At 39.6% G+C, this 144,179-nt stretch overlaps 1 protein-coding gene across 1 annotated transcript; it reads right to left on the bottom strand.

The window, feature by feature from the left end:
- Positions 1–57,844: 57,844 nt before the first annotated feature.
- Positions 57,845–125,780, bottom strand: LIPI (lipase I). The gene is made up of 10 exons (XM_036348502.1): positions 125,741–125,780; positions 120,752–121,134; positions 117,654–117,762; positions 114,414–114,515; positions 104,710–104,799; positions 103,063–103,125; positions 101,293–101,394; positions 72,453–72,561; positions 68,009–68,185; positions 57,845–57,932 (listed from the first exon to the last, which is right to left on the bottom strand). The coding sequence occupies exons 1-10, from the start codon at positions 125,778–125,780 to the stop codon at positions 57,845–57,847; spliced, it is 1,263 nt and encodes a 420-aa protein (XP_036204395.1).
- Positions 125,781–144,179: the final 18,399 nt, after the last annotated feature.

Here is a 144,179-nt window from a genome sequence, read left to right as displayed (position 1 = left end):
TTTGTTTAATGGTTCTAGATTTAATATATGCTCAAATATATCTGTGACCATTAATAAACTTTAATTAATAACCATTATCAGTTTTGTGCTGGAGCTGACTTGTATTGACCTGTACCTACTTGTGTCAGCTGATTATTAAATGTTTAGACATTTTATGAGCTGGTTGTTGACCTTCTGGTAGCTTGAAATTGGCCATGGTGATAGCATTCACACCATAGAAATGGGCAAGCTCCACATATCAGAGCTTGTCCCCTTTCTCCACCTGCCTCCTCAGTCAGTTTTCTAGCACACTACTTATTTTCAGAAGAAGAAAAAAAAATGTCTAAGAGGAATAAAGGTAAATTATATACTTTTATTTCATGCTTTTATTTCACTTAAGCTTATCGTGTTCTAATATCTAATTGAATACATTAACATTAAGATGCTACCAATGACAACACATCTTTTTAATTTATTTCCCCTGGGTTGGGGAATAAAAATATTGCACCAATGGTTGCATAGAATGATAAAGGAATGTCAGTCAACTCACTAGAAATTTAAGATATTTTTTCAGGAATTTATACACAAGATTTTAACCTATAAATAAATATCTCACAAAAAACTTAAGTTTTTTAAATTATAAATAAACCATTCCGTTCACCAAGCTGCTGAGACATTTTACTTTCTGGTATTTGAAATAAAAGCAAAACATAAGAATGTGTTGAAGCAAATGAAAATCAAAAGGGTACAGACTTTTGCAAGTATCATGAGCTAAAAATAAAATAAAAAGTTTGAAGTCTTAAAAACAAATCTGGAACTAAAAGCCTAGGCAGATAGAAATGCAATAAATTTTGAAAAGTTAGAAAAAAAAGGAAATGACAAAAAATAAAGTAAAAATCTTCCATTAAACCAAAAAATTTGGATGGCAGTCAAGAGCTACAAGAAAAAAAACAAACTTTATATGGCAGGCTATAGATATGCATCCTCTGGAGAAATATAAGAGAATTGTGAACTAGTGAAGGTGGATAGACAATGCAAGACTTTAGGCAGCGAATGGTTGTGAATATAATTATAACAATGGGAATTCTGTAGCTGAAGATATCAAGTCTGAAATAAGATGTAGTAAAAATCAGTGTTATTTCTACTTTATGCAACTAGTTTTCAAGAGTTGATTATACAAAGTAAAATTTCAGTATATAGAGTTCAAATTTTCTATTAGTCAACCAATCTATTTTTATTAAGTATTTTGTAGCAACTAGACTAAAGATCCACTAGAACATAATAGACATTCAGAGCTTCCACTGTGCATTAGCTGCACATCATCTAGATCAGTGGTTCTCAACCTGTGGGTCGAGACCCCTTTGGCGGTTGAACGACCCTTTCACAGGGGTCACCTAAGACCATCCTGCATATCAGATATTTACATTATGATTCATAACAGTAGCAACATTACAGTTATGAAGTAGCAACGAAAATAATTTTATGGTTGGGTCACAACAGGAGGAACTGTATTTAAAGGGCCAGAAGGTTGAGAGCCACTGATCTAGATACTTTATCAGGGTTTAACCAAAGTCAGAGCCTGTGTAATATTTTAAGAGACAACTAGGGAAGTATTTATTTAAAGATTAGACCATATATATCCTATATAATTAAAGCCTAATATGCAAATTATCCCCACGACCAGGAGTTCTACCGCTCACTATGACGTGTGCTTACCACTAGGGGGAAGCACAGAACATGGCGGGTGTTGGCGACATGGCAAGGGCAGCAGGCAGCAATGGAGGTGTTGCTGGCCCCAATGGGGCCTGACAAGAGTGGGACTGTGATGGGATGGCGGAGCAGGTAAGCGGGTGGCGCCATGCCAAGGCAGGTGCAAGCAGGGCCTGATCACCCTGCCAATTACCCCACAGACCAGTGGAGACCAGTGAATGCTGGGAGGTGGGGCTGCCACACAGCTCCCAGGCACTGAGGGAGCTGGGCAAGGGTCCAATAACTCAGGCGGAGGGGAGCGCATGGGGGCCCAGGTGTCCAGGTGCTGCCCAGGGACCACAGGACAGCTGGGACCTGCCCTTCTATGCCAGATGCTCAGACTTCTATCGCCGGCCAGGCCTAGGGACTGCATCAGTGTATAAATTTCGTGCACCAGGCCTCTAGTATGTCCTATATAATAAAAGCCTAATATGCTAATTGTCGGGTTGTCCAGTTGTCCATTCAACCAATCAAAGCGTAATATGCTAATGATATGCTAAGGCCGCTCAACCGCTCACTATGACATGCACTGACCACCAGGGGGCAGACAGTTGACTGGTAGGTTAGTTTGCTGTTGGGGTCCGGCCAATTAGGACTGAGACAGGCCTAACACAGCCTGGAGCCCTCTGGCCAACCTCCCATGTCCCTCTCCAGTCCCGATCATGCACTCATGGCGTCCCTCGGCCTGGCCTGCACCCTCTGGCAATCCAGGACCTCTCAGGGATGTCAGAGAGCTGGTTTCGGCCCAATCCTGCAGGCCAGGCTGAGGGACCCCACTGGTATGCAAATTTGTGCACTGGGATATATATATATATTCAAATCTTTTAAAAGTATCTTTAAGGTACTTTTTTCTGAAATTCAGTTCAGAGTCTGGGTTTAGCTACATTTGCCATTATAAAATGAAATCAAAGCAAAATCATGAGCCAATATTTATAGTGGCATTGTCATGGAGCAAACACATTGTATAAAGTTACTTATATGTAGAATTGCCTGATAATATTTAAATTGACAATTTTAGACTTTTAGCAATGTTTCTGGAGAACACAATGAGTACATTTCTCAGAAACAAAGCTTTTTGTTAAACTACTGTTAAAAATGAGCATATACATTTTATGAAATATTACTGAGCACATTGACAGATGTGAATGACAACCTTATTTTCATACAATCATCAATAGTTCCTGCATAGCCCTGACCAATTTAGCTCAGTGGATAGAGCGTCGGCCCGCAGACTGAAGAGTCCCGGGTTCGATTCTGGTCAAGGGCATGTACCTTGGTTGCGGGCACATCCCCAGTGGGGGGTGTGCAGGAGGCAGCTGATTGATGTTTCTCTCTCATCGATGTTTCTAACTCTCTATTCCTCTCCCTTCCTCTCTGTAAAAAAATCAATAAAATATATTTAAAAAAATAGTTCCTGCATAGTATTGACATTTTATCGAAAAGGTTAAAAAATTAGTTTATTTTCTATGTCCTCAACCTTCCTTTTCTGAGCCCTTTCCTTCCATGGCATATAAAATTTTCCTTAGCAGGTATCTGGGAAATCTCTGGGTTTTCTCCACTTCTACCACTGATAGAGATAGGAATTGATCAGATAGCAGGCAATGATTACAGTTGCATTTGAACAATGAAATAAGTTTTAAATTCAATTTCCTTAAGATAATGTGCTTGGTAAGCCTTTCATCTCTAATTTCTGAGTGAGAGTAATTGTTCATTGACCCTTGATGAACTTTGAAATCTCAAACCCTAGTCAGCTTTCTCATTTGGCCCAAATGAGAATGCTGATGATCGATTTCAAGGGGGTCATAGAATTAAACGTGTGTTTCCTTCGTCAGCAGCTTCATTCATTCCAGCCCTCTGATTTGGAACCGCAGCTTTGGAAGCAGACTCTGTAGATATGAATCAAAGTTATAACTCCATTCTCACTACTTTCAACTGTAAAATAAGGATCATCAAAGAATGCACAGATAGGGGTCTGGTAATAATAGAGAGAAGGCAAAGTATATGGGTGCAGATATAGTAAAGCGAGAAAAAATGTTTCTAGGAATCCATGAAAGTTCTCTTCTGGTTGACACAGTGTTCTCAGGGAAGTAGAAACCGAAACAAAAATGATTTCTGGGGAGGTGTTGGAGGTATAAGAAGAGACAGAAGAAGTAAAAACATTACCAAGTGACTTAGAAAGTGAGTGGATGGGAACATATATAGAAGTCAGCACTCTTTATCCCAGAATTTTGCATCTTCAGATTCAACCAGTCATAGATCTAAAATATTTGGAAAAAAACTTTTACATTGTTGCTGACGTGTCTGTGTAGTTAGGCCTACAGTGGTTGCATCCATCCTGAACATTGAGCACGAAGTTAAAACTTCCATAATTTTTTCAGTTGCTATATTTTATATAATTGAGCAAGCTGAATTGTTAATCAGACTGCCTGGGGAATAAAGTCCTCTGTTCAATATAATTTTCTTACTAGTTAGACAAGATCTTTGCTGTTATAAATCTTAATCTTCCTTTGATAATTCAGCTTTCATAGCCTGATATGAATGATTCATGGAACTCTCATTAAATGCAGCTGTACATATAATTTAGGAACTATGAGGAAGATTTTGGTCAGGTGTGCATAGCAATCTTATGTTACTATGTCACTGAACATATATCCTAGGTACCAATTTATTACTTTTAAATGTAATTTTGAGTTGAGGTTTTGCTACCCATTTCACCTTAAAAGTTTAAAGATAATTCACTTTTTCTGATTGAAAATTTTGGTTTTTGTTACAAAAGAGTTTAGTTTTTTCTTCTCTGTTCAGTATGAGGATACAACAGCATTTGACTTTTGAAGTCTGACAAACTTGAGTTTTACTGTGGTTTCTTTCTGTTGTAAACTATGAAATATACAGCAAGTTAGTGAACCTTTCAAAGCATGGAAACAATAGCACTAATTGTAAAAATGAGTGTGATAATTTAAAAAAAGTATATCAATACAATCTCTGGAATATAGTTCTTATAAATGTTAACTTTCTTATATGATTCAACATCTAATGATCTGTACCCAATCCTGATGTATGAGTTTTTTGCCCCTACCAAGCAATGCTTTTATGCCAGTTGGGTGTCCTATAATTCAACTTAATCCTGACATTTTACAACAAAGATTGACCACTGATTATCAGACCCCACAAGATTTCTCCTACTTCAGATGCTAATCACAAGTCCAGTTGTTACATGTGCTTTTTAAAAATTGGCTATAAATTAAAACTTTCCAAGACTTCCTCCATGCGTTTGATTAATTTGCTAGTGCAGCTCACAGAACTCAGCAAACCAATTTATCCACTAGATTATGGGTTTATAAAAAAGGATACAAATCAACAACCAGATGAAGGAATTCAGAGAGCAAGGAATAGGAAAGGGCACTGAGCTTCAATGCACTCCTGTGTGCTACTCTCCCCAGACTGCCACATGTTCAGCTACACAGCAGCTCACCAACACGCACTTCTTTTGGGGTTTTATGGAAGCTTCATTATAGAGGCATGATTTATTAAATCATTGGCCACTGGTGATTTATCCGGCCACCAGCCCCTCTTCACTCCCCAGAAATCACAGGGTAGGACTGAAAGTTTTAATTTTCTGTTCTTGGTTGCTTCCCTTGGAAACCAGCCTTGCACCAAATTTAAGGGATTTCCAAAAGTCAACTCACTGACAAACTCAGGTGTGGTTGAAAGGCACTTATGAATAAAAAGACACTCATTTCACCCTTACAGCTCTGAAGTGACTTTAAGAACTGAGAAAGACCAAATACTGTAACAAATGATGTGCCCATTGCTCTTATTGCTCAAGTCATTCCAAGGTTTGCGGTAGCTGTGAGCCAGGAAGTGTGGGAAAAGATCAAAGTATATATTCATTATAAATCACAATATCACACCATCTAAATAAAAACCAGCTTGCAGTTATAAGATATTAATTAGTAAGATGATAAAAGAAAAGTTTGTTGGCAGACCTTCAACCATTGAGACCTTACTTTATAAGAAGTAAAATGAACATTATCCTCAAACCTACACAAACTCGAGTCTAAGGAGACAGGGAGAAAGCGTTCCCACAAGAATGGAGACAGTGTTCTGTGTACTCATAAGGAAGAGAAGAGGAATAGGAGAGATGAGTGGTTTTATTATCAGGTGCCCTCCTTTTACTGGCAATAAGATATGAAGAACTTAAGGGCATATGAAATAGACTTCAAATGGACTTAAGTGCTGAGAAATTTTTGTCAGTGTTTTATTTCTTCTATGGTAGATCTGGGAATGACTAAAATTGCTTTGATAATTCATTATGTTCTTACTAAGTGAAACTATTTATATTCTAAATTTTATAGATAAGCTATGCTTTTGCATTAATAATTATGACTGAAGGTAAATGATCTCCTTAAGTAACTTGAGTGTGAAATGTTGTAGTAGTGTTGTACCATCATTACAAAGAAATCACTTAAAAGGGAAAATAAGTGTGTAGGTTATTTACACCTCATTTTTTGGATTGTACCTGCAAAATTAAGCCTTTCTTTTAAGGACAAATTAAAGTTGGTTGTATATATGGAGTATAAGTTGGTAGTATCTATATTCTACTATAATTATTTAAAGAATAATATGTAATTCACACTTCAAATTCCTGTTATAAATTAGCTGTATGCTATGCCGTTATTCAGAACTGTCAAAATTATTGTCATTAATTATCAAATAGGCCTTTGGCTCATTAGAATAAGATGTGCCTATGATCCAAAGTTGACAGTTAAAGACAGATTTGGGGCACTTTAATCCTTTGAAAAATCAGCAGTTCTAATAAGAGCAATATTTGCAGAATACTATTGCTACTCAAGCACATTTTTATTTATCATGCACTTTTTAAATGGGAAGGGGAACAGAGTAAGCCACCCCAAAATGTACCTTTGGCATGTAAATTATTTTGAAATAGAGGCAATAAAGACCCTGCAGACTCAAGAAAAACTGTTACCTCTCTCTTAAGGACCTAAAAAATTTTAGATAGGGGAGCTGGCCCAGAAAGACAGCTTTCGCCAGAGATAACTTATTTACCTGAAAGATTATTTGCATGGCAAGGTAAACATCCTAGTACCAAATATCTGTTCTTATCTTCTCTGATATGCCCTCCTTCCTGCTGAAGCCCGACCCCTATCCATTTCTTAGCTCAGGATGGCATATAAGTCTGAATTGCCAACTTGTGTTTGAATCTCATATCTTTGGAGGTCCCATATGTGTGAAATTAAATTTGTTCTTCTCCCGTTAACCTGTCTATGCAAATTTAATTATTAGACTAGCCAAAGAACCTAGAAAGGAAGAAAGAAAATTTGTTCTACCCCTATGAAAGTTAACCATAACAAATGCTTCTGACTAACATTACAATTATATACAATTCTCCAGGGATAAATTAAACATGCCAATTGAAAGTATTTAAGGGTCACAAGAATAAATGTTATTTCAGGATGTATTATTCTATATTTGGGTATCATTTTTCTTACAGAAAAAAAAATACCTTGGATGTCTAGTTATCAAAAGAGAAATATTTGGAGGGATTATTATTTTATAAATAAGCCATGTGTGTAAATTAAGAGCATAAAACCTCTACATTTAACATTGTCTTAAAGAAAAAAAAAGTCAACATATAGGAGTGGGCAGTGGGTTATGGATACCATTATAAGACTACTCTGATGACCTAGTAACAAGAGGATTTTTTGGTACTAAAAAAACCCTAATTAGCCACTTGCACCATGAAGACCATCATTGCTGACATCAGTTTTTATTCACAAAGGCAGTTGGTAAAGATAGAGAGTGATGTAGTATCCCATGTGTATTTAAACCAAAGATTTACCAATTAGCACTTAAAGCCAACTTGGAAGACGCCATCTAGGGGTTGAAAGATGTGGCCTTCTTCTGGAGAAGCTTCCATTGAAATAGGCAGTCCTAAGGCCCCTCTGGAGATTAATTTACTACTTGGGGTTTTAAGGCAGTTTACTCTTAAATCTTTGGAAATGATAAACATTCTTGAGGGAGCAGAAATTATGTTTCTTGGTCTATTGTAGATTTCATATTATGCAGTTCAAATGCCACATAGGTTTACCCTTATGGCTTAACACAACAAATTAGCTATTGTTTCAATATCAAAATTTGGTATAACTCCTGACAGGTAAAGAGATGTTCCACAGTTAGGAACAGGCTTTCGAAGTTGGAGATTGGCAGTATATAATATATAAACTAAAGATGATGGTATGTAGACTTTCACTAAATAACCTCATTTTATAAAACACTACTAGGTGAAAATCAACATTGAGTGATTATTTGTAATGATAAACTATTACACAAAAAGAGAAAAGTATCCATTATGGACAAGAAAAAGGAACATAAATGTCTCTCACTATATGATTCAGATTTTAAAAGACAATTTAAAATTATTGCTTTTTTATTTTCAAGAAGCCATAGAACATCTTCAAAAAAGCATCTAGATAATTTGGCAAATAAGAAAATAAAATTAGGTATGCAGAATTAATTAGTGATCAAACTTGTAGATGGTAAATTATAAGTTTTAAAGTCCTACAATCTATATATATAAAAGGCTAATATGCAGTGTCCCCTTGGGAGTTCGACCGGGAGACAGGGAGTTTGATCACTAGCTATGATGTGCTCTGAACACCAGGGGACAGTGTGGAATGAAGGAAGGTCCCGGCCGGCAACCAGAAGGCCCCAATTGGCCCTGATTGCTTGCCAGGCCTAGGGAACACTACACGTGCACGAATTTCGTGCACAAGGCCTCTAATCTTAAATGAAAGGGACACTTTCCTAAAAATGTTAAACTGCTTGAAAATTACCAATACTTTCCTAAAATGCAAACTATATACCAGTATATAAAACCCTAATATACAAATAACTAAAAAGCAGAACAACCAAATAACCAAACAACCGGTCACTATGAAGTGCGCTAACCACCAGGGGGTGCACACGGAACATGGCAGGCCTCGGCAGCAGGCGGTAGAGCACGGAACATAGTGGGCATTGGCCACAGTAGGATGGTGGAAGAGGTGAGTGGGGGCACCAGTCCAAGACAGGGCACTGGTTGCTATCATCGGGGCGAGCCTCTGGTGGTTACTGAAAATTCTTGCTCCTGCAGGCTGCAGTCCCACCAGGTGCTCACACCTGCTGCTGGCACCGCCCCGCTCGCATCCGTTGCCAGTGCGGAGCTGCTGCTTGCACCCGCTGCTGGCACCTGGCACTGGCTCCAATCGCTCAGCACCATCAGCAGGTTCAAGTGGCAGCTGCCGGCCCCGATTACCCCTCAGGGCTTCTCCACCTCCCCTTGCTCCTGAGGGGCAATCACAACAGCAGCCGCCACTCACACCCACTGACAGTGTCCGCCCCGCTTGCACCCGCTGCTGGCACTGGCCTCAATCACTCTGCGCCATCAGCAGATGCGAGCGGCAGCGGGTGGAGCAGGGCTGCTAGTAGACAGGGGACCGGGGGTAGTGGCAGGACGGGCCAGGCGGAGGCACAGAGGATGGGCTGAGACCCACCCCTGTGCCCACCATAGCCTCATGGCCCACAGTTCCTTTCAAGGTGCACAAATCTGTGCACTGGGCCTCTAGTCTAATATGTTTATAGCAATAATTCAAAAAGATAGTTTTACATACCATATGGAATTTATACTTTCACTGATTTTAAGTAAAGAATATATTGCCAGCTATTGAAGGAGAATAATAAACTCTCATCAGAATTGGTTTGCACAAATGCAGCTTAAAATGTAATTGATATAGAAATCAAACAATATATTTAGCCCCAGATGTATGAAGAACAGAGAAATTTTTCAAAGGAGTTGGGAATTAAATTCCTTCCCCAAAAGATCTTTGAGTCAAGACAGCTTCAGCCATTACCTATGAAGCAGTTCTCAACCTGTGGGTCGCGACCCCTGAAAATACATCCTGCATATCAGATATTTACATTAGGATTCATAACAGTAGCAAAATTACAGTTATGAAGTAGCAACGAAAATAATTTTATGGTTGGGGGTCACCACAACATGAGGAACTGTATTAAAGGGTCGCGGCATTAGGAAGGTTGAGAACCACTGCTTTAGAGTATCATGTCCCAAATCACATTCTACTGTGGCTCTATAATAACCAGACATTGAAAAAGAAACAAGCAATAAAATATCTGGGTAGGTGGTTATGGTGAGGGAGGTCCATCCACAGGTGAGTTGGCCATGGCAGCGGAAAGGAGTGAGCCAAAAGATAGGCTGGGTATTAGAAGAAAAAAAAAGGAAACAGATCAATAACAGAGGCCCAGTTATAACTGGAGGCCCAGTATATTACATTGGTTCCTTGCTTTTCTTAGTTAGAAGCTAGGGTTTTAACTTTCTCCATAGTTTAGGGCTATGCCTTAAACTTAATATCGTTTTGTTGACTAAATGAATAATTAACAGTGACTAAAATCCAACCACAGGTCATGTGTGGTACTGAGAAGGGACTTCAGCTATTAAGCCATCAGAATTCATACTTTCTAAAAAGCTTCTAATTATTGATATGCATTGCTCACAATTTCACTCTCACAAGGTAGAGAAGGCAGTGAGTTACCTGGCCTCTTGGCTCCTCTTCCTGTGCGTTCCACAGCCCTCTCCCCTGGTCCACAGAGGGGGCACTCTTGTGGCTCTCAATTCCTTTTGTACTTTTGGTAGAACTTCTTTCCATCCCCCAGTGCTACCAACTTGTCCTCTGCCCAACATTCACTCAGAACAACAATCAGCAAGAAGAAATCGCCCTCTAGATGACAAAAGGGAAAGGAGCATCATTTGGGCCAAAATGACTATCCTCTATGCTCCACTGGATATTCCTGCGGGATTTCACAATGTTTACATTTAGCCCTCCAATACCAAATTGGCCCTGAGTACAGGAATAAAGATGGAAAGTTGTATATCCAAAATTTGCCTAACTTAACTACTAAGCCAAACAAATCAAAGGTTCATCTCATCATCCTTTGTTTCTCCCTCTCTGGGTGCTTGATGATGTTGAAAGCTTGATTCCTAACAACCCATGGTTTAAAAATCTTAACTTTGCCCAATCTTTATCTCTCCTGCTTTACTTACATCTGAAAGCAACCTCCCAGCACCTCAGTTTAAGCCCAGCTGTCCAGTCATGCATCTCAGACGAGCTCTCATCACAGCCAACTTCAATAATGACCAAATAGACCAAACTAGAGGCATGCTGCCATTATACTGACAAAAAAGGAGGTGGGGGGAGAGAGATTTTGGCATCTAGAAAAGCTGTTATGTAGGCAATGCCCATTAAAGATAATTTATGATATCATCAGGACCATATACCTGGGATCGAATTAGGCTTACATTTAAAGGGGCTAAAATTATTTGAAGAAAACAGTGATAATTAATTTTACACAGGAACTTTTTTAACATATTGCTTTCCTTGTGTTTTTCTTTTCCTTATATCTTTTAAATTTAATGAGTTTTTGCTATGATGTTATCTTTTCTAACAAAGTGTGCTTTTTTTAAATAAAAGGGGAATGGAAACACACTATAATATTTATATCATCAAAGCTGTACAAAGACTAGCTGTATGTCTCAGAAGCCCCCATCATCTACCTGGTGGCCATGTACCCGAGCTAAAGCCTAAATACCAAACAAGTAAATAAAACTTAAGTTGCACTGGCCTGATAAGCTTCCAAGCAAAAACCTATAAAATGAGGAGAGACTTCCTAATTACATGTAATTTGCTCTGTGGAACTGAAACAGATGGATTATAAAAATGATTCCATCATAAACAACTAAATGTGGTTACTACCTTCTGTGCTTTCTTGGTTCATATTTTGGTTTTTTTTCTTTAAGATAAATAATACTTTTTGTCAGTAGCAGTGCAAAATTTGCAACTGCATTGGAAATGTCATAGTATTCTTTTATCTTGATTATAGGTGTCTTTTAAAAACATAGAAAAATAAAGCTTGCAAAGAAAAAATGAACATTGTATTTTTTTAAAAAAATATTGAAAGAGAGCTAGTTAGTTAGATTAAGGTTCTTTTCTAGTTGCCAATTTTTTAGAAGATACTTATTGATAGAAGAGAAGAAAGAAGGGTATAAAAAGAAAATACCTAGGTGAGGTGATTTGACAATCTCATGAAAGCATTACTGACAATGCACCTTTTCTAACATTAGTCAGCATAGTATTATGTATATGTGCATTGCAAGGAAAGTCAACACACATTGCTGGATGGTTGATCAAATCATGATTCTCAGAACAGAAACAGATACTGATTCTTTTCCTCTTGAGATTCCATAATCTTAATATCAAAAATCAAAAACTCAGATGAAGTTGAATATTTATAATTATTTCTAAATTTTGCCTCACAGTCAATACTAAAGAACATCATAGATTTAAACAATATTTCCATAGATAATATAATCTAATATCGGATGTATAATATGTCCTTGCTTTTCAAACAAGAAAATTGATCTTTAATGCAATTATCACAGGATAGTTTTGCAGGTCAAAAAAATAAAAGATATTGTGAGGTAAGATAAGATCAAATATGTTTATATTCAAGTTGCCTGATCCTAAACAATATCATTATCACAAAGAGATAGCTGTACTCCCATGAACACACATAAAAATAAATACATACATACATACATACATACATACATACATAAGGAAAGAGCATTCTCAATTTAAGATACTTTAACAAAGGTTTATTGACAAAAAGACTACTTACAAAAACATATGGGAATAGGAGTACAGGAGCCATAATAAGTAGCACTGTAATGCTGGGTTAGCAGCAGCAGAGAGGATCACGGAGAATAGATCATGAAGAAGGAAGCACTAACCTTATGAGAGATACAGAGTGGCCAAGAAGATCTAGTAGGAAGCAAGTTTTGGAGATAATACCTGACCCTTTTTTCCTCCTTACCTCCAATATTTTGAACACAAACAGAAGCCAAGAGTGCAGGGGCGGGATGAGGGGTTTACTGATATATTCAACAGAGGCCATTCACTTGGATAAAAGCAGGTTATAGGTTGGAGTACAACTGGGGATGAGGGACAAACAGAAGATATCCACAACATACGACAGTCCAAATCAATCATATCGACAATGGGGGTGGCATGTTCAGTATTTGAGCTCTCCGGTAAAACTCACATGCATTGCTGTACTAGTAAAATTATTTCCTCTTCATATTAGTAGTGGCATTATAATATTTTTAATTACTTAAATACATGCATTATGCTTTCACTAACATTTTAGAGTAGTGAAGAGGCCAGTAAAGATTCCGTTATGAATTACAAGTATTGGATGAGAACCGTTGGCTTAGATTTGTCACAATTTCTTCTGAGGCAGAGGAGGGCCTGTTAAAGCACATGGTGTCCAATTCCTATATGGAGTGGGAGTTCTGTTAATCAGAGAAAGAGAAAATGTCTCTTGTGAGCTAACAAGTGTATCTTCTATGGTTTATAACAATAATAATTATATTAATTAACAATCACATAATTAAAATTTAAAGCCCCCATAATGTGAAAGACATTTTATAAGACTTCAAAGCAAAAAATATGCTCCCTCCTTTCAAGTAGTTGGAGGTCTGATTGCTGATATAAAATAACAGGCCTTTTGAAAAACATTGAGCAGGTCAGAATGTAAGAAACTCTCCCCTAGAACAGTGTCTGCAGTGTGGCCTTACTGCACATCCTGTTAAGGGAACATTCATATGATCTAATATTAACTGAGCATAGAGCAGCCTAAAGGATAGTTTACTATTTCACTTATGAATTTATTTATTTACTAAGCAATATAAATTTCTAGATGAAAAGTACTATCCTTTCTGGGATTGGCCCAAAAAGAAGCTGAGGGTAATTTCAAAGGGCAATTATAGCCCCACAGTAACTTTACCCTTGAAATATTCAGATTATCTATCCCTAATGTCTACTTTTTGTCTATCAGGTAACAAGGTCATGGAGGTAAGCTTGGCACAAGTCACTATAGAGAATCTCTGCTGCCAACTTTTCATCCTAAGTGCTCTCAGAACACCATTTAATGGTCCTTCCTGAAATTCTACACAGGATCAATATGAAGCACATGGATATAGCATTTTTTTTAATTTACCATGTGATCCTTTACTATACCTGGGATCGTTAACCTATCTTCAGAATTTTAATATTTGAGAGAGTCTTTTCATGACTCTCTCAAAACCATCAATATTATTTCCAACACAATTCCTAGAAGATTTTTTTAATCGAGTATATTTATGTGACACTTGAACTTTGTCAGAACAATGAAAAACTAATATTGTCTCCTCCTCCAACCTAAACTCACAATTACAAATTCTGGATCATTTTTGAGGACCTTATTCTCTATACCAGAGATCTCTTCTTTTATAAAGTTTAGCTTTAGAAATTATTTCTGTTAGCATCTGTATGAATTTAACTGAAATCCTGCTATTGCCAGAATGACATAATATAATGGAGGCTAAAATATGTCCAATTTTATGATTAGGTTCATTTGGAAATAGAAATATATTTTTTCCTCCATTTTTCCTAGTTAGGCAAAGATCCTGATTTCTCATGAAAAAATACAGGCTGATTTAAGCATTAGGCTCTGAGATTCTGAGAGACTTGATACAACAAGCGGACTTTATCTAAGTAGTTTCTAAATTATAATGTAGACATCTATAATAATAAAAGAGTAATATGCTAATTAGACCAGAATGCCAAACGACCTTCTGGACTAAGCCTGGGCTGCGAAAGCCGAGCCCCTTGCACAAATTTTGTGCATCAGGCCTCTGGTGTGAACATAACAGGAAAACTTCCACTGCTGACTTGCTAAACGTTGCCTTTATGATATCCAAAGGAAACCATGTGCCCTCACGCTTGGACTCACAAAACAAGAACATTCAGCTTGTTTAGATGTCACCCGTGTAGACTTTTGTAATTATTAATAGAATTCTAACATATTTAAACTATCTTGTGAGTAGCACATATGGGAAAAAGAGCACATGTAAAGCTCATTATTTTTTGATTTGGCATTCTTCTAGATTAAATTTAGTACTTTCTCTTAAACTCTCTCCTTTGCAGATCATCTCTATTATAAAAGGCCAGTGGCTGTAACACCGTAATGCCAGAACAATCAAACGACCAGTCACCAGGAGGTGCATGGAGCACCTCTCAGTCCCTCCCGCCAGCCCACAAGCTGCTCATGACAGCAGGGCAGGGCTTGCAGCTCAGGCGGCACAGCAGGGCTTACAGCAGCAAGCTACTCATGCGTGGTGGGCCTGGGGTCCCGCCAGAGCAGCGTGTCTGAGACTCGTTCTATTTTGCATGCTGGGCCTCTAGTATGTGGTAAATATCCATCCTGCCTTCTAACTGTATGTCAAGAGCTCCTTTCATAAGAAGAGGTGAAGAGCCCTGCACTCAACAGAGATTATTGTGCTTAATCCTGCTCAGCTAGATCACTTTATAAACATGTGTCCAAACAATGCTCTTCTGGATTCAGGTTATTCACTCAAATGTGCCCTGAAAACTCTGATCACTTCATGGCACTTGCAAAGCTAAATTAAGAAGTCACAAGTCTAGCATTCACAGACTTGAGATTCTGGCCAAAAGTAATATTAATAATTCTGTATTGCCTTGCTGGCATGGCTCAGTGGTTGAGCATTGATGTATGAACCAGGAGGTCACTGTTCCATTCCCAGTCAGGGCACAAGCCCAGTTGTGGTCTCGATTGCTAGTGTGGGGCATCAGGAGGCAGCAAATCAATGATCCTCTCTCATCATTGATGTTTCTATCACTTTCTCATTCTTCCTTCCTCTCTGAAAACAATAAAAGTATATTTAATAATAATTATTATTATGTATTGAATTTAAAAAGAGGGTTTTTGTTTTGTTTTTCTTTACACAGTCATGTGCTGTATTACTAATTGCCCTCTGGAAAGCAAAGTCATCATACCCATCACAAATACATACCCTAAAAAGAGATGTTTATTATTATGCTATGAATTCTACTTCTTATTATGCTTTAAAGATACTGTAAATGTGAGCCATTACTATTTAGATGATATTTCTAGCAGGCCCCAAAAATAACATTTTATGAGATTTCAAATGCCATGATTATAAACCAGTAAAAAACTTAAGGAAATAAAGGAAAACACAGTATATGTGCAGAAGGTATTAAGATACAAATTTGCAATTATGAAGATTTATAAAAAAGAGAGAGCTTTATTCTAAACACCAATTAAATCAGAACCACCACACAGGAAATAAAAGAACTATTAAACCATTGTGCCAACAATAAAAAAAACCTCTTTCTCATGCATGACAAAATTTAGCATTTGGAGGGTGCAGGTGCAGGGTGAAGGGGGTCAGTGGGGAAAAGGGGATATCTGTAATACTTTCAAAAATAAAGATAATTTTTTTAAATGCTCATGCAAATCCTTCTACCAATCTTAAGAAATGTATACACTATTGAGAACTTAAGTCCCTGCCCCCCCAAAAGACTATATATATATATATATATAAATGTCATCAATTAAATAACTACATTTATTAATGTTATATTAATAAGTTTCATGTTACTAATATTCAATATTATCATTAACTTTTCATTTATTCATTGAGCCAAACTCGCTTAACATTAACTATACACAACATTGATATACTATTGAGAAAATAAGAGCTTATTATCTTCTAGTTCTTTCCACCATTTTTACATGTGATATTTCATGCAATTTTTCCAATAAATCTATGAGGTTTGTACTGACTTTATCATTTTACAGAGAAGGAAATTGAGTCATATAGAGAATAAGTTGTAATGACACCCAGATAATCAGTAGCATAATTGAGATTTGAAGTCACTGACTAGTAGAGTATAATTTACGGAGGCAGTACAAGTGATGGCTGAAAGCATGGGCTCTTATCAAATGCTGGGTCATCCAATTAGTAGCTGTGTGATTCTGTGATTCTTACCCTTTTGGGCCTGAATTTTCTACAGGAATCAATTTGTACCTTTCTAATGACCTGGTGAATATTATAGTAGTTTATGCTTGTAGAACACTTAGAACAGTACCTGACTCTTAATAAATATTAGCCATTTTATACCATTTTCTTCACCTGAGTAGTTAGTGACCTGATTAAAATCAATGTCAAAATGGATAAGTATATATAAAGACAACAGGAAGAAATACAAAACCATATAAACAAGCCCATTTTGCTGGAAAATATATTTGAAAGTATGAGAGGAGGAAGGGAAAGTCTCTAAGGATGAGGTCACAATGGTGAATCAATCAGTGACTGGAAACTGTTGAGTGCCGGGAATGTTCTGATGGAGACCCTGAGAATTTAAAAAAGTTTTGAGAAATGAAATGTTGAGTATGACCCATAGATCTTGGATGACTCAGTGGCTGGTGGCAGCTTTCACTAAAGATTGAGAAATAACAACCAGAAAAGTATGGGGAAAATAATTACAGTGTTATATTCCCTTTTTAGCAGAAATCTAAGCAACACTTACCAAATACTTGATCTTTTAACTGACCACTACTTATTGTTGGCTCTGAATTAACATACTTTTCTGCCTGAAAAACTACTACCCACTTATGGCTGGCTTGTTTCTTGCTATTATAACCAGACATTTCTGCTACCCCCAGCTAAGTTATAGGTTTACCAAGGTGCTAAATTGTTCCCCACCATATATACACTATTTTCTCTTATCAGTATGCACACAACATTTAATTAAATATTATGAACACCAATAATATGAATGTAATTGGTAGTAAATGTTGTGATGATTAAATTGATGCCTTTTCAAAGATCGCCACATATTCAATGCTGGCTTTGGAGGATGTGTTTTTAATATATGGACGGTTTTCTTTAGTCATTCTGACACATGATTTTAATATAGGAGAGAGGCTTCAATCTTGCCCTGAAACTTAGAAAATGTAAGAGGAGTGAATGGTGATTCAGAATCTGCACCACTTCAGCATAAAACACAATTTACTTGAGTCAAACATTGCTAATTTATGGTATTGCAATTATCAGTCAATATTTACAATTTACAATTTCAAAAGAAGAACATTGGTTTCAGAAAATTACCATTGCATATATAAATGAATGGAGGCATCTACTTGAGCAAAGCAATTCTAATGATTTCCTTTATCAGTGGTTCCCAAATGCAAGCCTATGGAACGTCTACATAGGATAATTTTGAAGGACATGCAAAGATATATATATGACCAGATCCCTAACCCAGAGCTCTAAGAGAAAGGTCAAAATCCTGCCTAATCAGAGATAGATAGGTAGATAGATAGATAGATGATAGATAGATAGATAGATAGACAGACAGATAAATATCTTTATATATCCACTAGAGGCCTGTTGCACGAAAAGATTCGTGCAATAGGCCTTCCCTTCCCCTGGCTGCCTGCACTGGTTTTCCTTCAGCACCAGGGACCCAAGCCTTCGATCCGGCCGGAGCCGCCTTCAAAGCCTTCGCTGCTCTGGCCTGAGCCACCTTCAGTCTTCACTTGGCACCTACATATGTAAATTAACTGCTATCTTTGTTGGCGGTTAATTTGCATATCTCGCTGATTAACCAATGGGAAGTGTAGCGAAGGTACAGTCAATTACCCTATTCGTCTATTATTAGATAGGATTACTATACAGTGTTGTCAGTGAAGCTCTCTAACAGTGACTCTTTTTTTAAAATTAAATTTTATTGGAGTGACATTGGTCAACATGCACTTATAGGTTTTATGTGTGAATTTCGAAGTTACAAAATCTGTATATAGCACCATGTGCCCACCACCTAAAGTCAAATCTTCTCCTCTCACTTCATATTAAGATGCCTTTTCCCCACATCCCTCTCCCTCTAACAACTACCACACTACTGTTTGTGTTCATAAGTTTCAACTTTATATTCCACATATGAGTGAAATCATATGGTTCTTAGCTTTTTCTGTCTGACTTATTTCACTTAGCATAATGTTCTCAAGGTCCACCCAGGTTATTGTAAACTATAGGCCCGGTGCAAGGAATTTGTGCACGGTTAGAGTCCCTAGACCTGGCAGGCGATCAGGGCCAATCGGGGCCTTCCAGCTACCAGCTGGAGCCTCCCTTCATTCTGCACCACCCCCTGGTGGTAAGCACGTCATAGCGAGTGATCAAACTGCCAGTTGAACTCTTAAGGGGACACTTTGCATATTAGCCATATATATATGATGCTATTTCATCCTTTCTTATGTCTGAGTAGTATTGCATTGTGTATATGTATCACACCTTCTTTATCCAGTCCTCTATTGCAGGGCACTTTGGTTGTTTCCATGTTTGGGCCATCGTGAATAATGCTGTTGCAATGAACATAGTGGTGTATATGTGTTTGTATATAAGTGATTTCGAGTTTTTTGGGGTATGTACCCAAGGAGTGGGATTGCTGGGTTGTATGGTATCTCTATTCTTAATTTTTTTAGGAATTGCCAGACTGCTTTCCATAGTAACATTTGATTTCACTGGATTTGACAATTAAAATGCTGGGAGATAGACTCTCATAACTGGCACTTACTGTTTACATCAAATACTAAAAGAATATTTCCAAAACTAAATATTGTCTTTTTTTATAAATAGGCAGAAAATTATGACCCAAGGTTAGTCCATAGCTGCAGAAACATTCAAGACAAACAAACACACATTCTGTTTAGTGATTAATAAGAAAGCACATGTCCTTATAAGGAAAAGTTTTGCTTCATTTGATATCAGGTGGTCTTCATTTATTCAACAACAGAGAATTCCAGGATTTATAAGAGATTCCAGATTCTCAGGATGCTGAAGTATCTCAACAGGACAGTCATGAGAGCAGGCAGGAAGTCAACTTTCATTTAAAGTGGACAGAATTAAGCAAATATCTTTCTTTTATTTAAATTACAATGGACACTTCAATACTATCATTAATTAATACTTTTATTAGATAACAACTTAGGAACTTCATAAGAAATGGACATTATAGCTTCAAATTGGAGCAACAAGGTCTTGTATATGATAAGAGCTACATGAAAGCACATTTTCAAGGTCACACTTCTTCCAGATATTTTACTTACATCACAAACTTTTTGAACAGCTTTCTCGAAGTTTCACTTGTTCACATTTTGTCAGCTGTCATCATTCTATCAGTTGTTAGAGAAGTGTATAACATCAGCTTTCCAGTAACTGTTTTGTATTATATAACCGTGGCCATCTTGAGCAACAAAAAATAGAGCTCATGCAGTGAGATGACTTAGATGTTGGCCAGTGAAGTCTTACTATGATGGCACCATTTTCCACCAACACCAAGGCAGACATACCTACTGCCATTTAGAGACACTGAAAAGGGAGAACCCATAAATAAAACAGCAGTAATGAGTGGCTGATGCAGAATAAATGGGCTACCCAGCCTCCTACTTAACCTGAATCCAAATAGATTCAAAGTGCTTATGCCATTTATGTCTCTTCAAGAGTTCCAAATCTATTGATTTTCTGGGCTGCACCTCCACTGCTTAGGCTGCTAAGTGTATGGAAAATACCACTGACTATTTATAACATGGTTCTGTGCCTTTGAGTACCAATGATATAACTTGTGTGTTCCAGTTATCTAACTTGGAGTTGACCTTAAATTGTACTTACCTTGATAAGGTAGAGTTGTTAAGACTGTTTGTTTCTTGAGTATTGTTATACTGATAATCAAGTTATTGAATTCTACAGTGAAACTGATAAATTTCTTGCTAATAAATAAACATGTCTTATAACTGAGACACATTTTAACCAGATATGTTCCTTTGTTTTGCTATGTACAAGAGTGTAGAGGTAGAATGACCTGTAACATTGTAATTGTCACCCATGAGATTGAAGGGTATTCAGGCTACTGAGGCTTCCTTATGCATGGCACATTTCCCACTAGCAATTTTATAAGTTCATAGATCTTTTGATATGTGGGTTACCTCTGAGAGAGAGAAAGTCACTCAGATACTGTACAACTTTAATTAGAGCTAGACCTGTTCCAAAACTTTTGCATGAACTTGCTTAATCAGCAAATGTTGTTCATTGACACATTTGCTATACAATACACACAAGAAAAAAAAGAGAGAAAACTCAGTGACATGGACAACAGTGTGAGGATTGCAGGATGGGGAAGAGAGTTGGGGGAAGGTGGAGGAAGGTATGGGGGTTGGGAAATGGTGAAGGAAGAAGACTTGACTTGGAGTGGTGAACATACAATCAGTGTACAGATTATGTATTATGGAATTATGCCCCTGAAACCTGTATAATTTTGTTAACCACTATCACCCCAACAAATTCAATAAAAAAGAGAAAAAATACAGGAGACCAAATTTTATATGTTATGTTTTACAAAATTTAATAAAAATGTATTTAAGCTTCTTACAAACACTGATATTAGATTTTTTAACTCCAGGATGTACCAATTAGAAAATTTGTTCCAATTTTATTTAGCCAGCCTCTTACAGGTGGACTAGTTAGTTATACATGACTAGAGGCCCAGTGAATGAAATTTGTGTATGGGTGGGGTACCTTGGGGTGGCCTGCAGCAATCGGGCCCTAGCTCACACCCCAAGCCTCACAGCCCCTGCTCGCACCCCTAGCCTCGCAGTCCCACAGCCCTGCCTGGCACCCTGCCTTGGCCTGGTGCTACCCCGTGCCAATGCCGCTGGTCGCAGTCTGCTGGGCGATAGATCAGGGCTGGGGGGCGGGGGGCCCAGGGCGGGCCGCCCAGCTCCCTCAACACCAGGGAGTTGGGTGGCAGCCCCACGCCCCACCACCACCACTGGTCGCTGTCTGTGGGGTGATTGGTGGGGCGACCAGCCCCCGCTTGCACCTGCCTTGGCCTGGTGCTTCCTGTTCACCTCCTCCACCATCCAGCTGTGGTCCTGCTCTTGTCAGGGCCCATGGGGCCAGCAGCACCTCCACTGCCACCTGCTGCCAGCACCGCATTGTCAATGCCCTCCATGTTCCATGCCACCCCCTGGTGGTCAACGCATGTTATAGCGAGCAGTTGAAATCCCGGTCGTGGGGACAATTTGCATATTGAAATTAGGCTTTTATTATAGAGGATGGTTTTATTGGTGGCCATAGGTCTCACAAGATGGTCTCAAGAGTGTTGCTCCACCTACAAAGTCATAAATGAAGATACTCATTAAAAAATCAATTATTGCCGAAGCCGGTTTGGCTCAGTGGATAGAGCGTCGGCCTGCGGACTGAAAGGTCCCAGGTTCGATTCCGGTCAAGGGCATGTACCTGGGTTGCGGGCATATCCCCAGTAGGGGATGTGCAGGAGGCAGCTGATCGATGTTTCTCTCTCATCGATATTTCTAACTCTCTATCTCTCTCCTTTCCTCTCTGTAAAAAATCAATAAAATATATTTAAAAAAAAAAAAAAAAAATCAATTATTAAGAATGAAGAACTATGGTGGCCTACCTTTTCACTTGTAGGATCCAACTAATTTTACTAATATTTTAGCTTGGTGAACATTCATCTTATAAAGTTGTAAGGATAGTAGAATTTGAAACTTGCTGAAATCACACTAATAAATGTTTTATAGACTTTGATGGATGTCACTCTTTGGAGCTAAGCTTTTGCCAATTAGACACCCAAAAAAATCTGATGGAGAATTGTTTTAAATCATTACATCCCCTAAAGTCAAGGTTTTGTTTTTAACATAAATATAAATAACTCATCCACTATCAGCCACTTTGAAGACATCAGTAAACAGCTTTTAGTGCCTGTTGTGCTGGCATGATCCACACAAATAGGTGATCCATCATCTTCTGTCACACCTTTAGACAGAAGGTAAAGTCAAGTTTTGAAATTACCTCCCATCTGATAATTTTCTCATAACAACATTTCCACTTAAAGGCTTGTTTCTATTTGCTCCTCATTTTCACATTCACACCATCCTTTGTCTCCTGCCTCTAGCTCAGGATCAGTTCCCTGCAGCATTGCATATTTGTCAAAATCATTCAACACACAGATATTACATGTGGAAAATAAAATATCTCTATCAAAGTTTGTTTTATTCACAGATGTCTTTGCCTACTTGCCTATACATAACTATTTATAAGTTCCAAGTGCTGTTAATCCACATGCACTTTTAAAAGACTTTTCTTCAAAAGCAAAATTGTGCATAATTTAAATTCTGTTATTGTTACTATACAGTGCTTCCATTTGTGTTTCACAATTTATGAATTGAAGCAATCAATGTCTAGTTACATAGAATTTATAATATAAGCTCAAAGTTTGCTACAGAAAGCTTTATAGATGTGTCTGGTTGCTGTTTATATGATTTCATATACACCAGTAACTCTGGAAGCCTGGAGGGATAAGTATATTAAACAAAGGAAAGGTTGCTCAAACTTTAACAACCAGCTAAACTCAGAAGCTCACCCATTTGAATAGATCAGACACCATAAACCTTTAAGAATTAAACATGTGCCCTAACTGGTTTGGCTCAGTGGATAGAGCGTCGGTCTGAAGACTCGATTTGATTCTGGTCAAGGGCATGTACCTTGGTTGCGGGCACATCCCCAGTGGGGAGTGTGCAGGAGGCAGCTGACTGATGTGTCTCTCTCATCGATGTTTCTAACTCTCAACCCCTCTCCCTTCCTCTCTGTAAAAAATCAATAAAATATATTTTTAAAAAAAGAATTAAGCATGTTCACTGATTTAAAAATAATGTAATCATCAAAGTATAAGAAAAAAGTGAAATAATCCATTTTAACTTTTGCAATTTTTTTAACCAGACAGTGCTTATAGCTTAATTTCCTTAGTGTCCTTTGAAATTAAAAACAACTTTTTTTTTTAATATATTTTATTGATTTTTCACAGAGAGGAAGGGAGAGAGACAGAGAGAGTTAGAAACATCGATGAGAGAGAAACATCGATCAACTGCCTCCTGCACATCCCCCACCGGGGGAGTGCCCGCAACCCAGGCACATGCCCTTGACCAGAATCGAACCCGGGACCTCTCAGTCCGCAGGCCGACGCTCTATCCACTGATCCAAACCGGTTTTGGCTAAAAACAACTTTTTAATAATCCAGATAAATTAACATTGGCATTTATATGAGGCACTCTTTAACCTCTTGAAAAACATTTTGAGAACTCAGCCACAGATTGCCATAATGCAGGCTAGTTATAAATGGAAATAATGAGTTCATTTTAAAGTTTAAACCACTGATAGCATGATTAGGAATTTTTGTTACCCTAGAATGCATAATTAGTTCTAGAGGTGAAATTAAGGACAAAATCACTTCACATATTAGTAAAAAGCAAATGAGAACATAATTTCATAAATCGCTACTGGTCCTTTGTTATTAAGAATCAATGAGCATGATTCCAAGAGACTTCTGAATGTCCTCTTTCGAAAAGTGTCTATTTAGGTCCTTTGCCCATTTTTTGATTGGATTGTTTACCTTCCTTTTGTTAAGTTGTATGAGTTCCCTGTAAATTTTGGAAATTAAACCCTTATCTGAGATAACATTGGCAAATATGTTCTCCCATGCAGTGGGCTTTCTTGTTTTGTTGACGGTTTCTTTTGCTGTGCAGAAAATTTTTATTTTGATGTAGTCCCATTTGTTTATTTTCTCCTTAGTTTCCATTGCCCTAGGAGCTGTATAGGTAAAGATATTGCTACAACAGATGTTTGATATTTTGCTGCCTATGGAGTCTTCTAAGATTTTTATGGTTTCCCGTCTTACATTTAAGTTCTTTAACAATTTTGAATTTGTTTTTGTGTATGGTGTAAGTTGGTGATCTGGTTTCATTTTTTTGCATATATCTGACCAATTTTCCCAGTACCATTTATTGAAGAGATTGTCTTGACTCCATTGTATGCTCTTGCCTCCTTTGTCAAATATTAATTGAGTATAATGGCTTGGATCTAATTCTGGGTTCTCTATTCTCTTCCATTAGTCTATGTCTGTTCTTGTGCCAGTACCAGGCAGTTTTGAGAACCATGGCTTTGTAATATAGCTTGATATCTGGTATTGTGATCCCTCCAACTTTGTTCTTCTTTCTCAGGATTACTGCAGCTATTCGGGGTCTTTTTTATTTCAGATGAATTTTTGTTTTAGGTCTGTGAAATATGCCATTGGTATTTTAATGGGGATTGCATTGAATCTATAAATTACTTTATGTAGTATGGACATTTTAATGATGTTGATTTTACCAATCCATAAACATGGTATGTTCTTCCATCTGTTTGTGTCTTCCTCTATCTCATTTTCAGTGTCCTGTATTTTTCCAAGTACAGGTCTTTTGCCTCCTTGGTTAAGTTTATTCCTAGGTATCTTAATTGTTTTGGTGTGATGGTAAATGGGATTGTTTTTTTAGTCTCTCTTTCTGTAAGTTCACTATTGGTGTATAGAAAAGCCATAGATTTCTGGGTATTAATTTTGTATCCTGCTACATTTGCGAATTCATTTATTAAGTCTAGTAGTTTTTTGATGGAGTCTTTGGGGTTTCTATGTACAATATCATGTTATCTGTGAATAATGACAATTTTACTTCTTCTTTTCCAATTTGGATGCCTTTTATTTCTTGTCTGATCACTATGGCTAGCACTTCCAGTACTATGTCAAACAGGAGTGGTGAGAGTGGGCATTCCTGTCTTGTTCCTGTTCTTAGGGGAAATGGTTTTAGTTTTTCCCATTGAGTATGATGCAAAACAAAAATCAATGAGGTACCATCTCACACCTATCAGAATGTTTATCATCAACAAATCAACAAACGACAAGTACTGGCGAGGATGTGGAGAAAAAGGAACCCTCATGCACTGCTGGTGGGAATGCAGACTGGTGCAGCCACTATGGAAGACAGTATGGAGTTTCCTCAAAAAGTTAAAAATGGAACTCCCATTTGACCCAGTGATCCCACTTCTAGGAATATATCCCAAGAAAACAGAAACACCAATAATCAGAAAGGACATACGCACCCCTATGTTCATAGCAGCACAATTTACAATAGCTAAGATTTGGAAACAGCCTAAATGCCTATCGGCAAATGAGTGGATTAAAAAACTGTGGTACATCTACACAATAGAATACTATGCTACTATAAAAAAGAAGGAACTTTTACCATTTGCAACCGGATGGAACTAGAGAGCATTATGCTAAGCGAAATAAGCCAGTTGGAGAAAGATAAATATCACATGATCTCACTCATATGTGGAATATAATGAACAACATAAACTGATGAACAAAAATAGATCCAGAAACAAGGTAACACTGAACAGACCATCCAACCTCAGAGAGAAGGCCAGGGAGATTTTTAGAGATCAACCAAAGGACTTGTACGCATGCATATTAGCATAAGCAATGGGCATAGACACTGGGGCAGTGGGTGCTTGTCCTGGAGGGTGGGAGTGGTGGTGGGGTGGTGGTGGTCAATTGTGTAAAAAGGAGACATATGTAATACTTTAAACAATAAAAAAAGAAACAACTTTCAAAACTCATTAATCAGTGAGTAAAGGTGAATAATTTAATATGCATCATAAAAAATAATCCCATCCTGATATAAGTCCATATTTAAGGCAGGTTTATTTCACAGCTTTTATCAGCCCCAAACATGGCTCTGCCTCATGAGCTGTATCTTGGAACTTTGTGGGGAAGATCTAGTTACTGAGAACCCAGCTGGGGGCAAAGGAATGGCCTGGCTCTGACATAAGTTCACACAAGGAGTGGGACACTAGCTGTGACACTGACCCACCCCCCTTCCAGATTTAGTAAAGAAGGTCCTTGCTACTGGGAAGTAATAAAGATTAAACTATTTCAATTGCATGTAAGATGAATTGATTGTCAATGATGTCTAAGATGAAAAAGCATGTCACCCACAAAAGTAAGTTTAAAATAGTCAGTACTTTGAAATTTAGACAGAAATTGGACCTCTCGTTAGACTGAAACTAGCAAGAAGGAAGGTTTATAATTCAAATTCTCAGAAGAATACAAAGAAGAAGGCTGTATTCTGGGTTTTCCAGGCAGTGAGAACAACTGGATTATTGAACCAATTGCCGAAATAGAAATTTAGGAATAGGATTTGGGGAGGGTGGGCAAGATCTTACTTACCAAATCACTTGGGTAATTATAAGGAAGACAGTTGTAGAGAAGAAGGTCATAGGACAGGAAACAAATGGTTTAACCTCATGATCACAACCAGAATACTCCACAACTGTCAGAGATGATGCAGAAAAAATTTCAAATGTGAGCTCTTTCAACAACTCTACCATAGTCAGATTGGTCCTAGAGACAGGGAGGCAAGTATAGACTACAGTTCATTGTGTGTTAGAGGACAGAGTTGGGCTTAAAAGACAAGGCTGTGAATAGGAGAGAGGCATTAAAGCTGAAAACTAGATGCGGTCTTTAAACCACACAAGGGGATTTGGCCTTTGTTGCTATCTGCCAGTAGCTGCCCATAGTTCTCAAACAGAATCTCCTAGAAGTATGGTGAAACCACAGTTGTCCAGTTAAGTAAGGAGAGAAACACAAATTGCAGAAAGGTGGGCAAGGTGGGGCTAGGCATTTACCATGCCACCGACCTCTCCTAGAAAGGGATCATGAGTCTGGGAGAGGGAGCTCTATCCAGCTGTAAAACAGACCAAGACCAGCCATTCACCAATACATCTTGCAATTTACTCTTCATCAATATGTCCAATAGCAACATGTCTTTTACACACTTCAAAAGTTAAAAATTAGAAACATGGAATCCAATGACATTCATTTGCCCTTGGCTAATATATCAGTCTGGATGCTTCCAGCTTGCTCTTGCTTGGTTAGAATTTTGAGTAGATCAGAGAATTCAACTTTGGTCATGTGAAATCTTAATGCACTCTACTCAGCCATTGACCTACTGGCTTGATGTTTAAAGCACAATCTATTTAAACACACCTTTCTACCTGAGACATTCTGCCCTTGTTTCCCTTATGGATTATAAATAGTATTTGGAATAAGTAATGCAAAAAAATCAGCATATGTAATACCAAACATCTGTTTGAATGTTTTGCATTGCTTTTATTCTTATTGAGTTGTGTGGATTAAAGTAACTGTCTAAAATTGAAGGAACGCCTACAAATTGAAGAACAATTCTTGTTAAAAGGCTGCCCTCTTGTGACAATGTATTGTATATACTACTGGAAAATCAGCCTCATTCCTTCTTGAATCAAACTGATAATACTGTTAAAAAGATGTAAAACCTTGATAAAGTTTTTAATTTAAAATGTATATATCTTACTTATATGGCAACTTTGGATAATGAATAGTACTGATTAGACAGATGTTCCAGGGACCTGAAAATTTAAATGCATCTCAGTATTTAACTCACTTAATTTATTTCTAACATATACAACTCACTTCTCTGCTCTTAATAAATTAGTCAAATTTCTCTATATATTTAGGTGTCAGTGACATATATCATAAAATGTAATAAATTAAGTTGTCATCTATGTTATCGTAACTGTGAATGTTACCCTCAGAGTAAATAATTAAACAATAAACATTACTAATGGAAAGATAAATAGTATGTCTTCTGGCTTAAAGAGCTCTTAGTCTGATGCAGGAGATAGCTGATATAACCAAACACTTACAAAGAAGAAGTGTAAATGCTATAGTACAGATGGATATACTACTCCTGGAAGCATAGAAGAGAAAGCATTTCGCTTTGCTATAGAGAACCAGGGAAATTCACTAGGATAAGTTAACACTGGGGATATTATTAAAATTTGAAGAAGACACACAATTTATTATATGCTAAGTACCCTCTAGAATTTGAGGATATCTTAATGAAAATATTTAGTCCCTACACTTAATAAACTCAGAATAATGGAGAAACCATACTGTAAACAATGTAAATGCAATGTGGTAAGGGTTAAATGTTATGGATTTTCTCCCTTTATTATCTCCTGAAACTGCCCCCTTCTTTTCATTTCATCACAACTTCACAGTACAAATACAGTGACTACAATGTCTTCATGATAACTTTAGGTTCCCTTTTTTCCTTCCAGTACTGTACTTGCCTAGGTCTTCTTCCCCAGTTCTAGGAGAAAAACTATTCTGGGCTCACTGATTTAGAGGAACAGAAACAAAGCATTTCATAGAAAGAAAGAGTAACCTGCAATTCTTTCTGACTTTTGTTTTTTAGAATGTGATGCCTTTGGGAGAAGGTAGAAGGATCATGGAACTGGTGGAAAGAAGTATTTTACAGTGTGAGAAACACTGTATAAATGTGAAAAAGAAAATGTTTTTTCCCCAGGTTAGGAAAAAATCATTTTCCATCCTTCCACGTGGTTGAGAGAATGGAAAACAAAGGGGCCCCAAAGGGATGTAAAGATCCCAGGAAAAAAAAATAGCTACAAGGTTTTTTAGGTATACGGGGCCCTAGGCAAACTCGTGATAGGATTTTTGCACTCCAAATATGATAAAGAAGCATGAGAGAGCTCCTGGGCCTAAATGGGCCACACAGGGGTGGACAAAGAAGAGGCCAGCAGCAGACTGTGTAGACAGATGGCTAAGCACTACATGCCTACCCATCGTTTGTCCCCTAAGTTTTAGTCCTGCTTACCACAGCTGCGTTCTGCCACCCAGTTACCTTCTTCAGACTGAAGCATCTTTCTCCCAGCTCCCGGGAGTGGTGGCATAATGCTCACAGCTGAATAAAATCATCTCATTCAAGTAGGTTCACAACCCTTTCCCAGGGACAGTCTATATATACCTAAGGACTGGTCAATGTGGGTATATAAAGGCCTGGCTCCTTTATCCAAATTCAGGACAGTTTTAGAACAAAGAGAGTCCAGCTACAAAAAAGGAGAAAAGTGAATTTATCAAACATAATAATTATTTCTAATTATTATCAAAATTGTAACTAAACATGTCATTTAATGATTATTTAAAATTAATAGTTTAACTCCAGTGGGATATGTAAGAAATTGGTAAGAGCAAAAGCAAAGTTCATGCTTTGTGAAAATGTGGCCCTCTAATGTGGCATAATTTGATTCCAAAGCAGGAAACACTGGATATTATGTCCTTTTAGTGCATTTTGATGCTGCATCTTATTGAAAGAAACCCTTAAATAAGCAATTAGGAAGATCCCTGGACAACATTAGATATAGAGATTCTAAAAGTTCTATAATGCAGACAACTTCAATAGACATAAAGATTATAGTCTAGAAAACCCTGTCAGATAACTCTAAAGGGAGCTTAATTGATAAAAAGACATTTATATAAAAATGCTTTTGAAGAGTTTGATTAAATTGTTTAATGAAATGTGATAATTTATAAATCAGTATATCATAAATAATTGGTATAATTAATAAATATAAGTAGATAATTGACTTTATTCAAAGCACAATTTATACATTTAATTTTGCTCACCTGAAAACTTAGATTTTCTCAATGGGAAATTTAAAAGATCTCTAACCTATTTCCCTTCCCACACCCAGAGAAAAAGAGAGAGAGAGAATGAGAGAGAGAGAGAGAGAGAGAGAGAGAGAGAGAGAGAGAGAGCAAATGAGAGAGAGATGATTTTTTCCAGGAATAAAGAAAAATAAAAATGACATATTGAAATGTTTAAAGTGGACTGGGGTCATGCACCTATGACACGAGCCATAATGTATCAAAAGAGATTTTATTCCAGGCACCAAGTGTCTCTGCTGATGTAAGGGTCTGGTCCGTCCTTGGTTCCTCCCATGCCAGGTGTCTTCTGGTTATCTGAGCTATGCAGTGCTCAAGGCTACAAGCTTTCTGCAAGATATCTGCTAAGCACAATAAGTTTTTCTCTGCCCTGGTTTATTCTCTTTAATCCTTTCATATATAAGATCTCTTATCATGATCTCTCTTTAAAAAAATGAACAAACAAAAAATACCCTTATTCTGGAGAAGGAATGACAGAAATATGCTGTAGTTTGGGCCTAGTGAGTATGGGTATAACTCATTTAGGAGATATATGTTTGGCAGGCATGAATTTTCAAACCACTTCTACTAGTAATCCTTCAAAAGCATGTACTATGTTCTGTAAAATAAACTCCATACAATTTTCAAGTGGATGATGAGCAATTCTTAATTGTTTCTCTTGTGTTGCCCCTTATTCCACTTGAGACCACTTACAGAACCTCCACTAGGTTTTCCCTTTGATGGAGTTGGAATGGAGGTGAGGATCTCAACATGGTTCAGGGAAGGGATGGAGAAAATTATGCCACATTAGAGGGTCACATTTTCAAAAAGCATGAACTTTGCTTTTGCTCTCACCAGACTGTTGTAGCAAAACTTCAGCACAAAACTTCAGCACATCATCTATGTCCTTGTTTACCTAATATTTTTTATCTTCTTTCCTTGGCATGTCCAGGACTCTGGCAGAGAGATTATTAATAACCTTTCCAGTAAGGTACATGAGACATATCTATATATATAAAGAGCCAGGGTCTGTAACACCCAAAATGACCTAATGGATGACCGAACACCAGAAGTCAGTCCTGCAATCAGTGCTGGGTCGCCAGCACTGACTGCTGAGGGGGCTGCGGATGAGGCCCAGAGAGAGTCCCAGAGAGAGAAGCAGGGTCTTATCCACAGACTCTGTGGCATCTATTTATTGTTCAGCCCTTGCCTCTCTTTCTCCCTAGGCCTCACCAGCAGCACAGTGGCTGCTGATCAGCCCCGCCTCTCTGATCAGGCCTGGAGATAGGCCCGAAGACACTGACTGGCATAGAAACCAACCAATAAGAACCAAATCTGGGCGAACTTAGAGGAGCCAATGGCTGCCTAGGAGGTGGAGCTTTTGATCCTGACTGGCATAGAAACCAACCAATCAGAACCTAATTTGGGTGAACTGTGAAGGCAGAACCTAAAGTGGGGGCTGAGGAGGGGTTTTAAGGGCAACAGCTGTTTGGTGTAAGGTGTAAGAAAGTGGTTCAATTTTTTAATGACCAGTTTGGCAGTATAGTGCATAAAGCTGACTATCAGTCCAAATATAGGGATTGTGTATTTTTGTCTCCCAAGAGCATCTCCTCCTGCTGAAAAAGACTCCTCCCCCCATTTTAAGCAACCCTATCCTATATAATCTATCTATACTAATAAAAGGATAATATGCTAATTAGATTGGGTTGACTGGCCATCTTCCAGATGTCCAGCTTCCTTCCAGACAAACCCATGGTGGTGGCGGCCAAGGCAGAGGCAGTTAGGGGTGATCAGGCCGACAGGGGAGGGAAGTTGGGGGCGAGATCAAGCTGGCAGGGGAGGGCAGTTAGGAGCAATCAGGCAGGCAGGCAGAGGCAGTTAGGGGTGATTAGGCAGGCAGGCAGTTGAGCGGTTAGGAGCCAGTGGTCCCAGATTGCAAGAGGGATGTCCGACTGGTGGCAGTCAAACATCCCCAAAGGGGTCCCCAGTTGGACAGGGTGCAGGCTGGGCTGAGGGAACTCCCCCCCTCCCCCGCCATTCACAAATATGCACCGGGAAACTAGTATCTTTAGAAAAATCACAAATATGCCCTGTCCTTACACAAGAATGTTAAATACCCTCTGACTGGAATAATTCATTTTCTATGACAATACAGAAATCACAGAATCTGACCTGCCTACATCACGTCTTCCCTTCCTGCCTCATAGTCTGCAAAGTGCACCAAGTTATATTTTTCTATATATCTCTCCTTGCATATGCTAATCCCTAAATATTCAAGACCAATGTAATCATCTCTATTATCAGTCATGCCTTCCCTAACCTCTTCCACTGCAGCTGATACTCAGCTTTCCCCACACCACACCTTAGAATAATAATTACTAGTATTTCTACAAGCATCACACAGTATTGCAGCATATTCTACATAATAAAAGGCCTTCCATCATAAGCCTAACAACTGGAATGACCAGGGACCAGAACCACCATGGCCCCTCGCTGGACTGGCCCTGCCCCCAAACAAGCAGTTAGTGGTGATCAGGCAGGCAGGCAGAGTGGTTAAGGTTGATTAGGTTAAGATTGGCTATTCCTTGAAACATTTTTTAGAATATATCTCTGAAGACTTGTAGGCAGACCAGCAGTTAGGGATGATCATGTAGGCAGAAAGTGGTTAGGGGCAATCTGGTAGGCAGGCCAGTGGTTAGGGATGATCAAGTAGGCAGATTGCCCCTTGCAGGGTTGGCCCTGACCCCAGCAAGCAGTTAGGGGTGATGAGGTGGGCAGGCAAATGGTTATGGGCAATCAGGTAAGCAGATGGCCCCTCGCTGGGCTGGCTCTGCCAGCAAGCAAGCAGTTAGGGCAAACAATCAGGCAGACAGTGTGGTTAGGGGTGATCAGGTAGGCATACCAGTGGTTAGGGATGATCAGTTAGGCAGGCAAGTGATTAAGGGTGATCCGGTAGGTAGGCCAGTGGTTGGGGGCAATCAGGTAGGCAGATGGCCCCACCCAGAGCTGGCCCTGCCCCCAGCAAAGAAAGAGGGAGGCCCAGGGCATATGCTGCCAGCCAGGGATCACCTAACAGAGGGAGGCCCAGGCCATCGAAGCCATCACACCCCATTTCTGTTGCCTGCAGAGGGAGGCCACCAGTGGCAAGCAATGGGGGGGCAGCGCTGCACAGATGGCAAGCAGTGGCAGTGGTGGGGGTGGTGCCAGCTGCCTGCATCCATGGCAGGAAAGCCCTGATAGACCCTGATCTCAGGCCAGGCCTAGGGACCCTACCCAAGGGGTCCCAGATTGTGAGAGGGTGTAGGCCAGGCTGAGGGACTCCCTCGAGTGCACGAATTTTCATGCACCGAGCCTCTAGTGTTTATATGGTAGCTCTCTTAATACAACACAAGTTCCTTGAATTAGGAATTTGAACTTTTCCCATTTTGTATCCCAAGAGATTGATTGCAATATTTAAGTATATAGTAACCCCACTTCTTTTAAGGAGATTCATGATGAATACTTGAGTGTCTGAAAAATATTTAAAAAGCAGGTCTTCAGAGATACATTCTAAAAAATTTTTCAAGGAATAGCCAGCACAAGATAGAAGATAACAAAGTTGGAGGACTGACACTACCCAAATTCAAGACTTACTATAAAGCTATAGGAATCAAGATGGTGTGGCAAAAGAATAGACTAATAAATCAATGGAACAGAATAGGGAATCCAGAAATGGGCCCACATAAATATAGTCAAATGATTTTTGACAAAGGAGCAAAAACAATACAATGGAGAAAATGGTGCTGGAACAACTGGACATCCATATGCAAATAAAGAAATCTAGACAAATGCCTCACCTGTCACAAAAATTAACTCAAAACAGATCATAGACCTAAATATAAAATGCTACATCATTAAACTCCTCCAGGATAACATAGAAAGAAGCTTAAATGACCTTTGGCATGGCCATGACTTTTTAGATACAACACTAAAGGCACGATCCATAAAAGTACTAACTGACAAGTTGAACTTCATTAAAATTAAAAACTTTTGCTCTTTGAAAGGCAATGTCAAGAGAATGAAACAAACTACAGACTGGGAGAAAATACTTGGAAAAGATACATCTGATGAAGGACTTATCCAAAAAAGAATTCTTAAAACTCAACAATAAGAAAAAAAAATGAAAAATGTCCAAACACTTTAACAGACACTTTATCAAAAGGTGGAAAATAAGCATGTGAAAATATGCTGAACATTATATGTCATCATGGAAATGCAAATTAAAACAACAGTGATATTCCACTACACATCTATTAGAATGGCCAAAATTCAGAACACTGACAACACCAAATGTGGGTGAGGATGTGGAACAACAGGAACTCTCATCCATTGCTGGCGACAATGCAAATGGCAAAACCATTTTGTAAGACAGTTTGGAAGTTTCTTACAAACCTAAACATACTCTTACCATATGATCCAACAATTATGCTACTTGGTGTTTATCCAAAGACATTGAAAACATATGTCTATACAAAAACCTACACGTGGATGTTTATAATAGTTTTATTCATAGTTTCTAAAACTTGGAAGCAGATTAGATGTCCTCCAGCAGGAAAATATATAAATCAACTCTGATATATCTGGACAATGAAATATTATCCAGTACAAATAATAAATGTTTATTTTCTTGACTTGGTCATCCAGCACTGTTGGTGGCCATCATCATATCTCTGGGGAGTCTTCCAAATCATTTTGCTTTACCCAATATAAAACTGTGTCTATATACAAATGTGTAAATTAATCACGTGTTATTTTTGGTGCAGCTTGTTGGGGGGAAAGGTTGAAATAAGATTGTCCCTATATGTTCAATAACTCACTATTAACAGAAACTGTATGTTGTCTTTTAGAAGGACAGTTTCTTGGGGACAGTGTCTTAGGTCATGTGGTTCTGAGAATACATTTAGTTTGATCATTAGAATAAAATATATTCTTAATAAATTCTAACTTTCTCTCTTTGTCTCTCTATTTGTCCCTTTCATCCTATATCTCCATACTTAAATAGTGTCTTGCTAAGAATAATCCTACTTTCTAGTTCTCCATTTGCCATTCACTTTGACAACGCTTATCTTGAAAGACAGTTTCCCAATTAAATATGTCTATCATGGGTAACACGTAAAACAACACTAACAAATATTGGAGAGTAAAAAAAAAATTGAAAAACATGACAACTTCAACTGACAAAATCCAGTGATTTCAGAATCTGGGCCTGCAGTAGACTTTTTAGAAAAACCTTTAAATGGTCTCTCTACCCAGAGAGTTATTAAGGCAAGACTTGAAACTTAAAATTCTTCTATGTGTATAGAGTATAATGATATAGTGGAATTTTTTTTTAATTCAGTTCTAAATGAAAAGTATTCTTAAATACTATATTTAAATCTGGTTTTACTTAATTCTTAGAAAAGAGCTTAAGACATAGATAATTTTTAATTTGTTGTGCTAGGAGAGCTCTCTGATCTCTAACCAGAACCACTTTTAACATTTTGTTCTTCTAAATAGCCTGCACACACTGGTCTCTGCCCACTCTTCCCCAAGTAAGCAAAGAACTTACTGTTCTGCTTATTTAATTTTTTTCATTTATCATTCGACATGTTTTTATGGAGCCCCTGAAACAGGCCAGTCATTCACATGGACCGTGAAAATACAAACATGTATAATACAAAACTTCCTAATCTCAGGAAAATTCCATTCTTGTGGTGGATACAGACAAGTAAGCCCAGAGTTTTAATGCCTTGTGCTGTAACAGATATAAAATGCCGTCTCTGGGAAACAGGAGAGGAGGCAAAGGCAAAGGAAGGAGCGACACTGAGAGAGATAACAAGTTAACTATGGAAAAATCCAAGAAAGGGCGCAGGAGAGAAGAAAGTGTGAGTGCAGATTATGAGTTAAGAACTGGAAGGAGCTGATGGAGATAAGGCATGAGGCTGGAAGAATATTCCATAGCGTCCTAGTGAATCTGAATGAGTTATCTGTTGTCTGAATCTTCAAACACTGTCTGTAATATTATGTTACATTTTAGCACTTTGTCATTATTGCTAGTCTACATGCAAATGAATTCCTCCATGTTCCTGTGAGATATAATTCAAATCCTAGCCAAGAACCTAGGATTCCAAAAATGCCAGCCATGATACAGAAATCCAAATTCAATTCATCAATACCATCTGAATCACCAGCTATTCACCTCCACTCCCATATCTCCTTTTTTCATGTACCACATGTTTATAGGAACAAAGAAATTATGAATGAAAAAGTTATCTGTGCTTTGAAGTCCTACATTTTCTAGCTCCATATTTATTCCCCAACTATTTTGTAACAATGTTGTTTATGCTGCCTGGAGAAGCAGGTTGTAGTGTCAGAGGCAGAACTCAGGTATTTGGTAACTTTTAGCAATGTCTTTATCCTAAGATCCTAAAAGCACATGTCAGAAACCAGCATATGTGTCTGGAGATTTGCCGGGATGGTCACATTCAGCAAGCCCCATGGCAGCCACATCACAGTTTCTGAGCCAGGATTCCCCTTTTAGCCTATGCTTCTTTCCCACAGGATTTGACTTCCTATTGACCTAGCCACCCATTTATTTATTCATCAAAACTTACCTAATGCCTATTATACAATCAACTAGAGGCCCAATGCACGGATTCGTGCACTGGTGGGCTCCCTTGGGCTGGCCTGCAGAAATCAGAGGACCTCCGTTCCTGCAGCCAGGCCTTACCCGCCAGCGCATGGGGGGGAGGGGAACAAAGGGGGAGTGTTTGTGGGAGAGGCTCGTGCTGCCATAGCTGCACTCACAAGCCCTGAGCCCAGCATCTGATGCCCGGTGGTCAGCTGAGTGGTGCTCTCCCTCTAGGAGCACACTGACCAGCAGGGGGCAGCTCCTGCATTGAGGGTCTGCACCTTGGTGGTTAGTGCACATCATTGCTACTGGCCAGTCATCCAGTCATCCAATCATCCAATCGCTTAGGGCAGTGGTTCTCAACCTTCCTAATGCTGCGACCCTTTAATAGAGTTCCTCATGTTGTGGTACCTATCAATAATAACTTTAAACGTAAATGGACTAAATGCTCCAATCAAAAGACATTGAGTGGCTGAATGGGTAAAATATCATGACCCATATATTTGCTGTCTACAAGAGACCCACCTCAGAATAAGGGACTCACACAGACTGAAAGTGAAGGGATGGAAAAATATCTTTCAGGCAACTGGAAATGAATAAAAAGCTGGGGAAGTAATACTTATATCTGACAAAATAGATCTCAAAGTGAAGGCCATAATAAGAGATAAAGGAGGCCACTTCATAATACTAAAGGGATCGATACAACAAGAGGATATAATCCTGATAAACATATATGCACCCAATGCAGGAGCACCCAAATACATAAAAAAAAAAAAAACTCCTGGAAGATATCTAGGGAGAGATCGAAAACAATACAATCATAGCAGGGGACTTTTATACACCACTGACATCATTGGATAAATCCCATAGACAAAAAATCAGCAAAGAAAGAGCAATCCTAAATGTCTCAAGAGATCAGATGGACTTAATTGACATCTTCAGAACATTTCACCCCAAAGCTACAGGATATATGTTCTTCTCAAGTGCACATGAGACATTTTCAAAAATAGACCACATATTGGGTCACAAGCAAAGTCTTCCCAAATTCAAGAAGATTGAAATCATACCAAGCATCTTCTCAGATCACAATGGCATAATATTAGAAATAAACTACAATAAAAACAACCCAAAACACTCAAACACTTGGAAGCTGAATAGCATGTTATTAAATATTGATTGGGTTACCAATGAGGTCAAAGAAGAAATTAAAAACATCCTGGAAACTAATAACAATGAAAACACAACAATCCAAAACCTATGGGACACAATGAACGCAATCCTGAGAGGGAAGTTTATAGCTCTACAGGCCTACTGCAAGAAACAAGAAAAAAATGGTAATAAAACATCTAACTCTACATGCCAAAGAATTAGAAAGAGAGCAACAAGAAAAGCCCAGAGTGAGCAGAAGGAAGGAGATAATAAAGATTAGAGCAGAAATAAATGACATAGAGACCAAAAAACAATACATAAAATCAATGAAACCAAGAGCTGGTTCTTTGAAAGGATAAACTAGATTGATGAACCTTTAGCAAGGCTCACCAAAAAGCAAAGAGAGAGGATCCAAATAAACAAAATCAGAATGTTAGAGGGAAATAACAACCGACCCAAAGAAATACAAAGGATTGTTAAAATATACTATGAACAACTCTACTCCAGCAAACTAGACAACCTGGAGGAAATGGAGATATTCTCAGAAAAATACAACAATCCAAAACTCAATCAGGAAGAATCTAAAAATCTCAATAGGCCAATAACAATGGAATAAATTGAAGCTGTCATCAAAAAGCTTCCAACAAACAAAAACCCAGGGCCAGATGGCTTCACAGGGGAGTTTTACCAAGCATTCAAAGATCTAAAACCGATACTCCTCAGACTATTCCAAAAAATTCAAGAGGAAGGAACACTTCCAAGCTCATTCTATGAAGCCATCATCACCCTAATACCAAAACCACATAAAGACAACACAATGAAAGAGAATTACAGGCCAATATCCCTCATGAACATAGATGCCAAAATCCTCAACAAATCTTAGCAAATTGGATCCAGCAGTACATCAGAAAGATCATACACCATGACCAAGTAGGATTTATCCCAGGGATGCAAGGATGGTACAATATTCGCAAATCAATAAATGTGATACATCACATAAACAAATTGAAAGAAAAAACCACATAGTCATATCAATTGATGCAGAAAAAGCATTTGACAAAATCCAACATCCATTTTTGATAAAAACTCTCAGTAAGGTGGGAGTAGAAGGATCATACTTCAACATAATAAAAGTCATATGTGACAAACCAACAGCCAACATCATACTCAATGGACAAAAACTAAAACCATTTCCCCTAAGAACAGAAACAAGACAGGGATGCCCACTCTCACCACTCCAGTTCGACATAGTACTGGAGGTACTAGCCATTGCAATTAGACAAGAAGAAGAAATAAAAGGCATACAAATTGGAAAAGAAGAAGTAAAACTGTCCTTATTTGCAGATGACCTGATACTGTACATAGGAAACCCTAAAGATTCCATCAAAAAATTATTAGAGTTAATAAATGAATTCGGCAATGTAGCAGGATAAGAAATTAATGCCAAGAAATCTATGCATTTCTTCCTAACCGGTTTGGCTCAGTGGATAGAGCATCACCTGCAGACTGAAGGGTCCCAGGTTCAATTCTGGTCAAGGGCATGTACCTTGGTTGTGGGCACAACCCTGGCAGGGAGTGTTCAGGAGGCAGCTGATCAATGTTTCTCTCCCATCGATGTTTCTAACTCTCTATTCCTCTCCATTCCTCTCTGTAAAAAATCAATAAAATATATTTAAAAAAAGAAATCTATGCATTTCTATACACCAATAGTGAACTTACAGAGAGAATAAATGTTGTTTTGCTTTATACAGTCCCAGATATCCCTTAAACTATTTTCATTTTGTTAAATTATTATTATTATTATTATTATTATTATTATTATTATTATTATTGTTTTGCAGTTCTGATGGGGTGTTTTCTGCTACCTTACCTTGCAAATCACTGACTTGATCCTCTGCTTCATCTAATCTGATGTTAATTCTATAAAATGTAGTCTTCATTTCACTTATTGCATTCTTAATTTATGACTGGTTCTTTTTAATAATTTCTATATACTTTTTACATTTCCTCTTTGTTGAAGTTCTCACAGAAATTATCTATTATTTGCCTAAGTTCATTGAGCATTCTTGTAACCAGTGTTTTGAACTTTGCATCTGGTAGATTGCTTGCCTCTATTTGGTTCAGTTCTTTTTCTGGAGTTTTTGTTCTTTTCTTACATTTGTATTTGTTTGGTTGGTTCTTTGGTTGTTTGTTTTAATCTTTATTGTAGAAAGTATTACATAAGCCCCCTTTTTCCCTATTGACCTCTTCCAACCTACCTGGCCCCAACTCATATGCCAGGCCCTCACTATCCCAACGTTACGGGTTATGCATGTATGCATACAAGTTCATTGGTTGATCTCTTTGCACCCGTCCTCCCCCTGCCTTACCTCTGAGGTTCAACAGTCTGTTCCATGCTTCTATATCTCTGTATCAATTTTTGTTCATCAGTTTATTTTGTTCATTAGATTCCACTTATGAGTGAGATCATGTAATACTTATTTTTCTCTGACTGGCTTACTTCACTTAACATAATGCTCTCCAGGTACATCCATGCTGTTGCAAATGGTAAGATTTCTTTCTTTTCTTTACTGCTGCTTAGTATTCCATTGTGTGAATGTACTCACAGTTGTTTTTATCCACTCATCTGTTGATGTGAACTTAGGCTCTTTTCAAATCTTAGCTATTGTAAAATGCACTGCTTTGAGCATAGAGGTGCATGTATTCTTTCTGATGATTATTTTGGTGTCTTAGGATATATTCTTAGAAGTGGGATCATTGGGTCAAATGTGAGTCCCATTTTTAATTTTTTGAAATTAAAAGTCTGCGTTCCCACTAGCAGTGTACTAGGGTTCCCTTTTCTCTGCATCATGGCCAATACTTGTTGTTTGTTGGTTTGTTGATGATAGCCATTCCAACAGGTCTGAGGTGATATCTCATTGTCATTTTGATTTGCATCTGCCGGATGATTAGTGACTTTGAGCATTTTTTCATATGTCTCTTAGCCTTCTGTATGTCCACTTTGCAGAAGTGTCTATTTAGGTCCTTTGCTCATTTTTTAATTGGATTGCTTGTCTTCCTTTTGTTAACTTGTATGAGTTCCATATATATTTTGGAGATTAACACCTTATCAGATGTATCATTGGCAAATATGTTCTCCCATGCAGTGGGCTCTCTTATTGTTTTGTTGATAGTTTATTTTGCTGTGCAGAAGCTTTTTATTTTGATGTAGTCTCATATGTTTATTGTCTCCCCAAGTTTTCACTGTCCTAGGAGATATATCAGTAAACATATTGCTATAAGAGATGTTTGAGATTTGGGTGCCTATGGTGTCTTCTAGGACTTTTATGGTTTCACGTCTTACATTTAAGTCTTTTATCCATTTTAATTTATTCTTGTGTATGGTGTGAGTTGGTGGTCTAGTTTCTTTCTTTTTTTTTTTTTTTTTTTTTTTTGCATGTACCTGTCCAATTTTCCCAACACCATTTATTGAAGAGACTATCTTTGCTCTATTGTATGCCCTTGCTTCCTTTGTCAAATATTAATTGAGCATAATGGCTTGGGTTGATTTCTGGGTTCTCTGTTCTGTTCCATTGATCTATATGCCTGTTCTTGTGCCAGTACCAGGCTGTTTTGAATACAGTGGCTTTGTAGTATAACTTGATATCTGGTATTATGATTCCTCCAACTTTCTTCTTCTTTTTCAAGATTTCTGTGGCTATTCTGGGTCTTGTTTAGTTCCATATAAATTTTTGGAGTATTTGTTCTAGATCTGTGAAATATGCCCTTGGTATTTTAATCTCGATTGAATTGAATATATAGATTGCCTTGTGTAGTATGGATATTTTAATGATGTTGATTCTACCACTCCATGAACATAGAATATTCTTCCACTTGTTTATCTCTTCTTCTATCTCTTTTTTTATCATCCTATAGTTTTCTGAGTACAAGTCTTTTACCTCCTTGGTGAAGTTTATTCCTAAGTATCTTAATTTTTTGTTGCAATGGTAAATGTGATTGTTTAGTTTCTCTTTCTGAGACTTCATTATTGGTGTATAAAAATTCTATTGATTTCTAGGTGTTAATTTTGTATCCTGCTAAATTTCTGAATTCATTTATTAAATTTAGTAGTTTTTAATGGAATCCTTAGGGTTTTCTAAGAATAGTATCATGTCATCTGGGAATAATGAAAGTTTTCTGTCCTCTTTTACAATTTGGGTGCCTTTTATTTCTTTTTCTTGTCTAATCACTATAGCTAGGACTTCCAGTACTACCTTGAACAAGCATGGTGAAAGAGAGCATCCCTGTTTTGTTCCTATTCTTAGGGGAAATGGTATCAGCTTTTGCCCATTGAATATGATTTTGGCTCTATGTTTGCAATATATGGCTTTTATTATGTTGAGGTATGATCCCTCTATTCCCACTTTGCCATGGGTGTTGAATGTCAAATGCTTTTTCTGCATCAATTGATATGATCCTGTGATTTTTTTTCTTGCAATATGTTAATGTGATGTATCACATTTATTGATTTGTGAGTATTGTACCAGCCTTGCATCCCTGGAATAAATCAGAATTGATCATGGTGTATGATCTTTTTAATGTATTGCTGGATCCCATTTAATAATATTTTGTTCAGGATTTTAGCATCTATGTTAATCAGGGTTATTAGACTACAGTTCTCTTTCTTTATGGTGTCTTTCTCTGGTTTTGGAATTAGGGTAATGCTGACCTCATAGAAAGAGCTTAGAAGTGTTCCTTCTTCTTGAATTCTTGGAATAGTTTGAAGATAGGGGTTAATTCTTCTTTGAATATTTAGTAAAACTCTACTGTGAAGCAGTCAGGACTAGGGCTTTTGATTGCTGGAAGCTTTTTATTTTTTATTACTGCTTCAATGTCATCAATTGTTATTGACCTATTTGGGTTTTATGATTCTTCCTGATTCAGTTTTAGAAGGCTGTATTTTTCTAGGAGTATGTCCATTTCATCCAGGTTTTCAGAATAAAGTAGTTCATAGTATTTTTGGAATAAAGTAATTCATAGTATTTTTTTACAATCCTTTGTATTTCTGTGGGGTCACTTGTTACTTCACTTCTTTCCTTTATGATTTTGTTTATTTGCATCCCCAGTCTTTGTTTCCTAATGAGTCTGGCTAGAGGTTCATCAATCTTATTGATCTTTTCAAAGAACTAGCTCTTGGTTTTATTGATCTTTTATATTTTGGGGGGGAGGGAGTCTCTATGTTATCTATTTCTGCTTTGATCTTTATTATTTCTTTCTTTCTACTTTGGGCTTTTCTTGTAGTTCTCTTTCTAATTATTTAAGTGGTAGTGTTAGAAAACTTACTACAAGTTTTTATTGTTTTTTGAGGTAGGCCTGTAGTGCTATGAACTTCCCTCTTAGGACTGTTTTCACTGTGTCCTATAGATTTTGGATTATTGTGTGTTTATTTTCATTTCCAGGATGTTTTTTATTTCTTCTTTGATACCTTTGGTAACCCATTCATTGTTTAAGAACATGCTATTTAGCCTCCATATGTTTGGAGTGTTTTTTTCTAGTGTTTTTGTTTGTTTGTTGGTTGTTGTTTTTTGTAGCTGATTTCTAACTTCATGCCATTGTGATCTGAGAAGTTGCTTGATATGATTTCAACCTTCGTGAATTTGTAGAGACTTAACTTCTGTCCTAATGCGTGGTCTATCTACGAAAATGTCCCATGTGCAGTTGAGAAGAATGTATATTTCATAGCTTTGGGGTGAAATGTCTTGAAGATGTCAATTAGTTCTATCTCATGTGTCATTCAGGATTACTGTTTCTTTGTTCAATTTTTTTGTTTAGAAGATTTATCCAGCGATGTCAGTGGGGTAATAAGTACCCTACTATACTTGCATTGCTGGCAATCTTTCCCTTGATATCTTCCAGAATTCTTTTATTTTATTTTTTTTTATATTTGGATGCTCCTGTATTAGGTATATATATATTTACCAGAATTATAGCCTATTGTTGTATGGATCCCATTAGTATTATGAATTGGCCTTCCTTATCTCTTATTATGGCTTTCACTTTGAGGTCTATTTTGTCAGAGATAAGAATTGCTACCCCAGCTTTTTTTTTTTTTTTTTTTTTTTTTTTGCATTTGCCTGAGAATATTTTTACCATCACTTCATTTTCAGTCTATTTGAGTCCTTTGTTCTGAGGTGGGTCTCATTGAGACAGCATATATATGGGTCATGTTTTCTTATCCATTGAGCTATCCTGTCTTTTGACTGGATCATTTAATCCATTTATGTTTAAGGTTATTATTGATAGGCACTGGTATTGTCATTTTTATTCTTTATGCCTGTATTCCTCCCACTCTTTCTATTTCTTCTTTTTATAACAGTCCTTTTAGCCTCTCTTACATTGCTGGTTTGGTGGTAATAAACTCCTTTAGTTTTTTTGTTTGTTTGTTTGTTTTTGCCTGTGAAGCTCCTGATTTCACCTTCAGTGATAGTCTTGCTGGATAGACTATTCTTGCATTAAGTCTCTTGTTTTTAATCACTTTACTTTTTTTAATTGTTGAAAGTATTTTTTCTTTATTGATTAATGTATTACATATGTGTCCTTATCCCCCCATTGCCCTGACACCCTGCCCCCACTCATGCCCTCACCCCCCTGTGTCCATTTCATTGAGGTTGTCCAGTTTGTTGGAGTAGAGTTGTTCGTAATATTTTTTTACAATCCTTTGTATATCTGTGGGACCAGTTATTACTTCACCTCTTTCATTTCTGATTTTGTTTATTTTGGTCTTCTCTCTCTTTGTTTCTTGGTGAGCCTGGCTAGAGGTTCATTAATTATTTTTATCTTTTCAAAGAACCAGCTCTTGGTTTCATTGATCTTTTGTATTGTTGGGGTTTTTTTGTTGTTGTTTTTTGGGGTGGTTTTTTTGGTCTCTATGTTGCTTATTTCTGCTCTGATCTTTATTATCTCAATCCTTCTGGGTACTATAGGCTTTTCTTGTTGCTCTTTTCTAATTCTTTAAGTTGCAAGGTTAGGTAATTTATTACCAGTTTTTCTTGTTTTTTGAGGTAGGCCTGTAGAGCTATAAACTTCCTACTCAAGACTGCTTTCATTGTGTCCCATAGATTTTGGATTGTTGTGTTTTCATTGTCATTTGTTTCCAGGATGCTTTTTATTTCCTCTTTGATCTCTTTGGTAATCCAATCATTATTTAATAGCATGCTATTTAGCCTCCAGGTGTCTGCTTTTTTTCGTTGTTTTTATTGTAGTTGATTTCTAGTTTTATGCCATTATGATCTGAGAAGGTGCTTGTTATGATTTCTATCTTCTTGAATTTGAAGAGAATTTGCCTGTCTCCTAATATGTGGTCTATCTTTGAAAATGTCCCATGCACACTGGAGAAGAATGTATATTCTGTAGCTTTGGGGTGAAATGTTCTGAAGATGTCAATTAAGTCCATCTGATCTAGTGAGTCATTTAGGATTGCTCTTATTTTGCTTATTTTTTGTTTAGAGGATTTATCCAGTGGTGTCAGTAGGGTAATACAGTCCCCTACTATGACTGTATTGCTATTGATCTCTACCTTTATATCTTCCAGAAGTATTTTTATGTATTTGGGTTCTCCTGTATTAGGTGCATATATGTTTACCAGAGTTATATCTTCTTGTTGAATTGCTCCCTTTAGTATTATGTAGTGGTCTTCCTTATCTCTTTTTATGGCCTGCACTTTGAGGTCTATTTTGTCAGATATAAGTATTGCAACCCAAGCTTTTTTCTCATTTCCATTTGCCTGAAATTTTTTTTCCATCCCTTCACTATCAATCTGTGTGAATTTTTTGATCTGGGGTGGGTCTCTTGCAGACAGAAAATGTATGGGTCATGTTTTCTTATCCATTCAGCTACCCTATGTCTTTTGATTGGAACATTTAATCCATTTACATTTAATTTTATTATTAATAAGTACTTGTTTGTCGTCATTTTTATTCTTAATGTTTGTGTTTCTTCTTGCCTTTCTGTTTCTTCTTTTTACAGCAGTCACTTTAGCATTTGTTGCATTGCTGGCTTGGTGGTAATAAACTCTCTTAACCCTTTTTAGTCTGTGAAGATTCTGATTCTACCTTCAATTTTGAATGATAGCCTCGCTGGGTATAGTATTCTTGGATTCAGTCCCTTGCTTTGCATCACTTTGTATATTTCATTCCATTTCCTTCTGGCCTGGTGTGTTTCTGTTGAGAAACCAGTTGATATTCTAATGGGAGATCCCTTATAGGTAACTTCTGTCTCTCTCTGGCAGCCTTTAAGATTCTTACTTTGTAGTTGATGTTAGGCAATTTAATTATGATGTGTCTTGGTGTTAGTCTTTTTGGGTTCATCTTGTTTAGGACTCTATGTGCTTCTTGGACTTGTGTAGTTTTTTTCCTGCCAATAACAGGGAAGTTTTCTGTCATTATTTCTGCAAACAGGTTTCCTATTCCTTGCTTTGCTTCCTCTCCTTCTGGTAGCCCTATTATGTGGATTTTGTTTCATTTTGTGTTGTCCCAAAGCTCCCTTAGGCTCTCCTCTTGCTTTTTAATTTTTCTTTCCAGTTGCTGCTGTGTTTGTGTGTTTTTTCCTACCTTGTCTTCTAATTAGCTGATGTGGTTCTCAGCCCCTTCTAGTCTACTGTTTAAAACTTCCATTGTGTTCTTTATTGAATCTTTGTCGTTCTTCATTTCCTCTTGGTTCCTTTTCATGTTGGTGACATTCTTATTCAGCTCCTTATAATTCTCATTGAGTTGTGTGTATTTGTTATCCAGTTGTTTGAGCATCCTTATAACCATTACTCTGAATTCTTTCTCTGACAGGTTACTTGCCTCCATTTCATTTAACTTCCTTTTTGGTGATTCCCTTTTTCTTTCCTTTAGGGATTGCTTTTTTGTCTCCCCCTGTTTTGCTGTAACATTTTAATTGTTTCTGTGTCCTAGATCTGACTGCTTTGCTACCCAGGATCTTTTGGGGATGGTGCTCCTGGTGTGATCTCTCAGATCTCCTGGGCTTGGTAATCTAGCGTAGCTCCCTACTTGAGTTATTTGAGTTCTCTTGATGTAGTTGGATCTTGAATATTAGTTTCTTATTCATGGATGATGTCTTGTCACGGATTAGCAAGGTGACTCACCCCAAGCTTCATTGTGCAAGCAGTTTTGGATACGATTGTGGTTCTGGCTCTTGTGGAAAAGGTTGTCTAAGGTCTCACTGGTATGTGCTTGCTGTGGGTTCACAGGGTCCACGGCCTGGGAGGAAGAAGTCTTGGGGCCTGAGGCTCAGGAACTGTGACTTTGGCTGGTGTGGTGTGACTCTTGCTAGATTAACATCACTCTGCAACTCACTATGAGAGGCCCTGAGCCTGTGACAGTGGTCGGCGGGTGTCTCATAGTCTGTGGTTGAGGCAGTGGGACTCTGGCCAAAGTGATTTCCCTCTCTGAATCACAAAGTGGTTCAGGATCCAGCAGCAGGCTGTCCAAAGGTAGGTAGCCAGGAGGGGGATGTCATGAATCCTACTGAGGGAGTTGTTCGCCCTTGGTTGGAGAGGCACACACCCAGTGGCAGCACACAGAGGGGTGCAGGAGCTGTCTGCAAGGGGTGTGTGCTTATGGGGCCCACAAGCTGGATCGGAGTGATTGTGGTGTGCCACTGGCCCCATGGAGGGAGAAGTCCCAGTTTCTGCTTTAGGGGCTATGCGCCCTTGGTTGGATATGGATGCCCAGTGGCTTCTTACAGAGGTGCCCAAGAGCCGTCTGCTGGGGCAGTGAGCTCACAGATCCCTTGTGCTAGAGTGGCACTACTGCAGGGACTGGATGCCAGCAGCTGGGTTTGTGCCTTTTGGCAGCTCAAGAAGTACCCAGGGGCCGCCTGCTGGGGCAGTGGGCTCAGGGGCCTTGCACCCTGGATCAGTGCAACTGCAGTGACCGGAGGTCAGCAGCTGAGGAGGAGGAAGTCCGAATTTCTGCTGTCAGGGCCTTGAGCCCTTAGCTGAATATGAATGCACCTAGTCGCAGCTCACAGAGGCACTCAGGAGTTGCCTGCTGGGACAGTGACCTCTGGGGACATTCGTGCTGAAACCACACGACCACGGTGTCTGTGGGTATGCAGCTGGAAGGGAAAGTCCAAATTTATACTGCCAGGTCGTGCGTCCTTGTTTGGATATGAGCACATCCATCCAAGGCTTAAGGAGGCACCCAGGATCTGCCTATAGGGGCAGCAGGCTCAGTAGGCCTGCATGCTAGAAAGGCACACTGCGGTGTCCAGAAGTCAGCAGCCTGGGAGGGGGATGTTCCAATTTTTGCTGCCTTGCACCCTTGGTTAAAATTGCACATACCCAGTGGGGGCTCACAGAGGCACCCAGGAGCCATCTGTAGGGGTGGTGGGGCTCAGGAGGCCTGCACTCTGGAAAAGTGCATCTGTGGAGGTGTGTTTGCCAGCCCAGTGTACTGACCCACTCTGAGGGGCCCTGGCTCTGACGTCGTGCAACCAAGGTGTCTGTGGGTAGGTATCCAGGAAGAGCGAATTCAGAATTTCTATTGCCAGGGCAGTGAAGTCTTGTTTGTGTAAGATCACACCCAGCAGGGGCTCATAGCAGCACCCAAGAGCTGCCTGTGGAGCAATGGGCTCAGGAGGCCTATGAACTAGAAACGCACAACTGTGGTGTCCAGAGGTCTGCTACTGGGGAAGGGGGAGGTCACACTTACTGCTGCAGGAGGTGTGTACCTTTGGAGGTGGAGGTCCTAGGCTCTGCAGGCCTGCAGGTGAGGCAGCAGGATTTTGGTTGGAGTGGCTGCAGGGTCGCAGGCAGTGTGCAAGGACTGTCTGGGTGGTGGTGCTGATGAGTTCCTAGAAGAGGCCACTCTCCCCTTCAAGATGGTGTGGGCTCCATGCCCAAGTCCCACAGTCTGGGGAGTGTCTGCAGTTGTGGTAGGTTCTCCCTGTTCAGTAGCTAGCCCCTGCTACTCCTGCCAGATTTAACTGTCCCCCACAAACACACACACAAACACACACACACACACACACACACACACACACACACACACCACACATCCACACACTCTTCTTTCACCCCCTCACTTGCTCACATCCTCTCCTCACCTCCATCCTGCCAACCGCCATCTTCTATTCCACTTTTCATCACTTCATATACTTCATGCCACTCCCTTCTGGTTTGATGTGTTTCTATTGAGAAATCAATTGATATTCTAATGGGAGATCCCTTGTAAGTAACTTTCTGACTCTCTCTTGCTGCCTTTAGGATTTTCTTTGTCTTTTACATTTGCCAATTTAATTATAATGTGTCTTGATGTAGGTCTTTTTGGGTTCATCTTGATTGGGACTCTCTCATTTTGGCTATCTCTTTGAATTTGCTTCTATATAATTAATAGATCTGCCACTTCTCCCAGTCTTGGCAGAGTCACCTTATATAGTAGTGTCCTGATTGGTCCAGTGATTCATTGCTCCTGGTCACCTATGCTGAGTTCTCTAGGGGTGTCTTTTGTGTGAGTTATATGTACTCTCCTGTTAGAGTTGACCTTGATTGCTGTTCGCACATCAATTGGTGGACTGACCCTCAGGTCGACTGGCTATGACAATAGCAGAAAAGCTACTGTGTGTGTGATGACTCCATAGAGCGGGATTTGCTTTAGCAGGTCTCTGGTGCCTGACAAGGGCACCTTTTGCATGTGCTATTTGTAGATCTTATTAGATAGTGCCCTGGTGTGATCTAAAGCTGGCCAATGGTATGTTGGTACTGGGACCTCTTTGGAAAGGCTCTGGTGAAGGCTAAGATTAGCGGCTACCTATGTCTGCCTGTGGTCATCTGGTAAGAGCTATAAACTTATCTGTGGTTGGTAGCTGCCTATGCTGGACTTGGAAGTGACTGAGGCCTGCTGTTACTGATGCCAGACTTGGGGCCACTTGCCAAGAGTTACCAGACTGCTTGTTTGGGATATGAAAGTCTGCATTTTGGGACCAGTTAATTGCTATAAAACATCTGTGCTTTAGGTGAATTAGCCTCTGAAAAAGATTTGGGCCAGGTGGTTAAATTGGGTCAGTATCACCAGTGTGGGGCGAGAGTGGCTTAAACCAGATTAATGGAGAATCAGATTTGGTGTTTACTTGTACTTGCCAGCTGTGTGGGAGGGGTCAACAAAAACAATGGCACTTGCCAGCACTTTAGTTCAGAGAGAGCTGCCCCTCCAGCCCTCACCCTGAAGCCAGACAATTCAGTTCCTCTCCTGTCCCAGGCTTTTTTGAGCTGCTGCTCTTTCTCTAGAGTTTAGGGCTAGTGTTTGTAGAGACCTGGGTTCACAGCAGCCCTGTCTCACCTGGATGGAGACCCTGCTGGCTTTCACGGCCAACTGTTTGGGGGAATTCTATTTCTCACACTGGTACTCCAGGCTAGGGAACCCAGTTTGGGACTGCTACCCCTTTCTCCTCAGTGGGCACATGTGCAGCCAAAATATGCCTCCTGATTCTCAAACACTGCACGTGGATGTGGGACCTGCCTGATTCACATCTCCGTCCTTCCTTACCAATCTCGACATTGCTTATTCCTTATATCCTTAGTTATAGTTCTGTTCAGCCAATCTTCACATGGTTCTCATGGGTGGCTGTTTTATAATTTAGTTGTAATTTCAATGTGGTCATGCGAGGAGATGAGCACAGCATTTGCCCACTCTGTTATCTTGACCTAAAATCTTCAAGCTGCATTTGTGAGGGAACTTTGAAAGACCGTGTTGAGTTGATGCTGTGACCTGTGCCAAGTAGACATTCTTAAGGTTAAAGGTTTTAAACACCTCATTTCTCCGCTTTCTTTGTATCTGATGCAAAACTTCATGTCTTCAAAGCAGCCTGGCGTAACATATTTTGCGAATAAGAGTTATTTGTTCTCTTTGTTGACCAGATAATTGCTATAGAAGAGTGATGGTGAACCTTTTGAGCTCGGCGTGTCAAAATTTTGAAAAATCCTAACTTAACTCTGGTGCCGTGTCACATATAGAAATATTCATAATTTTTTTTTATATTTGCAACCATAGTAAAAAAAAAAATTTATATTTTTGATATTTATTTTATATATTTAAATGCCATTTAACAAAGAAAAATCAACCAAAAAATGTATAAAATGAACAAAAACAATGTACATTTAGGAAAAAATAATAATAAAACCAATGATAATCAAATGGTATGAAAACTAGAAATTAATGACTTTTTTGGTGCTGAAGTTTGTCTGCTAATTCTTTGATTGCAGGTTCATACTTGGTGTACATCAAGGCCAAGCAAGCGCCACTAACTTCATTTGTTAGCCGGTTTCTTTTGTTCGTTTTAATATTATTTAATGCTGAGAACAAAGTCTCACAAAAATACGTTGATGAAAAAATTGCTAGCAAAGCCATTGCTAGATTTTTTTATGTCGCTAAAAGTGTCAGGTACTCTGTTCCAAGCACTCAAAATTTCTTGTTCATAGTGCACTCTTCTTCACTATTCAAACAATTTCGTTCCAGATTTTCAAGTTTCGACCTTAAGTCGACAAACACATGACTCCAAATGCTACCTTGAAAATCTGCAAGTTGCATCTCTAAATCATCAATTTGCATCCATTGGAAATCCTTTAATTCCAAAGTACTGGAAACAACTACATCTGGATACTTAATTATTTTAATGGCCTGTTCTAGGCTTCTAAATTGGTTGAATCTTTCACTGAACTGTTCAAATAACGTGTTACTATTTTCTGGTACATAAGTATGGACTCCATTACACTCGTTGTAGTGACCTTCTCAAAATACATTTTTTATCCGAGAAAAATATTTACAAGTTTTAGCTTCAATATCTCGCTTGAAAATTTTGTTTACTTTCAAAAGATTTGATGTATCCAAACATAACATCAATACTTTTCCCAAAACCTTGTAATTTTAAGTTCAGTTCATTCATATGAACAGAAAGATGTGTAAAAAACATCAAATTGCTAACCCACTTCTGATCATTGATCTGAGGAAAGTTTGCCAGATCCTTATTCTCAATAAATACCGTAATTTCTTCAAAGCACTCCACAAATCGCTCAAGTACTTTACATCGACTCAGCCATCTCCCATTATTGAACATCAGTAGACCACTATAGGTTGAATCAACTTCCTGTAAAAGTGCAGAAAATTCTCTCTTGTGAAGGGGTCGAGAAGCTATAAAATTCACAATTTTTGTTACAACTGACATTAAATCATTCAATTCTGAGAATTCCGATTTGGCACACAACACCTCCTGATGGATAATGCAATGAAAAGGTACAAGTGGATGTCTAATAGCTTCCATAAACAATTTTAGGAATCCCACATTTTTTCCCACCATATTTGGTGCCCCATCTGTCATGACTGACATAATTTTAGAGATATCAATGTTTAGGTTACTGAATGTTTTTATAACAACCTTACATATTTTGTTTCCTGATGTACTTATTGGCACTGATTCTTAGTTTATCAACTCGTCTCTCATTGTGAGACCATCAGAATATCTAGCAATAATGGCCAACCGAGCATTTGATGTGACATCAGTTTCATCAAGAGAAATCGAAAAATATTTACAACTATTTAAGTCTTTTTTTTAATTGATGTTGTACGTTTTTGTTAAGATCTATTATTCTGTCTTTGATAATATTTCTACTGAGTGGTAACTCAGAAATTCTTTTAATAATATCATCTTTATTTTCATATTGTGAAATAGAGCTGGTGCACATTTTAGAAATGTTTTCTTAATAAATTCTCCGTCACTGAAGGCTTTTCCATGCTGAGCTATGGAGTGAGCAATACAGTAACTTGCTGATGCTAAATTTGTAGAGCATCTTACAAATTTAATGATGGAATTTGATTGACTTTTATAGAGGTGTAGCTGCCTAGAAATGTATTCCTTCCTTTCATTGATACTTTTTTCAAGAGCTGACAATGATTAGTTTCAAAATGTCTCTTTACATTCCACGTTCTGCTTACTACTGTTTCATTACACAGTATGCACAATGATCTGCTGTTTCTGTCGACAATCCTGTACATCTTGGTCCATATGTCTTGAAAGGGTTGGCTACTGCTACTTCCATTTCCTTTATCATTCAATCTTGCTTTTTTATTTTTTTTGATTCTCTATCTCAAGGCTGCAAAAATAAATATAAATCACGGCGTGTTTTTTTTTTTTTTATAAAAGGTTGATAGGTTTCTTACCTATTAACTTTTTGCAGTGTTGTTGCACTGACTCCTGGTGCAAAACAATTCAAAGATAGTATGTATAACCAACAAATATCTGGTGCTGTAATCAATTATCCGACACGCAGAATGTCTCATCGAGCATTGTTGCACTGTATATCTTTTTCTTCTAACCCTCCCACTCCTGTCTCCTAACGAACATGGCGATCAAGTGCGTCTGTTTGCCAAATGCACCCGAATGCACGGGAAGCTTACCCGAGGCACATGTTGACAATAACGAGGCCGTTTCCAGAATTGGGCATTTTGTCACTCAAGTACAAATAAAATGTCATGAGTAAAGATTAATCTCTTTATAGTGCAATTCTTAACCTTTTTATATTAATGTCAATATTGGAACAATATATCTTGGATGTTTTCACTATGTATCTTTGCTACGCAACACCAATGTACATGTTTACATCCGGTTTTAGAATTGCATTATTGATCATGAGTAACGTGAGTAATAATATTACTCGAGTGATGCCCAACTCTGGCCTTTGCGAGAGACAAATATTTGAATTATGCAATTTTCTGTGTCTGTCGATGCATGTCACCCAAAATGAGTTTGCGTGTCACCTCTGACACACGTGTCATAGGTTCGCCATCACTGCTATAGAACATCTGTACTTCTTTATGGGCCTCTGGAAAGTACATATTTTTCTTCTTCTATTTTTGATCTATGATCTCCACAAATTTCAAAAAAATAAATATGATTAAAATATTCCTAGAAGATTATAAACTTGAGCGTCAGAGTTTATTTCCCTCACCACCAAGACAAGTCCCAAGGCTTCCTTCCCTTGTTAACTTTTACCTTGAAAAAACAGACAAACAAAATAAAAGTGTAAAGAATTAGGATACCGAAAACCTAACAACACTTTATAAGGTTATATCTTCGAGTTCTCCTTGAAAGCTTCTATCACCCATGTCAAAGAACCTTTATGATGAGGGTTATGGAGTCATTGAATATGTTGGAAGACAAGTTGGCTACTGATTCTCTGTCATCAAGAGGCCCAACGCAACCAAGACTAAAGCAGGATTTCGGCTACTGGTGACATACGTATAATGCTTTTTTTTTTCATTTTATATGTAATTAATGTAACTGACTGAGATTCAAACATTTCTGGGGATATTTGCCAAGAAATTGGGTGGGAAGGGATTGGAAAAGTGAAACTACCTAACATTTCCTGGTTTTGTTTAAGAATGTGGGAAATGTGTGAGAAAATGCCTAAGTGACAGAGGTGAGAGAGAACGTGTCTCTGTGGTCTGGAGCCGGAGGCCTGGGGTGAATGGCTGTAGTAAAAACTGAAGGAGCTCTTTTCAATGACTGTCAGACAGTAGAGGTGCCGGCAGCATTGCCAATGAGTCATAAAAGGTATTATGAGCTGAACTATGACCCCTCCCCAAATTCATATGCTAAATTCCTAACCCTTAGTATCTCTGAATGTGACTGTATTTGGAGATAGGGCCTTTAGAGGTGACTAAATTAAAATGAATTCATTGAGGTGGGCCCTACTTGAATCTGACTGGTGTCCTTATAAGAGGAAATTTAGAGACAGCATGCACAAAGGAAAGACCATGAGAAGACAGCAAGATAGTGGCTATTGCCCAGCCTGTGTGGCTCCGTGGTTGAGCTCCACTCTTGCACCAAAAGGTCACTGGTTTGATTCCTGATCAGGACACATGCCCTGTTGCAGGCTCGATCCCAAGCAGGGAGTGTGCAGGAGGCAACCGATTGATGTTGATGTTTCTTTCTCATCAACACTTCTATCTCTCTCTCCCTTCCTCTCTCTAAAAATCAATAAAAGCAAATTATTTTTTAAAAGGATGGCTATCTGCAACTCAAGGAAAGAGGCCTTAGAGAAAACCAAACCTGATGACACCTGTCTTAGACTTCTAGCCTACAGAACTTGAGAAAATATATGTTGTTTGGGCCACTGCTTCTGTGGTAGTTTGTTAAGGCAGCCCCAGCAATTCCCCTTAATAAAGGAGGAATTCAGAAGCTTAGAGACTAAGTTGTAGATTGGTTTAAAACATACATAAAAGAAACCTTGGGAGCATTCACACATAAGTGAGAGACCTGAGGCCAGGAATTCCTGGACTGAACAGGTAAAAAGGACAATGCCAAGGACATTTACGTTATTTACTCTGAAAGTAATACTTGTAAATATAGCTACTAACATATATTAAACTGTGGAGAAACACATATTATAGGGTTTAATAATATGGACACATGACCCACACTTTTTAGCTTACAATTCTGGTTTTGTTTATGATCCTGGGTAAGTTAGTTAACATTTCTGTGCCTCAATTTCTTTATCAGTGGAGATAACAAGGCCAATCACATAGGATTTTTGTAACAATTAAATGAATAGGAATATAGTAATTTATGTGTTAGCTATCATTTTTATTATTATCATTATAAGCAGATACTAGTCAAAGTATTGAATCAATCTTCACAAAAATTCTTAGGTGACTGAAACATGGTGAGGTAAATTTAATTACTTATGATAACACCATCAGTAGTAGTGGGCCTAAGATTTGGCCTTAAATATTATGGACCCATAGATTATTATGCTCCATAGCAACAAAATCTTGATGTACAAAGCATCATAAAAATTCTAAATAGACCACTAAACAGAAGGTGTATTTGTGTTTATAAGATTTGCATTAATACTAGTGACTTATTCAAGTGACAAATTTACAATTTAAAAATATTCATTTATTTTACCACTGCAGTTTGAGAAGTGGAGAATGTTTAGACTGTGTATTGGAAGAATGTTTCTCTTTATTCTAATGACATATTATCTATTAACTAGAATCCTGGTGCACAAATTCATGCATGGGTGGGGTCCCGTGAGGGGGACCAATCAGGGGTGGGGCCAGCCGGACCCCAGCAGCAAGCTAACCTACCAGTCAGAGCATCTGCCCCCCGTCAGCCAGTGCACATTATAGTAACTGGTTGACCGGTTGACTGTCCCCTGGTGGTCAGTGCACATCATGGTGAACGGTTGAGCGGAGCTTAGCATATCATTAATATACTAGAGGCCCGGTGCACAAAAATTTGTGCACTCGGGGGGGAGGGGGTGGTCCCTCAGCCCAGCCTGTGCCCGCTCGCAGTCTGGGACCCCTTGGGAGATAACGACCTGCTGGCTTAGGCCTGCTCCCGGGTGGCAGAGGGCAGGCCCAAACCCTAGGTGCAGCCCCTGGTCCGGCTCAGAGCAGGGCCGATTGGGGAGTTGGGGTGCCGCCCCGTCATGCACAGAGCAGGGCAGATTGGGAGGTTGTGATGCCACCCTGTCACGCTCAGGGTAGGGCCAATAGGGGGGTTGGGGCACCGTCCCCTGTCACACTCAAGGCAGGGTCAATGGGGAGGTTGTGGCGCCACCCCCTGTCACGCACAGAGCAGGGCCAATCGGGGTTGGGGCGCTGCCCCTGTCACACACAGAGCAGGGCCCATCAGGGGGTTGGGGCACTGCCCTCTATCACCCACAGAGCAGGGCCGATCAGGGTGTTGGGGCACTGCCACTCTCACACTCAGGGCAGGGCCGATGGGGAGGTTATGGCTCTACCCCATCACACACAGAGCAGGGCCCGTGGCGGGGGGGGGGGTTGGGGAGCTCCCCCCTATCAGGCACAGAGCAGGGCTGCTCAGGGGGTTGGGGCCCCACCCCCTGTCACACACAGAGCCGCAGGGTGATCAGGGGGTTTGGGCGCTGCCCCCTGTCACGCTGATCCCAGTGCTGGGGGGCATATTACCCTTTTACTATATAGGGTAGAGGCCTGGTGCATGGGTGGGACCGGCTGGTTTGCCCTGAAGGGTGTCCTGGATCAGGGTGGGGGTCCCCACTGGGGTGCCTGGCCAGCCTGGGTGAGGGGATGATGGCTGTTTGCAGCTGGTCACACACCCTTCAGGGTGGGGGTCCCCACTGGGGTGCCTGGCCCGTCTGGGTAAGGGGCTGAGGGCTGTTTTCAGGCTGGGGGCGACTGAAGCTTCCAACCGCTCCTTTTTTCCTTTTTTCTTTTTTTTTTTTATTCTGGGCCAGCTTTAGCTCTGAGGCTTGGCTCCAGCTCTTAGGCCACCGCTCCTGAAAGTAGGTTTCTGGCCTTTGCATACAATGTTGCGAATCTGCTGGCTGAAGTCCGGCGGTATTTGTTACAATGTTTGAAACTGCAGGCTCAGAGGCCTGCAGCCGCAGGCGGGGAACATTGGTTTCCTCTGTCACTGAGGCAAGCAAGCCTCATGTTAGTTTCAAGCTGCCTGGCTGCCGGCCGCCATCTTGGCTGACAGTTAATTTGCATATCTTGCTGATTAGCCAATGAAAAGGGTAGCGGTCGTACACCAATTACCATGTTTCTCTTTTATTAGTGTAGATTACACTTCAATTGGTTGAATGGATGACCAGATGCTCAGGCACTCAGCATATTAGGCTTTTATTATATAGGATAAGCAATTAAGGGAAAATTAGATGATAAACAGTTGATTGATGTACACAGAAATAAACAGCTTTTAAAATATATTCAGAATGCTTTGCCATATGCATTTTTAAGAAGTAGAAATATCTGAATCCCAGATTGAACAGTACATTCTAAAAGAAATACTGATTACACTGTTCCCATTACAACTTCTTTACTTCACAAACAAGTTGTTACAATTGATTGAAGAAGGCATGCTATATTTCCTCTGCTATACAGGTGCATGGATTGAGAAATACCTCCTCATTTTCTTTAAGTACAATATCGTACATGCAGAGTGGTGGTCTGTAAGAGAGAAAGAGAAAGAAATAAAAACTCTTGGTAAAATTACAAAGTTTATTTTCTTCTCATAAATATTAGGGTATGTCATGCCTATAACCAACTACTTCTCCAAATGCAGGGCATTGGAACATGCCTACATCATGGTTTCCACTCTCTTATTGGGCTAGACTGGGATAAAGTAGACACATGGGGCGGGGGTGAGATTCTGTGTGTTTCCACTTCTCTCTTTGCTGCTTCATTGGAATATTTACAATGTGTTGTAGATATTGTTGGATACTCAAATAATTGAATAACTGAAACCTGAACTCATCTCAGTAGTCAGGCCACCTCTTGCATCATTGATAGTCACTATGGAAGAGTTAGGTTGAAAAGCATAGACAAATGTTGCAATATGATTTAATCAATTATTTTCGCCACCTACTAAAATGGAAATAATGTGTAAAGTATTCTATATTTTGGAGAGATTGTGTAGTTGGCATTTGAAGATTTCTGAGAAGTCAAGTAAATCAGGCATCTTGTGTAGTTATCTTCTTGCTAATACCTTGAAAACCTTAAAAAAAAAGTAATTAACTAGAATAAGACAAGATTGGCAAAGGTTCAGAAAAGTAGCTAAAGAAAAAAAATGGTAGCAATAAATACAAATTTTCTGTATCAGCAACAGAACTTAGTCAAGGAAAATGGGGTCATTCAACTTCATAGGTGCTGGTAGTTCACCTTAAATGGTCATTTGCACTTATCTAGTTCAAGAGACACATTGCTCCCAGTCTTCTACTAGCTTGGTTAAGACATCATTGAATAAAGTTTTAAAATATTCAACAGGTAGGTTAAATTATTCAATTTTTAAATAAACCTATTTTCTATTTCTGCTAATATATTTGAAAATGATAAAATATAGACATTCATATCTAATTATAAAACCTGATATACAATACTACAGTATTTTACATTTAAAATAATAAATATATGTTAAAACTTTATTATTAACTAGAGGCCCGATGCATGAAATTCATCCAAGAGTAGGCCTTCACAGCCTCGATCCCTCCCTCACAGTCCTGGCAGCTGCCTCGATCCCATGGCTGCAGACCCAGCTTCATCTGAAAGATCATCTGTAAGGTCGTCTAGAAGGACGTCCGGACAGTCATTCCACTATTCAGCCGTTTGGTCGATTTGCATATTTTGCTTTTATTATCATAGATAATATTGCAGTAAGTGTAAAATGATAGTACCTTAATCTCATAAGGTTTTTTAGATTTAGCAAAAATATCTTTTTATTACATTACTAGAGGCCCAATGCACGAAATTCTTGCAAGAGTAGGCCTTTCTTCCCCCAACTGCTGACACTGGCTTCCCTCTGGCACCAGGACCTGGGCTTCCCTCTGGCCGCCGACAGGCACCCGGGACCTGGGCTTCCCTTACAGCCCCGGCTTCATCTGGAAGGTTGTCCGGAAGGATGTCTGGTCTAATTAGCAAATTACACTTTTATTTTTATAAATTAGAGAGCAGAATATAATTGAAAAATCAGATTCATCCTTTCTCCATTATTAAGAATTAAGTAGAGGAATGATTTTATCATTACCCCACCCAAATTTATCTATACTTATATCAATTATTTATTCTGCTACATCCCTTATTCACTGAATGTGCCTTCAGTGTTCTGGATCTCCCTCCATCTCATTTCTTTAAAAATTCTCATGTGATTATGTTTTTTTAATGGTTTTAAGATGAGAGAAAGAGAGAGAGAGCAAGAGCAAGAGAGAGAGAGAGAGAGAAACATAAATGTGAGATAGAAACAGTGATCATTTATCTCCAGTATGTGCCCTGATTAGGCTTTGAACCACAACTTAGGTATGTGCCTTGGCCAGTAATCAAACCTGCAACCATTTCTTGTATAAGATGACACTCCAACGAACTGAGCCACCCATCCAGGGCTCCACCTCATTTCTTAACTTGCCATAGTAGGACAAGTATGTCATTAAACTTACTAATGGATAAATTACCTCTGCCATTAAGTGATTCTGCTATTCACATACCTATACTTATAAAAGGGTAATATGCTAATTAGACCAGACATCTTCCAGACGACCTTCTGGATGTCCTTCTGGACAAAGCCATGATGGCGGGGCCAAGGCAGAGGTGGCTAGGGGCAATCAGGCTGGCAGGGGAGAGCAAATATGGGGATCAGGCCAGCAGGGGAGAGCAGTCAGGGGGATCAGGCCAGCAGGGGAAAGCAGTTAGGGCAATCAGGCTGGCAGGGGAGAGTAGTTATGGGGATCAGGCGAGCAGGGGAGAGCAGTTAGGAGGATCAGGCTGGCAGGGGAGAGCAGTTATGGGGATCAGGCTAGCAGGGGAGATCAGGCCGGCAGGCAGGTGAACGGTTAGGAACCAGTGGTCCCGTATTGTGAGAGGGATGTCTGACTGCTGCAAGGGGTCCCGGATTGGAGAGGGTGCAGGCCGGGATGAGGGAGCCCCTCTCCCCCGATGCATGAATTTTATGCATCAGGCCTCTAGTTTATAATATAATATTAGAATTACCAAGCATGCAAAGGAGCAAGAAAATGGACCCACATGATGGTCAATCAATTGAAACTAACCCAAAACTAGCACAGATATAAGAATCAACAGGCAAAGACATTAAAAGAATTATTATAACTGTATTCCACGCATTCAAATAGTTAAGTAGAGACATAAAAGATTAAAAAATCAACCCAAATCCAACTTCTAGAGGTGAAACTATAATGTCTGATATGAAAAGTACCCTGGATGAGATTCATGTCTGATTAGACATTCTAGAAGAAAAGAATAGTGGTCTTAAAGACATAGCAACAAAATATATTCAAAAGGAAGCAAAAGAGGAATCAAATTTAAAAATTAACAGACCATAAGTGAGCTGTGCGATAATTTCAAGCAGCCTAATAAACTTGAAATAGTCACCAAAGGGAGAGGAGAAAGAAAGGGCACAGAAAAATATATTTCAAAAAATAATTACAAATTTTAATAAAACTTGATGAAATCTATAAGATCATAGACCCAAGAAGGTCAAAAACTCAAAACACAAGAGGTATGAATAAAATTACATGTCACATAATCAAACTCTTTAATATCAGTGATGAGAAAAATCTTAAAACTAGCCGGGCGGGGGGGTGGGGGGTGGGGAGTATTTTCTTTATAGGAACAAAGGAATGATAGTAACAAATTTCTCAATTGGATAAATCCATGGTAGAAGACAGCACAGCAACATCTTTAATGTCAAAGTAAAAAAAAAATCTGTCAAACTAGAATTCTATAACTAGGTAAATTATCTTTTAAAAGAAGGCATTGAAAAAAAAATAATAACAACCAGCAGACCCATACTACAAAAAATCTTAAAGGAACTCCTTTAGTCAAAATATAAATTGTACCACATAAAAGTATACATCCACATAAGGTTTAGAAGTACACCAGAAATGATAACAAAGTGAATAAATATATGAGTTTCCCTAATTATTTATAATATTTTAATAGTCTTACTCTTTAAAAATATGATACATTGCATTTTGAAATTTTTTAGCATATGTACAAGAAAAATGTATGCCAACATAAAAACAAAATCTAGAATGAAAAAAGTGGAATTATATTATATACAGTTTTTACGTTATATGGTAAGTGGTAGCATTCATTTAAAGGTAGACGGCAATAAACTAAAGATTATAATAGAGATCTCCCCAAAAACCCTCTAAAATAAATTTTAAAGAGTTATAGATAATAAACCCACAAAAGATAAAATGAAAGTATAAGACTACTCAATGTACACAAAAGAAGGCAGACAATGAGAAAAATGGAAACAAAGAACAGATAGGAAAAATATGAAGCAAAATAGCAAGATGATAAATTGAAATCCAACCACATTAACCATCATATTACGTTAAGAGATGTAAATACCCTTAATAAAATGGCAGAAGTCATAACATAATTTGTCATTAGAGAAATGCAAATTAAAAACACAAAGAGATATCTTAATACCTATTAGAATAGTGAAAACAGAAACAAAACAAACAATAAATCTGGCAAAAGTATAGTATTTGGTGCAGGAGAACAGTGGAATTCTGACAAATGTCAGTGGGAATGCAAAATGTACAATCACTTAAAAAACAGCCTGGCAATTTCTTATAAAGTTAAACATATACTTACAATATGACCCAGCAATCTCACTGATATATATTTATTCAGCAGAAATAAAAACTTATATTAACATAAAAATCTGCATGCAAATATTTATGTTGGATTTATTCAGAGACAAATATCAAAAACTGTGAACAAATTATATGCCCTCCAACTGGTGAATGGATAAATGAACTCTGGCATATCCTATCTAATAATAGACAAACATGGTAATTAACCATACCTCCGCTATGCTTCCCATTGGCTAATCAGGGCGATATGCAAATTAACTGCCAACAAAGATGGCGGCCAGCAGCCAGGCAGCTGAAGCGAACATGAGGCTTGCTTGCTCCAGTGATGGAGGAAGCCAAGGTTCCCCGCCTGCCACAGCCAGGCTCTGAACTCCAGTCTAAGCAACTACGTTAAAATTATAGAAGCTAAACAAACCCCAGATACCTGCTTTCAGCCAGCCAGCCTAGGAGCTGGAGCCGCAAAAACGTTTCAATTACAGAAGGTAAATAAATCCCAGAATAAAAAAAAAAAAAGAAAAAAAGGAGAGACTGGGAGCTTCAGTTGCAGGCTTGGCCCGCCTGAAAACAGCCTTCAGCCCCTCATCCAGGCTGTCCAGGCACCCCAGTGGGGACCCCCACCCTGAAGGGGGTGCAGGCAGCCTGAAAACCGCAATCAGCCCCTCATCCAGGCTGGCCAGGCACCCAAGCGGGACCCCCACCCTGATCCGGGACACCATTCAGGGCAAACCAGCCGGCCCCCACCTGTGCACCAGGCCTCTATCCTATATAGTAAAAGGGTAATATGCAAACTGGCCCTAACAGCAGAAGGACTGGGAATGACTGGTCACTATGACACACACTGACCATCAGAGGGCAGACGCTCAATGCAGGAGCTGCCCTCTGGTGGTCAGTGAGCTCCCACATGGTGGAGCTCTGCTTAGCCATAAGACAGGCTTATGACTTCCAGTACAGCAGTGGTGGTGGGAGCCTCTCCTACCTCCTCAGCAGCGCTTAGGATGTCTGACTGCAGCTTAGGCCTGCTCCCCGCTGGCAAGTGGACATCCCCTGAGGGCTGCCGGGCTGCCAGAGGGATGTCTGATTGCCAGCTTAGGCCTGATCCCCCGGGGAGCAGGCTTCAGCCAGCAGATGGTCATCCCCCGAGGGGTCCCAGACTGTGAGAGGGCACAGGCCGGGCTGAGTGACCTTCCCCTCCACCTCTCCCCCCGCACCGAGTGCACAAATTTTTGTGCACTGGGCCTCTAGTCCATACATAAAGTACTATTCATCTAAAATTTCCATTGATATCAGAAATAATATGGGTACATTTTAAATGTATGAAATGTAAGTGAAAGAAGCCATACTTAAAAGGTTACACCTATAAGATTCCATTTATATAATGTCTTGAAAAAGGCAAAACCAGGTACAGTGATTGCCCGGGAGTAGGAGTAGGGAATGAGGTTGAAAAAAAGAAACAGCACAAGGCAGTTTCTGTAAATGATGGAAATGCTCTGGATCTGGATGGTGGTGGTTGGTTATATGACTCAATGAATTTATCAAACTCATGGAACTCTATGCCTAAAAGAGTATGCTTTACTGTTAAGTTTCTAAAGGTAACTTTAGTCCAACTTTTCTCAGGAAGTTATACCAGGTCCCTCCACTGTGAATATCCTTCTCAGTCCCTACATTCGAAGGCACTGCTCTCCTGGAAAAACCTAGAAGAGAACTATGTTGCAGTCTCTATCACAGTCTGTTGCAGAGAGATAATTACTGGTTGAGTGCTTAACAGTTTAATCTGTACCATAAGGCACTGCATTTTTATTACACGTGTTCTCAATAATTTAGCAGTGCTAATTCTCATTAATTGCACATTATCTGTTTGGACAGATCTAAATAGGAAAAGCAACTAAATTGTTATGACAATTATCTAGGTAATTAAACTTAAAGCATACATTTTGTCTAAGCATCTGTTAGCATCTCCAGCCAGTAGGAAATAGTAAGAGTTTTGCTAAACACTACAATGTATTTTAGTTTTCCCCCTGGATAGAAAATAATTGTACTTATATTTTGTAAATTTAGTAAATATTCATAGTCTATTAAAATTATAATGCATGCTACCTTTCCCTCTGTGGCATATCCCTATGACTTCACCCTAATGAATGAGTTATATATAATGTCTCTACATAACCCATAATTAAGAAGATAATGAGTCAAATATAACAGTGGTCACATCTGTCTGCCTTTCCTTTCCCTTATAATAAGTCACTTAAAAAAGAGAAGTGCTTAGAGAAAGCAATAGCTGTCTATTAACTCACCAGCTTTCTGTATCAAAGAGAAAGCATCATGAATTGAGGGGGGAGATTTGAAAGGTTCTCCCACCATAACCAGTTTGGCTCAGTGGATGGAGCATCAACCTGCGGACTGAAGGGTCCCAGGTTCGATTCCGGTCAAGGGCATGTACCTTGGTTGCGGGTGCATCCCCAGTAGGAGGTGTGCAGGAGGCAGCTGATCGATGTTTCTCTCTCATTAATGTTTCTAACATTCTATCTCTTTCCCTTCCTCTCTGTAAAAAATCCATAAGATATATTTTTTAAAAAATGAAAAGGTTCTCCCACCTTGATATTTCTTTTATGAATATAAAACAAGGAAAGTGTTCAAAGTGCAGAGAGTTGTCTATGCATAGCCAGTGTTTCTGATAAGCAAACATTGAGGAAAAATAAAGTATCTATACTCATAAAAGCGTAATATGCTAATTAGACCAAACAACTTTCTGGATGTCATTCCGGACAAAGCCACAGTGGCAGAGGCCGAAGCAGAGGCAGTTAGGGATGATCAGACCAGCAGGGGAGCAGTTAGGGGTGATCAGGCTGGCAGGGGAGCAAATAGGGGGCAATCAGGCTGGCAGGGGAGAAGTTAGGGGTAATCAGGCTGGCAGGCAGAGGGGGTTTGGGGACCATCAGGCAGGCAGGGGAGTAGTTAGAGGCATAGGCTGGCAGGCAGAGGGGTTAGGGGCCATCAGGCAGGCAGGCAGGCGAGCAGTTAGGAGCCAGCAGTCCTGGATTGTGAGAGGGATGTCCCAAATTGGAGAGGGTGCAGGCTGGGCTGAGGGACACACACCCCCTCCAGGCACAAATTTTGTGCACTGGGCTTCTAGTCCAACAATAAAGGAAAAACTAAGTTGAATATTCCACAAAAGATGGCAGCAGTTGACTTATAGTTAGAAAGGGAAAACTGCTTATAACCAAATCTACAATGTTGCAAATCTTCAGGGACATTATGGTCATATTGTTATCTATATGACAGTGACCCTTGAAGCTACTGCACTGAATAAGCTTCACGATTCTACAAAGATTTAAATAATGACAAGAGTATCCAGTTCTAGCATTTGCCTAGATACACATGGATGAATTACCTTTGATTCCTTTCACTGTTCACATGTATAGAACTAAATGTATCTTTCTCATTAAAGCTTCTATGCTGTTTTGTGTAGAGATTCTAGCTAAATGTCTGGTGTCTGCCCAAGATTTACATTATATGCTTCTTCTACACTATGGAGTTATCTTTTTTGTTTCTCTTTCCATTTATGATATACTAGTATAGGAAGAAGTCTTTATTCCTGGAATAAACAGAAACAGAGAATGATAACTATAGCCTCTAACTTCACTCTCATACTCACCTTTCTTTTTATTTATGGATATTTTTAATTATTAAATTTGTTGGGATGGCATTGTTTAACAGGGTCGTATAGGTTTAAAGTGTATTTTTTTTAATAAAATATCAGTATATTGCACTGCGTGCCCACCACCCAAAGTCAAACCATCTTCTGTCACCATATACTAGGCATACTCACATTTCTTATGCTCACAGAAGTATTAATGGGGGAGAATAGGAAAATATGATGGTACAACAACCCTGGCTTCTTTAAACCTAGTTTTTGGGGATTATAAAAATACAGTTGTTCTTGAACAATGTAGGGGTTAGGAGTACACATCACCTGAGCAGTCAAAAATCTGTTTAACTTTTTAAAAAAATGTTGATTTTTAGAGAGAGGGGAATGATAAGGGAGAGAGAGAAAAACATTGATCAGCTGCCTACTGCACACCCCAACCAGGGATCAATCCTGCAACCAGGAGTGGAACTGGCAATATCTGGGCACATGGCCCCATGCTCAAACACCGAGCCACACCCACTGGGCTGTGTTTAACTTTTGACCCTCCTAAAAACTTGACTACTAAAAGCATACTATTGACCAGAAGCCTTACTAATAGATAATGTGAACAGCCAATTAACACATATTTTGTATGTTATATGTTTTATATACTGTATTCTTACAATAAAGTAAGCTACAAAAAATAAAATATTAGAAAAACCACAAGGAAGAGAAGCTATTTACATATATATGCATTCATGACATACTTAACTTTTAAATTTTTTTATTTCTAGGCTATGTGGTTCATCTGCAGTTTTTCAAATTGTCACAAATCTTCAAAAATTTTTCCAATGTATTTATTTTTAAAATAGTACCCATATATAAGTGGACCCATGCCATTCAACCCTTTAGCCCTTCAAACATGACCCTATAACCCCCTCCAATATACTTTGTCATGGAATGATGTTGCTAATATTCTTAAGAATATTCATATATTTTTATATTTTTGTAAGTATTTAAATCAAAGGAAAGGACAGTAAAATTATCCCAAGATTTTTTCCATTATAATTACATCTTACTTATTGACTTTTGAATGACAAATAATCTTATAACAAGTTACAAAATAACTTATATTTCAAATAATTTTCCCAACTCTCCTCTACTGATATGAATGTCAACTAAATGAATATTTTTATTATTTATTATTCAAAAATTCTTACTTACTAAGTTCAACATTCATAGAAAGGCATTTAGGAAAGCAAATATATCAATACAGAAATATACAGAGACATAAAATTGAAGTGCTGCAATCAGCTAAAGAGGAGAGACTTCTAGCAATCCAAAAACCTGTCTTTGTTGATGCACAGCATTAGAACAATTCATATATTCATACTGGCAGTTGATCAGCTCATTAAAGATCTCTCAGTAGTTCTGAGTGCTTCACATGGGTGTTTTTCTGGAAATACGAATTCTGCCATGGCGAACATGTGCATCCACACCAGGTGGGAAAAGATAGTGGGAAGACCTCTTTAGTTGTGAGGACATAAAACCAAGAAGAACATATTAAATGGTCTTAGAAAAATACCAATAGAGTCTCTTGTCTTTAAAAAATGGTATCCGCACAGTAATGATGGTGTCATAATTTTTGGAATGAAGATATTTGTGATATTACTGACAAGCCAAGACAGGTGACTATAAAATTAGTCAGATTCTCCTCATGCTGTTATTGTGCACATGCTAGAGTCTCACTCTTGTCAGCATATTCTTGGGGTTGAATCTCCAGCAAACTGTAGAATCTTAGATACAGAAGATGAAAATTAACATTTTTCTCTTCTCAAATAAAAAGTTAAAAAGTTAGGCAAAAGAAAAGATCATTGAAAATCATGATCATTTACATCTCCTGTAACCATGTCTTCTTATAGAGTTTTTAGCCATTGGACCTCATCTAAAGCATTGTATTTAAGAACTCTAAACCACTCTAAATACATATACAATTATAAGAAGTTATTGATAAACTTCTAAGGCAGACATTTGTCTTACTTTTTTCATTTTTGTTATGTCTTATGAGATAATTGTGTGTGTTTTCCCTCACTTAGGTAATGCAATTCCAATGAATCTCATCCAAATAAAAAAAAAAACAGAATGCATTTTACACCTTTCAGATACATCTTGAAATACTCAATAAACCGATATTTGAGTACAGGAATTCTTAAACCATTTTTTAGCAAGCTAATATGTTGAAATTTAAAAGATGACCTATTTAAATAAAATTTTAATGTTCTTACCTTTCTGGATATGTAAGTGATTTTAACATGAGACGCTGGATGCTATATTGGCATGTGCAACATTGATGATTAGAGTCCTGATAATATACCAAACCAATTCTTGAAATATTTACAACATCATTTAAAAACTGAGCAAGAATCTTGGCTTCTTGAAGTTTATAAAATGATTTATTCTTCCTAAACAGAAAATTTTATATACTCAGCGTATTAGTAATTTGAAATATAATTTCACTCTAAAATCAATATAATATTAACAATTCAGGATAGAAAAAGGCCAATTTTTTAGGAAAAGGCCAAACAATAAGTGTCTGTTAAAGTATTTATTGAAATAATTTATACAGTAATTTAAAACAAAATAATAATAACATTTACATCCCCATACACAACATTTGGAAATACTTTTTTGGGGTAAATTGGGAAATTTTATCTTTCTGACTAGATGGTTAGATTGTTCATTTGTCTGAAATTAGAGAAGTCATCTTATGCTTCTTTTTATAGACCCCTGAACAGCTATCATGGAGTGGATATTCAAATAATATTCCTTTGTTGTTCTCTGCTACTTTATAAAATATTTGTGAATAATTCTAAAAGCCTGATATTCAAAAGAAAAATAAATTTAGTATTTAATAAGTACAATTTCCTGAGCATTTATAATGTACCCAGGACATTAATCTAAAGGACACCTTCCCCAATACCTACCTCTCATTAAAAATAAAAATAAAAAATCGCCCTGACCGGTTTGGCTCAGTGGATAGAGCGTCGGCCTGAGGACGGAAGGGTCCCGGGTTCGATTCTGGTCAGGGGCGTGTGCCTTGGTTGCGGGCACGTCCCCAGTGGGGGTTGTGCAGGAGGCAGCTGATTGATGTTTCTAACTCTCTATCCCTCACCCTCTTCTCTGTAAAAAATCAATAAAATATATATTTTAAAAAAATCATAAAATTTACAAATTTCCTCATCATTTTAAATTGCACCACTGCCTATTGCCCAAACCAGACAACTAGGGTTCATTTTTGATATTATCTTCTCTTTCAATCCCTCCATCAAATCTATCATAAATTCCTACTGACTTTACCTTTGAAATCTCTTGAATCTGCTTTGAATTCATCCTCATTTCTCCACCTCCACTACAAATCCTCTATCGCAAGACTGTTTCTTGCCCATATTTTTGTAACAGTACCCTGTCTTTCCTGCTTCCAATCCACAGAAGTCAAGCTGTTTTTACAAAATAAAAATCCAATCCTGACCCAACCAGATTGCCTCAGTTAAAACACATGAGTGATTTTCATTTTCCCAGTGAATAAAATATAAATCCTGACACATGTCCTACAAATCTAGTTCCTACAAAACCTAGGTGTTCTCTCTCTACCTCTCTCCTTGCCTCCATTTGAAGACATAATGCACTTCCTTCAGCCCCTGAAATAGCCTATGATCCCTCCTGCTTCAAGATCTTTGTCTGTATCAGTCTCTGCCTGGAATACAGCAAAGCAGACTAACTCTAGTTCATCATTTCATTCTTAACCAATAAATGTAAAATACCCTCAAAGAAACTTTTAGTGGCCCCACTAAATAATCCTCATCCCCAATTTTATGTTTCCTTACACATTATAATGTTCCTCAAGAACATTTTGAATGAATAGATTATATTTACATATTTTATTAATTATTTCATTATATTTATATTCTTCATTAGGCTGTAAGCTTAATGAAGGTAGGACTATATCTATTTTTCTCATCACAGCACTAGAGGCCCAGTGCATGAATTTGTGCATGCAGGGGAGTCCCTCAGCTTGGCCTGCACCCTCTTGCAGTCCAGGAGCCCTCAGGGGGTGTCTGACTGATGGCTTAGGCTGGCTCCTCACCACTGCACTCACCAGCAGTGAGCTCAGCTTCTGGATGAGCAGCACTCCCCCTGTGGGAGCACACTGACCACCAGGGGGCAGCTCCTGCATTGAGCGTCTGCCCCCTCATGGTCAGTGTGCGTCATTGTCACTGGTTGTTCTGCTGTTGGGCTAAAACCGGCTCTCTGAGATCCCCTGAGGGGTTCCGGATTGCAAGAGGATGCAGGCTAGGCTGAGGGACCCCCACTGGTGCACAATTGGGGCTGGGGAGGGACGCGGGAGGTTGGCCAGCTGGGGAGGGACTGCAGGAGGGCTCCAGGGTGTGTCTGGCCCATCTCACTCAGTTCTGATCAGCCAGACTCCAAGAGCAAGCTAATGTACTGGCTGGAGCATCTGCCCCGCGGTGTTCAGTGCATGTCATAGCAAGCGGTTGAGCAGCCTTAGCATATTTTTAGCATATTACGCTTTGATTGGTTGAACAGCCAACTGAATGACCGGACACTTAGCATATTAGGCTTTTATTATGTAGGGTCCTCAGCATTTAGCACAGTGCCTACATCCATGTGGATATTCATAAAAATCATTTGAATAGAAAAATGATGAACATCATTTTATTTGTACTATATATTTGTAAAGTCTATCTGTTGTACTAGATAAGTTATGCAAAAAAATCTTAATTTGCCCAAAATTTTACCCCCAATTTTTAGTGCAGTTTCTGTCCTATACAAGCTCTCAAGAATTTTTATTGATTAAATTGACTCCTTTCCATACATCTCCTAGCTCAGTGAATGGCACTGTAATTTAAATAGTCATAAAGATTAAAACTTGAAGTCACTCTAGATTGGTTTATTTCCTTCATTTTCACATGTTTAATCATAAAAATAGATCTATTTAAATCCTAAAAACCCATTTCCACTTACTGGGTTTATGCCCCCATCATATCAATTATTACAATAGTCACCTCTCTGATATCGTTCCACTCTAATTGCCCCATTACTCATCCAGCTGGGGTATTGTTCCAACCTGAATATCCATTATTACTATCCCCTGTTTAAAATCCTATATTGGCATAATAATATATTTGGTACTATATTTAATGTATGTTATTTTTTAAAAATATGTTTTTATTGATTTCAAAGAGAGGAAGGGAGAGGGAGAGAGAGACACATCAATGATGAGAGAGAATCATTAATCAACTGCCTCCTGCATGCCCCTTACTAGAGATGTAACCCACAATCCAGGCATATGCCCTGACCAGAAATCCAACCATGACTTCCCGGTTCATAGGTTGATAGTTAACCACTGAGCCACATTGGCTGGGCTAATGTATGTGATTATAATAACATAGAGAAGTGATCACACAATAATGCTTATATAAAAATCAGGATGCAGAACACATTTTCAATAAGATCGTAATTTTGCTAAATAAAAACGTGTGTGCACTGAAAGGGCGAGGGCTACACCCTCCATCTTATCCTGGATCCTCCATTTTTGGGCAGCAGCCTTAGCCATGTGCTCGGCAAGGGGCTTCTTCCTGGAAGCCCAAGCCTCTGCTAGCCACACCCAGGATTTCTTTAAACTAACCAAAGACAATCAAGGGAAGTGTGCGCCATAGATATGACCACATCCTGTGTAACAAGACACCGACTTGCGCCTGGCCAATCGGCAGGGCCCACAGTCCTCTCTCCTCCCCTTACTCCAACCCCCCTATAAAACCCCTCTCCACACAGAGTTCTCTCTCTCTGGCGCTTGCCTCTGTGTCGGTGAGTGTGGTCGGGGAGCCGAGCTAGCTCGAATAAAGACGCTTTGCTTTTGCATCGGACTTGGCTGGCTCCCTGGTGGGCTTTTGGGGATCCTGAAATCTAAGCATAACATGCACAAGGGTACGTATAAGAAGATATAAGAGGAAAAGGAGGAGGTAAAGAAGGAAAGGTGTAGAAATTGACTATACCAGTAAACCAAATGTAAATCTAAATATCCCTAGGTGATATAATTATAGATGATTCTAATTTGCTACTATATAATAGGACATGTCCTTTACAGCAGGAAAATATTTCTATTTTAATTTTTAGAAATAAAAATTAAATTTTTAGAAATAAAAAATACTTCTATTTTTTATTTCTCAAAAGAAAAAAGATCATGTAGAAGTCTCTTATTTTCCTGGCATCTAAAACAGTTTAAATCTCAAAGCATAACTAAATTTATTAGCAAATAATTGTTAATAAAAACATAAATTAATTGGCCAGGTTTAGATGGACAGATTTACCATGGGTAAGTGTTCCACATTTTATGTTCTGTTATTTTAAAATGCACGAATTCAAGTATCTGAATAAAACACATTAATATTTCATGGTGATCTGCACAGAACATGATGTTTTAAAGGTAATCAAGACTCACAATTTATTTGACTTCTGAACAAGTGTGAAACAACTGCTCTTGGACTATAGTCTGTGTGCTGTTATTGAAATTAGGAACATTCCTCTCTCCGTGCCTTTGAAAGCACCCTGCATAGAAAACCCACACTACTTGGATTAGCTTCCAAATTGGATGCTCAAAAAAACCAAACATTTAATTTATGAATAAAAATAATATTAAATTATACTTACTTATAGAGCCATGGTACTTCAACCCTTCCAAGCCGGTTTAATAATTTAAATGTAATATAGCCATCCATCGTTGTGTTATCTACAATTACACTGAGAACAAAATAATAGGCTACAAAACAAAAATACAAAATATAGTTCACATTTTTAAAATAAATTGTTTTGGCACATACATAGATACACATGTATATATATATAAGCACATAAGAACATATTATATATGTAAATAATGTCAAGAGGCACTTATTTGGTATATGGATAATATATTTTACTTCTTATAAATTTTTAACTAGTCATGAAAATAAGAAATGACAAAGCCTGTCAGACATCATGGGTATGGTGAAGAGGTGAACAAATAATTAGTGAATACTAATTCTTCTGCAAACCAAAAGTTTTCAGAATTTAGGTCAATTAAACTATTTTTAAAAATATATTACCTATAAAATAAATATAGCATTCCCTAATTATCAAATTAATAGTCCTAGCTAAGCTTGCTTGACAAATATAATTCCCAATTTCACTGGTTGTTTAGGATTGACTATGAAATTAAATAATCATAGGTAGAGTAAGCTCATGGTAGTTCCTATTCAAAATGCTCCTTTTAAAAATTGATACAGTATATCTTTCAGAGGCAAGGATTCTGAGCTTACCACTATAGTTTATAGTGACTGGGCTAAACAGAAAGTTCTGACTCTCTGTGAGTTTTCGCAAGTACTGAACACCGTGCCCTAAAGACAATGTATAAACAGGACATGGAATGCATGAAATTTTCTTGTGAGAAATACATGTAATTTCTTGTCTGATACTTATTACTACCTCCAATAGGTGATGGATTTATAATTGGACCTCATCCATTTCTAACACAAAAGGAATGCTTCTTACTTTGAAGTGACTGCCCAACTGTAGACAAAATATTTTGGTCCACCTCACCCAAAAAAGGCAGGTGTTCAGACTTGCTCACGTGATTTCTGGCAGCATAACATATTGAGATATTACAGAAAGCCTTCTTTCAGCTAAAGCACATACTAATAGACATTTTGGATGTACAATCCATAAATTAAATTACAGCAAAGCTCAGATGAAGAAGAGGAATATTAGGAGGCACTTAAGAACTGGGTGTAGCTTGAAAACAGACGCTTAAGTGTCACCTTCCACGCTGGAAGAGAAGATGTGATGTTAAGTAACATGAAAAACATGCTCACCTGTCTGAAGTCAATTAAGGACTCAGAGACACAAAGGCAACAAAAGCAAAACGTTTAATGGCGGTCTTGCAAGATTGGGTGTCTGGTGGAGCAGGCGCACCCTTTTGAGAAGTTACCACAAGCAATTTATCCCTAGTGCCCAAGAGTCTCTCTCCAGGTTCCTCATCCGCTGAGTACTATGGAGTTAACATCCCCCCCCTCCCCCCCCCCCCCCCCGAATGTCACCTAGGTCTTATTGTTTCCCATTGGGTTATTCAAAAAGTAGTCTGAGGACCTTTCTAGCTGTCTCCACCTCCCTGTGCTGGGAAGGTCTTCCTGGAATAGGTGCTGTTGGTCACATACAAATTTCCTTGTTCTTATTACAGTTTGCCCTGGGACTTTATCTGGGTAAGCCTTGTGGTTCAGTAACTGGCTGGTTGCCGGGGTTTATGTTCCAGCATCAAGAAGGGTTCAGGAATCTGGAAAAGGGGCTGTGCGTAGATGACACAGAAATCCAGAGACCAATAAAGAGTCCGGAGACGAGACATAATTTTGAAAGGCATTGGGGGTCAGAGGACCTTCAGCTAAAGGAACTGAAGAGCCCCTCCTTGTCTAGGATCCTTGCTTTTATTAACACAATTTGTCCTAAGGCAAGGTGGAGATAATACACTTCACTGGGTAAGGTATCAAAGGGTACAGAGTCCATTGTCAGAATCGGGGAATAGCCTAAGGCTGTTCAGGTGTTTGGCCAGTAGGAGGCAATAACATGTAAATTAAGATACCCTTTAACTGTCTGGCAGCCACAATCAGTTTCCTATTCAGGTTTGGGAAAATGCCTTTAGCCATTTACAACAGGTGACTACATGTGTGACTCAACCCTGTTGAGTCCCCAAGTTTCATCAACCTTTTGATGAAACTCTTGAAATTATGACATGCTGGAATTGTTCTACGGCAGCTGGTAAGCATGCTGCTAGTATATTTCCACTGAAAGCTAACTACACTGAAGATGGACCACAGAGGTTTATTTTCTACAAGTAATAAGGCTAAAATAAAAATCCCTGCACAGTATTTTATATTAGGGTCTGAGGTTAAGTAAAAAAAGACACAATTATCTGAAACTAAAGAAAACACGACATAATATGGAATTTACATTCACCACTTGGTGAGACCCCTCTCCCCAATCTGTATCAAAAATGCTCCAGGATTATGGAATGTAAATTTTGGGTGGAAAAATCCAACTTTTATGGGAGAGATTTTGAAGAAGAGCTGACTGTTAAGAATTTTCTGTAATAGAAGAAGATACAGATTTTTATTTTGATAGTATAAATATTTTTCTTTCCTTTTGATAGAGACTGCGACTAATCCGTAAGACTAGAAAATTATAATAAATCATGTCTAGATGAATAGATAGGTAAATATAACCAAAAGAAAACCACAGATTTCTGTATAGAACAATTGCATTGACAATAAATTTAAAAATAAATACATTTATCTGAAAAAAATTAATATCTTCAAAGTGCTGAGCAAAAATAACTCTCGATGTAGAATTCTATCCTGAACTAACTTTATATTGCAGAAAAAGAGAAAGATAAGATCATTTCAAGAAAAAACAAAACAAAAACTGAGAGGGACTGCTAGTGAAAAGTCATTAAGGATCTATTTCAGCAAGATAGAAGTTAGACCCAGAAGAAAAAAGTGGGGAAAACAGGATAAGATAAAGTGTAAAAAAATGAAATTATTAAATATAAGTGAGCATTTGATATAGTAATAATATTCATAATAAATATTGATTGTTAGATAAGAAGTGAAATAAAATAATACAGAATATAATATAGAAGATAGAAAAGAATACACACAATTCAAAAGCTCTACGAGGCAAATTCTTGTGACAGAATCCAATAAATAGTTTTTGAGGCAAGATGCATTCTTATATGTAAAGCAAAAAAGAAGGAAGCTGCCAGGGAAATATAACAATCCTGAACCTTTATATATCTAAAGAATTACATCATCAGAATACATAAGCAAAAACTTAAACAATGTGACTGCCTGCTAAAAAAGAAGTTTAAATATAACTCAAAATCCTAACATAATAGACAAAATTTCCAGGATGTGATTGAAAATTATCCATTATACTTAGAACAAAGACAATCACATCTTTGGTGGGAAAGACAATCAACTATTGCTAGCACTGAGATGACTCAGATGTCAGGATCATCTGACAAGAATTTTAAGGAAGCCATCATAAAAATACTTCAAAGTCAGAGTCTTTTAAAAAATAAAAGAATAGAAATTTCTCAGCAAGTAAATAGAGGCTATAAAAGAAAACAAAGTAGAAATTACATAAATAAAAAAATATAACAACATAAAAAAGTCACTGGATATGCTCATTAGTAGAGTGGCGATGACACAGGATAGAAATCAGTGAACTTGAACACAGGTAAATCTGCCGCTCATTCTGTACCACAGAGAAAAAACAGACTAAGAAAAAAAATTGAAGAGTCTCAGAGACTTGTGGAACCATAACGAAGATGGAATATGTGTGTTAGCAGAGTGCAAGAGGATGGAAAAGAGAGTGGAACTAAAACAGTATTCAAAGAAATAATATCTGAAAACTTTCTACATTTGGTAAAGAAAAAAACCCCACACAGATTCAAGAAGCTGAGTAAAACTGAATAAACCTAAAGAAATCCTCGCCAAGATATATCATAATTAAAGTTTAGAAAATTACAAATAAAGAATATAATCTTGAAAGTAGCCAACGAGAAAAGATGAATTACCTATAGGAGAACACCAATCTGAGTCGCAAAAGATTCCTTACCTGAAACCACAGAGGCCAAAAGGAAGTGGCACAATATTTTTCAAGTGCTAAAAGAAAGAATATTTTATATCCAGCAAAACTATCCTTTGAGAACAAAGAAGAACTAAAGACAATCTTAAAGAAAAACTAAAAGAATTTCTCATTACCAGACCCATTCTTAATTATTATAAGAGTGAATTTCTTCAAACATAAATTAATTGGTAAAATAAATACTCTTAGAACATAAGAAACAAAAAGGGAACAATGGAAAGATAAGATATATGTGTACATACAATAGATTATTCCTTTTATCATGAGTTTTATAAATCTCATTTGATGATTACAACAAAAATTATCATACAACCTAATATTAAGACAATGATATTTAAAAGTGAAGAATGAAAAGGTACCTAAATGGAAGTGAGGTTCCCACATTTCACTAAAGTGGTAAAATGCTGATAACAGTAGATTGAAAAATCACATATGCATATTTTAATTGTGGTATACATCCCCAAATATGTCATTCTTAATTTCTGGAACTTTTCAATATATTACTTTACTAGTAAGTGACAAAGGATAATTAAGATAGCAAATGTAATTTATGTTGTTAAACAACTGGCATTAAAATAGAAAGATTACCCTAAACTATCCAAGTGGGTCCAATGTAATCACAAGAATTGCAATCACAAGACCTTAAAAGCAGAAGAGGAAGACAAAATAAGAGAATCTAAAAATAGATGTGATACAGAAGAGTCAAAGTGAAACAGTGTGAGGAATCAATCCAATATTTTAGAAGATGAGGCCACAAACCAAGGAATACAGACAGCCTTTAGAACATCGGTTCTCAATCTGTGGTTCATGACCCCTTTGGGGGTCGAACGACCCTTTCACAGGGGTGGCCTAAGACCATTGGAAAACACATATATAATTACATATTGCTTTTGTGATTAATCACTATGCTTTAATTATGTTCAATTTGTAACAATGAAAATATATCCTGCATATCAGATATTTACATTATGATTCATAACAGTAGCAAAATTACAGTTATGAAGTAGCAATGAAAATAATTTTATGGTTGGGGGTCACCACAACATGAGGAACTGTATTAAAGGGTTGTGGCATTAGGAAGGTTGAGAACCACTTCTCTAGAAACTTAAAAAGTCAAGGAAATAGATTCTCCCACTTGAGCCTCCAGAAAGGAACTCAGTCCTGCTGACATCTTGATTTTACACAGTAACGCTTGTTTTAGACTTCTGAGCTACATAACCATCCTATATAATTCCTATATAATAAAAGCATAATATGCAAATTGACTGAACAACAGAATGACCACTAGGTGTTGGGGGGGGGAGGACCAGCGAGCAGGTGGCACCAGAACAGCCAAGGTGCATGCCAGCAGGCAGAGGGAGGGGACGGTGATGGGGTAGTGATGGGGTAGAGGCGGGTGGCAGTGACCAACGCCGGGGCGATAGGGGCTGGCATCATCCCCTGATCACACGCCTGGTCACCTCCCATAGAGGGAGGCCACAGGTGGTAGCAGCAGTGGGGCAATTCAGGGTGGGGCCAGCCACTCACAGTCCCCAGATAGGCCCACCTGGGTCGCTTCCTATAGAGAAAGGCCACCAGTGACCGTGGTGGGGCGATTCGGGTAGGGGTGGCTGCTCGCTACCCTCAGATAGGCCCGCCCCGAAATAGGCCCACAGAGGAAGGCCAGACTGCCATCAGTTGGACATATCCTGAGGGCTCCCAGACTGCAAGAGGGCACAGGCTGAGCTGAAGGACCCCCCACCAAGTGCATGGATTTTTGTGCACTGGGCCTCTAGTCCTATATAATAAAAGCCCAACGACCGAACAGTGGAACAACCAGAATGACCAGTAGACCAGTCGCTATGACACGCACTGACTACCAGGGGGCAGACACTCAACTCTGGAGCTACCCCCAGGTGGTCAGTGCGCTCCCACAGTAGGAGCACTACTCAGCTGACCAGAATGATTGGCACCCCCACAGCAGGAGCAGCCACTCAGAGGGTGGGTCCACAGCTGCTCAGCTGACCGGATGAGCAGTGCTCCCACAGCAGGCAGATCCCCATAGGCCACGACCCCAACAGTGCACGAATCCCATGCACTGGGCCTCTAGTACAATAATAAATGTATGTGCTTTTAGCCACTGAAGTGTGTGGTAATTTATTATGGCAGTGATAGAAAATAAATACCAAATTTGGTATAAAAAGTGAGATGGTTTTAAACACCTGAAATGAGAAATTCTCAATGAGCAGAAGCTTAAAGTATTTTGAGGAGCATGACATAAAAACTAGATAACCTTGATTATATTATTAGTAAAAACGTAGATGTTAATAATTCTACTAGAGAGGACTTAGAAAGAAGAGAAGAACATGTTATTGGAAATTGAAGGAAAAAGAATCCTTGCTATACAGTCACAGAAATAGCTTACCAAAATTATATCCCAATATTATGTGGAAAGTAGAAATTCCAAATTTAAAAAAAAAACAATTGGACATTTAGCTGAGGGGATTGCCAGAGGATTGAAAGTGTAGCCTTATTTGCTATTAGTGTTTATGGCTAAATATAAGGGAAAACATAAACTGAAATAAAAGTTTTAAAGAAAAGCAAAACCTATCCTGAGGATTTGAAAAATTATTATCTTACCAAGTTTGGAAAGATACCTTAACTAAAAGATTTGCCATCAGAAAACCACGCTCTAGAGAAAAAATGCTAGAAATGTGGCTGGACAGTCTTTTGCCTTTAGAAAGATCAAAAAGTCAAAGTATTCAGTAATACAAATGTCTCTGAAAAGATTAGTGTGTGACTCATAGATTCTGTTATAGTAATAAATTTAGTTAATATAAGTTAGCATAAGCAAACTCCATTTTGTATTAGTATAGGTTAGCATAAGCAAATTTCATTTTGTATTAGAGGGAATTTTAACTTTACTTAGAAGAGGAACTAACTTGTGTGTGTGTATGTATGACCCTGATAAATAACTTGACTTTACTTAGAAGAGGAACTAAGTTGTGTATGTGTGTGTGTGACCCTGATAAATAACTTGTAACTCCCTGCATATGCACCCCTGATAAATAACTTGTAACTCCATGCCTATGCCCCCCGGGTAAACAACTTATAACTCCCTGCGTGTTTATTCTGATAAGCCCAGAAGCCACCCCGGAGCACACTGAGATGAGACACTGAAGAAGCCCCCCGGGGTATAAAAAGGACTCTGTTAGACGCCTGTCTGACCTACACAGACAAGACATTCTCCTTCACCCTGGAAACTGCTGTCCCTGCTCTGCTTCTGAGCCCAGACTGAGAGGCTTCTCTTCGTGTCAAGAGACCAAGTATCTTGCAGCTGCGTACCTGACGACCTCCGTGTGTCTCTGTCAGTCAGTGTCTCAGGTGGCCTGCCAAGAACTGAAACCCATCAGCTCTCTGGTAAATAAACCTGTGTGATTCTTGCATTTGTTTGTCTCCTGTGTCTCCTCTCATCTTAGTTTTAGTTTAAGCTTGGCCTAATTAATAAATAATAAGTACCCTTTGACATCTGTATTGGTATATCCAAATGAGGTGCTCTGGGTCATCTGTGCATACGTTCCCATAGAAGTGGAACAGATTCCCTCAGCCATTTCTAAGCAGAAGCAAAAAAATGTAGAAAACATATTTTCAGGAATCTTTTGTCTAATTGAATGCATTTCTGTGATATATATGGAGATCTACAAGGTTTTTGAGAATGTTGTAGCAATATAAATACTGCCAGCTTGAACTGAAAAGTGCATAGATACTACAAAATGAAAGAAGATATAGGACTCCCACAATTCTACAGGCAACAAATCTACATATATATAAAAGCCTAAATGACTGTTCGACCCTTCAACCAGTAGCTTTGATGTGCATTGACCACCAGGGGCAGACACTCAACGCACAGGCATGGAAACATGGAACAGACTGATGAATCTCGGAGGGAAAGGGGAGCAGGGAGGGCAGGAATAGGTTAACCAAAGATCTTATATGCATACTAGAGGCCTGGTGCACATGCACCAGTGGGGTCCCTCGGACTGGCCTGTGGGGATTGGGCTGAAATTGGCAGTCTAACATCCCCAATGGGTTCCAGATTGCAAGAGGGTGCAGGCCAGGCCGAGGGACCCCACTCGTGCACAAATCCATGCACCAGGCCTCTAGTAGGCTAATAGAACTATTCAGATGGAATCATATGCCACCATTCATATAAAAGTGAAAAAATAAAGAAGGATAACTCTAAGAGCCTAGAATATGGACTTGTGAAACCAAAGGGCAGAACCAGGGTGAATGAACCAGAGGGAACTATTCACAGGCCTTGAAACCAAATGAAATTTGTCTCACTGAACTGTAAAACTGCTTAAAAACATTGACTGCATTTTCCTTTTATTTTTTCTCTTTTGAACAGGAATGTCTATAACTAGTTTCCTTTGCCTGCTTCACCACTCTATTTTGGGAGCAAGTAACTTAATTCTTCAATTTCATAGGCTCACAAGTGGAGACAAATTTTGCCCAAAGATAGAAACTATCTAGAGCAGCCGTGGGCAAACTACAGTCCACGGACCAGATCCAGCCCGTTTGAAATGAATAAAACTAAAAAAAAAAAAAGACTGTACCCTTTTATGTAATGATGTTTACTTTGAATTTATATTAGTTCACACAAACACTCCATCCATGCTTTTTTTCCGGCCCTCTGGTCCAGTTTAAGAACCCATTGTGGCCCTCGAGTCAAAAAGTTTGCCCACCCCTGATCTAGAGTCTCACCCAAATCTGATTTACATTTAGAATTAAATTATAAGATTTGGACTATTTTATCTTATGAGATTAAATGAGATTTTTTACTTTGAGTTGATAATGGTTGAGGCCAACCAACAAAATCTTATTGATATATACAGACCATTCCACCCAACAAAAGCAGAATACACATTAATTTTAGGTGCCTATGAAGCATTCATCCAAATATTCTAGGCTATAAAAAAACAACACTGATTTTAAAAAAATTGAAATTGTACAGTTCATTCTCTAACCATAATGACACCATATAGTAAATTAAAAACAGATAATCGGAAAATCTCTAAACATGTGAAATTAAACAAAATGCTTATTTTTCAAAAACCATGGCCAAAGAAGAGTCAAAAAGAAATATATAAAACTAAGTGAAAATGAAAATACAATCTACCAGAACATGTGCAATACAGCTATATATAGCAGTGATTGCAGAAAAAGTCATAGGAATAGAAATGAAATATCTCAAACCAACAATCTAAAATCCTGCCTGAAGAGAAAAAAAAAATTAAAACTATTCCAAAAAATGTAGGAAGAAGGATATAATAAATAATAAAACAGAAATCAATGAATTAATTCTGAAAACAATATAAAATCAATTTAAAAAAAAGCTGGCTCTTTGGGGATGGGGGAAGTAACAGAATTGACTAACTTCCAGCAACATATACAAAAATAAAAAGAAAGAAGACACAAGTCACCGCTATCACCAATGAAATAGAAGATACCACAGATACTGTAGTCATTTTAAAATTTAATAAAAAAAATAGTACAAACAACTTTATCCCATAAATTTGATGCCTTAGAAACAATGGGCCAAATCTTGAAAACCAAAAACTACAAATTCAACCAAGATGTAACGGATAATCAGAGTAGCCTTATATCCATTAAAGAAATTCAATTTGTAATTAAAAAGCTTTCAAAAATAAAAATCTTGAGGCCCAGATGGCTGTCCTCAAAATTCTATCAATTATCTAAAAAAGAATTAACACCAAGTTTGCACGATATATGCCAGAAAATAATAAAAGAGAGAACCCTTACCAACTCATTTTATGAGTTTATGTTACTCTTGTATAAATAAAATATTGCTCTCATGAACTTCAACACAAAGTCCTCAACAAAATATTAACAAACTAAATCGAATAACGTATAAAATAATTTGCTATAATCAAATTGGATATATTACAGGAACACAAGATAAATTCACATTCTATAATCAATGTAATCCACTATTTCAATAAATTAAAGGAAGAATTTATATGATTACATTAATAATCCCAAAGAAGCATTTGACAAAATCCAAAACACATTTATTTATGAGAAAAAGTTTTAACAAGTTAGATACAGAAAGGAATTATTTCATCTCTATAAGTATCATATACAAAAATCTTATAGGTAACAGCATACTTAATGGTGAAATATTGAATGTTTTTCCCCTAAGATTAGGAAGAAGGCAACATGACTTCTCTCACTGTTCTTATTCAACACAATACTGGGAGTTTTAGCTACTAAAGTAAGTCAATAAAAATAAATAAAAGGCATACAGATTAGAAAGAAAGAAAATAAAAGTCTCTATTTGTAGGTGACATGATCTTACCTAATAATAGACAAACATGTAAATTAACTGTCCCTCTGCTATGCTCACCAGCCAATCAAGAGAGCATGCAAATTAACTCAACAAATATGGCGGTTAATTAGCATACATAGGGGCGAAGCAGCAGAGCGAAGACTGAAGGCTCCGTCTGGAGCAAACACCTGGGTCCCAGGTGCCGGAGGAAAAACGGTGCTGGCAGCCAGGGGAAAGGAAGGCCTACTGTACAAATCACTTCATGCAATGGGCCTCTAGTTATTACATAAATGTTCCAAGACATTTATTTTATTTTATTTATTTTTTTTATTTATTTTTTTTTTAGAGCTTTCAGCAAGTTTTATTTAGTCTTTATTGTCTGTTCTTTCTTTTCTTTTTTTTTAATTAAATCTTTATTGTTCAGATTATTACATTTGTTCCTCTTTCCCCCCCCCCCATAACTCCCCTCCTCCCAGTTCCCGCCCCACCCTCCGCCCTCACTCCCCACCCACTGTCCTCATCCATAGGTGCATGATTTTTGTCCAGTCTCTTCCCGCATCTCCCACACCTCTTTCCCCCCCAAGAATGGTCAGTCCATTCCCTTTTTATGTCCCTGATTCTATTATAATCACCAGTTCATTCTGTTCATCAGATTATTTGTTCACTTGATTCTTAGATTCACTTGTTGATAGATGCATATTTGTTGTTCATAATTTGTATCTTTACCTTTTTCTTCCTCTTCCTCTTCTTAAAGGATACCTTTCAGGATTTCATATAATCCTGGTTTGATGGTGATGAACTCCTTCAGCTTTTCCTTATCTGTGAAGCTCTTTATCTGACCTTCAATTCTGAATGATAGCTTTGCTGGATAAAGTAATCTTGGTTGTAGGTTCTTGGTATTCATCACTTTGAATATTTCTTGCCACTCCCTTCTGGCCTGCAAAGTTTCTGTTGAGAAATCAGCTGACAGTCGTATGGGTACTACCTTGTAGGTAACTGAGTTTCTTTCTCTTGCTGTTTTTAAGATTCTCTCTTTATCTTTTGCTCTTGGCATTTCAATTATGATGTGTCTTGGTGTGGTCCTCTTTGGATTCCTTTTGTTTGGGGTTCTCCGCGCTTCTTGGACCTGTAAGTCCATTTCTTTCACCAGGTGGGGGAAGTTTTCTGTCATTATTTCTTCAAATAGGTTTTCAATATCTTGCTCTCTCTCATCTTCTGGCACCCCTATAATTCTGATGTTGGTACGCTTGAAGCTGTCCCAGAGGCTCCTTACACTATCCTCGCATTTTTGGATTCTTTTTTCATTTTGCTTTTCCGGTTGGGTGTTTTTTGCTTCCTCGCATTTCAAATCATTGACTTGATTCTTGCGCTCCTCTGGTCTGCTGTCAGGAGTCTGTATAATATTCGTTATTTCAGTCCGTGTATGCTTAATTTCTAGTTGGTTCCCCAATATAACATCGAGGGTCTCATTAGTTTTCTTGTAGATCTCATTAAGTTTATCGGCAGCTTCTAAACAGTTGTTGAGAGACCTTAAAAGTGTGGTTCTGAACTCTATATCTTCCATTGACAATTTTGTCCTGTTTCTTTGTCTCCGCATTTTGTTATGCTTCCTTGGTGCACCCCCTAGTGGTCTTTGTGCACAGTCTTATAGTTAAACCTTGATTGTTGTAGCTAATACCAGGGAGGGTTTGACCTCCAGGCCAAGTGGCTATGAGAATCAGCTGTGTCTGCAGTGAGAGAACTTCTGTCCTCTAGGGAGGTGCTAATCTAGCCTTTGCCTGAGGCTATCCGGCAAATGCCTCTGTGCAGGGCTTGGGCGGGGTGGGGTGGGTCGCACAAGATCAACAGGGTGGGCTGGAGAGAGCAGTTATGGCGGCTCTCAGTCCTGTCCCCAGGGGCTCTGCCTCTCTGAGTCCCTGCACCCACTGCAAACCTCGGAGAGAAAGCTGCACTCGCTCTGACCGAAGCCAGACAGTCCCGCTTCTCCTGTTTGAGTCTGGGTCCCTAAAGACTCGCCTGTATCTGGAGCTCAGAGTCTGCGACTCCCTCCCAATTGAAAACGCCAACTGCGCCCTCCGCCGCCAGCCCGCTCTGCGCACTCCGCACCTCAGAATTTGACCTCAGCCCTGCGCCTCCTCTGAGTGTCCATATGCGTTTCTCTTTCCTCCTAGTTGTAGGACTTCCACTCAGCCAGCGTTCCTGTGGTTCTGGGTGATGTCCGTTCCGTTTTTTAGTCTCACTTTTGAAGTAGTTGTTCAAGGCAGCAAACTCCGGCGTTAACCTATGCCGCCATCTTGGTTCTCCCCAAGACATTTATTTTAAACTAGAGGCCCTGTGCACGAAATTTGTGCACTGGAATTGGGGGGGGGGGTCCCTCAGCCCAGCATGCCCCCTCTCACAGTCCAGGAGCCCTCAGGGGATGTCCTTAGCCACAGTCTGGCCTCCCTCTGCAGGAGGCCACCAGGCTGATCATGGGAAGGCAGCACCTCCACCACCCCACTACTGCTGCTACTGCCGGCTGCCACAGCCACCACAGTGTTTTCATCAACACGGACTCCAGTCCCTTCACCATGAAAAAATAACAACTTTCTTTAGGCATTTTCAAGATGTCTCTTTCATAGGATATGATATTTCTTTCTTTCTTTTTTTTTTTATCCTTACCTGAGGATATTTTTCCATTGATTTTTAGAGAACGTGGAAGAGAGAGGGAAAGACAGAGAGAAACATTAATGTGAGAGGCACACTTAGATTGGTTGCCTCCTGCATGAGCCCTGACCTGGGCCCCAGCCAGGGAGGAGCCTGCATCCTAGGTACATGCCCTTGATCAAAATCGAACCTAGACCCTGCGGTCTACAGGCCAAGGCTCTATCCACTGAGCAAAACCAGCTAGCGCAGGATATCACATTTCTTAGCCCCTCCAGCAGCGGACCTTCATTTTTTCCTCCAGAAGTGAGGTGGAAAAACCCTAGATCACCTTCTTGGATTCTTATTACCCAAGTTACCAAGAACATTGCAAGTGGTGTACAGGGAGCTTAGCCAATGAGCGTAAGAAAAGGTGTTTCCTCTGTAGCTCATGTGTAGAGGTGGGACTGCTGGTGCACTGCTGCTGGCAGGCCCCCTGTGTGTGTCTCCGCTCCGGGCCTGCAACAGCCCCAGCCGTGCCACTGGGGCTGGGGCTGGGGCTGGGCCGGCAGCCCTGTGTGTTGTGTCTCTAGCTCCGGGCCCATGCCCAGCCCCTCCTCCTGAGCTGGTCATGACTCTTAAGGCATCCTGGCCTAATTTACATATTATATTATCTCCAAGAAATAATAAGTGAATTCAGAAAGATCCCAAGAAACAAGTTACAAACAAAAGATTCAGTCAGTCACATTATTATTATTTTTTTATCTTTGACTTTCAAGTTTACTGATGGTGTGTCTCGAAGTGGATTTCTTTTCATTTTGGCCTTCACTCAGCTCTTTCCATCAATTGGGTAAATTTTGTTGTTCTTTCCACAAGGTCACGGATTCTATCTTCTGTTATCTGTACTGCATTCTATCCATATCAACACAAAGTCAAGAATGGTAAAAAGTGAAACATTAAAAGGTGTTGTTCAACTAATATTTGACTGCAAAAAAGATAATGCATCTATGGTAAGGTAAGTTATGTTTCTGAGGAAAATGGAGGTCAAATAGGCAGACCTGTCATGTACCTTGTACCAGGGCCAGATGGGAAATACATCTAAATTGGAGAACTTTCACCTGGAATTACCAACTGAGATCCAGCTTAGAAGGAGAAGTATATCAAGGAAGGACACAGAACACCCGGAGACCGGTAAGAAGGGCGAGGTCTCAAGAGGAGCTGACCCAGCTCCCAGCGGCATCAGGCTGGTGGGCCTAGAGTGAGAAGGGAACTCCCAGCTACTGGAGAGTCTGTTCCCTCAGAAGATAGAGGCCTGGAACCCAGGCTGTACTCCACAGCACGGAGCACCAGAGCTGAGACCCGAAGCCTCCATAACATCCAGCCAGGAAAGGTGGAGGGCTGCCTGCCACAGCAGAATCTGGAGCTTATAAACAAGAGCTGGATGGAGAAAAAGCTACAGTTTTGTTTTTTTGTTTTGTTTTGTTTTGTTTTTCTCTAAACCCAGAGCCTAGGAGTTTTCATTTGCAACTATTCACCTGAGACTTTGGTGCAGGGAGGGAAACATGGACTCAAGGTGCTTAATGAGAGGTTGGAATGGGAAGCATTGCAGGGAGACTTGGTAAAACAGCAGCCAGGATCATTTAGTCATCCCCCAAACCAAAATGGGCATTTTTTCTGAGGGAAGCTAGCTGCTCCCAGCAGCCAGAGGGCAAGTTAAAGGAAAAAGCCACTCCCTAGGGCTATAGCCTGTCTCACCCACAGGTGCCCTGTATTTTGAGCTTTTCAGAGGAAACAAAAGCAGAGGTCAAGCTTATGGGTTTGAACAGTGTCAAGGAGCCCTAAGGGACTGGATTGGGGGATGGGCCATCTGCCCCACTATCCTGGGAACTAGACTGATATTTTCCCTGGAAGGGAAAAAATGATAAAAGCTCCAGGTTTCCAGCCAATCCTGTTGGTCTCAATACAAGGATCTCTGTCCAACCAAGGACAGAGTAATATTTTGGGCCACTTACAGAAGAGTAGCTCTGAGTCAGGAAACACACCCATCATATTCCCTGAAAGCTAAACAGCACCTCTCCTGCCTAAAGCCCTTTCAGAAACAGGCTTTTGAGTGATTAAGATTGACAGCAGCTAGCAGGAAAAAGCAAGCAGGGGTGGAGCCCAGGAACCAGAGAAGTTTCCTGACCCAGCACTGGGTATCATGTTGCTAAAACACCTATTTTAGAGGGAAAATTATCCCCTCCTGTGTGCAGCCAAGGCCTGTGGAGACAGACACAAGCAGGTGGATTGGTGGATTGCTTGGGGCTTCAAGCAGGTTGCTGAAAGCCAAAAGAAAATGTCAGACAGTGGTTAGCACCTAAGTATCTAAGAGCGGTTCTCAACCTGTGGGTCGCGACCCCTTTGGTGGTTGAACAAACCTTTCACAGGGGTCGCCTAAGACCATCCTGTATATCAGATATTTACATTATGATTCATAACAGTAGCAACACTACAGTTATGAAGTAGCAACGAAAATAATTTTATGGTTGGGTCACAACATAAGGAACTGTATTTAAAGGGCCAGAAGGTTGAGAACCACTGACCTAAGAGGAAGCCCAGAATTGTCTGACAGAATGAACAGAAGGATCCAAAGCAAACTTCCATGGGGCATTAAAGTAGGCTGAAATGAGACACTTCACCTTTTCCTTTTCTTTATTCTACCATTCTTTTCTTTTATCTTTTTCCTACCTTTTTTCTTCTCTTTTATTTTTTATTTCTTTGCTTTTTTCTCAGTTTTTAAGTTTATCTTCTTTATTTATCTGCTTTATTGATTTGTTCTTATTCTAGTCTATTATTTTGTTCATATATCTAATTTTCTTCTGCCCTTTTCCTACCCTTTTTTTTTTCTTTTTTCCATTACTCATTTTGTTTCTCTTTTCTTTTTCTCCTGCTTTCTTGTCTTCTTTTTTCTTCCTTTAGGTCTATCTGCTTTCTCCTCTATTATCTTTTTCAAACCTTTTTCTTGTCTTTTTATTTATTTTCTCCCTACTTTATTTTAAAACGTTTTCCTTCCCCTATTCCTCTAACTCTTCATTCTTATTTTCTTTATTACAGCTCCATATTTAGATATTCAAACACCCTTTGTTGTTTTTTGTTTGTGCTTTTATTGTTTGCTTATTTTGTTTTGTTTTCTCCTAGTATTTTTTCTTCCTTTTTTTTCTACCATTCTTGCTCTCTTTCCTCTTTGATAGTTCTCTCTTCTCTTGTGGTTGCTTTTGTTGGTGCTGTAGGAGTCTTGTATACAATTTCGTTTTGTTTTTTCTGTTTCATGTTTTGTTTTGTTGTATTTTGTTCTGTTTGGTCAGCATCTCTACAGCAGCTCACACAACATGATAGGGTGTGAGCCACATAGTCAACCAGCCTGAGAGGAGATTCCATCCACAAATGGGACAATAACATTCAATACCCAGATACAATAGGAGAACCCAAATGACTAAAGTAAGGGGCTTTCCTAGAGCATCCAGCTCAGAAGATCTAAGAGAATGCAATAGTGGGTCCCACAGACCACTTATTATTTAAGACCACCCCACAAAATCCGGAAGGCATAGCAGTTTGATCTAATACATAGAAACAAATACAAAGGGACAGCAAAAAACAGGAGACAAAGAACCCCCAAATGAAAGAAAAGGAGGAATCTCCATAAAAGGAACTAAATGAAATGGAGGCAAGCAATTTGTCATATAAAGAATTCAGAGACGGAGGGAAAATGGTGGAGGTATAAACGGACGTGTCCTGTGCTCTGTCCTGGAGCAGATAAGGGTGAGCAGCTGAAACGGGTAACATACAGCCGAATAGGCAGAGGATATTCAGCTGAGTGACAGTCTGCAGCCCGGAAAGACAGAGAACTCCCAGAAAAAAAAGGATGGTTGGAGACTGCAGCTGAAACCTCTCCCAGTGCGCCAGCGCAGCAGCGGAGACCGCACCATTTTGAGTGGTTGTTACCGACGTCCAGAGATCAGCTTCTAACGTGGAAACAAGGGATCTCAAGCGGCGTGACTGCGTGAACTCAGACGAACACTGCTTCTTCTCACAGAAAGCAGAGAGAAAACTACATAACCAAACACCTGGAGAAGAGCGATCGTGGTGAAACAAAGAACCAACCCACATATGAAAGAAAAACAGGCATCATCAGAAAAGGAAGTAAACAAAATGGAGGCAATGGAGGCAAGCAACCTGTCAGAGAAAGAATTCAGACAAATGGCCATAAGGTGGATGAAAAGAATGGAAGACAAATTCAACAATATGTGTAGGAACCAAGAGGAAATGAAGAAAAACCAAGAAGAAATGAAAAATGAAATCACTGCTATAAAGAACTCAATAGAAAGCATCAGCAGTAGACTAGAAGAAGCAGAGGACCGCATCAGCGAGCTAGAAGACAAGGTAGGAAAAAACACCCAAACAGAACAGCTTCTAGAAAAAAAAATTAAAAAGCAGGAGGAGAGCCTAAGAGAACTCTGGGACAACACTAAACGAAACAACATCCGAATAATAGGGGTGTCAGAAGGAGAGGAGACTGAGCAAGGAATAGAAAATCTGTTTGAAAAAATAGTAACAGAAAATTTCCCTGACATGGGGAAGAAAAAACTCACACAAATCCAAGAAGCTCACAGACAAAATGAACCTGAAAAGACCAATGCCAAGGCACATAATAATTAAATTGGCAAACACCAACGACAAAGCAAGAATCTTAAAAGCAGCCAGAGAGAGACCGAAAGTTACCTACAAAGGATCCCCCATCAGACTAGCAACCGATTTCTCAACAGAAACACATCAGGCAAGAAAGGAATGGAATGAAATATACAAAGTCATGCAAAGGAAGGGTCTGAATCCAAGAATACTATACCCAGCGAGGCTATCAATCAAAATTGAGGGTCAAATCAGGAGCTTCACAGACAAAAATGGTCTACGGGAGTTTATTACAACCAAACCAGCAATGCAAGAAATGCTAAAGGGTCTACTGTAAATGGAAAAAATAGGAAACAAAGAAGGAACGCAGCGGTAAAGAACAAAAATGGCGACTAACAAGTTTCTATCAATAATAACTTTAAATGTAAATGGATTAAATGCCCCAGTCAAAAGGCATAGGGTAACTGAGTGGATAAGAAAACATGACCCATATATCTGCTGTAACAGGAAACCCACCTCAGAAAAAAAGACGCACACAGATTGATGGTGAAGGGATGGAAAAAAGGTTTTTCAGGCCAATGGAAGTGAAAAAAAAAAGCCGGGGTAGCAATACTTATATCTGACAAATTAGATATCAAAGTGAAGGACATAAAGAGAGTTAAAGAAGGCCACTTCATAATACTAAAGGGAGCAGTCCAACAAGAAGAAATAACTCTGGTAAATATATATGCACCCAATATAGGAGCACCCAAATACGTAAGAAATCTTCTGGAGGAGATCAAGGGAGAGATTGACAGCAATACAATCATAGTAGGGGACCTTAACACCCCATTATCACCACTGGACAAATCCTCTAAACAGAAACTCAGCAAAGAAACATCAATCCTAAATGACTCACTAGATCAGATGGAATTAATTGACACCTTCAGAACATTTCACCCCAAAGCCTCAGAATATACATTCTCCTCAAGTGCACATTTGTCATCTTCAAAGATAGACCATATATTGGGTCACAGACAAAGTCTCTTCAAATTCAAGAAAATTGAAATCATATCAAGCATCTTCTCAGACCACAAAGGCGTAAAACTGGAAATCAACTACAACAAAAACAATCCAGAAAAATCAAACACATGGAGACTAAATAGCATGATATTAAACAATGACTGGGTTACCAGTGAGATCAAAGAAGAAATAAAAAACATCATGGCAACAAACGACAATGAAAACACAACAATCCAAAACCTATGGGACACAGCAAAAGCAGTCTTGAGAGGGAAGTTCATAGCTCTACAAGCCTACTGCAAGAAACAAGAAACAATGAGAATAAATGACCTAATTCTACAACTCGAAGAGTTAGAAAGAGAGCAACAAAAAAAACCCACAGTAAGCAGAAGGAAGGAAATAACAAAGATCAGAGCGGAGATAAACGACATAGAGATCAAAAAAACAATACATAAGATCAACAAAACCAAGAGCTGGTTCTTTGAAAGGATAAACAAGATTGATACACCTCTAGCCAGGCTCACCAGGAAACAAAGAGAGAGGACCCAAATAAACAAAATCAGAAATGAAAGAGGAGAAATAACAACAGACCCCATAGAAATACAAAAGATTGTTAGAAAATACTATGAACAACTCTACTCCAACACACAAGACAACCTGGAGAAAATGGACATATTCCTAGAAAAATACAACCTTCCAAAACTTAATCAGGAAGAATCTAAAAATCTTAACAGGCCAATAACTATGGAGGAAATCGAAGCAGTAATCAAAAAGCTTCCAGCAAACAAAAGCCCAGGGCCAGATGGCTTCACAAAGGAGTTTTACCAAACATTCAAGGAAGACCTAAAACCTATCCTCAGACTATGTAGAAAGATCCAAGAGGAAGGAACACTTCCCAACTCATTCTATGAAGCCAACATCACCCTAATACCAAAACCAGATAAAGACAATACAATGAAAGAGAATTGTAGGCCAATATCCCTCATGAACATAGATGCCAAAATCCTCAACAAAATCCTAGCAAATCGGATCCAGCAGTACATGACCAAGTAGGATTTATCCCAGGGATGCAAGGATGGTACAATGTCCACAAATCAATAAATATGATACATCACATAAACAAATTGAAAGAAAAAAACCACATAGTCATATCAATTGATGCAGAAAAAGCGTTTGACAAAATTCAACACCCATTTTTGATAAAAACTCTCAGCAAGGTGGGAATTGAAGGATCATACCTCAACATAATAAAAGCCATATATGACAAACCCACAGCCAACATCATAATCAATGGGCAAAAACTAAAACCATTCCCCCTAAAAACAGGAACAAGACAGGGATGCCCCCTCTCACCACTCCTGTTCAACATAGTACGGGAAGTACTAGCCATTGAGATCAGACAAGAAGAAGAAATAAAAGGCATCCAGATTGGAAAAGAAGAAGTAAAACTGTCCTTACTTGCAGATGACATGATACTGTACATAGAGAACCCTAAAGACTCCATCAAAAAATTATTAGACTTAATAAATGAATTTGGCAATGTAGCAGGATACAAAATTAATGCTAAGAAATCCATGGCATTTCTTTACACCAATAGTGAACTTACAGAAAGTGAAACTACAGAAGCAATCCCATTTACCATTGCACCAAAAAAATAAAAATACCTAGGAATAAACTTAACTAAGGAGGTAAAAGACTTATATGCCAAAAACTACAGGACACTGAAAAAAGAGATAGAGGAAGACATAAACAGATGGAAGAATATACCGTGTTCATGGATTGGTAGAATCAACATCATAAAAATGTCCATACTACCCAAAGCAATCTATAGATTCAATGCTATCCCCATTAAATTACCAACGGCATACTTCACAAATCTAGAACAAACGTTCCAAAAATTCATCTGAAATAAAAAAAGACCCCGAATAGCTGCAGCAATCCTGAGAAAGAAGAACAAAGTAGGTGGGATCTCAATACCAGATATCAAACTGTACTACAGAGCCACTGTTCTTAAAACAGCTTGGTACTGGCACAAGAACAGACATATCGATCAATGGAATAGAATAGAGACCCCAGAAATCGACCCAAACCACTATGCCCAATTAATATTCAACAAAGGAGGCAAGAGCATACAATGGAGTCAAGACAGTCTCTTCAATAAATGGTGTTGGGAAAACTGGACAGATACATGCAAAAAGATGAAACTAGACCACCAACTCACACCATACACAAAAATAAACTCAAAATGGATAAAAGACTTAAATGTAAGACGGGAAAAATACTAGAGGAATTCACAGGCAGCAAAATTGCAAACATATGCTGTAGGAATTTCTTCTCTGATAATGCTCCTAGTGCAATGGAAACTAAAGAGAAAATAAACAAATGGGACTACATCAAAATAAAAAGCTTTTGCACAGCAAAGGAAACCATCAACAAAACAACAAGACCCCCTACATGGGAGAACATATTTGCCAATGATACACTGATAAGGGTTTAATTTCCAACATTTACAGGGATCTCATGAAACTTAACAAAAGGAAGATAAACAATCCAATAAAATAATGGGCAACGGACCTAGATAGACACTTTTCGAAAGAGGACATACAGAAGGCCGAAAGACATATGAAAACATGCTCAAAGTCACTAATTATACGAGAGATGCAAATCAAAACGACAATGCGTTATTATCTCACACCTGTCAGAATGGCTATCATCAACAAATCAACAAACAACAAGTGTTGGAGAGGATGTGGAGAAAAAGGAACCCTTCTGCACTGCTGGTGGGAATGCAGACTGGTGCAGCCACTGTGGAGAACAGTATGGAGCTACCTCACAAAACTAAAAATGGAACTCCCATTTGACCCAGTGATCCCACTACTAGGTATATATCCCAAGAAACCAGAAACGCCAATCAGAAAGGATATATGCACCCCTATGTTCATAGCAGCACAATTCACCATAGCTAAGATTTGGAAACAGCCTAAGTGCCCATCAGCAGATGAGTGGATTAGAAAACTGTGGTACATCTACACAATGGAATACTATGCTGCGGTAAAAAAAAAAAAAAAAAGGAACTCTTGCCTTTTGCAACAGCGTGGATGGAACTGGAGAGCATTATGCTAAGTGAAATAAGCCAGTCAGAGAAAGATAAATACCACATGATCTCACTCATTTGTGGATTATAGAGAACAACATAGACTGATGAAAAGGGACAGATCCAAAGACTGAGAAACAGCGATCAGGCTATCAATCCCCAGAAGGAAAGTAGGGGAGGGCGAGGGTAAGGGGAAGAGATCAACCGAAGGACTTGTATACATGTATATAAGCCAAACCAATGGACATGGAAAACAGGGGGATGGGATCGTGAGTGTGTGGGGCGGGCGGGGGGAGGAAGGTTGGGGGTTACTGGGGGGGTTGAGGACACATTTGTAATACCTTAACTAATAAAATATATATATATAATTCAGAGAAATGATAATAAGGATGCTCAAACAATAAAGGGAGAACTACAAGCAAATTAATAAGAATGATAAGAAAAATAATGAGAATATTAAGGTACTTAATGAGAGATACACCAACATGAAAAGAGCAGGTAAAAGAATAAATAAGAATCAATTGGAAATGAAGAATGACATAGCTGAAGTAAAGAGCATCTTGGAAGGATTCAACAGTAGACTAGAAGAAGCTGAGTACTGAATCAGTGAATTAGAAGACAAGGTAGAAAAAAAAAACACCCATTCAGAGCAGCAATTGGAATGAAAAACATTAAAAAGCAAGAGGAGAGTTTAAGAGAGCTTTGGAATGATATGAAATCTGACAACATTCACATTATAGGAGTGCCACAAGGAGAAGACTCCAAGCAAGTAGTAGAGAACCTGTTTGGAGAAATTATGGCATAAAATTTCCTTAAACTAGTGAAGGAAAAAAATCATTCAAGTTCAGGAAACACAGAGAGTTCCAGCTAAGATGAGTCCCAAAAGACCCACACCTAGGCACATAATAATTAAAGTGGCAAACATTAAAGACAAAAAAAGAATCTTAAAGGCTGAAAGACATGGACAGAATGTTACCTTCAAGGGAGCTCCCATTAGACCGTCAGGTGAATTCTCAATAGAAACACTTCATGCCAGAAGGGAATGGCATGGAGTATACAAGGTAATGAAAACCAAGGGACTAAACCCAATGCTACTCTATCCAGCAAGGCTATCAGTCCAAATCGAAGGTGAAATAAAGAGCTTCTCAGACAAAAAAAAAAGGCTAAAGGAATTTATTATCACCAAACCAGCACTACAAGAAATGCTAAAGGGACTGGTGTAAAAAGAAGAAATATAGAGAAAAAGAACACAGACATAAAGAGTAAGAATTGCAACAAATCAGTACCTATCAATAAGAATCTTAAATTTAAATGCCTTAAATGCTCTATCAACATAGAGTAGCTGATTGGATAAGAAAACATGATCAACATATATGCCATCTACAAGATACCCACCTTAGAGCATTAGGACTCACACAGAATGAAAGCGAAGGGATAGAAAAAAACACTTCTGGGTAAATGGAAATGTTGTATCAATCCCTTTAGTATTATGAAGTGGTCTTCATTATCATTTGTTATGGCCTTCACGTTGAAGAGTATTTTGGCAGATATGAATATTGCTACCCAGCTGTTTTTCATTTTTTTTCAGTCACTTCCACTTAATTTAATATTTATTTTCATTTTATATCCAGATGTCACATTTTCTACATTAAAATATAATCACGCTGCCTCTCCCACATACATCCTCTGAGAAAAAAGTGAACTTTACACAACTTGAAAGATGGAATGCACAGAGAAGTTGCTATTGCATCCAACTAACAAAGAACACAGAGACCACACAGTGGACAAGGCAGAGTGCATAGAAGACAGCTCAGGCTCACAGCAGAGGACGGAGAAGGAGTTAAAAGGCTAAAGCTTTTAAATGCTATCACTTGTGTCACAAAATTACCCTGAAGAGGCAGAGATAGGTCAGAAAGCAGGACCAAACAGGGGTTTTCCAAAGGCTGCTCTCTAACAGTTTAACATGTCCCTACACAGGAGAGCTTTCTCCCACACCATGTCCTCAGCATCTGGCAAACACTTTAGAAAATTACACCACTTTTAGCATGTCTGAATGTAGCATGGGTGTAGGTTTTTCTTTTCTTTATTTTTGCTGTACCTCCAACTCTTTCCAAGCAACAATTATACTGGTTATTTTAATTATGATTCCTCTAATGACAACCCAGTAAGGATTATCAAGACAAGGCATCTCACTGCTATCCGATTGATGCCAGCTGTGCAAATGCTGCAAGATTGTGTGCTACTCAGAGGGAGAGAGCACATGAACACACAGGAGTCCCAACTCCTTTTCTAATCTACTCATTAAATAGGAAAGAGCAGGTGAACAGTAAAAACCATCTGCTTAGAACAGCAGCACAGACCTAGTGGTACACCACACCACAATCCAAACACAAATGCTCAGGAGAGAGCTCTGGGCTCTTCTAAGCACAGGCTTCTTTTAGTCCTGATCCTGCCCAATTTGGAGATCAAAGCATTATAGCTTCAGATAGTGATACTCTCAAGAGGGTGGAGAAGGAAGGTCTGAGAGACTCAAATAATGAGGACATTATTAGGCAACTATCCCACTATTTACAAATACACATGAGTAAGAAAACTTCGCCTCTATCCCTGCGAAGGGGGGGAAACTAGAGGAGGTCAAAGAGGGTATAAAGGTGATATACTGTATGTCATACTATCTAATCTAATAAAAGAGAAACATGCAAATTGACCATACTTCGGCTACACCCACAAGCCACGGCCCCAGCCAATCAGGAGCAGATATGCAAATTAACCCAAATAAGATGGTGGCAGCCACAGAGCCGCCTGGAGCAAGCAGGAGACTTGGGTTGCCCCTGGAAATGGAGGAAGCCGAGCATCCCACTTGCCCTGCCGACCCTGAGCTCCACTCAAGGTTACAAAGATTAAATTATAGAAGATAAATAAATCCCAGATACCTATTTTCCAGCCCACCAGCCCGCGGCCCTGGCCAGCCTGAAAACAGTCATCAGCCCCTCACACAGGCTGGCCAGGCACCCCAGTAGGGCCCCTCCATGAAGGGGCTGTGGCCAGCCTGCAAACAGCCATCAGCCCCTCACTCAGGCTGGCCAGGAACCCCAGCAGGACCCCACCCTGATCCAGGACACCCTTCAGGTCAAACCAGCCGGCCCCCACCCATGCACCAGGCCTCAATCTAATCTAATAAAAGAGAAAGATGCAAATTGACCATACCTCTGCTATGCCCACAAGCCACGCCCACCAGCCAATCAGGAGCAAATATGCAAATTAACCCAACTAAGTTGACAGTGGGCACAGAGCTGGAGGAAGCAGGAGGCATGAGTTGTCCCCAGCAATGGAGGAAGCTAAGCTTCCCCCCTGCCCTGCTGGCCTGGAGCTCCGCTCAAGGCTACAAATTTTCAGTTATAGAAGATCTATAAATCCCAGATACCTGCTTCCAGCTGGCATGGCCTCCCCACAAGAAGGGGCTGGGAGCCTCTGATGCCAGGGGTAACCTGGGCTCCGCTCAAGGCTACAAAGTTTCAATTATAGGAGATAAATAAATCCCAGATACCTGCTTCTAGCCCAGGGCCATGGCCAGCCTGAAAACGGCCATCAGCCCATCACCCAGGCTGGTCAGGCACCCTAGTAGGGCCCCCCACCCTGAAGGGGCTGTCGGCAGCCTGAAAAGAGCCCCCAGCACCTCACACAGGCTGACCAGGCAACCCTGCGGGACTCCTACCCTGATCCAGGACACCCCTCAGGGCAATCCCCCTGGCCCCACCCATGTACCAGGCCTCTATCCTATATAATAAAAGGGTAATATGCAAATTGACCCTAACAGCAGAACCACTGGGAATGACTGGTCACTATGACACACACTGACTACCCAGGGCAGATGCTCAATTCAGTAGCTGCCCCCTGGTGGTCAGTGCACTCCCACATGGGAAGCTCTGCTCAGCCACAAGCCAGGCTGATGGCTGCCAGTACAGCAGTGGTGTTGGGAGTCTCTCCTGCCTCATCAGCAGCACTAAGGATGTCCAACTGCAGCTTAGGCCTGCTCCCCGCTGGCAAGTGGACATACCCCGAGGGCCCTGGACTGCCAGAGGAATGCCTGACTGCCAGTTTACGCCTGATCCCCTGGGGAGCGGGCCTAAGCCAGCAGGTGGTCATCCCCTGAGGGGTCCCAGACTGCGAGAGGGCACAGGCAGGGCTGAGGGACCTTCCCCCGCCAGTGACAATTTTTGTGGACTGGGCCTCTAGTCAATAATAAAGTTCTTTTAAAAAAATTCATTCTTTTTTTTATTTTAATGATGAACATGAAGTTATCAAATTTTAAATATCATTTACCATCACTTAAAAAATTGAAATATTTAGGTATATATGTAACAAGTTACAGAGAATCTGTATGCTGAAAATTACAAAATGCTAATGAAATAAATCAAAGATTGATAGTAAATGGAGATATATCACATGTTCAAGAACCAAAGACTTATAATGAAGATGTCAATCTTATCCAAATTGGTCTATAGGTTTAATGTAATCCCTACCAAAATCCCAGTCACACTTTTTGTACACAAAATATATATTAAAAGGCACATACTTTAGAAGATTTAAAATAATCAGCACAAAAACAAATAAATAATAAATGATAATTCTACCTGATGATAAGGCTTACTACATAGCTCTAGTAATTAATACAGTGAGGTCTAGACATATAAATCAATGCAACAGAATAGAGAACATAATATTGACCCAGTAGACATAGACTTAAGCAAATATGCTTAATTTATTCTTTATAAAGGTGCAAAAGCAGTTCAATAAAGTAAGGATAGCCTTTTCAACAAATGGTGCCTAATAAAAAGGTGCATCCTTAGGAAAAAAAAAAAAAAAAAAAGAAGTTAACTTTAATCTGAATCTCAAATATTATACAAAATTTAAACTAAAATGTATTACAGACTTAGATATAACACTTAAAACTTTAGAAGAAAATCTTCAGGACCTAGGGCTAAGTTTGACATCAAAAACTTGTTCCATTAATGGAAAAAATGATAAATTAAATCTCATCAACAGTAAATACTTTTGACTTTGCAAAACCCCTTGTGAAGAAGATAAAAAGACAGTCAAGTTACAGACAGGGAGAAAATATTTGCAAACCAATTATCCATCAAAGGATACTATCAAAAATATATTAAGAGCCCTGAAAGCTCAACAGTTTGAAAAATCCAATTGGAAAATGGGCAAAAGACACAAACACTTATTACACTGAAGAGAATATATAGAAAATATGCTCAATTGTCAGGGCAACAAAAAATAAAAACTGCACTAAGGTGTCATCATTTGCTTATCAGAATGAATACAATTTTTAAAATTATGATAACACCAAACATTAGTAAGGAATCAGAGGAATTGAATCACTTGCTGAGAGGAATGTAAAATGGTACTGCCACTCTGAAAAACACTGTAAATTTCTCATAAAGTTAAATCTGCAATTAGCTTCTGACCCCAGCCAGCAATTGCATTCCTGGACTTTTATAAGAGACTAGAGGCCTAGTGCACGAATTGGTGCACCAGTGGTGTGCCTCAGCCTGGCCTGCAGGATCAGGCCAAAACAGGCTCTCTGACATCCCCCAAGGGGTTCTGGATTGCAAAGGGTGCCGGCCAGGCCAAGGGACCCCACTGGTGCATGATCAGGCTGGGGAGAGACTCGGGAGGTTGGCCAGCCAAGGAGGGACTGCGGGAGGGGGGCGTGTCAGGCCCATCTTGCTCAGTTCCCATCGGCTGGACCCCAGCAGCAAGCTAACCTACCAATCAGAACATCTGCCCCCTGATGTTCAGTGCACATCATAGCAACTTGTTGAACAGTCTTAGCATATCATTAGCATATTATGCTTTGATTGATTGAACAACCGACTGGTCGACCAGACACTTAGAGCATATTAGGCTTTTATTATTTAGGATAAATAAAAATTTAAATTCACACAAAAACTTATACAGAAATACTTACAGCAGCTATATTAATAGCCAAAACCTAATATTCTTCAACAGATGAATGATTAAACAAACTATAGTACACACATGCCATGGAATACTACTCACCAATAAAAACAAATGAATTATTCATACATACTAAAACATGGATGAACCTCCAGAGAATTATGCTGAGTATGGGGAAAAGGTCAATTAGAAGGTCACATACTGAATTATTCCCTTTTTGTAACATTTTCAAAATATAATATTGGGAATTTATTAATGGATAATAGGGGTTAGGAACAGCTGATTGGAAGGAAGGTGTTGTATGTGGTTATAAAAGTGCCACCCAAGGAATACTTGTGATAAAACTGTTTCATATCTTTAGTATGGTTGTAAATACATAACTCTATATGTGTGATTAAATTGTGCAGAGCTAAACACATACACACACACACACACACATGCATATTCTTTGCAGAAATATAAATAAGATATATGGATTGTATCAATGTCAGTATCTTGGCAGTGATATTATATTTTACAGTGTTATGAAATTTTACCATTGAGGAAAACTGGATAAAGTGTACACAGGGCCTCTGTATTATTTCTTATATCTATATGAAAATCTAAATTTAACTTGATAATAATTTAAGTTAAAAAATGGTGATAGAAGACATCACTAATGTTTAAAGAATTATAATATCTTATAATGAATAGCAACTGTGACTACAAAACATGTACAGCAACTGACCTAAACATATGTTTAAAAATGAAAATCTATTTTAAATATTTATCCCTCAATAACCAAAGTCAATGACTGTGACTAGAAACTTTTATTTATAAACCACTTCAAGCTTTTCATCTCTAAGCAGAATAATTTTGCTTTCTTATCTATCACCTTATAAATTCATTATGTAATACATTTCTAAAAGATTCTCTCTTGTTCTTCAAATTTTTCCTCTTGTAAAATTATAAATATGTTGGGAAAATTATTATTTACTTGCACATGCCCAGGTTATGGGCTCGACCCCCAGTGGGGAGCATGCAGGAGGCAACCGATCGATGATTCTCTCGCATCATTGACGTTTATATTTCTCTCTTCCTTCTCCTTTCCTCTCTGAAATAAAAAATATATTAAAAAAAGATTTTTTACTTACTACAGAATGGATTTATGCCAGTAGTATCCAAAAACACAGTTGTCCTAAGAGATCTTTTCATTCTTTCTTCTAAAACATCTTTCCATAGCTCAGCTTGATGACCTGATATTTGAGAAATAGAACATTAGAAATTGGACTTCCATCAAATAGCTTGTAAAAATTTCAATTTCCTAAATAAACTAAAGCATCAATGTATATTATTATTATTATTATTATTATTATTGCTATTATTATTCATGGATTTTTATAACAAAACTTTTCAAATAATTTCACATATTTTAATTACAATAATAAGTCTTAAGTTGAAGATTTACAAATAAATCCATTCTCTGGAAATCTTATCAGAACTTAATGTACTCCATATGTCTACAGTCCATTTGTACACATTTTCATTATTGTATTACAAGTTCAGAATCGTACCTGTAACTCTTTTTAATAAAGTCATCAGAATAAATCAATTAGATAAAACTTTAACACTAAATTTAGCTCTATGAGTACTGCACCCAATACTTCTACATATACATTCATATAAATACGGTATGCCTATGTATACATTATATATAATATATAGTATAGGTAGCATTGATATGCACTATATATTATGTAAGTGATATATATTTTAGATACATACATTATAAGGAACATGTATTATACAAATAGGTACATATTAAAATGCTTCTCACTTCATGTATTTATCTGTTTCCACATTGCTACCTCTAAATTTGAGATATGAATATAGTAGAAAGGATACTAAACTGGGAATTCAGATGTTTATTGCTAGTTCTCACTTGTAACCTGAAGCAATCCATATGTTCACAGGAGGCTTCTTATTTATATGGGAAAGCAATGGGACCAGAAAAGCAACCCCCAAAATAAGGTATGAAGAAAACTAATTCTACAAATTGTCTTGTGGACTGACTATGAGAAAATAAAACTGGCAAAGCTTGCTTATTTCCTACCCCTCCATAGCAATTCTCAGTACCTTAATGCAAACCTCCTGCTAAAGAAAATTGCGGGAGGCTGTTCAGTTCAGCCTTTGTAATTGCTTCCCATTCAATTGAGGCCTTTGGCTTTGGAAACATATCTGGCAGACCTTGTCATGACACTGATCAGATGTTTACATGCTCATGACACGCTTGGGTTTTGCTATTCTCTTTAGAATCTCTGAACAAACAGACTTTGAGATTCTTTCCAGCTCTAACATTCTATTTTTATGTGGAATCTTTTTTTCACCAAATTTCCCATTGGCAGGCGTTAGTTCTCAGAAGTGGCAACACTTAAATGCTCTTACCAAGCTTTATCACTTCAGAAGGTGTGAACCATGTATGAGTCATGTCTACTTGCTAATAGCAAATGAAAAGCTAACTATGATTATGATTCACACCTCTTCAATTGCTCCTAACACTAAAAAAAAAAACCAAAAAAAACTCAGTGCCACTAAGAATGCACCAGGCTCTTTCTTTAGTGGAAATATACTAGTAGATGGATGACAAATAGATAATGAGTCCTTTTGAATATAAAAAATCATGAAGCCACCAAATATTTCCACTCTATTGAAAATAGAAAGGCATTTGATCAAGTTCCCCTCACTACACATATTAAAAATATTTAATAAAAAGTGAACTATTTTTTTCTGGTTACTACACAGATAATTTTTCTATAAAATGTTGACATACAAATAAATAGGAAAGCTTGAAGCAGCAAAATACTAATACAATTTGCTATACATTTCCCAAAAAGAATTATAGTAATTATAATAATCTCTCTTACCTAACCTAGGACATGATTTCTTTTTAAAGTTGTCACAATCCATACATGAACCAGCCTTGTAATCTTCATATGAATGACAAGGAAATGAAATAAAATTGCAGTTTGTTTCCAAAGCTGCCATGTACAAGTGGATTGCTCTCTGGTGGTCACATTTAAAAAATTGTATTCCTTAAGTGTTAAAAATCAAGCAAAAGAATTGTAAATGCATTAGACTGAGTTCAAGAAAATTGGAGAAAAATTAAAAATTAAGTTCTACTCAATACTGTTTCATGAATATTAAAGTGTTGACTACAATGCAGTGTTATTGTGAGCAACTAAATAAGTCATACAAATTAAAACTTAAGTTTAATATTCCCTTTACATCATATTTATAAGAAATTTTCGAAATCATTAGCAGCAATTTTTTAATTTCAATAATTTAACAAACTCAAACATGGTGCTATCTACACTAATAAAAGAGAAACATGCAAATTGGTGTCACTCCACTATGCCCACCAGCCAATCAGACGAGTATGCAAATTAACCCAACAAATATGGCAGTTAATTTGCATATGCAGGCACTGAGCGAAGACTGAAGACAACATGGAAGGAACCCAAGAGCTGCAGAAGGGAGGGAAGCTGTGGAGAAGCAAGCGGGGTGGCGGAGTTGGGAGTGAAGCCTGCCTTGGCAGGTTTCACTCCCTTTTCTGCTTCGCTCTGGCCGCAGGAAGCCCTATTCTTGCAGGAATCTTCCTGCAATGGGCCTCTAGTCATACTTAATAACTAGTATATACATCTCTTTTCTAACCCCACACTGTTAACATTTCTACTCAATGTCAAATATGACTATGAAATACTAAAGGTTTATCATGTCCCATTCTGGCCAGGTGGCTGAGTTGGTTGGAGCATCGTCCTGTACACCAAAAGGTTGCTGGTTCAAGACCCACTCACATTTTGGAGGCAACTGATCAATGTTTCTCTCTCACCTCTCTCTCTCTCTCTCTCTCTCTCTCTCTCTCTCTCTCTCTCTTTCTCTTTCTCACTTCTTCTCTCTAGAAAAATATATTCTCAGGTGAGGATTATTTTAAAAACTTTATCATGTCCCTTTTCCTTTGCCAACTTCTCATGTCCTTATCCCTTTGAGCAAACTTCTGTTGCTGCAGTAGCATCTAGCAGTGTGTTCCTAATCACTGTAGAACTCAGAGCATTACTCTCTAAGGCTTTGAAGTTAGCTCAATCCCATACATGAAGAAGTTTCTAAGCTATTTATGTACAAAACAACAAAGTGCAAGAATTTATAAATCTGTGTTTATACAATATTATGGTGACAGGAAAGATTAAATTGTGAGGCCAGACTTGTGGTATATGATACTTGGTTGGCTACATGTGCACCTTCAATGACTTAAAACTTTTCCTAATGTTAAAATTAAGAACTAAAACTGCTAAAACCATAGTGTACTAGTTCTCATCCATGACCATATAATATATCTACTGGTAAACTTTACAAACTAAGAAGGATAAAACTTAACCATTTTTCACCAATAACTCCCGATTCATGGCAATAGTGATCAAAGTTTTGCCCCACAGTTTAAGAGGAGAAAAAAAATACTGATTTTCTTTCATCATTTTGAATCATATGTAATTCATGTAAAAATGCTATTCATATACCTCCAAATATTGTTGTAGGACAGCCAGGCTGCTTTTCTCCTCCATTTGGGTAAAAATCTATATGTCCCACGGGTTCTAAAATGCCTAAACCTAAGAAGAAAAGCACCCAAGAATCACAAGATGCAAATAATCAGATCAACAATACTTGTATAAAATAAATTCTCCTATAAATCTATTGAAGGAGACTTAAAAATTTAAATTGAAAATAAAATAAATGCAATTTTTAAGAAGATGAGTTTTTCTGTTACTAATTCCTCAAATGAATTCCTCATGAAAAGTATGTTCATCAATTCAATACATTTACCAGTCACCAGTTTACTATGGGTCCATCATAATTCTTTGTGCTATGAACATAAATGAAAAAAATTGGAAATGCCAGTGGAAGTAAGACATAAAAAACCCCCAAAATACAGTATGTCAGGTAAGTGCTATAGAAAAAATTAATAGAATAAGGGAATAGTAAGTGACTAGTGGAGGTGGTAGTTTGCACTTTTAAGTAAATTAGAGAATTTCCCACTTAGGAGTTAAGAGTTGAGCAAAGAGCTGAAGGGTATATGTGAGGCAATGAGCCAAGTAGACAACTGTGTGAGCATGCCCAGGGTACTCAAAGAAGCCAGGTTAGCTACAGTATAATGTGTAAAAAGGAGCACTGGAAGAAATGAAGGGTAGTCATATAGGACCTTTTAGGCAAGTGTGATGCCTTACTCTTATTCTGGATAATAATGCATGGGACTTGGGGCTAGATTCACAACTTGGAAAAAAATCAAAAAATGCTGTTTAAGCTGGAACAAGTTGGGCCATAGTGACATGAAACATGTAGCTGTGATTTAAGGCCTTCTGCACATCTGTGGATCCTTGGGGTACTAAGAAGAGTACAAATTCTGGGTCCATTACAAAAATGGAGTCTATAACCCAGGTCTATAAAGAGGCTAACAAATTCACAATATTGAAAACTGTAATTGGATATAAAATTTTGCTGCCAAATAAGATAGCAATGCTTTGGCTTCAGGTGGAAGAAATATTCTACAACTTAATGAATTCTTGAAAGAGATCAGCAATAAATTTAGCATAACAAAGATAAATACTTAGATAGATAGTAAGGGTTACGATGACCCTCTAGAAAATGAAAAGGACACCATTCCTGAGTAGACACAGCATTAGATCAGACATTGCCACCACACACCACCCAAGAAAAGCTCATCTATAATAATAAAAGCATTATATGCAAATCGACTATGCCAGAGGCTAAAACCAACAGTAGTTAGCATATTGATGCAAAAAGACCCATTGGAAGGCCAATGGACTTTGATATTCAGCAGGGCTAAAATATCAGCATAATATTGCCCTGCTGTGGGCTCAATGGTTGAAGGCAATTCCCTAACCTGATAATCCTTTTACTGTTTACCAAACTTTACCTTTGATATGCCTGCATGCATTGCTAAAGGGCAAATGTGTATTCAAGTAAATAAAAAGCAGACGGGCTAGAAGTTGGCGTGCCTCTCCTAGAGAGAGGTTTCCACCTGGCCCCCATGACTTCTAAATTCATATTTCTTGTATAGTATTTTCATTTGTGCCTCAGCCCCTCCTTTAGATCCTGAACTCTGCTGCAAAGGTTGCGGCAGACTGAATGGCCGAACATCAAAATGACCATCCAGATGACCATACTATGACATGTACTGGTGCCAGGCCAGCCAAGGCAGGTGCGATGCAATTGGTCCGGGGGGCCAGGCCATCACCCCATGATCATCCTACAGAGGGAGGCCCAGGCCACCGGCTGGTAGGGCAATCAATCAGGGGGCTCCATGATTGCACCAAAGAGTGAAGCTCAGGTCACCCTCTGTGGGGCGATTGATCAGGGGGAACTGGGGAACCGGGTGTATGTGGTAGTGGACACGGGCAGCACCAGGCCAAGGCAGGTGCAGGGGGGGCTGGGGAGTGAGGCCGTGAAGCTGGCCATTCCCCAAGCTGGACCAAGAAGCTGGCAGCCAGGGAAAGGTAGGCCTACCATTGCACAAATTTTGTGCATTGGGCCTCTAGTTTCATAATAAACTTGCAAAATACTGTAAGTTTTAATATAATTTCTTAGAGAATTTTAACATTTATAAAGTGTTGCTTATAGTGAAATATTTACTGGGAGACATTATTGTAAACTAAAAATAAATTTTGGGAAATGTTTTCACAAGCTGTTAATAGTAATAAAAAATTTTAAGATTAAAAAAATGTAACAACTTGATTTAATTCTAGTATATCACAGAACAAAACAACAACTAGTGAGGTGTCCCCAGGGCATGAGAATACTGGGCATGTGCATTAAAGGACAGGAAATCAGTATATAAGGAAAGAGACAGCATGATTTAGATGCTTTATTAGAACCTCTTAGAATTCAGTGAATCATTGTGTGATTTGATTGTGACAGTGGAAAAAGTATGCTAACCAATCCCTCTTTACATGCCATCATCTGCTTAACTTGTGGAATTTAAGCAAGGATGAACAACCTCCTAAATGTGGCCAAAAAGTGTCCAATAGTTTGTGAGATCTTTAAAATTTCCTTATATCTGAGCTCAACATGAAGATGCAAGACTAAGGGTTCCAGGTTTAGAGTCATAATTTTCTCCCATCTGCCACTGAAGTAGAGTCAAACCAAGAAGACTGCTCAGGAATCATGGAGAAGCAAAATATATTTATTATTAACTTACAAGCAGCCAATTCAGGCATATTATGTCCCTTTTATCATATGGAGGGGGCAGGGCAGCATGGTCTGCTCAGGTCATTCATTCACTTGGCTTCAGGGTGGGGAGAGCAGATGTGGGTTTTTAATGCTCTTTTATTATATATGTAACACATAAATACAGAAAGTAACATAGAGCGTGATGCTAGTGATAATTATAAAGCCAGTAGCCACTTAGTCACTTGATACCCATGTCAAGAAATAGTAACTTAGAAGCCCCTGGTGTACCCTATCCAATCACCAGTTTTTCCTTCCTCTAAAAAAACCCATTTTTTTTCCATTTATAATATCCTTCATTTTGCTATTCTTTATCATCTCAGCTTATCTCATAAAACACTACAATTTAGATTTGGCCATTTTGAAAAAATACATAAATTGACTCATACTTCATGTATTATTTTGTGCCTGGCTTCCTTAGACTATTAGTGTACAGGGTGGGGAAAAAGTATGTTTACAGTTGTTCATATGGAAAATGATACAAAATTTAACAAATAATGATACAAGAATAAACTTTGTGTTTCATGTACTCACAACTGTAAACCTACTTTTGCCCCACCCTGTATTTCTGATATCAATCCACATTGTCAGGTGAATGTGCAGTGTCAAAATCTCTGTTCCCCATTTGTGATTGTCATAAAAAGATTACCGAAGATACCAACTCTGTGGCATCTAGTGGCAACTAAGATATGACCAGCTTTTCATCAAAAGATGCTGAGTAGGAAACTAAGATGGCGGCATAGGTAAACACCGGGAAATTGCCGCCTCCCACAACAATTGAAAATTACTGCAAAGGACAGAGCAGACATCATCTAGAACAACAGGAAGGCTGGCTGAGTGTAAATTCTACAACTAGAAGGAAAGAAAAGCACGCTGAGAGCCAGAGGAGCTGCGGAGGTGAAGTGCAGAGGTACAAGTGCAGAGGTACGGCGGCTGTCTTTTTGAATCACAAGCTCCCGACTGCTCTGAACTCCGGTTCCGGGAAGTCTCTGGGGACCCAGGACTCATACGGGGAGAAGCTGGTCTGTCCGGCAGCGGGCGAACTTGAAGGCGGCTTTCCCTCAGAGGTGCTTGCAGCAATTAGCGGGTCACTGAGATCCGCAACTCCGGGCGGAGAATCAGCCATAGCTCCTTGATCCGCCCTTTGATTCCCTGAGACCCCGCCCCACCCAGGCTGCGGCAGAGGCTTTTGCATGTGAATGTACCTAACTGCAGCCGAGCCAGGCAGACCCGGAACTTCCAAGAGAAGGCCCAAGGCCCCGCAGCGGCTTGCATTGCTTCACAGCTGAGCCTCTTCGTGGCTCCTGCTGTGTGGCCTCAGGCAGAGGCTGAATTAGCAACTCCTTAGATCCAGGAGCCACTGTACCCAGTGGTCAGAGGGGGACCATCCAGATTGCAACTCCTCAGATCCATAAGGGACACACTCAGGGAGCAGACACAGTGAGCACCAAAGCCCCACTGAAGCAAGTCTTGCCCCAGAAGGGTGTCTTCAGCACAGAAGTTCTCCCACTTTAGACACAGCTGATTCTCACAGCCAATTGGCCTGGAGTTCAATTCCTCCCAGTGATCCTACAACAACCAAGGCACCAAGAGTGTCCACCCCAGGTAACTGGGGAGGCTGAGCCACTGGGCCCTACAGGACACCTGGCACGCAGGGCCACTCTATCAACACAGGGAAGCAGCCAAAATGCGGAGACAAAGAAACAGGTCACAAATGGCAGAAATGGAGGAAAGCAAATGACTGGATATAGAGTTCAAGGCCACGTTTATAAGGTTTTTCAAGAATTTTATGGAAACCGCCAATAAATTTAATGAATCCCTCAATAAGTATAGTGAGACCATGGAGCACATGAAAAAGGACCAACTAGAAATTAAGCATACACTGACTGAAATAAAGAATAATTTACAGAGATCCAACAGCAGACAAGAGGATCCCAAGAATCAAGTCAAAGATGTGAAATACAAAGAAACAAAAAATACCCAACTGAAAAAGAAAAAAGAAAAGAGATTCCAAAAATATGAAGATAGTGTAAGGAACCTCTGGGACAACTTCAAGGGTACCAACATCAGAATTATAGGGGTACCAGAAGGAGATAGAGGGCAAGATATTGAAAACCTTTTTGAAGAAATACTGACAGAAAACTTCCCCTACCTGGTGAAAGAAATGGACTTACAAGTCCAGGAAGCGCAGAGAACCCCAAACAAAAGGAATCCAAAGAGGACCACACCAAGACACATCATAATTAAAATGCCAAGAGCAAAAGATAAAGAGAGAATCTTAAAAGCAGCAAGAGAAAGACAGTCAGTTACCTACAAGGGAGTACCCATACGACTGTCAGCTGATTTCTCAACAGAAACCATGCAGGCCAGAAGAGAGTGGCAAGAAATATTCAAAGTGATGAATAGCAAGAACCTGCAACCAAGATTACTTTATCTAGCAAAGCTATCATTCAGAATAGAAGGTCAGATAAAGAGCTTCACGGATAAGAAAAAGCTAAAGGAGTTCATCACCACCAAACCAGCATTATATGAAATGCTGAAAGGTATTCTTTAAGAAGAGGAAGAAGAAAAAGGAACTCTTACCATTTGCCACAGCATGGATGGAACTGGAGAGCAGATAAAATACCACAGGATTTCACTCATTTGTGGAATATAATGAACAACATAAACTGATGAATAAGGACTGATCCAGAGACAGAGAGGAATTGATTTGACTGTCGGGCCTTGGAGGGAAGGTAGGGGAGGGTGGGGGTAAGGGGGAAAGATCAACCAAAGGACTTATATGCAAGCATATAGGCCTAATCAATGGAAATGGACAACGGGGGGGGTGAGGGCATGAGCGGGGGTGGGGGGTGGGGGTAGAGGGTAACGTGGGGACAAGGACACATATGTAATATCTTAATCAATAAAAAATATATTAAAAAATAAAAATAAAAAAAAAATTAAAAAAAAGATGCTGAGTACAGTTGGCCCACCATATCCATGGGTTCCAAATCCATAGCCTCAACCAACCACAGATCAAAAATATTCCAAAAAAATGCATTACATTGTTTCTGACATGTGTTATGTAGTTAGGCCTATTATGGTTACAACTCTACTGAACAGTCCAGACTTTTTTCTTGTCGTTATTCCCTAAACAATACAGTGTCACAGTTATTTACATAACATTTACAATATATTAGGTATTAGTAAGGTAGAGATGATGTAAAGTATGTGGGATGATGTGTGTAGCTTCTATGCATATACTGTGCCATTTTATACATGGGACTTCAACAGCTGTGAATTTGGGTATGAGGGGGTCCTGAAACCAATACCCATGGATATCAAGCGATGACTGTATATGACAATCCAAAAGAGTTTATTAGGAAAAGTAAGCTATGCAAACAAAAATAAGAAAAAGTATACAGAGCTAATTCAAAAGGCTGTAGGCAGAATAGATATTGGGATTTCAGGAAGAATAGTTCAGACAAAGAACTTAAGAGTAATTGGGCAACAGGTGTGCTGTGTATAGGAATGTTAAGCTGATATACAGAGCTAGAGATAAAGGTAACTTGAGATGTTGGGGCTATTGTACTCAGACTATGAAACTTTGAGCACTGTAGGTGACCTTAGATTCCAAATAAGGAGCAGAATTGCTCCCACTGTAGTTTCAGTGGATTGGCATATAGACATAGAAGCTGAAAAATTGTTATGTATGGCATATATGGCATTTATATTCCTCACAAAGGCATTGCCACAAGGTACATTCAGAGTAATATGGGAGCAAATAAATTACTTGGACCAAAGAAAAAGAAACTCGAGGAAACAAGGAAATATGAGCAGTCCAAGTGTCTCTTCCTCCTGTCTCTGTCTTAACACCATATCCTTCCCATGACCACAACCACGAACACCTTAATCAGAGCAACATACTAGTCAAGTGTAGACTCTGTAATCAAAAGGTTTCATTTTAAAGTCTGCCTCTGCCACTTGCTGGCCTTGGGACTTGACCCTAGCTTCCCCATTGGTAAAACATGAATGATAGTGTTTACTTATCTATAGAGACCTAGAAGAAGTCCATAATTAATTCACATACACCTAAAGCATTGCCTGATGTATAGGAAATGTTCAATAAATCTATATATATAAAAGGCTAAGTGTCGTCCTTCCCTCCACCCGGAAGCTATGATGTGCACTGACTTCCAGAGGGCAGACGCTTAATGCAGGAGCTGCCATGATGCACACTGGCCATTTAAAAATAAACGGCACCATGGACCTGGCACCGACAAACTAACACCTGGCTTCTCCAAGTGGGACACAGGCCGTGCCACCACCCTGGAGCGACACCCTACCTAATTGCACTGGACACTTCCAAGACCCCATGGTGCAAAATGTGTCCCACAGCCCAGTCCATCCCGGAAACAGTCCCTGTGGGTGCCAGGTAATGACACCATGTATCAATGCCTGGCTTCCTCTCCCTAGTGACTAGCCTCCTTTGGAGTTTCTTCAGCCCAGGAACATGACTTGCTTTATAGCCAGGTGCAAACATTTTACAGTTTAACCAAATGTTTGTGAAGCATTTTTATGTGCCTCATCTCATTTGATCCTCACAGAAGTCCTGGAGTAGGTAGGTAGGAGACTCAGTAGAATCCTATTTTCTTTTCATTAGCTGAAAAACAGATATTTGGAAAGTTTAGAAACTTAGCCCAACTGAAAAGAAGTAAGAAATGGTGGACCTTGTCCTAACCAGTTTGGCTCAGGAGATAGAGCGTCAGCCTGTGGACTCAAGGGTCCCAGGTTCGATTCCGGTCAAGGGCATGTACCTTGGTTGTGGGCACATCCCCAGTAGGGGGTGTGCAGGAGGCAGCTGATTGATGTATCTCTCATCGATGTTTCTAACTCTCTATCTCTCTCCCTTGCTCTCTGTAAAAAATCAATAATATACATTTTAAAAAATCAATAAAAATATATTAAAAAAAAAAAGAAATGGTGGACCTTGAAAATGACTTCAAGTTTTCTCACTGCGCAGAATATAGTCAAACACTGCTACAGTCAAGTATTTTATCCTTTGTTCTCCCTGCGTGATCTACAATAATAATCTGCTTTGTGTTGATATTTACTGCTGTGTTGCTGACAATCACCTGAAAGAGAAGTTGGGATGCTTCACTAGGCTGGAAAAAGTTTAGCTAAATCAGAAAGCAGGTCTAATTAAGCAAGTTTTATTCTATGTATATAAAAGGCTAAGTCAACTCACACATGCACAATACACATAAAAGCTCCCGCTGGCACATGTGTTTCGATCTGTCATTGTCGATTATAAATTTGGTTATTTTTGTTGACATTCTGAAGCCTAAAGAAAGTGGCATCATTAACAGAATATGTCTGAAGATCAACTATTGTCACACATACCTCTGAAACCAAAAGAAGCTGGCATCGTTCATTGTAAACTAGATCCCAATAATCCAAACGCCACTAAAATGAAACAAATCAGTACAGCGGGGCCTTGACTTATGAGTTTAATTCATTCCGTGACGGAGCTCGTAACTCAAATTACTCATATGTCAAATCATTAAAGTGAATGAGTGAGACACGTGATGCTGGGCTGATGTTGTGGCATTCACTGTGATGTTCGCTGCGCCAATTAGCGGTGGGGTATCTGAAGCTGGCTTGAAACCCAAATTTTAGCTCGCAACTCAAAGCAAAAAATCGGCAGAGAGACGGCTCATATCTCGAAAAACTCGTTAGTAGGGACACTCGTAAGTCAAGGCCCCACTGTGTCCTGTTTCCTACATTATATGCAATGACATGTCCTATTCTTTTTCACATGGTGAAAAAGAACGGATATTGCTTAAGACTCAGAGATGACAGTGTAATCAACAATAATACTAGACAAGCCCTAGCCAGCTTGGCTCAGTGGATAGAGCATCAGCCTGTGGACTGAAGGGTCCCATGTTTGATTCCAGCCAAGGGCACATGCCTGGGTTGTGGGCTCGTTCCCCAGTAGGTTGTGTGCAGGAGGCAGCCAATCAATGATTCTCTCTCATCATTGATGTTTCTATCTCTCTCTCCTTCTCCTTTCCTCTCTGAAATCAATAAAGAAATATATTTAAAAAAAAACAAAACAATAATACTAGACAAAATGTAAGGACACGAGTCACACAGATGCAGTGTTATGGATTTCATCTCTCTATCCGGGATACATTCAACCCTATTTTAAATGTTGTTATATCATGCTGTTATTATTTATTTATTAATCAATTTATATATTATTTTCATTTATATATAATTTATATATTATTTCACATTTACTAATTTTCTTTCATCTCTGACACTTCTATTATAGAGAAATGGCAAATAGTGATATTAAAATATTTCTTCTAATTAATTTCCTTTCAATGTGCACAAATTCATGCACAAGGCCACTAGTATTATTATAATCAGTGTCAAAGATATCAGATTTCAATGAATATTTAAATTATTCATTGAAAGTGTCTGTCCAATGTATTCTGGCCAAAACTATCAATAGTCTATTAGACATTTTCAGGAAGAATAAATAAATTATTTTCCTACCAGTAGGGAAAAGTATTCCTTCCCTATGCCTGAATTGCTGTGCTCAGTTCTAGTTGATAAAACTAGAAAATGAGTGGAGAGAATGGTAACTTAAATACAATATGCATGGAGGAAATCGTGATCAAATCAATAAAACTCTCAATAAAATAATCAAGATGAAATATTTTTTATAATTTTTAATTTTTTTTTTTTTGGATGACATGATAGTTCTTGAAACCTGAAGTTGGGACACTGAAAACAAAGAGTGCCAATAGACACCACAGGATTTCACTAACTCCAAAAAATACAGCTTGTGGTAAATACACTCACTACATAGTTACAGATGTATCATCACTTTATCTCCTACTCTTTCTCTTTTTAGGTTCTCCTTTCTAAGTGTCTACATCCCTTTTTTCATTTTCAAATAATTAATCAATAAATTCTGCATTGTTACCATCAGTATCAGAATGGATGACATCCACAAACTTTGCATCAGTGTAATGTAATCTGTCATTTGATGGTTTTCCATAGAATTGTGGCCCAGCAGGGTCAAGTCCTGAAATTCAACAAAGAAACTATAAATCTCTTATTCAAGTTCTACTATAATGTTCACCAGATCATATGCTTGCATTATTATTACATCATAAATATAAACCTCTATAGTTTTAGCTTAAATCTGTCTAAAAACAAATTTAATGATAAATAAAATTGGATGAATAGCAAGTATCTTTACTATGTTAATAACTAGAGGCCTAGTGCATGAAATTCATAGGCCTGTGCCTTCTTGCAGTCTGGGACACCTAGGCAGATGTCCACCTGCCAGGTTAGGGGATTGGGCCTAAGCCAGCAGTCAGACACCCCTCTCGCAGTCCGGGGCTCTCGCAGTCTTGTACTCCTCTCTCATTACTGCCTACCTGTAGCAGAGGCGGGAGAGGCTCCCACCACTGCTGCTGGGCTCACCAGCCATAAGCCCGGCCTCTGACTGAGCGGCACTTCCACTGACTACAGGGGGCAGCTCCTGCCTTGAGAGTTTGCCCCCTGGTGGTCAGTACTTGTCATAGCGACTGGTCATTCCACCATTTGGTTTATTTGCATATTAGGGTTTTATTTTATAGGATACTTTTTACCAATTTTCAGAGTTTATCAACAATACAGTATTAAGTATCACTAGAGATGCCTCAACAAAATATTGTAGGTTTTAGCAATTTTATTTAAGAAGTAATTAGGAAAAAATGTTGGAACTTTAATAATAAATAACTACTACAACTTGTGAAGGGGGAAAAATCAATCCCAATCCTGTGCATTATTAGTTCATCCTGGGTCTATCTATAGGTCTAAAATAATGTTAAGCATCAGATGTAATTTGGGCTGTGGGATGAAATACATTTTTTACTGTTTTATATTTAAATAAACATTTATTTATCATTTACTTCTCACAAAAGTTTACCACACACATAAGAAAAATATATTAAAAGTTCCATGAAATATGAATACATTTCTGATATATTTTAAATTCTAAGTAAAAAGTCTAGGCCAGTGATGGTGAACCTTTTGAGCTCGGTGTGTCAGCATTTTGAAAAAACCCTTACGTAACTCTGATGCTGGGTCACATATAGAAATTTTTTGATATTTGAAACCATAGTAAAACAAAGATTTATATTTTTATAATTATTTTATATATTTCAATGCAATTTAACAAAGAAAAATCAACCAAAAAAATGAGTTCGCGTGTCACCTCTGACACGCGTGTCATAGGTTCGCCATCACTGCTCTAGGCTCATGATCTTCTGGATAGTGCCAAAAAAAGGAGGGAGGAGATAAAAGTCAATGCCTTGATAAGATATACACAATGGAAGACACATCATCTTAAAAAGAGATTTTTAAAGTAAAATATAATGTTGATTATCTCAGGCCCTTCTATTATTCTTGTTTATTTAGCCCACTTACTGACTAAGGCAGAAAATTCTCTCTTTCTATAAGTGATTCTGATGTAGAAGCTCCACATTTACTGGACTTGTAAACTTTCATAATTGCTTGACATGTATAACCTTTTAAATTGGACTAATATGTGATTAAACACACCTTAAAATAAAGTAGGTTTACCACCAGTTGAAACTGAGTTAGCATGGCGATTGAAAAAAAATATGGGCTTTGGCTGCTAGAGACCTTCGTGTAAATTCTGGTTTAGCTGTTGCTAACTTTTTAACACTTTCACATTCATTCAATTAACCTCAGTTTTCACATCTGTATAATGAGAATGACATTAAAACTGATCAAGGTAAGGAAGGTATACTAAAGGCTTGTAAACATCCTAACAATCTGTACTAGTTATCCATTCCTCTCCCCCTTTTGCTTAACTTCCCTAAAAACTCTATTACCTTTTATTTACAGTTGAAATTATTAAAAATCTTCTATAGACGTCAATCTCCTTAATTCTTAAAAAGCTAAACTGGTTGGGGAGGGTAAATATCCTACCAGTTCTCAAATCACCATTATTCTAGAGGCAGGTGAGTACTAGAATTATTGGAGGAGGTCACTTCGAAATTATATAGCCATCTAACCACTATACTGAATACCTGAAAATTATATAATTGTAATTGAAAAATAAACATTAAAAATAATAAAAAATTAAAATGAAATACTCACTGACTGGCACTTAGGTCAACTGTGAGGTCTGGAAAACCACCTGGACCCCTAGACCACTTGGTGCTGAGAAATGGGGCCTTACTGGCTGGATGGCATCATGAGCAGAGAGAGAAACTGGATACCACCTTCCAGTAACAACTCTACACTAACACAGTGGAAGCATGTTGCCCTGCCTAGCTAAGCCACTTCCACCACTGTCCCCAGAAAACTGATACATGCTTGTAGAAGATGGCAAGCAGAGAAAAAGAAGCCCTGCGTTCAAATTCAGATTCTTTCACTAATTAGGCTACACCTCAGAGGTAGGAAGACCAGATGGCCCTGATTCTCCCATGATGGGTGGCTGTGCTGAGTGGTTGAGGACACAAGAACTCAAGGGAGCACCATTTCCATCGTATCCTAGAGATGCACAGAGCTCAACCTATGCAGCCATGCTCTGTGGCCTTATGGCCAATTCATCCCTACCATAAATGGAAGTCTTCCAGTACAAAGAAAATCTGTAATTCTAAAAAATTTTACCAGCATTCCTAAAGGGAAGCATGAAAATCCATGTCAGCATTATTTGGTAATCAAGCTTACCGGATGAGGTAACTTTGTTATGAAAATATGAGAGGATCTGGAATCCCTTAAATTTAAATACCAACTCCCAACTCTCCTATTGTTCCAGTAAAATTTTTAAAAGTATTGAAATACATCAAATTCTTTGAAATTAAATATAGCACATTATTATATTTTCAGTTAAAAAAAGCTTTATATTTAATGGAACAACTTTTTCTTTGTATTGTTATGACGTGTTTTTAAAATTCAAATGGGGCTGCAGAAGTTGATCTGATTCTTTTCAATACTATAAGGGTAATATGCTCATCTAAGAACCAAACAAGACTTTTAAATCTAACTAAAATAAATACTAACATTTGAATATAATATAGAAAAAATAAATATTTGTGCATTATTTTTATGGCTTAAATATTATATCTATTAAAGTTTAAATAAAGTAATTGCTGATGCTTAAATATATGCAAACACATTAATTTTATTTAAAAATTTTTACCTGTTATTCTTCCAAGTTGACCTTGAAATATCTTTCCAACAAATCCACTAATATGAGCCCCTAAACTCATACCTATGAAATGAAAATTATCAAGAGATGCTCCATGCTTCTGCAATAGAAAGTGCAATGTTACAGTTTTCATTTCATAAAATCACAAGTTATACCTTTTGCATCAATATTCTAAAATTTGTTATTTTTTGTAGTTTAATCCGTTTCTGAAAGATAGAAAATAAGATTTTATAATTTTAAAACAACTATCTTTGTTCAACTTCTTCCATGAAATATCTGATTTTTCTCTACACATTTTTAATAATTACATTAAATTTTTATTTAAAAACTAGAGGCCTGGTGCACAAAATACATGCACGGGTGGGGTCCTTAGGCCTGGTCGGCAATCAGGGACAATTGGGGCCAGGCGGATCAGGGCTGGGCCGGAGAGGAGGTGATGGTCGTCTGGCTGGGCGCAGAAGGAACAGATGCTGGGTGCTGATCATCAGCGCCTCGCCACTGTGCGGTTCCCTACCTCCCCCCTCCTCCTTCCCTCGCCACCACGCCACCACCAAGGCGGGCAGGCGGGTCAATCAGGGCCTGCTGGCTGGGGGGAGGGACAGGGCACAGGAGGTTGGCCACTGGCCCCAAGGAGGGAGCTGGCCCTCAGCCCCCTTGGAAAAGGGGCTGCGTCCACCGCCACTCACCCCCAGTTCCCTGTCCCAGCCTGGGAGTTGGGGGAAGGGACTGTGGGAGGTTGGCCAGCCTGGGGAAGTTGGCTGTGGGAGCACACTGACCACCAGGGGGCAGCTCCTGCATTGAGCATCTGCCCCCTGGTTGTCAGTGCACATTATAGCGTCTGGTCATTCCAGTCGTTCTGGCCACTTAAACCTCTGCCACCTATTATCTAGAATAATATATGCAAAATAACACATTTAATTAGTAAATCATTGTATAACAATAATAACTAGACATTATTGGGGATTTACTTTGTCCTAGCTACCTTGACAAGTGTTTTATAAATCTCATATTTAATGTTCACACTAGCTCTGTGAGTCATTTATTGTTATCCTATTTTTCCTAGAATGTATAAATGCAGAGTAAATATCATTTGATCTTAAGTTGCCCAAAGCCAAATGTACTATTTCTAAAAGGGAAAAATGTGTACTTCTAGTCCAAGTCTGTTTAACTCCAAAATATATTCTCATCAGATTGTGTCAAATATTCTTGGAAGACTGAACAGTGTGAATCATCATCCTCATTTCAGAGATGATAAATCACTCATGGCTTTTGAGTGATTTCCCCAGATCACATCAAAGAACAATGAAATCTGATCTTTCAAGCCCAAATTTTAGACTCCTCTCTGAACTTCAAACACCCCTCCTTGGTGGGGGAGGAGGCCAATTAAAAGCTTAAATGAGGGAGAATTTCTTCCCCCAAGTTCTCAAGAAGCAAGTGAGGGTCCATTTTACACAGTGACACATCCAATGGCTTATTGAAGATATAGAGCATTTATTTCTAATGAGAAATTAGACGTAGGCTTTTCAAGCTCCGGGTGATAATTTTCTTCAAAATTTTCAGAGCAGTTCCCAGAAACCTGAGGAAGTATCACTCTCTAAAGTTTAGTGCTACTGGTCCTTTCATCTCTTCCCCTTAATATGAAGCTTTTGCAAGCAAAGCCACTCTTAGAAACATATCTAAACTACAAATTTTCCTAAATTTGAAACATATCGAAACTACAAATTTTCCTAAATTTTTCTATTTCACATTCACATTTTCCATACTTTAAGGTGCATGTTAATTAAAGAGCACTGCTGTAAGGAAAACAATCAATTATGAAAATCATAGACTATCCATAAAAACAGGTGCATCAATTACCTCTCTCTAGAGGGATGGTTTGGGTTTGTCCACATTTAAGTATATAAATATTAATTAGGATAAATGATTTTTGCCAATGATTATTATATAGCAGGCACTGGTTAAGAATTAATTTTATTTAAAAGTTAAATATTGACATAATGTCTTGTTATTCCAAACGTATAGCTAAGGAAATGAGGCAGAGAGCTTAAGCAATTGCTAAAAGTCACACAGATGATGAGATGGATTGGGTCTTTGAAACCCTCCAGTCTAGCTCCTAACCCAGGGGTGGGCAAATTTTTTGACTCGAGGGCCACAATGAGTTCTTAAACTGGACCGGAACAAAAGCATGGATGGAGTGTTTGTGTGAACTAATATAAATTCAAAGTAAACATCATTACATAAAAGGGTACGGTCTTTTTTTTTTTTTTAGTTTTATTCATTTCAAACGGGCCAGATCCGGCCCGCGGGCCATAGTTTGCCCACGGCTGTCCTAACCACTGCATGTAACTACTTGGATGTGACATGCTTGCTCAATTTGAGCAGAGACTTGGAAGTTAAGCCCAACACAATTCAAAGGCAGATTTCAAGGCTATGAATGTCCCCAAATCAAATATCCTTCTTTCTCTCGAGTGCCCATCACCACCACCTATCTCTGGAACAGACATGGATCTCCATATGGATTGACTTAGTAAAGGCAGATGACCTAAAACTGTCCTGAATTTATTTCACTCACCCAACCCTGGACCGAATTGCTGGACAAATATGAATGAAACTAAGACCTGCCTCCAAGGTTGGCAGAAATAAGCTACTTTTCAGTTGTTTTTCTCTAATTTTTACCAATTCACACTTGATTAACTATAAACTATAAACATACTAGCCATACATTAGAAAAACTATTTAAAGTATCTAATGATTATATAGTTTATTTCCTATGTCTATATAGAATCATTACTTTATCCTGAAATCTGTATAGACTTAAAAAGTTAAAATCCTAAAAGATAAAACACAATAACTTAGTCTTTAACATATTTTTTTAAATTAAGACAGGTCATGTCTAGGCATAAAATTATCCATTTACATAAACAAAAAAGGATGGCTGCATACATTAGCATATCAAGCAATAATTCTGAATTCTGAGAAAAAAGCATTAAGCACTAAAATATGAAAAAAGCATTCTTTAACAGTTTGTAGTCTTGCATAAGACACTGTATATTGTATAACGTATATAATACATAACATTCCAGACTTACCAACAGCTTCTGAATGTACTCACTCAAAATCACAGCAACTTTTCTGGTGTTTTTAACGGCTCTACTGTAGATTAACGTTGTAGCACCCCGGATCCAGTTCACTACAACTATATTCACATCATGATGATTCAAAATCCTTATAAAGTTCGGAAGCCATGATGGAATGGAGCTCAGTGGTCTGTATCCATGAATAAGCCAGACTGTTTTCTTACTTGTGTTGAACTTAACATTAAGTGAATCATCCTGCTCCAACAGTGGCTCAGGACAGTTTAGGTTGTTCTTTGGATACATTAACAAAAACATCTTCACTTGGGGATTAAACAAATCACTGAAGGAATCCTTCATTGATAGCTTTGTAAATTCAAGGCATGGTCTTTTATTCTCTGGAAAAAAAAATCAGTCAAGCTGAGTACTGATATAGTATTTGATTCCATTCCCATTGCTCTTGCAAAAAGCAAGATTGAACTTGAAGGGTGGGGAGAATTTAATTTCATTATCACTTCAACACAATTTACTGAGTAACTACAATGTTGATTTGCTGATTATGTAAAATGAATTTTTGAACTAGAATTATTTAAAATTTACTATAAAATATAGAAATAAATAAAATTGATTAAAATTAAGAATTATTTTTATCTGTACAATATACTAGCAGCAATAGTTTGAGTAAAATTATTATTATTAATAAAGTGTGAACAGCAATAAAAGTAGGTAAGTTGATTATGAGCTTTAACTGTTATTCTGCAGAAAATAGCTACATATGGATAAGCATTAGAAAAAATATATTTTAACTGACTAGGGATCAAATAAATACAAATCAAAACAATAAGTTATCTTTTTCTTCCTACCAAATTAAGCAATAGTAGAAAAATCATTTTAATACTCAATATTTGTGAGGATAAATGTAACAAATATTCATTTACATGGATACTGATAATACCGCATCCTTTTGACATTTTACATGTGTGTGTATATCACACAGATAATCTTAAAATATTTATTCTTTCTGATTTTATTTCTAGGATTTATATTAATAAAATAAGCAATAATATTAAATGTAAAGTCATTAATCACAGGGTTAAGCATAAGCACACCAAAATGTAAGACACTTTAAATATCCTCTTATAAGTCTTCTCATGCATATGTTCATCTTATCTATCCTCCTACCTACCTATCTAGACTGTCCTGGGGACAGAGGCCTTTTGGCTCTGGTGCCTGCTCCTGCACTCCAAGCCCCGCCCCCGGCTTCCACACACGCTGCCTGACCCTGGCTCCCCAGCATCTGCACATGCCTCCCTGCTCCTGGCTCCCCAGCGCCAGTGTGCGAGCAAGCGGCCATGGGGCCAGAACTTTCCCAGCATGGCCCTGGCTGCCAGGTGCCTGTGTATGCAAATTAACCTGCCATCTTTTTCAGGTTAATTTGCATACTCACTCTGATTGGCTAGTAAGCATAGCAGAGGGATGGTTAATTTACATGTTTCTCTTTTATTATATAGGATATTTGATAACTATAAATATCCTATCTAATAAAAGACAAAAGGGTAATTAGCCATACCTCCGCTACTCTTCCCATCGGCTAATCAGCGAGATATGCAAATTAACTGCCAACAAAGATGGCGTCCGGCAGCCACGCAGCTGAAGCGAGCAGGAGGTTTGCTTGCTCTGGTGATGGAGGAAGCCAAGGTTCCCCACCTGCTGTGGCCCAGCTCTAAGCTCTGAAAGCAACAGCTCCAAAAGCAACAAAGTTTCAATTATAGAAGCTAAACAAACCCCAGATACCTGCTTTCAGTCAGCCGTGGCCTCAGAGCTGGGAGGGCCAGTGACGGCAACAAAGTTTCAATTATAGAAGGTAAATAAATCCCAGAATAAAAAAAAAAAAAAGAAAAAAAGGAGAGGCTGGGAGCTTCAGTCGCAGGCCAGCCTGAAAACAGCCCTCAGCCTCTCACCCAGTCTGGCCAGGCACCCAAGCGGGACCCCCACTCTGATCTGAAACACCCTTCAGGACAATCCAGCAGGCCACCACCTGTGCACCAGGCCTCTATCCGATATATTAAAAGGGTAATATGCAAACTGACCCTAACAGCAGAAAAACTGGGAATGACTGGTCATTATGACACACACTGACCACCAGGGGGCAGATGCTTAATGCAGGAGCTTCCCCCTGCTGGTCAGTGCGCTCCCACATGGGGAGCTTTGCTCAGCCGCAAGCCAGGCTGATTGTTGCCAGTACAGTGGTGGTATTGGGAGCCTCTCCTGCCTCCTCAGCAGCCCTAAGCATGTCTGACTGCAGCTTAGGCCTGCTCCCCGCTGGCAAGTGGACATCCCCTGAGGACTGCCAGGCTGCCAGAGGGATGTATGACTTCCAGCTTAAGCCCAATCCCCCGGGGAAGAGGCCTAAGCCAGCAGGTGGTCATCCCCTGAGGGGTCCCAGATTGCGAGAGGGCACAGGCCGGGCTGAGGGGTTTCCCCCCACCAAGTGCACAAATTTTTGTGCACCGGGCCTCTAGTGTTTTAATATATAAATATAATATCTTATATAATAAAAGGCTAACATGCAAATCAACCAAACAGTGGAACAACCAGTCACTATGACATGCAATGACCACCAAGGGGCAGACGCTCAACACAGGAGCATCTCAGGGGGAGTGCTGCTCAGCCAGAAACCAGGCTCATGGCTAGTGAGTACAGTGGCAGTGGTGGCAGCCTCTCCCACACCCACAGCAGCTTAAGAGTGTCCAACTGCCAGCTTTGGCCCACTCCCCATCCCCTGAGGACTCCTGGACTGCAAGAGGGCACAGGCCAGGCTGAGGGCCTCCCCCACAAGTGCATGAATTTTGTGCACCGGGCCTCTACTATATATATATTTGATAAACCATAAAAATGTTATTATTTATTCATTAAAATCATTCTAGTTTGGAAAGTATATATGTAATATTGTCACAATTATTTAGAAAAATATATGGGAGGAAGGCAATGAAAGAAAACATGACCTGCATTTAACTCCCGAGTTAATAGTGAAGAGATACTTAGTCAAGATACTTGGAAAATCTTGATACTTCATTTATTCTAAGTACTAGAAAATGAGGAAGTTAAGAAAAGGGATAAATCAAACCACAGTACAGTAACAGTACTTGCTATACTGTATAAATTGTATAAGGAATTATGTCCATCCACATTCCCACCACCCAGAACAGTAAGAAGGCCAAATGCAATTGATATATCCAAACGGTTAGTCCATTCCAAGCCAAGTTAGAGTTTACTTGGCCTAGGAATGAGTAATGGGGAATAACCCAATAAAATCCCTGCTAGAATATAAGGAAAAGAAATCACCCAAAACAATCAACACAGAGATCTATTATCCAGTAAAAGCTGTAAAAGTAATTTCAGAACACTATAGTACATTTATTAGACTGCAAGGACAATAATGTTTAAAAAAAGGAACAGGAGTCCATTAATATAAAATTTATTGGGGTAAAAATACAGCAGATTACAAAAAAAAAAAACAACAATAAAAATTGTAATAAATCATCTAACTCTACAACTTAAAGAATTAGAAAGAGAGCAAAAAGAAAACCCAGAATGAGCACAAGAAAGGAGATAATAAAGATCAGAGCATAAATAAGAGTCATAGAGACCAAATGAATAACACAAAAGATCAATGAAATGAAGAGCTGGTTCATTGAAAGGATAAACAAGATTGATGAACCCTCTAGACAGGCTCACCAAGAAAAAAAAGAGGGAGGACCCACATAAACAAAACCAGTAATGAAAGAGATGAAATAACAACAGACCCCACAGAAATAAAAATAATTGTTAAAAAATACTATGATCAACTCTATTCCAATAAACTCAACAATCTGGAGGAAATAGACATATTCATAGAAAAATTCAACTTTCCGAAACTCAATTAAGAAGAATCTAAAATCTCAGTAGGTCGATAACTATGGAAGAAATTGAAGCAATCATCAAAAAGCTTCCAACAAACAAAAGCCCAGGGCCAGACTTCACAGGGGAGTTATACCGAACATTCAAGGAAGAACTAAATCCTATCCTCCTCAGACTATTCCAAAAAATTCAAGAGGAAGGAACACTTCCAAGCTCATTCTATGAAGCCAGCATCACCCTAATACCAAAACCAGATAAAGACAACACAAAGAAAGAGAATTACAGGCCAATATCCCTCATGAACATAGATGCCAAGATCCTCAACAAAATTTTAGCAAATTGTATCCAGCATTACATCAGAAAGATCATACACCATGACCAAGTAGGATTTATCCCAGGGATGCAAGGATGGTACAATATCCGCAAATCAATAAATGTGATACAACACATAAACAAATTGAGAGGAAAAAACCACATAGTCATATCAATTGATGCAGAAAAAGCATTTGACAAAATCCAACACCCTTTCTTGATAAAAACCCTTGGCAAAATGGGAATAGAGGGATCATACCTCAATGTCATATAAAAAAAGCATTAAAAAACAAACCTGTAGGCAACATCATACTCAATGGGCAAAAAATATAAACCATTTCACCTAAGAACAGGAATGAGACAGGGATGCCCACTTTCACCACTGCTGTTCAACATAGTTCTGGAAGTGCTAGCCATAGCAATTAGACAAGAAAAAGAAATAAAAGATATCCAAATGGGAAAAGAAGTTGTAAAACTGTCCTCATTCACAGATGACATGATACTGTACATAGAAAAACCTAAAGACTCCATCAAAAAATTTTAGACTTAATAAATGAATTCGGCAATGTAGCAGGATACAAAATTAAAGCCAAGAAGTCTATGGCATTTCTACACACCAATAGTGAACTTACAGAAAGAAAGACTAAAAAGAAATCCCATTTACCATTGCACCAAAAAAATTAAGATACTTAAGAAAAAACTTAACTAAGGAGGTAAAATAACTGTACTCAGAAAATTACGGGACACTGAAGAAAGAGATAGAAGAAGACATAAACAGATGCAAGAACATACCGTGTTCATAGACTGGTAGAATCATCATTAAAATGTCCATACTACCCAAAGCAATCTATAGATTAAATGCACTCCCCATTAAAATACCAATGTCATATTTCAAACACCTAGAATGAACTCTTCAAAAATTCATCTGGAATAAAAAAAGACCTCGAATAGCTGCAGCAATCCTGAGAAAGAAGAACAAAGTAGGAGGGATCTCAATACCGGATATCAAACTGTATTACAAAACCATTGTTCTCCAAACTGCCTGGTACTGGCACAAGAACAGACATATAGACCAATGGAATAGAATAGAGAACCCAGACATCATCCCAAACCCACTATGCTCAGTTAATATTTGACAAAGGAGGCAAGAACAATGGAGTCAAGACATCCCCTTCAATAAATGGTGTTGGGAAAATTGGACAAATAAGTGCAAAAAAATGAAACTAGACCACCAACTTACACCATTCACAAAAATAAGCTCAAAATAGATAAAGGACTTAAATGTAAGACAGGAAACCATAAAAATATTAGAGGAATCCACAGGCAGCAAAATGTCAGACATATGCCAAAGCAATTTCTTCACCAATACAGCTCCTAGGGCAGTGATGGCGAACCTTTTGAGCTCAGTGTGCCAGCATTTTGAAAAACCCTAACTTAACTCTGGTGCCGTGTCACATATAGAAATTTTTTGATATTTGCAACCATAGTAAAACAAAGATGTATATTTTTGATATTTATTTTATATATTTAAATGCCATTTAACAAAGAAAAATCAACCAAAAAATGAGTTCGCGTGTCACCTCTGACACGCGTGTCATAGGTTTGCCATCACTGTCCTAGGACAATGGAAAAAAAGAGAAAATAACAAATGGGACTACATCAAAATAAAAAGCTTTTGTACAGCAAAAGAAACCATCCACAAAACAACAAGAAAGCCCACTGCATGAGAGAACATATTTGCCAATGTTATCACCAATAAGGGTTTAATCTCCAACATTTACTGGGAACTCATACAACTTAACAAGAGGAAGATAAACAACCCAATAAAAAAATGGGCAATGGACCTAGATAGATACTTTTTGAAAGAGAACATAAGAAAGGCCAAGAGACATATGAAAACATGCTCAAAGTCACTAATCATCCAGGAGATACAAATCAAAATGACAATGCAGTACCATCTCACACCTGTCAGAATGTCTGTCATCAAAAATGAAAAAATGACAAGTGCTGGCGAGGATGTGGAGAAAAGGTAGGAATGCACTGCTGGTGGGAATGAAGACTGGTGCAGCCACTGTGGAGAACAGTATTGGCTTTTCTCAAAAAACTAAAAATGGAACTTCTATTTGACCCAGTGATCCCACTTTAGGAATATATCCCAAGAAACTAGAAACACCAATCTGAAAGGATATATGCACCCCTATGTTCATAGCAGCACAATTTACCATAGCTAAGATTTGGAAACAGCCTAAGTGCCCATCAACAGATGAATGGATTAAAAAACAGCGGTACATCTACACAATGGAATACTATGCTGCAGTAAAACAAAACAAAAACAAACAAACAAAAAAGGAATTCTTACCATTTGCCACAGCATGGATGGACCTGGAGAGCATTATGCTAGGTGAAATAAGCCAGTCAGAGAAAGATAAATATCACATGATCTCACTCATTTGTGGATTATAATGAACAACATAAACTGATGAACAAAAACAGATCCAGAGACAGAGAAACATCAATCAGACCTTCAAACCTCAGGGTGAAGATAGGGGAGGGTGAGGGTAAAGGAAAGTGATCAACCAAAGGACTTGTATGCATGCATATAGGCCTAACCAATGGACAGAGACACCAGGGGGTGAGGGCATGAGTCAGGGGTTTGGGGCCAATCAGGGATAAGGACACATATGTAATACCTTAATCAATAAAGAAAAAATGTTTAAAAGTACAGTAGATTAAGATGAAACAGCGAATAATGAGAAACTCCTATTAGGAAAAAGTAAAAATACAATTGCATACATTAGAAATATTAAAACACTGTACATTAGGCAAATGACAAAAAAATAAATAAACTAGGAAAATAATTTTCTTTCTTTTCTCCCAGTGTACTTTGTGCCAGTTAAAATGTTCTGTGATAGATATGTTGCTACAGTAGTTTTCAAAGTGAGGTTAGTAGGGGAAACACATCAAGATGCTTGTTAAACCTGTTTTAAATCTTTATTATTGAAAGTATTACAGTTGTACTCTTTTTATCCCCATTCACCCCTTTCAGCCCACACCTGCCCCTTGCCCCACACCTTCACCACAATATTATCAGTGTCCATGTGTTATGCATACAAGTTCTTTGGTGAATCTCTTCCCACAAAGCTTCCCTCTGAAATATTTCCAAATAAAAGTAGGGAAGAAATTAATATACTTATTTATAAGATACTTTGAATGAAAGCAAATACCCCAATTGAACACAAAGTGAATGACAATTTTACAAAATAAAATATTGCTCATAAACTAATTGAAATGTACCTAACCTTCTTAAAAGTCAAATAAAGACGAATTAAACAATATTACCATGTCATTTTACCATTATATACATTGACCATCAACACCATGTATCACAAAATTTTTAATAGTGAACATTTATAAATTAACTAAATATATGGTAATGAGAAACTAGAAACATAAATTATGGTGTATCTATAGATAGGAACTATATGCAGCAATTAATAGTTCATATATACAGTTATAATGTTATCAATAGTGTATGATATTTATACAGTACTAGAGGCCTAGTGCATGACATTCATGCACGGGGCGGGCAGCGTGGTGGGGGGAGAGTCCTCTCAGCCTGGCCTGCGCCCTTTTGCAGCCCAGGAGCCCTCTGAGGATGTTCGTAGGGAGCGGGCCTAAGCCGTCAGTTGGACATCCTTAGTGCTACAACAGAGATGAGAGAGGCTCCTGCCACCGCTGCTGGGCTTGCCAGCCTTCAGCCCGGCTTCTGGCTGAGCGGCACTCCCTCTGTGGGAGCTCACTGACCACCAGGAGTCAGCTCCTGTATTGAACATCTGCCCCCTGGTGGAAAGTGAACATCATAGTGACAGGCCGTGCCGCCATTTGGTCAATTTGCATATTACCCTTTTATTATATAGGATTATATAGTATACTATATACACAGATACATATTTGTATACATACGCACATATTGTAATGGGGCTGGTAGGAAATAAAACAATTACTTTATTGTTATTTGTAATGATGGTGATATTAATGAAGATGTTTTATGTTTTTCTCTATTTCTGTTTTCTGTATTTTAATATTTTCTGAATGTTCTGGATCTAAATTATTTATTACTTTTATAATGACAAAAGTTGTTTAAATAGACTTCAGGTATTTAAAAATTATAACAAAAACAATATTATTAGCAAAAAATTAAAAACATCTAAAACAAAAAGAAAAATATTGATTCGTTAAATCCTGTTTGAAAACTAAGACATTGAGAGTCTGGGAATTTTACCGAGTAACTGTATTGTAATTAGAAACTCAGTAAGAGGGACCAAAATATTGTATTTCTTTGCCATGTAGGAAGATAATGACTCTGAAAAGGAAAATGGGGGCGAGGGGCTTGCAACCTAGTTCAGTATCTGGTTAAAACTGTAGTCTTACTTCCCCACTCTGACTGACTTGGGCAGAGTTGTGGACCATGACCCCAAGGCCCCCCAAGACTGACTTGGATGGAGCTTCGGGGACCCTCAGAGGCCTGCCACAGGAGGAGATATATAGGTCAGAGCCTCCCCACTAGTTCAGTTCAGGCTTTGGATCCTGAATTCCCCTGGACTAACAGATCTGCGAAATAAAGGTTAAACTTTCCTTCCTCAGAGTGCTGCCTGATCATTGTCCCATATATTCTGCCACAACTCTACCAATATTTCAACACAGAGATACACTGAGAGAGAATTCTAAAAATCTTCCGAGGTTTTGGCAGTAAACTGTTAAAAATATAAAAGGCATATGGTGATGTTAGGAACAATCATTCTAAGTCATTCAGCTGTGTCCCTGAAATATATTTCCATTATAGTGAGAATGACTGTGAAGAGGACAAGGAGATCGAATGGACAGAATTTCGATGTGTGGACAGTGAGCTACACATGGGTAGCTATGACCCAAGAATCTCTAGCTTCTCTCAAACATCTCTTATGACTTAAAAATTTCTCTTTTTCTTCTCATCTCTGAGCCTTGGTTCCTTCAAATAACTCATGTTATTCTAACTTTCTTTGATTTCAAACCCAATCTTAGTGATGGTAACCTTCAGAGACAAGTTAGCCTGTTTTGCAACTTTCAGCATTGACCAAATCAATAACAAAGAGGTCTCAAAACTCAGCTAAAAAAAGCTACTAATCCTGAAGGGGAAGATGGCTGCTGACGGGAAGGCAGTCTGCAAGATATTGTGAGAGGGAGAGAATAAAAGGAGAGCATGGGGATGTTATGAGGAGTGTATATTTGTGGGTGAGGGACACCTATCCTCCAAGGGACTGTTGGGGACTGCCGAAATGGGCTCCCCTGACCAGGAAGCCTCCACTGCTGCTGAAATCTCTCCAGAGCGACCAGGTTTGCCGTGGAGACCACGCCATCTTGAAGGGGTGAGTGGCTGTTATTAGAAGCCTATACAGCCTGGTCTCTACAACCACAACACCCAGCAACCAGCTATGAATCCAGGAACACAGGGTCTCTAGCAGCTCGAATACATGGACTCAGATGAGCTCTGCACCTTCTCATGGAAAGGTAAGATTTTGCCTAGGGCAGTGGTCAGCAAACTCATTAGTCAACATAGCCAAATATCAACAGTACAATGATTGAAATTTCTTTTGAGAGCCAAATTTTTAAAACTTAAACTATATAGGTAGGTACATTGTTATTAACTTAATTAGGGTACTCCTAAGGCTTAGGAAGAGCCACACTCAAGGGGCCAAAGAGCCACATATGGCTCGCGAGCTGCAGTTTGCCAACCACTGGCCTAAGGAAAAGTGAGGTCTGCAATACAGGCAGGAGAGGGAAATGCGAGAACGGGATCTAGAGGTTTGGGGAAGTCTTTGCCCCACAAAATCTGCTGTCTACAGGAAACCCACCTCACAAAAAAGGACTCACACAGACTGATGGTGAAGGGATGGAAAAAGGTTTTTCAGGTGAATGGAAATGAAAAAAAAGCTGGGGTAGCAGTACTTATATCTGACAAATTAGATCTCAAAGTGAAAGAAACAAAAAGAGATGAGGAAGGCCACTTCATAATACTAAAGGGAGCAATCCAACAAGAAGAAATAACTCTGGTAAATATATATGCACCCAATACAGGAGCACCCAAATACATAAAAATACTTCTGGAGAATATCAAGGGAGATATTGGCAGAAATACAGTCATAGTAGGAGACTTTAATACCCCACTATCACCATTGGACAAATCCTCTAAACAAAAAATAAGCAAAGAAACATCAATCCTAAATGTCTCACTAGATCAGATGGAATTAATTGACATCTTCAGAACATTTCACCCCAAACCACAGAATATACATTCTTCTCAAGTGCATATGGGTCATTTTCAAAGATAGACCAAAATTTGGGTCACAGGCAAAGTCTCTTCAAATTCAAGAAGATAGAAATCATATCAAGCATCTTCTCAGATCACAAAGGTATAAAACTAGAAATCAACTACAATAAAAACAATAAAAAAAAATCAAACACCTGGAGGCTAAATAGCATTCTATTAAACAATGACTGGGTTACCAGAGAGATCAAAGAAGAAATAAAAATCATCACGGCAACAAATGACAATGAAAACACGACAATGCAAAGTCTATGGGACACAGTGAAAGCAGTCTTGAGAGGGAAATTCATAGCTCTACAAGCCTATCACAAAAATAAGAAACAATGATAATAAATTACCTAACCCTACAACTCAAAGAGTTAGAAAGAGAGCAACAAGAAAAGCCCAGCATAAGCAGAAGGAAGGAAATAATAAAGATCTGAGCGGAGATAAACGAAATAGAGACCAAAAAAACCAATACAAAAGATCAACCAAACCAAGAGCTGTTCTTTGAAAGGATAAACAAGATTGAGGAACCTCTAGTCAGGCTCACCAAAAAGCAAAGAGAGAAAATCCAAATAAACAAAATCAGAAATGAAAGAGGTGAAAAAACAACCAATCCCACAGAAATAGAAACGATTATGAAGAAATACTACTCCAACAAAAAGGAGAACCTAGACGAAATGGATATATTCTTAGAAAAATACAGGCTCCCAAAACTCAACCAAGAAGAATCAAAAAACCTGAATAGGCTGACAACTACTGAATAAATTGGAACAGCGATCAAAAATCATCCAGCAAACAAAAGCCCTGGTCTGGATGGCTTTACAGGGGAGTTCTACCAAGCATTCAAAGAAGAACTAAAACCTATCTTCCTCAGACTATTCCAAAAAATTCGAGAGGAAGGCACACTTCCAAGCTCTTCCTATGAAGCCAACATTACCCTAATCCCAAAACCAGATAAAGACACCACACACACACACAAAAAAGAGAGCGAGAACTACAGGCCGATATCCTAGATGAACACAGATGCTGAAATCCTCAACAAAATTCTACAAATCAGATTCAGCAATACATTAGAAAGATCATACACCACGATCAAGTGGGATTTATTCCAGAGATGCAAGGATGGTATAATATCCGCAAATCAATAAATGTGATACATCACATAAGCAAACTGAGAGATAAAAATCACATAATCATATCACTTGATGCAGAAAAAGCTTTTGACAAAATCCAACACCCTTTCTGAATAAAAACTCTCAGCAAAGTGGGAATAGAGGGATCATACCTCAACACAATAAAAACCCTATATGACAAACCTTAAGCCAACATCATAATCAATGGGCAAAAACTAAAACCATTTCCCCTAAGAACAGGAACAAGACATGGATGCCCACTTTCACCACTCCTGTTCAACATAGTACTAGAAGTACTAGCCATAGTGATTTGATAAAAAGAATTAATAAAATATATCCAAATTGGAAAGGAAGTAAAACTATCCTTATTTGCAGGTGACATGATACTATACATAGAAAACCCCAAAGACTCCATCAAAAAACTATTAGACCAAGAACCAAGATGGCGGCATAGGGAGTAGACCTGTGCGTGCTGCCTCCCACAACATCATTGAAACTACCAACTATAAGACAAACAAACACCATTCAGAACCATGGGGAAGTTGGCCCAGTGGAAGTTCTACAACTGGAAGGAATGAAAGAAGCACAGTGAGACTGAGTAGGAGCTACAGAGGCGCCAAAAACAGAGGTACACAGTCGCACGCCAGGCGGGCTGCAACTGGATGTGTGGGTTTTTTCAAACAGATTGCTCGGGGCGGGTCTCTGAGGCCCTAGACCAGCCATGGGCAAACTACAGCTTGCGGGCCGGATCCGGCCGTTCAGCTGTTCTATCCGGCCCGCGGAGCCGAAAGAGCGGAGGGTTCTCTTGCTCTCCCCTCTGCTCCTTCACCAGCAGCAGTGTTAACATGTATTAGTTCACACAAACACTCCATCCATGCTTTTGTTCCAGCCCTCCGGTCCAGTTTAAGAACCCATTGTGGCCCTTGAGTCAAAAAGTTTGCCCACTCCTGCCCTAGACCCTATGGGGAGAGATGGCACAGCCTTGCAGTGGTCGGAAAGCGAGGGAGGCTCTGGCACGCAGCTGCTCGCTTGCTGGGGTCCAACCCCAGCAGGTCCGGGGGTCCCCAAAGGTGTGGACGGAGTCGGCGAAGAAGGAATGACACGGAGACAGTGTTCAGTTGATCAGCAGCCTTGCCAGGATCTCTAGCCACAATCTCCAGCCAAGTTCTGTGTCCATGTTCTCTTGCTAGGTTCTCCAGCCAGGTTCTCCAGCCAGGTTCTGTAGTCATGTTCCCTCACTAGGTTCTCCAGCCAGGTTCTGTCCAGGTTCTAATCAAGTTCTCTTGCCATGTTCTAACCAGGTTCTGTAGCCAGGTTCTGTCTCTAGGTTCTGGGTCTAGGTTCTGTGTCTAGGTTCTGTGTCCAGGTTCCGTAGCCAGATTCTGTCTCTAGGATCTTCAGCCAGGTTCTCTCGCTAGGTTCTGTCTCTAGGTTCTGTTGCCAGTTTCTGTCCAGGATCTTTTGCCATGTTCTGTCTCTAGGTTCTGTCTCTAGGTTCTGTGTAGGTTCTGTGTCCTGTTGTCTTGTTGCATCTGTATTTATACCTGTTGATTCCAATCCTATCAATCTCTATTCCAAAGGTTAGGGCGCTTCTTATCTCCAATCCAGGGAGTAAAGATTATGTAGCTTAAGCATGATTGTTCGTAGTTAAAGTGATTAACTACCCGCCTGGCACTTAGTTAAGGGGTTTTATTCTCTCCCTAACTTCAGGGGAAAATCCCTACCTGGGAAAACAAGCTTTCTCAGAGAGGTGACCTTGGTTAAAACACATAGCGCCAAGAAGGTGAGCAAACATATTAAGAACAGTATGCCATATATGCCAGGTCCCTTGAAACAGCAAGGATGGACCGGCTCCCGGCAAATTCCCCCTTTTTTATTTTTTAAAAGCAGGCATTAAAAAGAAAAAACCCCAAATGCTCTCTTGAATCCATTTTAAGAGTAGGATTGGCGCTTTCCGCGATTACCTGAGTCCTGATCTATCACCCCAGGGAGAGCTTGCCAATCCTGCAATTTCCCGGGGTGGAAAGGCTGCAGTGGGGTTAAGGATAAGGCTCCTTGGGCCTACCTCCTCCCATGCCTTTACATTTACCTTAGAAGGTGAGCAAACATATTAAGAACAGTATGCCATATATGCCAGGTCCCTTGAAACAGCAAGGATGAACCGGCTCCCGGCACTCGCTGGCACTGGGGGACACGAAGTCCCGGTGTCCCGAAGAGGCAAGGAGCCGCAGAGATGCCGCCATTGCTATTTGTTCTGCCCTGGCGACTCCCTGAGACCCCACCTTACTCAATTAACATCCCCATCCAAGCTGTGCCAGAGGCACAAGAGGAAATGCCTGCTCTTTTACAAACTCTCAAATCCACTGAGCTGGTTCAGGTGGGAGGATGAGGCACCAGACCCTACGGGGAGAGGTGGCATGGCCTTGCAGCCATCAGAAAGCGAGGGAGGCTCTGTTGCACAGCTGCTCGCCGGCACTGGGGGACTCGAAGTCCCAGAGCCCCAGAGAGGCGAGGAGCTGTGGAGACGACATTGCTATTTGCTCCGCCCTGGTGACCCCCTGAGACCCAGCCCTAATCAATTTACATTCCCATCCAAGCTGTGTCAGGGGCACAAAAAGACCACCTGCACTTTTGCAGCCTAACCCAACAAATTGCAGACTTCAACTCCTCGCACCCATGGGAGACACACTCAAGAAGCAGACCCAGGAGAACCAAGATGGAAGCATAAGGTACAGACCTGTGCGTGCTGCCTCCCACAACAACATTGAAACTACCAACTATAGGACAAAGAGCTATCATACGGAACCATGGGAAAGCTGGCCCAGTGGAAGCTCTACAACTGGAAGGAAAGAAAGAAGAGCACTGAGACTGACTAGAATGTGCAGACACCAAGTACAGAGCCCAACCCAACAAACTGCAGATTTCAATTCCTTGCATAGAAAGAAGAGCATTGAGACTGAGTAGGATGTGCAGAGGCACCAAGTACAGAGCCCAACCCAGCAGGCTGCAGATTTCGGCTCCTCGCATCCGGGAGGGATGCACTCAGGGGGCAGAGTCGGGTTCGGGGCAGGCCAGGGCCGGGCCTGGCTGGGCCAGCAATGTGGAACCCCTGTACCAGCAGGTGCACAAGCATGCCCACCGGTTCCAGTCTCGCATGGGGCGCTGGGGGACGGCAGACGGGCAGTCTGTGCACTTGGTGGAGGGCGAAGTCCAAGCAGGCATGCTGGATGCTCAGCCACCAGGAATGCCTGAAGATTTTGTCTGGTGGGGAGCCGCCCAGGAGGGGACAGAGTGCCAAACTTCGTGTTTCCCCGGTGAGGCTGGGATGGCCCTGGTGAGGTCGAGACTGCCCCAGTGAGGTTGGGACGGCCCCGGTGAGGTTGAAACGGCCCCGGTGAGGTCGGGATGGCCCTGGTGAGGTCGGGACAGATCCAGGGAGGTCGGAACAGCCCCGATGAGGTTGCAACGGCCCCAGTGAGGCTGGGACGGCCCCAGTGAGGTTGAAACGGCCCCTGTGAGGTAGGGATAGCCCCGGTGAGGTAGGGATGACCCCAGTGAGGTCAAGACGGCCCTGGTGAGGGCAAAACGACCCCGGTGAGGTTGGGATGGCTCCAGTAAGGTTGGGACAGATAATGGGGACCAGTATAAACTGATGAATAGGGTAGATACCAAGGCAGAGCAGCATTGAACAGACTGTTAAACTACAGTGTGAAGCCTGGGGAGGTTTTGGGGGGGTGGTTAAGAGATCAACCGAAGGACTTATATGCATGCATATAAGAATAACCAATGGACACAAGACACTAGGCGTTAAGGGAGGTCAGGGAAATGTCAAGGGGGGAAAAAGGAGACATATGTAATATTCTTTGTAATACTTCAAGAAATAAAAAGTATTTTAAAAAAATAAAAATAAAAAAAATATAAAACCAGACTGCCAAACATGTGAAAATACCAGGAGAACACTGAAAAATTAAAAAATGGGGGAGAAGCATGTGGCAACTAGCCCTACCAGGTGTGAAAAATACTATAAAGCCTCTAACATTAAAACTGCCACAAGAATGAATAAATAAAAAGAGATAAGAACTGGAAGAACAATAAATGCAGAGAATTTTTTTAAAAATTAAAATAAAATAAAATAAAATAAAATAAAATAAAATAAAATAAAATAAAATAAAGAGATAAATAGACCAGTGGAACAGAAAAGAAAGTCTAGACACAGACTCAAGGACACACAGAAATTTATATATGATAAAGGTGACTTCTTAAATCACTAGGGCAAAGATGGACTTTCTAATAAGTGGTGGTGGGATACCTGAGTATCCCAAAGGTGTTCCAGTAAGAGCATGATGAAAGGCCGATGTACCTGCAGCCCTGGTGAACTGAGGATGGTCTGGGTCTTTCTCAGAGCCAGGAAACCAGCTGCAGGCAAAACTAGTTTGTAGCCCTGAGGAGTTAAGAGCAGCCCAGAAGAATCTGACCACTGCTCCTAAAGAGCTCCACCCATCCCCTGAACATGCTATGACTTGAAGAGTTTCAAAAGTCTGATTCTTGCCCTGGCCAGGTAGCTCATTGGTTGGAGTGTTGTTCTAATGCACCAAGGTTACAGTTTGATCCCCAATCAGGGCACATGCAAGAATCAACCAGTGAATGCACAAATACATGGAACAACAAATCGGTGTTTCTCTCTCTCCCTCCTTTCTAAAATAAACATTTTTAAAATGTTTAAAAAACAAACAAACAAACAAAAAAACTACTAGACCTAATAAATGAATTTGGCAGTGTACCAGGATACAAAATTAATGCCCAGAAATCTATGGCCTTTTTATACACCAATAATGAACTCACAGAGAGAGAAATGAAAAAAAAAAAATCCCATTTACCATTGCACCAAAAAAATTAAGATACCTAGGAATAAACTTAACCAAGGATGTAAAAGAACTATACTCAGAAAACAACAGGACATTGAAAAAAGAGATAGAGGAAGACATAAACAAATGGAAAAACATCCCATGTTCATGAATTGGTAGAATCAACATCATTAAAATGCCCATAGTACCTAAAGCAATCTATAGATTCAATGCAATACCTATTAAAATACCAATGGCATATTTCAAAGATCTAGAAAAAACTCTCCAAAAATTCATCTGGAAAAAAAAAACAAAAACTAAAACTAAAACGAATAGCCACCGCTGTTCTGAGAAAGAAGAACAAAGTTGGAGGATCACAATACCAGACATCAAACTATATTACCAAGCCACAGTTCTCAAAACTGCCTGGTACTGGCACAAGAACAGACATATAGACCAATGGAACAAAATAGAGGATCCAGAAATTGAACCAAGCCATTATGCTCAATTAATACTTGACAAAGGAGATAAGAGCATACAATGGAGTCAAAACAGAATCTTTAATAAATGGTGGTGGGAAATTTGGTCATATATATGAAAAAAACAGAAAAAAAAAGAAAGAAACTAGATCACCAACTTATACCATACACAAAAACAAACTCAAAATGGCTAAAGGACTTGAATGAAAGATGGGAAACCATAAAAACCCTACAAGACTCCATAGGCAGCAAAATTGCAGGCATATGTCATAGCAATATCTACACAGATACAGATCCTAGGGCAAGAGAGACCAAGGAGAAAATAAACAAATAAGACTACATCAAAATAAAAAGCTTCTTCACAGCAAAAGAAACCATCAACAAAACAAGAAAGCCCACTGCATGGGAGAACATATTTGCAAATGTTATCACCAATAAGGTTTAATCTCCAACATTTATATGGAACTCATACAACTTAACAAAAGAAAGATAAACAACCCATTCAAAAAATGGGCAACGGACCTAAATAGACACTTGTCGAAAGAGGATATTCAGAAAGCTAAGAGACACATGAAAACATGCTCAAAGTCACTAATCATCTGAGAGATGCAAATTAAAACACCAATGAGATACCACCTCACACTTGTCAGAATGGCTATCATCAACAAATCAACAAATGACAAGTGCTGGAGAGGATGCGGAGAAAAAGGAACCCTCCTTCACTGCTGGTGGGAATGCAGATTGGTACAGCCATTGTGGAAAACAGTATGGCATTTCCTCAAATATTTAAAAACTAGTGGCTCGGTGCACAAAAATTTGTGCACTCGGGGGCTGGAGGGAGTGTCCCTCAGCCCGGCCTGCACCCTTTCCAATCTGGGACCCCTAGAAGGATGTCCTACTGCTGGTTTACAGCGATCAGGCCTAAACTAGCAGTCGGACATCCCTCTCACAATCTGGGACTGCTAGCTCCTAACCACTCACCTGCCTGCCTGCCTGATTGCCCCTAACCACTCTGCCTGCCAGCCTGCTTGCCCCCAACTTCCCCCTGCCACCAGCCTACTCGCCCCCAAATGCCCCCCCACCAGCCTGATCAGTCCCAACTGCCCCCTGTACCAGTGTGCTCACCCCAACTACCCCCCCTGCTGGCCTGCTTGCCCCCAACTGCCCCTCTGCTGGCCTGCTCACTCCAAGTGGCTCCATATTCTATTCCATTTGTGTCCTTTCCACCCCTAAGTTAATGCCGTGTCCTTACTATGTGGTTATGAGATGTCTCTGTGACTGAGCTGGGAAACCTTTCATGTTTCTCTTTCCTTTCCTTTCATCTCAGGATAACTGAGTTCTGTGGTTTGTGTGGGACCAAAGGCCCTGGGAATACAATGCTGAGCCCTCTGAACTCATTTTATTCTTTATTGTATTATTTGATTCTTGGGGCTGAATTAAACATGAAAACAGAAGAAAATATACCCTTAGATATAGAATCTGAGTCATTACCCGGAGATTTCTGTGGTAGTTAACACTGAGGCATGAGACACATGTGTTTATTGGTCAATTTCCTCAACTATGGAAAGAAGGTTGATCCTGCCCCTCGGATCCTTTGGAGGTTGGATATGATGCATCCAGAGGGATTAACTGGCAGCTCTGAGAATAAGATCAGAAGTCAACAGACACTTGTTTCCTTTACCCAGACAGAGTTAGAAAAACACAACTCTTTTTATCATACAGCAGCCAGGGCCATGCCTATGGGAGGAGGAGCAGGGAATCAGGGCTTCCCCCTTGCTCCTTCCCTGCCCTCCTTCCCTCCATCTCTGCACTGGTCCAGCTGCTATGCTATGGCGGAACCGCTCAACTCAGGCTCTAGCCCTGCCCATGTCACAGAGAGGAGCATGCACACTTCTTGCAGACACAGAAGCAGCTGTGGAGTAGGGAGGTGGTGGTTATTCCCCTGAGAAGGCTCTGAAGTCCTTGTTGAAGTCTCCACTCCAGAGCCTGTGAGTCCTAGGAGGCTGCCCAGTGGAGGCGCCACATTCCTTTCAGTAGAAACGGAAGATTGATAGGAGCCTGCCAGCTGAGGGGAAGGACAAGGAGGTCTTCCTTGTGCCCATTCCAAATCCACAGTCCTGCATTGCTGGTGGAGCCTCCTGAGCCCAATGCCCATGGCCTGGGCGCACAGGGGGTGGGGCTGCTGCCATCGCAATGTTCCCCCTGAGCCCCACGGATGGCTGGGGCTGTACTCAGGAAGGGCTGAACACAGAGCGGGCTGCACACGGGGCCCCTACCATCCCCTCTTTGAGCCTGAGCTCCTTGCCGTTGGCCTGGCCGCACATGGAGTGGGCTCACACGGGGTGGGGAAACCCCTTTTGCCACTTTCTGCCTGAGCCCAGAAAGGATGGCCTGGCCGCACAGGGGGCAGGACCCCACCATCGCCTCCTTCCATTTGAGCCACAGGGCCACTTTTGCCCTGCCAACGGGCTCTTAGCTGCCACTTGGGTTTCCAATCACCGGGTGGCAGGCGGCTTCTTCCCCTTTCGCCTCTCAGCATTGTGCCGACATATGCAAATTAACCGCCATCTTTGTTGGCGGTTAATTTGCATATCGCCCTGATTAGCCAACGGGAAAGGTAGAGAAGTTACGGTTAATTACCATGTTTGTCTATTATTAGAAAGGATGGAACTGCCATTTGACCCAGTAATACCACTTCTAGGAATATATCCCAAGAAAACAGAAACACCAATTAGAGAGGATATATGCACCCCTATGTTCATAGCAGCGCAATTTACAATAGCAAAGATTTGGAAACAGCCTAAGTGCCATCAGCAGATGAGTGGATTAAAAACTGTGCTTTATCTACACAATGGAATACTATGCTGCTATAAAAATCAAGGAATTCTTACCATTTGTAGCAGCATGGATCGAACTGGAGAGCATTATGCTAAGTGAAATAAGCCAGGAAGTGAAATAAAAACACCACATGATCTCACTCATCCTATCTAATAAAAGAGAAACGTGGTAATTGGCATACGACTGCTACCCTTCCCATTGGCTAATCAGGGCAATATGCAAATTAACTGCCAGCCAAGATGGAGGCCCTGAGCCAGGCAGCTTGAAACTAACATGAGGCTTGCTTGCTTCAGTGATGGAGGACTCCAACGTTCCCCGCCTGCCGCTGCCAGCCTCTGAGCTGCAACTCTAAGCAACTATGTTACAAATATAGAAGCTAAACAAAACCCCAGAAACCAGCTTTAGTCGCCCAGCTTCTGCCAGCAGGATCGCAACATTGTTTCAAATACAGAAGGTAAACAAAGGCCAGAAACCGGCTTTCAGCAGCGGAGGCCTAAGAGCTGGAGCCTCAGAGCTAAAGATGGCCCAGAATGAAAAAAAAAAGAAAAAAAGGAGTGGTTAGGAGCTTCAGTCACCCGCCAGCCTGAAAACAGCCCTCAGCCCCTCACCCAGACTGGCCAGGCACCCCAGTGGGGACTCCCACCCTGAAGGGTGTGTGACCAACTGCAAACAGCCATCATCCCCTCACCCAGGCTGGCCAGGCACCCCAGTGGGGACCCCCACCCTGATCCAGGACACCCTTCAGGGCAAACCAGCTGGCCCCCACCTGTGCACCAGGCCTCTACCCTATATAGTCAAAGGGTAATATGCCTCCCAGCACCAGGATCAGTGGAGCCGCGAGGCCTCCTGGCACTGGGATCAGCATGACAGGGGGCAGCGCCCCAACCCCCTGATCACCCTGCGGCTCTGTGTGACAGGGTGCGGCGCCCCAACCCCCCCCCCCCACAGGCCCTGCTCTGTGTGTGATGGGGTAGAGCCATAACCTCCCCATCGGCCCTGCCCTGAGTGTGAGAGTGGTGGCGCCCCAACCCCCTGATCGGCCCTGCTCTGTGGGTGATAAAGAGCGGTACCACAACCCCCTGATAGGCCCTGCTGTGTGCATGACAGGGGGCACTGCCCCAAACCCCTGATTGGCCCTGCTCTGTGCGTGACAGGGTACAGAGCCCCAACCCCCTGATTGGCCCTGCTCTGTGCGTAACAGGGGGTGGCGCCGCAACCTCTCCATTGACCCTGCCTTGAGTGTGACAGGGTGCGGTGCCCCAACCCCCCAATCGGCCCTACCCTGAGCATGACTGAGGGTGGCATCAAAACCTCCCGATTTCCCTGCTCTGTGCATGACAGGGGAAGGCGCCCCAACTCCCCAATTGGCCCTGCTCTGAGCCCGACCAGAGGCTGCACCTAGGGATTGGGCCTGCCCTCTGCCACCCGGAGCAGGCCTAACCCAGCAGGTTGTTATCTCCAAGGGGTCCCAGACTGCGAGAGGGCACAAGACAGGCTGAGGGACGCCCCCTCCTCCTTGAGTGCACAAATTTTTGTGCACCGGGCCTCTAGTCTTATCTAATAAAAGAGAAACATGGTAATTAACTGTAGCTCCGACATGCTTCCCATTGGCTAATTAGGGCGATATGCAAATTAACTGCCAACCAAAATGGCAGCCGGCAGCCAGGCAACTGACGTGAACAGGAGGCTTGCTTGCTCCAGTGACAGAGGAAGCCAGGTTCCCTGCCTGCCACTGCTGGGCTCTGAGCTGCTCTCTAGGAAACATTGTTGCAAATACAGAAGCTAAACAAAACCCCAGATACTTGCTTTCAGCTGGCCAGGATCTCAGAGCTGGAGTCGCACCAAAGTTTCAAATACAGAAGGTAAACAAAGCCCAGAAACCTGCTTTCAGCAGCTGAGCTCTCACAGCTAAAGCAGGCTCTCAGCTCCCGTGATAGCCATGGAAGATAAATAAATCCCAGAATTAAAAAAAAGGAAAAAAGGAGAGGTTGGGAGCTTCAGTCACCCGCCAGCCTGAAAACAGCCCTTAGCCCCTCACCCAGACTGGCCAGGCACCCCAGTGGGGAACCCCACCCTGAAGGGGGTGTGACCAGATGCAAACAGCCATCATCCCCTCACCCAGGCTGGCCAGGCACCCAAGCAGGACCCCTACTCTTATCCAGGACACCCTTCAGGGCAAACAAGCCGGCTCCCACCCATGCACCAGGCCTCTATCCTATATAGTAAAAGGGTAATATGCCTCCCAGTACTGGGATCAGCAGAGCCGAGAGGCCTCCAGGCCTGGGATCAGCGGAGCCATAAGGCCTCCCGAATCCGGGATCAGCAGAGCCACGAGGCCTCCTGGCCCCTGGAGCAGCGTGACAAGGGGCAGTGCCCAAACCCCCTGATCACCCTGCCGCTCTGTGTGTGACAAGGGGTGTGGCCACAACCTCCCTATCTGCCCTGCTCTGTTCATGAAAGCGGAAGGCGCCCCAACACCCTGATCGGCCCTGTTCTGTGCCTTATACGGGGGAGATCCCCAACCCCCTGATTGGCCCTGCTCTGTGTGTTACAGGGTGCAGTGCCCCAACCTCCCCATCGGCCCTGCCCTGAGTGTGACAGTTGGGATTGCCCCAGCCCCCTGATCGGCCCTGCTCTATGCATGACAGGGGGGAGCTTCCCAACCCCCTGGTTGGCCCTGCTCTGTGCATGACTGGGGGGAGCTCCCCAATCCCCTAATGGGCCCTGCTCTGTGCGTGACAGGGGGCAGCACCCCAACCCCCTGATCGGTCAGCTCTGTATGTGACAGGGGTGGCACCACAACCCCCTGATCCGCCCTGCTCTGTGCATGACAGGGGGTGGCTCCGCAACCTCCCCATCGACCCTGCCTTGAGTGTGACAGGGGGCGGTGCCCCAACCCCCCAATCGGCCCTACCCTGAGCGTGACTGAGGGTGGCATTGCAACCCCCTGATCGGCCCTGCTCTGTGCGTGAAAGGGGGGAACTCCCCAACCCCCTGACCGGCCCTACTCTGTGTGTGACGGGGGGAGCTCCCCAACTCCCCAATCGGCCCTGCTCTGAGCCCGACCAGGAGCTGCAGGGCAAGCACCTAGGGATTGGGCCTGCCCTCTGCCACCCGGGAGCGGGCCTAAGCCAGCAGGTCGTTATCTCCCAAGGGGTCCCAGACTGTGAGAGGGCACAAGTGGGGCTGAGGGACAACCCCCACCCCCATCCCCCGCCAGTGCACAAATTTTTGTGCACCGGGCCTCTAGTTTAAAAATAATAAAGAACATTATAACCTAATGAACAAAAAGATAGATACAGAGGCAGAGAAGCATAGAACAGATTATCAAATTACAGCAGGAAGGCTGGGGAGTGTTGAGGGGGGGCAGGGTAAGAGATCAACTGAAGGACTTATATGCATACATATAAGCATAACCAATGGACACAAGACACTTGGGGAGTGGGGTAAGGGCATGTGCCAGGGTGTAGGGGAGGCCGGGGGAATGTCTATGGGAAAAAAAAGAGACATATGTGCTACTATTTGTAATACTTAAAACAAGAAAATAAAATTTAAAAAATAAATTAATAAATTAAAAAAAAGCTACCA

This window comes from Myotis myotis, unplaced genomic scaffold (assembly GCF_014108235.1).
Source record: "Myotis myotis isolate mMyoMyo1 unplaced genomic scaffold, mMyoMyo1.p scaffold_m19_p_2, whole genome shotgun sequence".
Taxonomy (NCBI): Eukaryota; Metazoa; Chordata; class Mammalia; order Chiroptera; family Vespertilionidae; genus Myotis; species Myotis myotis.
Note: the sequence above shows the minus strand (reverse complement) of the source record. Positions and strands in the feature narration are given on the sequence as shown.

What these genes read in the sequence shown, in the direction of transcription:
- LIPI (XM_036348502.1), bottom strand. Translation starts at nt 125,780, where the DNA reads ATGGACATTTTAATGATGATTCTACCAGTCTATGAACACG. An exon ending in GAAATCATGTCCTAGGTTAG is followed by an intron (nt 101,395 to 103,062) that starts GTAAGAGAGATT and finishes CTCAAATATCAG; the next exon opens with GTCATCAAGCTGAGCTATGG. An exon ending in TCACTTACATATCCAGAAAG is followed by an intron (nt 57,933 to 68,008) that starts GTAAGAACATTA and finishes TCTCTCTTACAG; the next exon opens with ACCACCACTCTGCATGTACG.